We start from the raw sequence: 139,838 nt of genomic DNA on the forward strand, positions 1-139,838 counted from the left end.
CAGGACTAAAAATTGGTGTAAATACTGTATATTGTTTATTTTATGTCTGATATTTTGATTTTGATTTATGATTTTACTTTATTGCACTGTGTTTTAATCTGTGTTTTTCCGGGCTTGTCCCTTTGTAAGCCGTCCCAAGTCCCTTCGGGGAGATGGAGGTGGGGTATAAAAATAGTTGTTGTGGTTTTATTATTATTATATACTCGAGTATAAGTTGACCCAAATATAAGCCGAGGCACCTAATTTTATCACAAAAAACTGGGAAAATGTATTGACTTGAGTATAAGCCAAGGGTGAGAAATGCAGCAGCTACTGGTAAATTTCAAAATAAAAATAGATACCAATAAAATTACATTAATTGAGGCCTCCATAGGTTCAGTTTTATTTACATAAAACTGTAATTTCAGATAAGATTTTCTAACTCTGATTAAACCATTATTCTAACCTTCTTAAATGTAAATGTGCTTACGTATGTTTCCAATAATAATAAGAGTAAAATAATGTAAATGTAATAACAGTAATAAGAGAGTAAAATAATAATTGTAATAATAATAAACAGTAAAATACTAAATGTAATAATAATAAATATAGAAAAATAATAAAATAATAGAGTAAATTAATTATAATAATATTATAATAAATGGAGTAAAATAATAAAAATAGTAATAACAGAGTAAAATAATAATCTTGACTCAAATATAAGCCGAGGGAGCTTTTTCAGCCTAAAAAAAGGTTTGAAAAGCTCTGCTTATACACAAGTATATACAGTAATTAGTGTCAGCCTAAATTGCATAGAGGTGACATGGTATAAACTGCTTCAGTACCATGAAATGAAATGGGAGATTTGGAACCTTTCAATAGCCCTTCATAACCAAGAGATCTACAGCTGGGTGCTTTAGGAAAGACAGGTTGTCCATTGGTTTTCCTGGATCTCTCATTAGCTGTGCCTCCTTCAGGGTGAGAATTACAACATCCTGAAAGGGACTCCAATCATTTCTGACAGCACAGCTGTAAGCCCTGTTCTAGCAGATCTCTTGAAACAGGAAGTGGAAGGACCCAAAGAGTAAGTTGTAAGTTTTAGCTCTTTTTTAAAAAAAGTATCCATAAATACATATCTGTTCACCATGTTGGTTTTTTTTGAAAATAGTATTTGGTCCAAATGTTAATTACAACTGTTATTAAAACACACACACACACAAATAGAATACATTTTTAAATGCTCTGGCAAAAGCACAAGTCAGTCCTTGGTGGTAGCCTCTCAGGACAAATCAGAGTTCCGGTGAAAACTATGAATGTCATGGGGAAAGTCCACATCTTGCTGATACTTCAAGCCAATTGGTAGCTGATGCTGAAGCAGCTGCTCTTTTCCATCCTCTGGATGGGGGTCATCATAGATGGTGGAAATCAGCGGACAGCCATATTGTTGAGGCTTCTTGGGTTTGACAAAACTCTGGAGCTTCTCACCATGGTACCTAGAGGAAAGGATAGAAAGAGTCCCAATTTTCAGAAACACGGCAAAGGCAAATTGTGTTTGTCCTGACAACCAGAGGACCCAGTTCATTTTAGATGTAATAGATGCAAGTCACACAATAGTCCACAGATGTGAGATCACTGAGGCCCATGGCTAATAAGCAGCCCGAGGGTGAGGTTTAGTGTAGTTCTTGGTCCACACACACTGGTCCCCAGATTTAAAGTATTGTCTCTGTAGTTAATGTGCAGTGGTTAGCCATTAGATTGTAAGCATATTCTTTATCCTTTGTTACATTCTCTTCAGCAGAGATAGAGAGCTCAATAGAGCCATTCTCTGTCAGGCCCTGATCATCGGACTCCAAGGTGGAGTTTATTCCCTCTAAGTGACCCCTAGAACGGTCCATAAAGGAATTAAGTTGGGACTTACATGAAGGGTCCTTATTTGGTAGTAGGTCTGTGATCTTGCGTTGTTTGGGGAGGGTCTCATCATTTTCTTGATTATTTGGAAGATTAGTTCTCTGGGGCTTCTGTTTCCCTCTTATTTTCCTGTTGGAGCCGCTCTTTCTTTTGGTGTTATCCATTTGGTGTTATCCATTAAATCTGGTCTCCAGATTTAAAGCTTCTTCCAAAAATAATATAATGAGGAATTACGTTATAATAAAATGTGGGCAATAAAGACATCAGAATGGTTTTTTGAGCCCCCATATATGTCAGAAATATTAAAAATTAACTAGGTATTTTTAAGGTGGCAACCGATCACTTATAGCTCCCTGGAGGGACAGTGGGTTAAACCGCTGAGCTGCTGAACTTGCTGACCCATAGGCTGGTGGTTTGAATCTGGGGAGCGGGGTGAGCTCCCACTGTTAGGCCGAGCTTCTGCCAACCTAGCAGTTTGAAAACAAGCAAATCTGAGTAGATCAATGGGTACCGCTTCTGAAGGAAGGTAATGGCGTTCCATGCAGTCATGCTGGCCACATGACCTTGGAGGTGTCTATAGACAATGCCGGCTCTTTGGCTTTAAAATGGAGATGAGCACCACCCCCCAGTCGGACATGACTAGATTTAATGTCAGGGAAATCATTAACCTTTTTACCCCTCACTTACCCCAAGCCCCTTTTGCATTTGGGTTTCTGCTCATCACTAATCAGTGCTTCCAGCACCTCTGAATTGCTGCTTCCCAGACCAAGGCCTTCAGTCCAGCCCTGTTTCTCCATCACTTTCCTGCCGATGCCCTGAAGAAGGAAGAAGAATTTCTAAAGCTACTGATTCAAGAAAATAATAATAATGAAGTTCTATCTATATGCAGTCAGTATCATTAGAAGAAGGGTGGTTGGAATGCCACCCTTTTTATATTGAAATCAGTTTTCAATTCTTTTGGTCTAGAAAATGAAGCAAGCTAGGTTCTTCAAAATCTGCTGTATTAGGAACATTGAAGGACTTTCCCCATTGCTTCACACAATTTCAATTCTTACCTTGGTATATTTTTCAAAGTTCCCAATTGTTTGTCCCGCAACAGACCTATCTTCCAAACCATCCTGAAGTCTCTGCTCAAGCCGCATCTGGACAAAATCGCGAGTGTCCTTATCACCATCATCTGGAATGAAGAGAAATTCCATATCAGTCTCTGCTCCAGGAAAAAAAGCCAAAAGCTATGAAACAGAAAGATAACCTATAGCTCAGTGAAACCATCCCTACGTCAGTGCTAAAAGATTTATTAAGCAAGAATCCCTGAAATCGGAGGTTGGAGCCCAAGACAGTCAATGGGACAAAGTATGGGAAGGCTGTATCATTGCAGTATACTGGAAAATGTTTCAGACACCAAATGGTCTAACAACTGCAACATTCTTAAAAGGAGTCTGGTAAACAACCAGGTATGGTCGGCTTGACCTAAAAAAGGTAAAAACTCTGCCACATACACACTTTAATCATTAACAGAAATCTTATATAAGAACAATTCTGGCAGGATCATCACGACCCCCAAATATTTGTTTTTACTTATATAACTATTAACCTTTATCCTATCTCCAGATGACATGTTTACGTGTTCCCAATTTTCTTAGATCTCTTAAATGAATCATAACTTTATATATGTTTAACATAAAAGTTGTTCAGAGCAATTTCCTTATTAATTCTTCTGTAATTACTTTCGTTAAGTTCTCCCAGAATTGGGGACTTCCGGTTGACGACCGCTTAATGGAGGACACGTTTCTGTGAGCTCCCAAGAGCTTAGCGCAGAAGCGGCTTGGTTTGAAGGTTTTGGGGATTGTAAATCAGCCCAACCTCCACTGGATGGACAGAAGTCTGAGGAGGCAAGACCCTAGGGTGCCATCGGCCGACAGCATCTAAGAGGTGCCCCCCTCAAGGGGACTCCCAAAGACGCCCGGCAACGAGGCACAAAAGGGTGGACACAAACCAATTGCAGGAAGCATCAAAGCTTCCCCAAAGCTCCATAGGTCACCGGCACAAATAAAGAAAGAACCATATATTTTCGAATCGAAGATACAACAAAGCAACGGTAATCCAAGATTTACAGCTGGCAACGAAGGAACGGAGGAAGAACAGATTAACGGATGCAAGACAACGGCTTCAGAGAAACCAACTAAGGTAAAAGAGATGAAAACAGAAATATATAAATAAAGAGAGAGAGGAAGGAGAAGGAGGGAAGGGGAAAAACAGCGGGACAGTACGATAACGGAGAAAGAGTGAAGAAGAGAAAGAAGGAAAGAAGGGAAAGAAGGGAAAGGGGAAGGGAGAAAGGGAGAAATATAAAGAATACAACGGAGGGCTCAAAAGAAGGACCCCAAGGAAGCGAACGGAATGGAGAACCAAAAGGAACGAAGAAGGAGAACCCAAACTAAATAATCATAGCCCGGTAGAGCCAACACAGTGGCTCCCTCCCCTCAGGGGACAGCATAACCAGGGCTTCAAGGGGACAGTCGACCGACCCCCTCAAGGGCCGGCCGAAAAGGCCTCTAAAGGCTCGAGGTATAGCGGGCTGTGGAAAAGTGGGTTCCAAACGCCAATCTGGAAACACTCTCTCCTACTAGTTTCCCCACGCCCCTCCCCCTTAAATAAGGAAGAAAGGCAAGGAAAGAGAAGAAGAAAAACTCTTTAACCTGCAGAAGAACTTCTGAGTTTCACAACCTAAAGAATTTAGAGCATAAGAAGAGGCCCTCATTACCCCCCCCTCCCCCCTCCCCCCTCTAGCGAAACCTAAACACAAAAGATAAGAGAAAAGCGCAGTCGCTTGACTGAGCTTGAGTTGGAGACAGTGACCAGGACTTGGCTGGCAGCCAGGAGGCGAATATAGGAAACAGAAAGGGGCAAGGCTCAGCAGAGAACCCCAACCGCGTGGCCGCGAAGGAAAGCTAAACGGCTGATGTGAGTAGGATCCTCTCGCAAAATCTCACGAGAGAGTCTGAGAAGACGCGAAGGCCAGAAGGGACGTAAGGAAGTCGAACAAAAGAAGACGGAAGAAGGGCAAAAGTGAATATAGGTGTATATATATATATATATATATATATATATATATTAGGGCTGGTCAGTTTCGTTTCGTTAATTTGTAATTCGTTAAAAATTCGTTATTTTTTTTGTTAACGAAGCAATAACGAACCATTCTGGAGCAACTTAAAAACAAAACGAATTTTTCAATTCGTTTCGTAAATGCTTCATATTTCGTTATGTGTTCGTTATTGGTTTGAGGTCGTTTCGTTATTATTTCCACATGTCTGGGGCACGTTTTATAGTTGTTTTCTGTTTAATTAGTGAAAAAAAATTATAATATCACACCAACAGTCAACAACAGAGGGAGAGGGAAGCTTCGGAAGTTTTTTTAGCGTATTGCGTGATCGCGGCCGCCATTAAGTAATCGATTCGTTATTGTTTCGTTATTGTTTTGTAATTTTTTTACCATTTATGAAATTTCGTAAATATCGAACTTTTTTTAAGGAAAATTTCGGAATTCTTTTAAATATCGAAACGCAAAAAACCCCAAAAAACGAATCGATTTTAGAAACAAATTTTTCCGTTGTTACCCAGGCCTAATATATATATATAGAAAAGCGGCAGGAGTAGGCAAGAACTTAAAGAAAACAAGAGATTTAAAGAAATGAAACAAAGACACTGATAATAATAATAACAAAAGGAAAATAAAAAACAAAAACAAAGGAAAGTTAAAGAAGAAGAAGCATATAAATAAAGAAAAATAAATAATAATAATAATAATAATAATAATAAATTAAATTTAAATTAAATTAAAATAATAACAAAAAATAATAAATAATAACAAAAAATAATAAAAAATAACAAAAATAAAAATGGTAGGCACCATGGCAGTCCCCTCGGTCTTAAGGTCCTGCTGATCAATGCCAGATCCGTTAATGGTAAGACCTCTGCCATTCAGGACTTGATTCTGGATGAGAGAGCGGATCTGGTATGCATCACGGAAACCTGGCTGGATGAGCTGGGGGGAGTAAATCTCACCCAGCTGTGCCCACCGGGTTTCAGGGTGCATCAGCAGGCCAGACAAGGGGGGGCGGGGAGGAGGGGTCGCAGTGGTCTTTCGGCAATCCATCGCTGTGGCCAGATGCGCTGTACCGCAAACACCTGGGTTTGAGTGTGTCCACCTGAGGGTGGGGAACCGTGACAGTGTGGGGTTTCTACTGGTGTACCGCCCACCCCGCGACCCAGTAGTTTCCCTGTCTGAGCTAGCGGAGGTGGTCTCCAATTCGGCCCTGATCTACCAGCGCTTGGTGGTGTTGGGAGATTTTAACATTCACGCTGAGACCTCTTTGTCTGGCGCAGCTCAGGATTTTATGGCCGCCATGACGACCATAGGACTGTCACAAATTATATCAGGACCCACCCATCAGGCTGGACATACTCTTGACCTAGTTTTTGTGGCGGACAGTGGAATGATCAGAGTGGAAGAACAAAACATCCTTCCAGTGTCATGGTCTGATCACTATCTGGTCAGCTTTAGGCTCGCTGCGACCCCCAACCTTTGCAGGGGTGGAGGACAAATTAAGATGGTCCGCCCCAGGAGACTGATTGATCTGGATGGATTCCTGAGGAATCTTGGGGTTCTTCCTGCCATGGAACCTGGCGATCCTGTTGACGCCTTAGTCGACCTTTACAATAGGGAGATATCCAGGGCGATAGACACGATCGCTCCCGAACGCCCCGTCTCGTTGCGTCATGACAGGCCGTCTCCTTGGTTTACCGAGGAGTTGGCTGTGATGAAGCATACGAGAAGGGGGCTAGAGCGCAAGTAGAGGAAATCTCGGGACGTGTCTGATCAAGCACGGGCTAAGGTCTCCCTTAAGGCATACTCCGTGGCTATATGGGCGGCCAGGGAGTCTTTCACGACCGCCCGGATAGCGTCTGCAGCAAATAGGTCATCAGAGCTGTTTCGGGTTGTCGGGGAGCTCCTTCACCCACCTGTGGTGGACGAGATCTCTGACGACCCAGCAGCTTGGTGTTGCGATTTCGCGCACCATTTTGCAGGCAAGGTTGCCCAGATACGTCTTGAGCTTGATTCCAGTTTCATCGCAGTGCCAGAGGAGGTGACTGAGGCATCTGTTTGTCCAATTTTGTGGGATTCTTTTCGGCTTGTTCTTCCTGAGACCGTGGAGGAGGTTCTTGGGGCTGTGAGGGCGAGCACTTCGGCTCTAGACCCTTGCCCATCCTGGCTCATTAAATCTGCCAAGGAGGTGTTGGTTGATTGGTTTGTGTTGATCATTAACACATCGTTGGAGCAAGGGATTTTTCCATCTAACTTGAAACAGGCTGTGGTTCGCCCACTCCTAAAGAAGTCGTCCCTTGACTCTACGGTGCTGAACAATTACAGACCGATCTTCAACCTTCCTTTTTTGGGTAAGGTGCTGGAGCGGTTGGTCGCCTTCCAGCTCCAGGGCTTCCTGGATGACATCAATTACCTGTATCGGGCACAGTCTGGTTTCAGGCCTGGTCATGGCACCGAGACAGCCTTGGTCGCCTTGGTGGATGACCTCCGTAGAGGACTGGATGGGGGAGTGTGACCCTGATGGTCCTCTTGGACATCTCAGCGGCTTTCATACCATCTATCATGGTATCCTTCTGGGTCGGCTCTCTGGGATGGGCCTTGGGGGCACGGTTCTGTCGTAGCTCTGGTCCTTCCTGGAGGGACGAACCCAGATGGTGAAGCTGGGAGAAGCCTGCTCAGACCCCTGGCCTTTGACCTGTGGGGTCCCGCAAGGCTCTATTTTATCTCCCATGCTTTTTAACATCTACATGAAACCGCTGGGAGAGGTCATCTGGAGTTTTGGAGTTGGGTGCCATCTCTACGCAGATGACGCACAACTCTACTACTCTTTTCCACCTAATTCCAAGGAGGCCTCTCGGGTGCTAGACGAGTGCCTGGCTGCTGTGTCCATCTGGATGAGGACGAACAAGCTGAAGATCAATCCTGACAAGACAGAGGTCCTCCTGGTCGATCGCAAACCAGACCGGGGTATAGGGTGGCAACCTGTGTTGGATGGGGTTACACTCCCCCTGAAGCCACAGGTCCGCAGCTTGGGAGTCCTCCTGGACTCATCGCTCACGCTTGAGGCTCAGGCGTTGGCGGTGGCCGGGAGGGCTTTTGCACAACTGAGACTTGTGCGCCAGCTGCGCCCGTACCTCGCGGAGGCTGATCTGGCCGGGGTGGTCCATGCCTTAGTCACCTCTAGACTGGATTACTGCAATGCGCTCTACGTGGGGCTGCCCTTGAAAATGGCTCGGAAATTCCAATTGGTCCAACGGGCAGCAGCCAGGATGCTAACGGGGGCCCCTTACAGAGAGAGGTCAACCCTTCTGTTTAAGGAGCTCCACTGGCTGCCGTTTATTTTCCGAGCCCAATTTAAGGTGCAGGTGCTTACCTACAAAGCCCTAAAACGGTTTGGGACCACCCTACCTGCGAGACCGCATCACAGTCTACGAACCCACACGCTCACTCCGGTCATCAGGAGAGGCCCTGCTCGTGATCCCGCCTGCATCGCAGGCGCGTTTGGTGGGGACACGGGACAGGGCCTTCTCTGTGGTGGCTCCCCGCCTCTGGAATGCCCTCTCGAAAGATCTCAGACAGGCCCCTACCTTGGCGGTTTTCATAAAGAACCTGAAAACCTGGCTGTTCCAATGTGCCTTCTCAGATTAGGAACCCCACTACCAAAGCCCAGAAGCACTTTAGTAGAGTTAAGATCACCCTCACTGCACACTGCACTTATATTTTAATCGCATATCCCTCCGACACTTCAGCACTTTTAATCCTGTACCCTACTCCTGGCTGGCTCAGTTTTTAATAATGTCCTGTTGTACTGCTACTGCTATTGTTTTCTGCTTTAACTGTTTTATTTGCTATGTATTATATTGTTGTATTGTATTGGGCTCCGGCCTGTTGTAAGCCGTATCGAATCCCTTGGGAGATGCTAGCGGGGTACAAATAAAGTTATAATAATAATAATAAATAAATAATAAAAATAAAGACAAACAACTGGAAAAATAGAGATTCAAGAGAGGAAAATATACAATCAAATAAATATATAAAAGGAGGAGAAGCAAAGGAGGTGTGAACAAAATCCTCCCTTCTGCTATATTAGCAAAACCCCACTGGCAAAGGTCCAAATAATACAGAGAAGGAAGAATACTCAAATAATCAAGGAAAGCCAAAGAGAGAAAAAGAGAGAAGGAAAATAAACAAGCAAGTGCAAAAATGACAACACAAAGTACAAAAGGGAAAAGTACACTTCTGGTCAAAATGCAAAACCAGGTAAAGAAAGACTCTCTGACAGAAGAAACAGCACTCAATCAGATACTGGCGGAAATTATCAAGATATCAACTAAACAGGACACTCAACACAAAGAATTACAAGAAGAGATCAAAAGTATGAAAACAGAGCTCAAAAAGGATATAAACAAACTACAAGAAGATCTAGATAAAATAAAAAAAGAAAACCAGAAAGTAATTAGTACCCAAGGAAAAATGGAAAATAGAATAAGCAAACTAGAAAGCATAAACCAAAAAATCCAGCAACAAACAGAAATGATAGAGAACAGAGAATTGGAATATCAGCTGAGAATCAGAAATCTAGAAGAATCAAAGGAAGAAAATGTGAAACAAATAATGATTGAGCTACTGGCAAACCTAATGGAAGTTAGTACGGAAATAATAGGCAACGACGTGGACCGGGTGTACAGAATAGCTACTGGATATGCGAAAAAGCACAAAACCACAAGAGATGTGGTAATAAGCTTTTGTCGAAAAAGCACTAGGGATGAAATTCTTAGAGAAAACACAAAAATAATAATATAAAATAATAAATCCATGTTTATAAAAAAATCCATGTTCTATAAAGAGAAAAAAAAATAATCATGAAGGAAGTTACCCAGCAAACATTAGCTAAACGAAGAAAATATACCTTCCTAACCGAATAATTAATTAAGAAAAAATAAAATTTAAATGAGAAAAAACCGAAGGAATCACCGTAACACTGAACGACACAAAGTACTGGTTAAACACAGAAGATAAGGCAAGAACGTTCTATATGGAGCATATAAAAACCAAAGCGCAAGAAATCCCACAAAGAAAATTCCATAGCAATATAACAGGAAAGGAGCCAAAAAGACAAGAAAGACCAGAAATAAATCAGGAAAGTAGGAAGGACCCGACGGACGGAGAAGAAGAGGAAGGAGGGGAGAAAAAATTTTGCACCCCATGGAAGGCTCAAGAGGAAAGAGAAAACAAAAGATTAAGGGAGTTTTCACCCGAAAACTACCAACTGGTGCCCCCGCAAGAAATCTTGCAATGGGAAATGACGGACAACGATCATGAATATAAGGATATATTTTAACAATATCATAAGGATATATTTTAACAATATCAATGGACTAAATTCACCTAACAAGAGGAAAAGAGTCTTCAACTTCCTGAAGCAAAAAAACCCGGACCTGATTGCATTGCAAGAAACACATATCGCAGGCAAACATACGAAACATCTAATTCATGAAAAACTAGGAAAAGAGTTTTATGCCTCATGCTGTAAGAAAAAGAGAGGTGTGGTGATTTATGTGAAAGACTGGCTTAACCCAAAACAAGCTTTCAAAGACATGGAGGGAAGATATATTGGCTTTATAATTGAAATAAAGAACCAAAAAACGCTGATTTGTAATATTTATTCACCAAATGGGGCAAAGGTAAAATTCATGAAAGAACTAAAAAGAGAAATAGATAAGCAGAATTGGGATGAACTAATAATCTTAGGAGATTTTAACAGAGTGATAGACGCAGCTTTAGACAAATCCCAAAACAGAGCAAGTGGGGAAAAGGGCACCAATAAAAGAAGCCAGTTACCAAAAGCATTTACACAACAATTAGAAAAATTAAATTTATTGGATATATGGAGACAACACAAAGGAACAACCAGAGATTACACACACTACTCGGGAAGACATAGCTCATGGTCAAGAATTGACATGGCATGGGAGACAAAATTTCTAAACTTAAAAATCAAAAAAATAAACATACTAGCCAGAACCTTTTCGGACCATTGTGCCGTGGAATTTACATTCAAAGGAAAAGAAATAGTTTTTAGATGGAGGCTAAAGGATCACTTACTGAAAAAAGAAAACGACATTGAAAGGAACAGGAAATTATTAAAAGAATATCTGGAATTAAATAAGGGAGAAGAAACCTCAAAACCCACGCAATGGGAGGCCATGAAAGTGGTAATGAGGGGGTACTTAATCCAACAGGAGGCGATAAATAAAAAGAATAGGCACAAAGAAACAAAGGAAATACTAGAAAAACTTTTTAAAAAGGCAGAACTATTAAAACAAAACCCCAAAGACCAAAAAATAGTTCTGATCATAAACTCACTTCAAAAACAACTACAATTATTGCAAACAGAAAATTTGGAGAAACAAATGAAGTTTGCGAGAGTAAATTACTTTCAGAACGCAAATAAAATAGGTAAGTGGCTCGCAAACAAAATCAAAAAGAAAAAACAAAAACATCTGATAACCAAAATACAAGTGAAAGAAAAGACATGCACAAAAGAAGATAGCATTGTAAATGAATTTATCAAATTCTATAAAGACCTTTATAAAAAAACAGAAGTAGACGCAGAGAAAACAACAAAGTATCTATGCGACCTAAACATGACAAAATTAACAGACAGAGAGAGAAGATAAATGGAAAGATCACAATGTATGAAATTGATGCGGCCATTAAAAAATTAAAAAATAATAAGGCACCAGGGCCAGATGGCTTCACCACCATTTTTTATAAAACCTTCAAAAATGAAATAAGCCCCCTATTTCAAGAAATTGCCAACAACATATTAGAAAATGAAATAATCCCAATGTCCTAGGAGAAGGCAAATATAACTATAGTACATAAAGAAGGGACAGAACCAACAGAAATAAAAAACTACTGCCCGATTTCATTATTAAATAATGATTACAAAATTTTTGCAATAATTATGGCGGAGAGACTAAAAGAATTCCTGAAAGAATGGATATCAAAAGAGCAATCAGGTTTCCTCCCTAACAGACAACTGAAAGATAACACAAGAGCACTAATAAACGTAATTGAATACTATGAAAAGCCCAATGAGAAAAAATTAGCACTGCTCTTTGTGGACGCAGAAAAAGCGTTCGACAAAGTTAATTGGGATTACCTGAAATTATTAATAAAAGAAATTGACATGGGGTATCATTTTAGAAATTCAATTGCGGCAATTTACAAAAATCAAGATGCCACATTAATAATTAATGGTCAAGCGACAAAAAAATCAATTAGGATCACCCAAGGTACGAGACAGGGATGCCCCCTCTCCCCACTGCTTTTCATTCTAGTAATGGAAACTCTGGTAAGAAATATAAACAAAGATGCAAATCTGAAAGGTCCAAAAATTTTGAAACAACAATACAAACTAAGAACTTATGCAGATGATGTTTTCTGTTTCATTGAAGATCCAATGAATACGATAAAGGACTGGTTAAAAAAGGTTGAAACTTTTGGGACTCTGGCTGGGTTCAAACTAAACAAACAAACAAAAAATAATAGTTAAAAATATAGATGAGGAGACAAAAACCATACTACAACAAACAACAGGGATTCAAATAGTAAACAAAATAAAATATCTGGGAATAAATATTACAAAAAGCAATGCAGCGTTAATAAAAAAAAACAATTATGAAATTCTGTGGAAAAAAATCCAAAAAGATATGGAAAGATGGAAAAGCCAAAACATATATTTTCTTGGACGGATCTCAATAGTAAAAATGGTGATCCTCCCGCAACTCCTATTCCTATTCCAAGCCATCCCTGTAATTCGGAATAACTATCTGTTTAAAAAATGGAATCAAGATATAATAAAATTTATCTGGAAAAGCCAAAAACCAAGAATCAGCATGAAAATATTAACAGATGACAAAAAAAGAGGGGGTTTAGGGTTACCAAATATTAAGATCTACTATGAAGCCTGCAATTTAGTAGCAATAAAAGAATGGACCACTCTAGAAAACAATCAGGCATTAACTTTAGAAGGACATGACCTCAGAGTGGGGTGGCACAGTTATCTGTGGTATGGCAGAAGGAAAATAGAGAAACGTTTTAGTGACCATTACATCAGGGCAGCTCTAATAAAAACATGGGAAAAGTATAAAACTAGATTTTTCAGGAGCACCCCATTATGGATATCACTGATGGAAGCAAAACATAAAAGAGAACTAGGCGAAGGAAACTGGTTAACCTACCGTCAAATACTGGAAAAAAAGGAAGATGGAAAACTGGAATTGAAGCCCTATGAAGAACTTAGGAAATTAAACGGGAAAATTACATGGTTAAATTACTTCCAAATTCGAGAGGGATTCAGGGAAGACAGAAAATTAGGTTTTAGCCAAGAAAAAGGAATATGGGACACCATCATGGAGAAAAACAATAATAATAATAATAATAATAATAATAATAATAATAATATATAAACAATTACTACTATGGGACACGGAAGAAGAACAAGTCAAAGAATGCCAAGTGAAGTGGGCTAAAGATATAGGGCATAGTATCCTGATGAGTCAATGGGAAGAAATTTGGACCACAAAAATTAAATACACCATAGCCAGTGATCTTAAAGAAAACTGGTACAAAACTGGTATTATATACCAGAAAAAATAGCGAAGTTTAAGAAAAACATATCAGATAGATGCTGGAAAAGTGGAAAAGAGCTAGGCACATTTTATCACCAATGGTGGACCTGCGGAAAGATCAAAAACATTTGGAAAAAAATTCATCAGGCTACCCAAAAAATTCTAAAATTAAATTTCCCTCAGGCTCCGGAAACATATCTCTTAGGGATACAAAACAAAACCAAAATGAATAGAAATCAAGAAAAAATTCTCTTTCTGCTGAGCACAGCTGCAAGATTGGTACTTGCCAGGATGTGGAAGCAAAAAGAAACTCCAACTCAGGAAGATTGGATAATAAAAGCATTTGATATTATCCAAATGGATAATCTATCCCAAAGAATCAACGGCACAACTAGAAGAACTGACTGGACAGACTTTGAGGACTATATATAAAAAAGAGGAATACAGATGGTAATAGACTTGGCTTGCATTTAATAAAAGGAAAGAAGAAAGAAAAATTGTCAGCATACGGAGGAAAAATGATACATGTTTTTATGGAACAACAAAGAATCTTGGAACACCACGGTTTGGGACTGGGCACAAGGGTGGAGGGCTCTCTATGGGACGTGGCTTAAATGGACTCCATGTATATATTCCTATCTTTTCTTTCACCTTCTCTTTTACCTTTTGCTCTCCTTTCTTCCCCCAGTCTCACTCTTCACCTCCCCCTTCCCCTTTTCCCCAATCTATCTAGTACCGATCTGTAATAAAACTGAAAAATGCAATAAAAATCTATATATAAAAAAAGTTCTCCCAGAATTGGATATCAAATAAAACGTTTCTGAAATTACCTGCTATTTACATCAAATAGACAGGAGATGGCGCTCTCTCACTATATGACCTTAGATGTTTCAGTCTCGGATCAATAATATCGATTTACCTTATACGCCAGGTCTCTGGCGTTCAATGTTCAGCCTAAAGTCAACATTCGGCTTATGTAAATACTGTCAAGAGTCATCATGACCTCCTATTGATTCATGTTTTGTTAGCTTTTTCTTATTTTGCAAATTCCCATCTTTACCGTCAGGTATGAATCTTTCCGATATAATAATTATTTTTAAAATAATTATTTTTCTCCTAACGACTACCACAAATATACACATAAAATACAGGTAAGCAAATATATACATTAACAAATAAATGGTGAAAGGCCATGCAGTTGTTAATCCCAACATGGGAAGTAGGAAATGATTTCTGTTCATACCTAGCAATAGAACATTACAATACAAAGTGTCTTTTTCAGCTCAGATGAGACACTGAGATGAGGGAGGGTTGAAAGGATCACTGACATGTGTGTTACATCAACACCCAGTAGCTCTGACTGACCATGGTCTATCCGAAGGCAGGATGGTCAACACACACACTCTACCTTGAATTGTGCTTGGAGTATTAAAAGGGGACACTGCAAAATCTTGTGATGCTCCATTCCAGCCAGAAAGACAAACTGAATACTTTTACTTGCACTAAGAGAAAGTTTGTATAGTGTATGCTATGCCAACTTAATCTTTCTACATCCCAACCATCATAAATGGAGACATTTAATTAAAATACCTTTGTCATAGTAGACTAGCACCCACGTTGGCAGTCTTTAGGAAAAACTTGAAGACCTGGCTATTCCAATGTGCCTTTCCAGAATATGATAACCCCTAGCACTATGTCCCTGTAGCACTTTACTAGTGTTTAAGACTCTCTGCACATTGCACTCGCCCAGAATTCCAACATACCACCTCTCACACCCAGCACTTTTTAATCTGTACCCATCACTGGCCCGGCCCTGGTTTTATTGCGTAATAGTGTAATGTTTTGTTATAACTTATGTTTTTAATTTGCTTTGTATCGTATTGTTATTGTCTGTTGTTGTGTTGAGGCCTTGGCCTTTGTAAGCCGCATCAAGTCCTTCGGGAGATGCTAGCAGAGTACAAATAAAGTTTAATAATAATAATAAATAATGCTCATGTCTACATCCCAGTCATCTGCTGTCTGCTCATAAAAATCTGGCCAAAAAAAAAGTGACATGTGAACCCATGAGTCTGTACCAGCTAAACATTGCTCTTGTGAGCAGCACAATCATCATGCCCAAATGATTTAGGGATTCTGCCAATGTTTGGATCAGCATTTTAACACTGCCTGGCTTATCTTGAACAGCAGTGAAAAGAGGAGCTGGGCAACCCTGTCTGATTGCCAGCCAATCATTGAGGGAATGGAGGGATGGTGGAAGGAGTAAAAACTGAGCTTTGTATCTGAGAAGGCAGATAGGGGAGTCAGGTCCGAGATAGGGAAAAGATTGTGTAGCAATAGGGAAGAGATGACACAGAGATAGGAAAAAGCAATAATACAGATAGGCATGAGCCAGAAGGCATCTCCCTCCCAGTGGGCAACGGAAGTCAGTAAGATCATAATACATTGACCTCAGCACCAAAGGATCTGAGAGATATAGAGGTAAAAGCAACATCAAGAGATATATGCCAGGAGCAGTTTTCAATATTTCAGATCACTTCTCTAATATTTCCTGAAACTGCATTAACCAAAGGGCTTCTGCAAGCTGACTGAAGGCTGCATCGGGGTTAAAAAGAATTCTTCAAAGGTTGTTATGTCTTTAGTTGTTACCTCCTCCTCCTTCTTGGTGCCAATACTATGTATCTGTATAGAAAACCAACCCAGAGCCTCCCTTTTCCCATTTCAGTTCAATCTCCTCCTTGTAGAAGCGCTCCTTGATTCGTTCCCGGCTTGTGACATCTTCATGCAAAGCCTCGTGTCTCTCCCACTCTTCACATCTATCATCATCTGCTTCCAGTAGCAAAGAAGTGGGGGAACAGAATAACAGGACATCTAAGGTTGGATTCAGTCTCCTTTAACCAACTCCTCCCTTTAATAATTCTAGTGGAGGAAAAGTATTCCTAATCAGCCAGATGGAATGGGTTGGTCAGACAATACTTGGGTTGGTCAGACAATGACTATAGAGAGCTTTACCCTCCCTGTCTTGCCATCATGGCCTCTGTCTCTTTGTATGACCGTAGAATACCAGGCCCAAGCAGGATGGCAGCTAGCTGTTCAAGTCAAGCTGTTTTTAAGGTATCTTTGGCATTAATGTGTCTTAACTCTCTGTCAGCTTGGGGGAATGTTTGATTGCCTTCTTTTGGAACAAGGAACCTCACAGAATTAATGTCCATGCTGTTGCTTTGAGGAAAAGGTAACAATTTATTAACAGATCTTCAGTCTGACTCTGCCCAGGCACTAGCTTGATTTCCCCACAACTAAGTTCAACTAAGCCCTAAAAGGTTCTGGCCCACCTTATTTGTCCAAACGCATCACCCCTTATGAACCATCTAGGACCTTAAGATTATCTGCTCTCGTTACTACCTTCGTCACAAGTATGTTTGGCGGAGATGAGAGACAGGGCCTTCTTGGTGGTGGCCCCTCAGCTGTGGAATGCCCTCCCTATAGATATTAAATCGTCACCCTCCCTTTTAACATTCCGGAAAAAAGTCAAGACGTGGCTTTTTGAGCAAGCATTTGCAAATGCAGATTAACTGGCATAGGAAAATGGAACAACTAGACAATGAGACCGGACAACATTTTTAAAAATTAGACACTATGGATTTATATTTTATTTGTTATAGTTTTATTATATGTTATGTTTTTAATTGTAATTGTAAGCACTGAATTACAATTACAATTGTAATCTAATTGTAGGCACTGAATTTTGCCCTGTAAACCACCTTGAGTTGCCTGCGGGCTGAGAAAGGCAGTATACAAATACAGTAAATAAATAAATAATAAATATTGAAAACTTGGAAGGTAGCTTAATGGTTCTGAAGCTGTCAGATGTGGATGTTTCTGAGGAGAATAGATGACAGTTTTCCTTGCTTTCAGTCTCTGGTATAGGGGCGTCTGAGGCACCCAAAGCCCAAGGTGTTAACCAACTGTTGCTTAACTAATTGGCTGAAGTACTGGTTGTAGTAGGTAACTGGGCTGAAGTAACTGGTTGTAGGTAATATAATCGGTTATAAGTACAACTGGTTATGAAGTAATTGGTTATATACTATTGACTGGTTATATAGTATTGACTTGAAATGTCTTGTTCAGGCCTGAATCTCTGGGACCAATTGAAGACACGTCCTGCCTCAAGGATTCCCTGGTGGTCTATGATCTAAAATGGCTCCTTTACCTCAGGTAAAGGGATGTGGCTAACCAACTGACACAAACAGCTCCTTTTTCCTCAGGCAAAGGGCAAACAAAATGGCTGACACAAACCAGGAAGGGTTTTTCTAAACTCCACCCCTATAAAAATGAACATAAAAGTACTGGTAACTGCTTAAAAACTATGGTGGAGGAAGCCAGACAAAGGGATCTGGAACTAGTGCAGGTCCAGTACAGGTGCCCTTTCTATTTAACACATATTCTATCTTGCTTAATTCTAGCTATACCTCAAAGAACAACCAGTACTGTAGCACCTGGAAGATGCATTTCTCAAGTATTACATCTACCTCAGAGGTGGTTAATAGTGTATCTTCCAGATATTTCGAACTCTTGCCAGTTCTAGCAAGAATAATCATTGGTGGGAGATATGGGAAATAGGAAGCCAAAAACATTTGGAAAGCCCCATAACTCCTGCTCTAAATGCATATGATCAGAGGAAGAGAGGATGGAGGCTTGTGAACACTGAACTCATTTCAAACACACTTCATTTCAGGAGATACCCCATAGTAATTAGCTACCTATTGGTATATAACACTAAGAAAATGAAACAAGATCACATACTTTTTTAAAAAACCCAAGTTTATGTATGCATATGAATAATACTACATTCCTGGGAAGCATCCTCATTATGATAGACTTAATATTACTATTGTATTTGAATGATATCACTTCATGGCCATGAAAACCCATTGGATGACCTTGGGCAAATCACACTCTCTCAACCTCAGGCAAAGGCAAGTCCCTTCTGAATAAATCTTACCAAGAAAAGTGTGTTATATGTTCATCTTAGGATCTCCATAAGTCAGAACTAATTTGAAGACAAACAACAAATACCAAATATTTAAAAAAATCACTTCCTCCTTCATTAGATTACATCTCTACAAGAGCTAAAACTATGTTTTCACATCTTCTAACCAGAGTAAAGTACTTACGCTGTTCAGTGGAGACTCTGCTGCTGCTTCCTTCCCTGCATCTTCCCAGTCTTTCTCCTTGGTGCTTCCATCATGATTAGCCATTCCTTCTCTTGGCAGGGGCTCTCCTTCTGTGACCTTCTCCCCGGTAGCTGTGTATACTTGCTCCTCCTCCACAACTGTCTCAGTTTCCTTATAGGTAAATGGCACTTTTCCATATCTGCAAGAAGAACCTGATTTGGAGAATTGCAATTGCAGCTTCCTGATAATACTGGAAGGCATCCAGCAAGCTTTGATGAGATCCAAGGAAACTCTCAGAGGAGTTCCTAGATTTCCATAAGGCATGAATGTAGGAGGATTTAGAGGATCTTGAGTGAAGGATTCCTTTGATATTCCGTGATATTCTTTTTTCGTTTTATAGGCAAATGTGTCAACATCTGAGAAAAATATATATAAACAGAATGGATTTTAAGAAGTAAGCAATATACCCATCTTGAAGTTCTCGCCTCTCAAGAGAAAAAAAGCCTTTTCAAGCAAATATTCTCCAACTATTACAACAAACACACAGAAAGTACATGGCATACTTCAATTCTTGTGACAACATTCTGACACACAGTGAATTACTCCATTGGCAGGACTGTCCAAAATGGATGACAAGGGCTACTCTGATCTCCTGATGTAATGGTACATACAAATATCCAAAGCCAGCCGCATTGTTTTGATACATGAGACTGAAAACTCCACAAGTTTTTCTTTTCATGTAGCAGTAAATATAACTGTAGCTATGACATGAATAATCTGCCCCCTGTTCATGACACTCATAATTAGCTACCTTGTAGGCCTAGTCTAGCTCATTTGATACATTATGGAGAAAAATGTAAAGTGTGGCTCCCAAAAACTATGTAATGTAGAAAGTGCCACCTATGAGTTGCAGATGAAAAGTATTTCAAATAAATGTAGTGAATGCTTCCAGAGCCTTCTGTTCTACTTTCTTATTGTTGTGTGTTTTCAAATCATTTATGAATTAAGAAATGTGAGAAAACTGTTAGGACATTCCCCCTCACGTGATGGTTTTACAAAACTGGGTAGGTTTGGCTTAGAGTAAAGAAGACTGAGACTAAATATTTGAAAGGATTGATTGCTTCCTATCTGGTATTCTCCCATTTTTTGAGCGTTTCTCTTTTTTTACTCTCCTGATTTTAGAGTTTTTTAAAATACTGGTAGCCAGATTTTTTTTTTCATTTTTCTGGTTTCCTCCTTTCTGTTAAAATTGTCAACGTGCTTTGTGTGGATTTCAATAGTTTCTCTGTGTAGTCTGACATGATGGTTATGAGAGTGGTCCAGCATTTCTCTGTTCTCAAATAATACACTGTGTCCAGGTTGGTTCATCAGGTGCTCCGTTATGGGTGACTTCTCTGGCTGAATTAGTCTAGAGCTGTGGACAAGCCTACATAGTGACCATAAAACGCAGTGTCCAAACACGAATCAAGGAACATGAAAGGCACTGCAGACTAATTCAACAAATATTCCTCCAGACAAGAAGCAGCCAGGCTGTGAAGCTGCCAAGCTATTCAGTTCTAATCAAGGTGGCCAATGGCAACATTCACACATGCCTCCAGCAGACAAGAGTTCTTTCTCCCACCCTGGGCATTATTCCAGAGATGTATAAACCCTGGTTTCCAACAGACCTCACAACCTCTGAGGATGCCTGCCATAGATGGGGGCGAAATGTCAGCAGAGAATGCTTCTGGAACATGGCCATACAGAAAATTCACAACAGGAAATGACAACCTTTTCAAAGCACCCCTCCTGCTCTGCCTACTCTCACCTTCCTGCAGGGAGACATGGACTCTCCGGATGAGGCACCGCCCAGGCAGCATGTCTCCTTGTCGGTTGAGCCAGCGCTTCCCTGAGTACATGCGGACAAAGCGGCGGGACCAGCGGGCTTTCACGGCCACCAGGCAGCAGCCGTTCGGGCGCGGAGGGAGGCCTTCCTTTTCGGGACGGTGCCGGTAATGGAAGCAGAGAAATCCCCGGGCTTCGACAAACTGGCTGAAGTAGCCGGGGAGGTCGGCGGAACGGAGCCCGGCCGGAATGCCGCTCACCAGGCAATAGTGACTGCCAGGAGGGCGAGAAGACGGACTCAGAATGAGAGCCGCCATTTTGGGAGTCTTCCCAGCGAGTCACGTGAACACCTGGTGACGTCTGGGCCAGGTCACATGCCCGTCTCTTGCGTCTCTATGTTCACAGAAAATGCTGATTGTTCGAGAAATCAGTGCTCCAAAGAAGAAGTTACTATTCAAGAATAACAGTATCTCTGGATAAAACCAACTAGCTGTTGGCTAGATAGAACCCCCAAGTTTCCCAGTCGCTCTGAAGCCATGTTTGCAACAGACTAACAGATAAGATACAGTCATGGTCAGACAACAATGGACTATAGTTATGTTATAGTTGTGCCATTGTTAGGATCCCACGTGTGCTATAATGTCAATCAAAATCATAAACAACTAATGAACAACTGTATAGCTAACTTAGACCAATGAAATGATTTGTCTTTGGGTACCAATGAAAATGTGTATTCCATTTACTATAAATGCTCTGCAGCCCCATTGGGGGTTGCGACAAACCCTTTGATTGCATCTCTGTATGCTCATTTGTCGTTATTGCTATGGCCACACAATAATAGTTTTTTGCAGTTTAAAAGATTCAACTTTTGTAGTGTCCATCCTTGCCCTCCCTATTGGAAAGGGGGCTACTGCTTTTTTGGGAAATATTCTGGTTTCGTTGCCCCTACAGCAAAACTGTCCTTTTGGAGAAAAAGAATAGATTGCATGAAACTAATATTGAAATGTTGTTCTGTAATCAGCAAGCATTTGATCCTTTGTAACCACTATGCTTATGCCACAAGAATGCTACAAATAAACTGGGTTACTGTTTCATCTCAAACAAGCTCCCTCTCTCTCTCAATATCTCAGTTAGAGATCTGTTTGTTTCAAATGGTGGCAGCGGTGTGATGATAAAATAACCCTGCCTGAAGATTTGTCTGTGTTTTTGTTTCACAAGCCCTATAAGGAGCGGCTTAAAGAGCTGGGCATGTTTAGCCTTCAGAAGAGAAGAAGAGTAATAATAATAATACCGGATTCAGACAGACAGAGTTTTGGAGCATAATACTCCTGACCTCATGATCATGTAAAAAAACAAAGTATGAATCGTCGATGTCGCAATCCCAGGTAACAGCAGGATTGCAGAGAAACAACTGGAAAAGCTAACACGATATGAGGATTTAAAAATTGAACTGCAAAGACTGGCACAAACAAATATAGGTGGTCCCAGTGGTGATTGGCACACAGGGTGTAATGCCCAAAGACCTTGGCCTAAAGACCTCGGCACTGACAAAATTACCATCGGCCACCTTACTGGGATCTGCACGCATTATTCGCCGATACATCACACAGTCCTAGACACTTGGGAAGTGTCAGGAATCGGTTTCCAGGCCTTCGATTTTGGTGCTGAAAACCAGGGTCCTGACATAGGACTCTGATAAGGACTGTGCAGCTGGTGACCTCGGGGGAAAGCAGTTGGCATTTGGCGGGAGCATTGCGCGGGACTTTCAGCTTGGCGGGAAAAAGATTTTCAAATGTGGGGGAGTGTATAAAAGAGATGACCAGCGGCTGCTGTTCAATCCCGGCTTTCTTTGTGTCTGAACATCCAGCAGTAAAGGTTTCTAATTGATTACGGATCGGAGTCCTGTTTCGTTATTGAGAATGGCTGTTGTGAGTTGACATTAAGCTGGGATTTACGGCACCATCCCGCGGCTGCGGTGAGGTGCCTTCATGGAGTGAGAAGATATTTCAGCGGCGGGGGAGAGCCAGGCTCCCCTTTCGAAAATGCAGGGGAGGAACTGGAGAGAGTAGCTGCCTTGGCATCATCGACTGCTTATGCCCGGCCCAACGGAGTGACCCAGTGGCGAGCAAAGGGGCCAGAGGCAGCAGCGAGAGAGAGCAGTGGGCTGGAATTCCCCTCCCCATAGAGGATGGAGTACCTAGAGGAAAAAGTGGCAGCTATGGAGACCACCCTCGTGGTGATGTCAAGATTGATGGAGTGTCTGGCCCCCCGGTAGAAGACCCACGACCCCGGGGGGAGTCGATGTGGAGTACAGATGAGAGGAGCGACCGAGAACCCGGGGCACAGCCCAAGACGCAGGCAAGTTGGAGAACTGGGGCCAAGAGTGACGAGGAGGAAGGGCGACCATGGGGTCTTGCACTGACATCCCAGCAGACGCTCCTGGTGCCCCCGGCTGGAGCCAGGCGCGGCACAGGGTGGTGAGGATTGCTCCCGGAGCAGCAAGGGCTCCAGGGAGGGCAACCACGAGTGGATGGCCGGGAAGCACAACCTCCCTTCTACCAACAGAGAAGGGAGGAACTGAGATTGGAATTTGGAGGCGAGGCGGGGAACCTCGATTTCTTTCTGACCATGGTGAGGGGCTATCTGGAAGACAACGTGCCTACTTTTAGGTTGGAAGCCAGCAGAGTGCGAGCAGTGGGTGCAGTGCTTAGAAGAGGAGCAGCGGAATGGTATGTCCAGCTCCATGCCAGACACAACCCATGCCTAGGATCAACAAGATGGTTCCTGGCAGCTATGGAAGTGCGCTTCCAAGATCCACTCGAGCGGGTCAGGGCGAGAGAAAAGTTGCAGACCATAACTCAAGGCCAACGATCAGTATCCGAATATGTGGAAGAATTCCAATTGTTGGCTGAAAGGGTGCCCGAGTGGTCCTGCATTACGAAAGTCAAAATATTTAAAGAAGGGCTGCGGAAGGAAATCTTATCCTGGGCGCTCCATCGCGATGATCCGGAGACGATCGGTTGATGGATTGAGCTGGCTGGCCGCATCGAGACGATGCTGGCCCAGGTCAAGAGGCATTGGGGATCGGTGCCACAGCAAGCCAGAGCCAAGGAGGACAGCCAGAGGACGGAGAGAGGCCCAACCGGAAGGGAGCCAACCAAAGGATCCAAGGGGCAGAGGAGCTGATGTTTTGTGTGCGGTCGTTTGAATCATAGAGCAGCTGATTGTTGGCAGTGTGAGAGGGGAGGGCCCCCTCATCCCAGGCCAAAACCGGCCGCAGGAAAGAGAGCAGAAGAGAGCGTTCCTCTCAGGGCCCCAGTGGGGGATCTGGTGAGTCACAACCCAGAATGCTAGTGTTTCCGATAAGGCTGGAAGGGGAGGGAAGATGGGCTAGCTGCAAAGCTCTCATGGATTGTGGATGCTCCAGGAATATTATGGCCCCAGAGTTAGCGGACGAACTGAAATGTGAGAAAACAGTATTACCGGCCCCCATAGCATTTTCCCAGCTAGACGGATCAGTGGCAGCCGGGGCTCCGGCGCAGTTTGAGGTGGAGAAGTTGCGATGCAAGATAGGCAGTTGGGAAGGCGAAATAACATTCGTAGTGTCCCCAATGGTGACTTATAATGTAATCTTGGGAATGCCGTGGCTGAAGGAGGCAAATCCGCATGTCAATTGGAAGAAGGGCAGCCTGAGTTTCCCAGAGGCACCGAAGGGGAAGTGCTGTAAAGGGGAGGGGACCATGCTGCCAGACTAGGTGCAGGAAATCCCTCCAGAATATCGGGACTTTGCGGACGTATTTGACGAAAAGGAGGCAGATCAACTTCCCCCTCCAAGAAGGGTGGAGGTGAAAATTGAACTTAACAAGGACGCTAATTTGCCTAAGAGTAGACTGTATCCCATGTCAGCAAGGGAGATGGAAGAGCTGAGGAAGTATATAGATAAGAACTTCATAGAACTGTCAGAATCCCCCTTGGGGGCCCCCGTGCTGTTCAGGCACAAGAAGGATGGCTCACTGAGGTTATGTGTGGACTATAGGGGGCTGAACACGGTGAGCACCACCAACAGTTACTCTTTGCCTCTAACCAAGGACTTATTATCGAGACTGTCAGAGAGACAGGTGCTCACGAAAATTGATCTGATTGAGACCTATCATAAGTTACGGATACGGCCTGAGGACAGATGGAAAATGGCTTTTTCATGTGCATTAGGACATTTCAACTTCTGTGTCTGTCCCTTCAGGCTAAAAGGATCAGGAGGGGCATTTATGCAAATGATCAATGAGGTGCTGCATCCATTGTTGTACCGCGGGGTGTATTGCTTTGTAGATGATGTAATAATATTTAGCCGCAATTGACAGGCCCACGTAAAGTTAGTGAGGGAAGTGCTTCAGAAATTGAGGGAGGCGAAGCTGTTTGCTAAACTGTCCAAGTGTGAGTTCAATAAGGAGCAGATAGATTTCATCGGATATAGGATCTCGCAGGGGGGAGGGGTTGCAATGGACCTCTCAAAGGTAGAGGACATGAAGGGTTGGGAGCCCCCAAAGACACACAAGCAGTTGCAATCATTCCTGGGATTTGCCAATTTCTATCGGACATTTATAAAGGACTTCGCCCAACTGACACTGCTCCTCATGGAATTGTTGAAGACGAAGGGGAGGGGGTAGACGGCCAAGGTACGATCCCCAGGGGCAAGTTTAGCTTGGTCAGTAGAATGTCAGAGAGCTTTTGAGGAACTGAAACGCCAGTTCGCAGAGGAGCCCATCTTGATCCACCCCGACCTGACCAAACAATTCGTGATTCATTGTGATGCATCAGATTGGGCCTATGGGGCGGTATTGATGCAAAGGGACCCAGAGGGTGTGTTGAAATCATGTGGGTTCATATCAAAAAAGTTCAGCGAAGGAGAGAGAAACTGGCTGGTGTGGGAAAAAGAGGCGCTATCGATATTAAAAGCTTTGGAGACTTGGAGGCATCTGTTAGAGGGAAGCAGCTTACCTTTTGAGGTATGGACCGATCATAAAAATTTGCAATACATCACATCGCCCCGAAAGTTGTCAGTGAAGCAGATAAAGTGGGTCCAGTACCTCAGCAGATTCGATTTCAAGCTGAAGTTCCACAAGGGAAAGCAAAATATCTTAGCAGATATGCTATCCCGAATACCACAAGATGAGGGGAGGGGACAAGACTAAAGAGGGAGTATTTTCTCAGAACAACAGTGGGGCATGGCGGTGCAGACCAGGGCACAGGTGGAACGCAGCCAAAGGCTTGTGGGAGTAGAAAGCAGAGAGGGGGGATGGGAGGAGGAGCTGAAACGAGCATACAAGGGGGATGAATGGCTGGAGAGAAACAAGGAAAAGGTGGAATGGAAGGATAGATTGGGATTCGTAAACCGGAAATTATATGTCCCAGTAAGCCTCTGGGGGAAAATAATGATAAGATGCTACGACAGTAAGGGCGCAAGACATTTGGGGGTCACTAAGAAAATGAAACTGTTAGCTCGACAGTGCTGGTGGCCCGGGATGAGGGGTGACACAATATCATACATATCCCAGTGTGACACATGTGCAAGGAACAAGGTACCCACCCAAAAGCCCACGGGGTTGCTGCAGAGTGTGGCGGAGCCATCTAAACCATGGAGTGCAATCGCCATGGACTTTGTGGGCGAACTTCCAGTTAGCCGGGGCAGCGCTATGTCTGAACAGTGCTGGATTTATTTTCTAAGCAGGCGCACTTCATCGTGCTACCCAAGCTGCCATCCGCAGAAAAGTTGGCGGAACTGTTTATAAAACACATCTATCGACTGCACGGGTGTCCCGACCAGTGATAGAGGGGTCCAATTTACAGCAAAGTTTTGGGAGAAATTCATGCAATTACTGGGAGTAGAGAGGAGCCTGAGCTCCATGTTCCATCCCATGACCAATGGGGGGGGGGGTCGAGCGTACCCAACAGACATTGGGACTGTTCTTGAGGACGTACACAAATCACCGACAGAACGATTGGGCAGATCTTCTCCCATATGCAGAAGTAGCATATAACGGGGCCTGTCACACATCAACAGGGAAGTCCCTGTTCGAAGTAGTTTATGACCAAGAGATAGCCCCTTTGCCAAGGCTGCCGGATTGGGAGGAGGAGGAATCCTAGGGAAAGGAGGGATGGCCAGATAAAGTAAAAGCCAGCTGGGAGGAGGTGGTGAAGTCACTGCAGGAAGCCCAATGGAGGTATAAGCTATTCGCAGATCGAAAGGAGGGAAGAGGACAAGCTGGAGGAGGGGGATTTAGTTTGGCTGAGCACCAAAAATCTTAAGTTGGACGCCCCATCCAAGAAATTATCCCCTCGGTATATAGGTCCCTTTAGGATATCCAACAAAATCAATGACGTCACGTATAAGTTGCGACTGCCGAGGGTTTTGGGGAAGGTACACACAACATTCCATTGTAGCCTATTAAAAAAGTACCAAGGATCGCTGGATGAAGAAGGACTGTAGAATTGATATGTGTTTCCTTTACAGGAAGAAGAAGAGGAGGAGGGCGTCATGTCAGGAACCGGTTTCCAGGCCTTTGATTTTGGCGCTGAAAACCAGGATCCTGACATAGGACTCTGATAAGGACTGTGCAGCTGGTAACCTGTGCAGCTGGGAAAGCAGTTGGCATTTGGCGGGAGTGTTGCGTGGGACTTTCAGCTTGGCGGGAAAAAGGTTTCAAATGTGGGGGAGTGTATAAAAGAGATGACCAGCGGCTGCTGGTCAATCCCGGCTTTCTTTGTGTCTGAATAGCCAGCAGTAAAGGTTTCTAATTGTTTACGGATCGGAGTCCTGTGTCGTTATTGGGAACGGCTGTTGTGAGTTGACAGGGAAGTGTCTGACGTGTTATCCAATTCAACAGCCAACAAGGTGTCTGTTGTGGACTCATCCTGTTCTGTTTCAAATAATAATAATAATCATAATCATAATCATAATAAACTTTATTTATCCACCACCACCATCTCCCCAATGGGGACTCGGGGCAGCTAACATGAGGCCAAGCCCAAAAATACAAGAAGGCTGAGAGGAGACATGATGAAGGCCATGAATCATGATGTGAGGAGAAATCATAGGGAGGAGGAAGCAGGCTTGTTTCTGCTGCCCTGGAGACTGGGATGCAGTGGCACAATGGTTTCAAAATACAGGAAAGGAGATTCCTCCTGAACATTAGGAAGAACTTCCCGACTGTGAGAAGAGCTGTTCAGCAGTGGAACTCTCTCTCTGTCCCAGGCTATGGTGGAGGCTCCTTTTTGGAGGCTTTTAAACAGGCTGGATGGACATATGTCGGGGGTGCTTTGATTTTCACTACTCCTTGCCAGAATGGGGTTGGACAGGATGGCTTCCTTTCCTCCTTGGTCACCACTGGATCTGTTTCTGTTTTGTCCACATGCTTCTTTACAGAGAATCCAGAATAGGATTAATTCAGTATCCCTAATAAAGTAATTATAATAGATCTGTCAACCACAATCTCCGTAATCTTCAAAATAACACCAACTGTTGGTTGTATTTTATTTGTTTTCTTTTTAAAAAATAAATTAGCAAATTGTTGTTAACATACAATCACATAGAGATGGAGCCCCTGGTGGCGCAGTGGGTTAAACCCCTGTGCGGCAGGACTGAAGGCCGACAGGTCACAGGTTCGAATCCGGGGAGAGGCAGATGAGCTCCCTCTATCAGCTCCAGCTCCTCATGTGGGGACATGAGAGAAGCTTCCCACAAGGATGACACAACATCAAATCATAGTTCACATAGAGACACAGTACACACAAAATACCGACATCAAGGGCCTGTGCAAAGATATTGTTACTCTATGTATGCAGCAGTTGTGTGAACTAAAGCAGTAAGCAGCCACTTCTCTAGGCAAAACATCCATTGTAGAGGAGATTTTGTGATGAAAAGCTGGAAAAAGAAATGAAGGTTTCTGTTCTTCAGCTGTTCTTAATGGCTTGAGGATCAAAGGTTGGTTAGGGTGCGTCTATACCATAGAATTAATGCTGTTTGACATCACTGTCATAACTTAATGTTGTGGAGCCCTGGGAGTTGTAGTAGGCCATAACATCTGGGGACCCACAGGTTGAAAACCACTCGTGTAAATAAATCCCTTATTTAAGCTGAACTAGTCCCAATATCTATTATTTCAAAAAGTAAGTAAGATAAATATCATGACTAAGATATTCAAAAGCGATGATGTATTATTACAGAAGGAGATACGTTTCCTCTCATTTAAAAGTTACTGGAAGCTGCAGTCCCTTGAGGAAGGGCAGTGGATATGAAGACATCTTAGCACCATCAGAAAACAGCAATTCCCAGCATCCTTTGAGAAGTAATGAGGATGTTGTAAGGGTTACGATGAAAGGAAAATCAATACAAGTGTGTCAATTGCATGCCCTTAAATGCTGCAGGGGTTTTGACCCGCATTACCCCTATTTCATAAATTGTGATTGTGTGTATTTCTAAGATATCCTTTGCAATGCTGCACAAGAATAGAAAGGTTTCCCCCTGATAACGTGATTCTGACTCTAGTTGCTTGAAAGACCAGATTGCAATTCACCTTTTGTGTTTTGAGGTCTAGACAAAGAATAAGTCTCTTTATCTGCAAAGTCTCATTAGGATTCTCTTATCCACAGCATGGTCCAGATCTTGAATTTAGTAAAGAGTCATAGCTTTGGTGCATGCACAGAAGGTGATGTTGAAGGAGCTATTTCACTAGCAACATATCCGAGAGCAGTTCAAGAATGTCCATATTACCAATGATGGGCTGAAAGAAAAGTTTGGTGATGAGAGAAGGAGGGATGGACTTCAAGGAGGAGGAAACCAGCAAAATGCGAGCGAAATGGCCTTGATCTTCCAGGTGAAGAAGTGCCAAGACCTCTTGGAGTGCTCTCTGAGCTTCTTTCTGGAGGCTCTCAATAAAAGAGGACGCTTTAAGTCCAGGAATGTCTGAAGGAGGAGAGAGAGGAATATTCAGATTAACCACAAAACTGTGAACATGTTGATTGGAATCCTGGAAGCAGATGAACTTCAAGTGCCTTCAAGGGTGTACATTATCTCAAAGATTTATTACAGTTCCAAGCCAGTACAAACCCAGCAAAAATCAATGCTTTAAACCAGTGGTCCTCAAACTAAGCTCCAGGGGCTGAATACGGTGCTCCAAGGTCATTTACCCGGCCCTCGCTCAGGGTCAACCTAAGTCTGAAACAACTTGAAAGCGCACAACAACAACAATAATCCTATCTCATCAGCCAAAAGCAGGCCCATACTTCCCATTGAAATACTAATAAGTGTATATTTGTAGGCCTGGGTAACAACGGAAAAATTTGTTTCTAAAATCGATTCATTTTTTGGGGGTTTTCGCGTTTCGTTATTTAAAATAATTACAAAATTTTCCTTTAAAAAAGTTTGATATTTACGAAATTTCGTAAATGTGAAAAAATTACAAAACAATAACAAATCGATTTCCGAAACAATAACAAATCGATTCGTTAATGGCGGACGCGACCGCGCAATACGCTAAAAAACCTCCAAATGGGACAGGGGGAACTTCTGAAGCTTAATTAAACCAAAAACAACTATAAAACTTGCCCCAGACATGTGGAAATAATAACGAAACGACCTCAAAATGATAATGAAACGAAAACAATAACGAAATACAAAACATTTACGAAACGATTTAAAAATTCGTTTTTTAAAAAAATTGCTCCAGACTGGTTCGTTATCGTTTTGTAATTGAAAAATTAATGATTTTTTTAACGAATTACGAATTAACAAAACGAAACCGCCCAGCCCTATATATTTGTTAAAATTGTTCTTCATTTTAATTATTGTATCGTTTTAAGCTGTTTTTGCACTACAAATAAGATATGTGCAGTGTGCATAGGAATTCATGGTTTTTTTCCTTCAAATTATAATCTGGCCCTCCAACAGTTTGAGGGACTGTGACTTGGCCCTCTGTTGAAAAAGTTTGAGGACCGGGCTTTAAACACTAATTTCTTCAGATTTTTCCTTTTCTAAAAAGCTAAAACTTTGTTTTAGTTTTCTTTTACTACAAAACAATATTACTCAAGTCTAGTAAATTTTCATTCAAATAATAAATATAATAAAATGAGTGTAGAGGCTAGATCAGGCATGGGCAAACCCTCCAAGGGTTATGATGCGGGCCCTTGGGCTTTTTTCTCAGGCCCTCATCTCTCTCACTATCCTATCCTTCCTTCTCTCCTTCCTCTTTCCCTTCCTTATCTCCCTCTTTCTCCCTCCCTCCTTCCTTCCACCTTTTCATCCTTCCTTCCTTCCCTTTCTCCTTCCTTCCTTCCTTCCTTCCTTCTTTCCTTCCCTTTTGTTTTTTCCTTCCTTCTCTCTTTCCTCCCTCCCTCCATTCCCTTTCACCCTTCCTTCCATCCTTCTCTTTCTCCCTCCCTCCCTCCATTTTTTTCCTTCCTCCTTTCCTCCTGTGAGATGTTTAGCTGGGAGAAGGTAGAAAGGGAACATGAGAATGTTTCAAGATTTCAAAGGGTGGAGGAGGAAAACTGACTTTCTGCTGCTCTACAGACCAAAGCACACGGGAGCAACGGGTTCAAATGGCAGGGAAAGAGATTCGAAAGAACTTCTTGGAGAGTAGCCTAGGCTGTCCGGGAGTGTGGTGGAGCCTCCTTCTCTGGAGGCTTTCCCCTATCTGGGCTGGAATGGGGTGAGCAAGCTGGGAGGAAGGAGGTTCTCCACAAGTCCCCTCCCTACCCTTTCCTCCCCTTCCTTTTCCCTTTCAGAGGCAGAAAGTGAAGGAAACACAGGAAATGTCTGGATCCCAAAAAGGGTTGGCCTTGGTCAGTGTGACGATGTGTAAGTTTTATTTCTTTGGTTATGTGTAGTTTGGACAGTGGTTTAGGGATGGTAAGCATGGGAGATTATGTTTTGTGGGCTTGGTGTTAGCTGAGTTGCCATAGCAACAGGGGCGGGGCCAACTGCCTCTTCAGGAGGCAGCTGTGTTTTAAAAAGTCAGTCAGTGGCCGGAGAGCTACTGAGAGAACACTGAGTCTCAGGGTTGAGATTCAGGGAATGTAGTTGTAAGCCAGTGAGCTACAGGAAGGGCCTGATTTCTCTAGTGGGAGAAACAGGGAATTAGTCAGTGGCCGGAGAGCTACTGAGAGAACACTGAGTCTCTAGGTGGAGATTCAGGGAATGTGTCTGTAGCCAGTGTGCTATAGGAAATTCTGTGAAAATAAGCCTTTTAGCTTAGTTGTTATATTAGGGCAGTTTTCCAGAAGGGTTACATCTGCTTAAAGAAACTTCTTGAAGACTGTGCCTGAGATTACTCATGAAACATTACTATTGTAACCATCAAGATTTGTGCCTCTTTTGAAGAAACAGTTAAACTTATTATACTGCTGTTAAAATAAACTTGTTACTGTTCTCCTCAAGTCTTGCCTGATACAGTTTCTTCTAAGTTGAACAGCCTGCAATAATAAAGTCAGCCAGAAACAGTCCCTTTATAAAATAGTTCCTAGGCTGATATTGATCGTTGCCCGGCTTCCCTCATAGATTAGGTGGTAGTGGGTGTTTTACCACTCGCATCTTCACATTTGGTGGCATTCGGTGGCATTAATACGGTCATCGTTACAATTGGTGGCAGCAGTTTAACGACCCCTTCACAGTCAGGATGAGATGGTGGATGGGAGAGAAAATGTGTATCCATGGACCCTGATTGCCTACTCCTGATATAGAATCCTAGAGCTGGAAGAGACTCCCAAGAGCTATCCAGTCCAACCCTCTGCCATGCAGGGAAGCACAATCAAAGCATTCCCAATAGACAGACTCTGTGGAAAAGCAGAGCCTACGTCACTCTCTAACAGCTTTTACTGTCATCGAGGGCAGCGGAGGCCCCCGCCTTCAATGTGGTCTGACCTGCAGCAGAGAGTTCCGCAGTTCCTGGAAGCCCAAATTGGGACAACCTGATGAAATGTGCCCCAACAGACAGCTCAAACAGGGACTGTACCAAGTCTCTATGCCTTTTCTCACTTTTCCCCAACTTTGTAACTATTCCGTTAACAAAGGTACTTAAATTGCAACTTTTTAACTTTCTAGAATCTAGCCTGATACTTTGTGTCACTTCTGGCCTGAACCAACTAAATGCATGAATTCAACCTTTTCCAGGCCATGGGAGAAAGTGAGCCTGCCCAGAATACCTCCTTGGTATTCCGGGGATGCCGGATCCATGCCACCCGAAACCGCGGATACGGAGTTTTTCCTTTCAGATCTCCGTATCCACAAAATGGCAGATCGGCTCCATTTTAATGTCTTATTTTTCTGTACTAAATTCTAACCTTATCTGCCATCTCGCTTTTCTTATTTTGGACCCCTACGCTTGGGAAATAATCTCTCAAGTTTTGAGAATATATTTTATTAGAATCAGCTGATTGTCAAATGTGCCGGTTCCATTGCTGCGGCTCCATTGCTCCTCGCTGCCCCTCGCCTCTGCAAGGCTCCGGAATCCCCATGGCCGATTTCCATGGACGCAGGGACATGTAGGTTTCAAGAATGTCATAATCCTATTACTCTCCATTGTCCCTGATCGTCCTGCTTCCTCTTCCCTGATTCGTCAATCCCCGAAGTGGGGAAAGTTTTCTGATAGGCTCCCCTGAAGCGGCGAAGCCTTGTAATTGGCCCAGGCTGAGGGCGGGCCGCCAAGCCTCCTCCCAGCTGTTCGGCCACCAGCCAATCACCATCAAGCCGGGCAGGGAAGGGAGGGCAGGAATTTTGAAATTTCTGTACATGTTTTTGCTATAAAAATGCTTGCAAACTTTGTAACGGCATGCTTGCATTCGCTTCAGCTGAATCGCTCAATTAAAAGCCTCGGTCGCCTCTTCTTCTGCTTTGGTGAGACAATTATTATTTTTATTTTAATATCACTGAAATCCGTCTTCTCTGTCCTCGCCAAAGTTGTGGACCCTCTTTGGTGCGGTCCTAGGGGTCTCTCTTACTGGGGAGACCCTCGTAAAGTCCATATGACTCCATTTGGCGACCACAGAGGGACCCGGCTTGGAGGTCCTGATAAATTATAGAGCAAATTTCCAAGCGACAATCTGAACTTTTTTCAAAAATAAATTCTCCTACAGCCCCTTCCTCTTGGTGGTTTGTCTTGGATTTTCGGCACAAAGGAGCCACAGGGAAGCTTTTCCAAAGACTTCCTGGAAGAAGGGCCATCGACATGAATCAGAAGACGTCTGAGGGTAAGAAAAAGCAACCGGGGGCCATACCAAGATTGTTCCAGGTGGAAGGGGTCCCCTTTGATGTTTGGAACTTCTGGTAAACAGGGACTCGGGAACAAATCCTGGGAGAGGTGTGGGGAAGATCTGGCATTTTAGGGTGTAGATATTTGCAGTCCAACTTGCTTTTGCATACCTGGGGGCTTTGCAGGGAAGGGAAGCGTCCTTCTCTTCGCCTACAAACCAGCTAGGTGTTGGCCACTCAGTTCTCAGTGGAAAAGCTCGTGTTTGGTGGGAAAGCTCGTGTTCCGGTTGGCAGAGCAGGTCCTCCATTAACTGCAGGTTGGGCAGGGGCTGAGCTCAGAAATGGGTGCTTGCGGTTCTAGACCTGAACGTCCCATCCCAAAGGGAATACCTCTTGGCAAGCTCCTGGCCGATTGGGATGGGCTGGCATCACATTAGTTGGTGCAGGCCAGGATGGTCAATTATTGTGTGCATTAGTGGCCCCAGCGGCCCTTAGCAGGGGGAGCCACTTGGTTTTGTTGCGGCACATACTTTGCCCGAGATCATTTTAGAGCACAATCAAGCAGGAAGGAGACGGAGACTGCAATTTGATTCCAGGCAAATTTACTATCAAGTTGATAGGACGCTCAGAAACAAGATCTGAAGCGTACTGGAAGTCAGTCAGGTTACAATATTTATAGCAGAAGTCCACTGGTTCAGACATGCGTAGAACTGCCTTGACATTTACACAGTTGTAATCATTAGCAGAGATCCTTACGCATTGCTTTTTCCCATACACCATGATGACGTGTTATATTGATGTACTTCTAATTGTTTCAAATCTTAATTATTCCCATACTCGTAATTCACTAGAATTGATTCCTTTATATCTGACCTTGCCTGCTATTTCATCACTGAACCAGCAGATGCCGCTATCTGACTTTTAGATGTTCCAGCCTATTGTTTTCCTTGATATTTGCACAGGTGTTCTTGTCTAGCTGCCGAAAACATTCCCTTTGACGACAAACATCTCACTTACTATTGTTTCCCAAATGTCATGTTCCATTAATATTTAACTTCCTTGATCTCTGAAGCCTACACATTTACTTTCGTCTTTGGAACACTTCGCTCTCTATTGAATTTTCCTATGCCGCAGAATTCCCTCTCGCCAGTATTTTTAAGGTATGCTTTTCCTATATTCATTTTAAATACATTTTTATAATCATTCTCTTCCGCTGACCGCTACATTCCCCCCTTTTTGCGAGCGAATGTTCTACAGTAGCCTCGCAAACTCACGCAATTACATTCTTAGCGAAAATAACATTTAACACAATCATTTATCACAGTTATTGAAGAATGTTCCATATACGTTGGCATTTTCACAGTGCTCCTTAATCTTCTGTCTGATGTATTTAACCAGCTTCCAGGTATGTGGTCAAAACCAGAGCCGTAGTCCTCGTTCTGGGTCTCATGGCTCTGCTGGTTTAATGATACGAAGTCTCAAGGGGATTCTTTTGGATCAAGAGTCGCAGTCCATTCAGGTGATGCCTTCTTTTATTCTAGTATAATGTATCCAGTCTTTTACCTGCAAAGGGGTCATGACCTGCTCTTTTCCTCATCCCTTTCGGGTCGCGGCCTTTGCTGTGGTGTCAGCATACCAGTTTCCATAGGTCACACGTTCCTCGTCACATTGATGTACTCTGCAGTGCATTACTGCTATTGATGCAGGAACCCAGACAGCACCTAACAATCTCAGAATGGTCTCACTATGTTGTATTTATCTCCCAGCAGAATTTAGTAGTCCCTTTTCTTTATATAATGCTCTATATGCATATAAGGTAGTGAATGCATATTTAGAATCTGTATAAATGTTGATTACTTTTCCTTCTGATAACTCCAGAGCTCTAATAAGTGCTATCGGTTCTGCCTTTTGAGCTGAGGTATTTAAAGGAAGTGGTTCTGCTTCCCACACAGTAGTTATAGTTATTATTGTATATCCAGCATATCTTTTTCCCTTTTTCAACCAAACTGCTTCCATCTGTAAAAAGAGTGGCATCTACCTCAGGCCATGGTTAATTTTTTATATCAGGTCTACTGGAATATATCTCATTCATAATTTCTAAACAATCATGTTGAAGCATTTCCCTTTCAACAGGCAGGAGTGAATCAAGATTTTAATGTACTGTAAATCTGTAACTTGATTTAAGGGTTTTCATATAATAAAATCTGATATTTTAGCATAAGGCTATTTGTGAACCAATGATATCCTCTATAGTCCATGATAGCCGTTACTGAATGAGGGGTTTTAACTATCAACTCTTGTCCTAAAGTCAATTTATCAGCTTCCTGAGTCAACAGGGCCGTAGCAGCTACAGCACATAGACAAGTTGGCCATCCTTTTGCTACAGGGTCAATTTTGCTTAGACAAGTAAGCTACTGGTCTCGGCCATGTTCCTAATAGCTGGGTATGCACCCCTCCTGCTATTCCATCTCGTTCACCAACATAAAGTGTGAATGGCATCTTCAATTCAAGCAAGCCCAAAGCCGATGCTTGCATCAAAGCTTGCTTTCAACTATGCAAATGTTTGGGCACATTTGGGGGTCCAATTAAATGGTTCCCTTTCACCCTCCTTTGTAACTTCATAAAGAGGTTTTATCATTATAGCTGCAAAGCCCTTATTCCAGCCACAGTTTTTTCTTTCTTTCCAACCTTTCAACTTGAGCCGAGAGTTTTTCCGAATTGTCTTATATTCAAAGCTAAACCCATAGCAGGGAACAAGATGGCTCCTAACCTTTCTCCTTCATTTAAATAAGTTCTGTCTGGATCATATCCAATCTCTTCATCATAAACTCCCTTTTAAACGTTGTTCTCTTTTCCAAGTCATTTAGGATGGTTGTTCTATATATATTGTCACATCTGCTAGCATTAGGGTACCTATCGTGCATGTTCCAACCCAAAAAGGTGGCAAAATCTTTCCTGCCCACTGCCCGCAAATCCGATACAGCCCGGGGTGGGTAACCTTCCCTTTGTTACCAGAGATTTTTGGCACAGCCTGACGGGTTTCCACCTCCTTTACCACTCTGGCAGAATTTGGTTCCCCTCGACTCTGCTGTGATCTTTCATTTGGTGGTCTCTCAAAGGGGGGTTCCCCTTGACCCTGCGGTACCTCCCTGCTGGGGGTCCTTGGCTGGTCACAGTTTTTGCTGGCAGCTTTTGCTTGGGCCTGTTTAATGTGGGTACCCAGTTCCAGTAAAACAACACCATCAAATCTTTTCATCCTTTTAGAATGCTCTAAACGGGCTAAGAGGCTAATGTCTTCGGAAGCCTCTGTTTTAAATACATGGAGAAGGAGATTGCAATAGGGATAATGACCAAGTTCTATTTGGTGTGTGTGGAGAAGGTTTTCCTGATCTTGTCCACCTCTCATCTCTTTCCCAAGTGATACATGCTGGGGCCTCCGGTGAGATCCCTTTATGTGTCACTATAGCTTTTTTCTGGATCAAGTAAGATTTCAATCATCTCATAATTTTGAGGCTGTAAGGTGCTCCATCCTTTTTGACTTAATAATGTCCCCTACCATTAGTGGCCATCCCTCACGCTGGGAAGTAGGCCCATGACTGCAAATCCAACACTCAGTAACTTCTGTCTCCTTTGCTATATCCTGACTCATCTGATGGAATATGTTTTTGTTCCCATCCCTCCTTGTACTACCTTCGGGATGAGTACACTCAACTTAATCAGATAATAAATATACCACATGCCTACGTGAATACGCTTTCCCCCAAAAACATGCCTATAATTGTAACACAACCATACCAACCCCAAGATGATAAGGAGTCCCACAATAACACACTCCCAACCCTGAAAGTCCATCCAATCTTCTTTCTTCTTTCTTCTTACAGCTGGATCTCTCTCTTATTTAGAGCAACTTTTATCCTCTTATATTTTAAGTCTTTGAAATATGTCTTCTTATTTATGTACGATGTAATTAGTTCTTTATACCGTCGATCAACTCCTAAATTGTAAGTCAGGGCCCGTCACTGTATGGTCTCCTTTTTAAGCAGGCTTAATTCATCCGCAATTTGGCATTCCCTCGTAGCATTAGGACATTCATCAAGCAGTAGACCCTTTCCACTTTTTTTTTTTATCACAGGGATCACACTTCCAAAATTTTTCCAGCCACTCTGGGTCTTCTAACACAACAGAGGGTACTGTAACAGGCCAATGTAAAATCATTAGCATTTCCAAAATTTGTACTTCTTAACGCTTAATTCCCCTTTCCTTCCACATCATATTACCCTCATCTATCTTCATTCACCTATCAATTCAGTTGCCGACATTTTGGATTTTTAAGAGGGGGTGTACATGTCAATTAATAAAATATATTAGCAAATATCTTCATCACATTCAATTTTTTTCCACCGCTCTTCCCACAAAATCTTCTAAATTTAAATGTATCTCAAATTGTCACCACCTTTCTCCTGTGTGGGACAGTTTCAATTTTTCTTTTTCAAAAAGTTTCCAATTTTTCCTTTCCCTTTTTCTAGTGAGGGCATTCAAGTTGGCCATTCTTGAATACTCTCAACACATAATAATTATTTTCTCTTTTTAACCCATCAAATGTTTAAACATATAATAATTAAACATAATCAACCTCACATAACAGTCTTGATGCATCCAAATCTGTCTTCATACATGCATTCACTTATTCTAAACTGCAATATTGCCACACATTTATCTAAACTTTCAAAAAGGGAATCTATTCATTCACATCTCAACATTTCAGGTTTCTATTATTAAGCAAATGCTAGATCTTTACATTTCTCTTCCTATCATTTCATCACCACTGTATCACTTTCTCTATATTCTCTGGCTACATTTCTCATTTCAATTCTACCTTGTCCTAGGCAATTACACATCTTGGTTTTTCTCCTGTGATCGACCCTATTCTCTTATTCTGACTTGCTTTCCCTTGCTTTCCCTACACATACCTTCTTCACATACCTTTAACTTTCTTCTTGGTTTTTGCTTACCCACATGAAAACATATAAACTTGGCATTTTCCATCGTCCTGTGTATTTTTCCAGGTTTTTTCTGAATTATCCTCTTTTTCCTTTTTATTTGAAACCTGTAAGGATTATTTTTTCCCAACACAAACAGTTTCCACACATTCCTTTTTGGCTAGCCATCCACATACATTCAAGTTGTCCAGAAAATGTAAACGAACATTTTCTCCTTGTCCCAAAAGACAGACACCATTTCTCCATATTGCACGTAGCGTTTTCCTTTTTTCTTTACTTTTTTCTCTCTCTCATTTTTCTCATTTTTCATTTTTCTTTTTCTTTTCCATCTTGGCTTTTTCCCCGAAGCCTGAAACCATTTGTCTCTTTTCATTATACACATCTCCACAACAAAAACAGGCATTGATACACAAATGTGTGCATAGGGTTGCAAAGCAGCAAGAAGGGGTAAAGCATATGGACACAAACAACATAAACCACAAAACACAAAACAGACTTATCACTTTCCCCCTGAAAGGGTATTCCTCCAACCTGTGAGTGTGATTTCTGTAGCGAAAACAATCACTCGGGGGGTTTTCACTTGATTTCTGCAGTAATCTTACAGTGAAATATTCCCCAGGTACTTCTCCTTGTACCTTTTCCCTTTTAGGCCTTTTCCCTTACCTGTGCCATGGAATCAAAGCTATTAATTTCTCAAGGTACCCCCAGTCTGGAGATAGGGAAGGCGAGGATCAGCCGGGTCGTTTCTTTCAATGGGTACCCGTATCACCCCTTCTGATCATCGTCTTACCTGACCTGCTGAGTGGGGGCAATCAGGCCCTCAAAAGAGGCTTCGTCTCTATTCCTCTCCTTGTTGGCTCAGGTCCCGGAACGAGCCCCCATTTGTTGCGGCACATACTTTGCCCGAGATCATTTTATTTATTTATTTATTTATTACTTGCACTTATTTACCGCCACTCTCAGCCCAGGGGGCGACTCGTGGCGGTGAACAACAACATAGAAAAAACAATTTACAGTAATCAGAACAATACATAACATGCTACTACTACTTGACATATACTTATACTAAAAATCCGCTTCGTCATATCATGGGTCATAGTCAGTCTCATAGTCGTGGTCCATTCCGGTCATCATTGCCAAGATATAGCACTCAGTTAAAGGCCAACTCGAAGAGCCATGTTTTCAGGCTCTTACGAAAGGCCATAAGGGAGGGCGCCTGTCTAACTTCAGCAGGGAGGGCGTTCCACAGCCGGGGGGCCACCACCGAGAAGGCCCGCTCTCTCGTCCCCGCCAGGCGTGCCTGTGAGGCAGACGGGATCGAGAGAAGGGCCTCCCCGGATGATCTCAAGGTCCTCGTGGGCTCGTAGGCCAAGATGCGGTCTGCAAGGTATTTTGGGCCGGAACCGTTTAGGGCTTTGTAGGATAGTACCAGCACCTTAAATTGGGCCCGGTAGCAAATCGGCAGCCAGTGGAGCTGGGACAGCAGGGGCGTTGTGTGCTCCCTACGCCCTGCTCCTGTTAACAACATGGCTGCCGCGCGCTGGACTAGCTGGAGCTTCCGGGCACAATCAAGCAATCAATCAATCAATCAAGCAATCAAGCAATCAATCAAGCAGGAAGGAGACAGAGACTGCAATTTGATTCCAGGCAAATTTACTATCGAGTTGATAGGACGCTCAGAAACAAGATCTGAAGCATACTGGAAGTCAGTCAGGTTACAATATTTATAGCAGAAATCCACTGGTTCAGACAAGCGTAGAACTGCCTTGACATTTACACAGTTGTAATCATTAACAGAGGTCCTTACGCATTGCTTTTTTCCATACACCACGATGACGTGTTATATTGACGTACTTCTAATTGTTTCAAATCTTAATTATTCCCATACTTGTAATTCACTAGAATTGATTCCTTTATATCTGACCTTGCCTGCTATTTCATCACTGAACCAGCAGATGCCGCTATCTGACTTTTAGATGTTCCAGCCTATTGTTTTCCTTGATATTTGCACAGGTGTTCTTGTCTAGCTGCCAAAAACATTCCCTTTGACGACAAACATCTCACTTACTATTGTTTCCCAAATGTCATGTTCCATTAATATTTAACTTCCTTGATCTCTGAAGCCTACACATTTACTTTCGTCTTTGGAACACATCGCTCTCTATTGAATTTTCCTATGCCGCAGAATTCCCTCTCGCCAGTATTTTTAAGGTATGCTTTTCCTATATTCATTTTAAATACATTTTTATAATCATTCTCTTCCGCTGACCGCTACAGTTTCCTCATGGCAGTTTGGACCAGGAGCTCATTTTGAAGCTTTAAGTGGACTGCCATGATAGGGCCAAGTGGAAGGAACTTGCTTATGCTTCATGCTTTTTGGGCATGAGCCAGAAGGGGTTGAAGGGAGGAGAACGTGCCCAACTCTTACCGTGCAAGGAGGCGGCCACAAAACCCCTTTCTCCCAAAAGCCCCTGGGAGGATGCAGTAATTATCACTACCACCAATTTGTGAAGTTGTCAGCAGAGGAGTAGCTAAATTACAAGTGCTGTTGTGTAACAGGAGAGTAGAGGGAGATTTATTATTTATTTCTCTGTATTTCTGCCACCAACGTGAGGTAAGATGTATTATTGTGAGAAATGGCACACTGGATGCAGAATTGATGGAGATGAGGCAGTCTTCAAACAAAAGTTAACAAATTTATTGAGCACAAAGAGTGTGGTTGCAAGTTGTAACTTTTCTTATAGAACTCAGAATAATACTTGGTTGGTTGAACGTTTCACTCTTTCAGGTTACACAGTATCTTCCTGAGGTGAAGCACTTATTACTAAATAAAGTTTCAATACAGGGATATCTCCCTTATCTGATCCTCCCTTGATCAGATACTTAATAAGCTTATTCTTTAGCCTTTCCTTAGACTAAAAGAATACTGGCTATGTTTCCCTTATCAGCCTCTCTAGCCTAAGAAACTTCCAGTAGCTTAATCTGGCTTTCCAAAGCCTCGAAACTTTGCTTCACAATTCACTCTCTTTCAGCTACCGCCTCCTAATACTTTTCACTACCAACTCCTCACCCTCCAATCTTAACTGACCCACTCGCAACTCTTAACAGCCTCACTAACTGTCTGTTTTCAAAACTCTCCCCTCTAGGCTCCTCCCACTTTCTTCCGGTTTGCCTTGGTCTCCATGGCAACACAGATGGAGGATTCCTTTGAAATAGGCCGCTCCAGAGTTACTGCAGCCAATACAAACACATAAATACAGTTTAAATCATGCAAATTATTATTAACTTCCTCACACCCCTCTCCATACCCTTTACCTCCTTCTGAGGAGGACCTCCTTGAAGTTTTCGCTTGTCCCCCTCCTTATCACCCCAGACCCCCACCCACCTCTCCACCAGCACCATCTCCTCCTTCAGCCCCCACCCAATATCCCACAATACCCCAGGGAACCCTTTCTGACCAACCCCTCCTCCCTGGGGTCCCCACACTCCAAGTTTCCCTACCACAGGGTTGATCCAATTCTCCTGCGGCAGAGAGTTCCTCTTCTCAATCCCCTGGTCCTTCTATCCAAAGTGCTTCTACTCCTTTGTATCTTCCTCCCCAGTCTCCTCCAACATATTCCAACAGCCCCATCCCATTTTCTCTTGCCCAGTCTCCATCCCTTCTCCCCCCAAGCTCATCCCAGACCCCCTCACTGGCTCTCAGCCACCCTGTTTCTCCATTTTCCTCCTCATTTGCCCCGTCCATTCACAGCCCCTTTGACCCACTGACCCCTTCTGCCCTGGCTTCCCAGGCACCCTCTGGCCCCCAACCAGACCATTTTGCCCTCTGTTTGCCCAATCCCTTTGCCCCTTTGCATACACCTCCTCAAGCCCCCTGCTGCCCCCAGGCAGCTCCACCAGCATCTGTAGGGACCCCCTCTCAAGCCCTGCAGACCCTGATCCCTTCCTCTGCTCCTTCCCAGGCTTCCCAAAGCACCCCCACTGACCCAAATGACCCCTTTCAGCCCCTCATAACCAAGGGCAACCTGCGCAACCATCCTACAAACATTCAAGCCCCCCTCAGAGATGTAGTAGGGAGTAGGGAGTAGTAGGGACCCTCAATTCCATTCCAACTTGAACTCTCTGTTCATTGGAAGAACATGTAGGACATCCGGCTCAAACTCCAGAAGCTGGAAGCTGGGGAGGCAATGCCAGTCCTCATCCACGTTCCTTTCTCCACCTCTGACCTCATAAATTGGAAATGAAACACTGCCCCTTTGTCTCAGGATCCATCAGAAATGGTGGAACTGTTTAGGACCATCTTCCTCACCCATCGTCCCACCTGGGGGGATGTCATGACCCTGCTGGCTATTCTTCTCACCCAAGAAGAGAAGCACCGTCTGCTGGCAGCAGCTCAGGCAGAAGTCATGAAAGCAGATGTAGATGATGGGAGGGATAGTGAACTGATTTTCCCAACCAAGGAGGACCCAGGGTGGGATTACAACTCTGATGCAGGCTGGCTGGCCCTGAAGGGTTTCCATCGTGCCATTTTGGTTGCCTTGCCCTTAGTTTACCCTTGCCCATTGAACTTGTCCAAATTTTATGATCTCAAACAAGAGCCCAATGAAAGTCCTTCTGACTTTTACGACAGGCTCTGCTGCACTGCAAGACAATGGACCAATATTGACCCCACTGACCCTCAATTCCATCCCACCTTGAACTCTCTGTTCATTGGAAGGACATCCGGTTCAAGCTCCAGAAGCTGGAAGCTGTGGAGGCAATGCCAATTTCACAGTTAATCAATATTGCTTTCAAAGTTTTCCGCAATCGGGAGAATGCTGCTGTCCAGAAGGAAGAAGATGATCAGAAGGCTCAAGCAGAGGTTCAAACCACCAGCATGGTGGCTGCTTTGGCAGAAAGGGACAGGGACAGAAGGCAGAGGGATCATAGGGACAGGCCAGCCTGGAGGGACCAGGACCAAGGGAGGCAGGGAAGGCTGAGAGAGGTGAGGTGTTTTCATTGTCAGGGGAGGGGACATTTCAAGCGGGAATGCCCTGAGCTCAGGGAGAGGGGAGCCCATGAGAGGGTCATGTGACTAGGAAAGCAGATTGTCTTGGCTCCTAGCAATCCAATTGTGCCACTGAAGTTTGGGAGGACAGTTGACTTTCTTTTGGACTGTGGGGCAACCCACTCAGTGATCACAGGGATTTTGAGGGACTGAGTTGGGAAGCAGGAAAACTCAGTTAGTGGGGGTCTCAGGGAGAGAGGCAAAATGTTCCTTCCTGAAGCCCATGGAGTGTGAGGTGGGAGGGAAGACTTTGTCTCATGAGTTTCTTTACATGCCTGAATGTCCTGTTCCCCTTCTGGGCCGAGACATTGTGTGTAAGATCAGGGCTCAGGTTGCTTTTGGGCCAGAAAAGATTATCCTGGCTGTGCCTGAAGAGGAAGGGTGGAGGGCACAGGCCTTTTTGCTCCATCAGCCCAGCCCAGAAGCTGATCTGATCCCCTTAGCTATCCTCCAACAGGTGGACCCTATTGTTTGGGCAGATGGGGTCCCAGGGAGAGCCAAGAACACTGCCCCTGTTACTATTGCCCTCAAGCCTGACACAACACCTCCTAGGATCCCCCAGTATAGGATTTCTCTGGAAGCCCGCCAGGGGCTCCAGTCTATTATTGATAATTTCTTACAGCATTCTCTGTTAAGAGAATGTGCCTCACCTTACAACACACCGGTCCTCCCCATTCGTAAGCCGAATTTGGACGAATTTCATTTTGTTCAAGACCTTAGGCCATCAATGCCATAGTGGTGGACATACATCCCGTGGTGCCAAATCCTTACACTCTTCTCTCTACTATCCCTCCTTCTTGCTCATGCTTTACTGTCCTTGACTTGAAAGATGCGTTCTTTTCTAACCCAGTTCATGAAGATAGCCACCACCCAGCCACACTGATGCCCATCGAGACTGCCGAGGGAGATCTTTGCCTTTGAGTGAGAGCATGTGGGCACTGCCAGCTGGGTGCAGCTTTGCTGGCAGGTCTTGCCTCAGGGCTTTACCTGTTCACCTACGATTTTCAGCCAAAGCCTTGCCTCGGAGTTGGAGAAATGGCCGGATTGTGACCAGGGAGTCCTGCTGCAGTACATTGACAACCTACTTCTTTGCTGTGGAGATAAGGACACCTGTGAATGGCTTACCATCAGTCTTCTCAACTTCCTGGGTGAGGCTGGATTCAAGGTATCCAAGAAGAAGGCCCAGATCTGCGAGGACACTGTAAGGTACCTGGCATTTGATGTCAGTCAAGGACAGAGGGCGCTAGGACCAGAGAGGAAGGAGGCCATCTGCAAGGTCCGGGAGCCCAAGACCAAGAAACAGCTGAGAGGGTTCTTAGGCATGGCTGGGTTCTGTAGAATGTGGTTGCCGAACTTTGGACTGCTTGCCAGGCCCCTGTATGAGGCAACATCTGGGCCAGAGACATTCCTTGTTTGGCCTGCCAAGTGCAGGACTGCCTTTGAAGCCATCAAGAAAGGCCTCATATCTGCCCCGGCCCTAGGGCTCCTAGACATGGCCAAGCCTTTCTTCCTTTACATCCACGAGTGGCAGGGGGTGGCAGCGGGGGTGCTGACCCAACCTCTGGGCAGCACCAAGAGGCCAGTCACTTACTTCTCCAAGTGGCTGGATCACACTAGCCTTGGGTAGCCTGCCTGCCTGAGAGCTGTGGCTGCCACTGCCATGGTAGCTGAAGAGGCCAGGAAGCTGACGTTGGGCCAACCTATGACTGTCTATGTCCCCCATAGCATCCTGGCTGTCCTGGATGCTAAGGGGACCAACTGGCTGTCTGCTGGCAGCTCACTTGCTATCAGGCCCTCCTCATCGACCAGGGAGACCTCATCTTGGCCACCACCCAGCCACACTGATGCCCATCGAGACTGCCGAGGGAGATGACCAGGAGCCCCACGACTGCATCGCCACCTTTGAGGAAGTCTACTCCAGCTGCCCAGACCTCACCTCAAGGACCAGCCCCTTCCAGATGCAGAGCTAGAGTTCTTCACAGACGACAGCAGCAGCATCCACCGTGGGGAGAGAAGAGCAGGGTATGCAGTAGTCACTCTATGGGACACCATAGAGGCAGAGCCGCTTCCCCCTGACACCTCTGCCCAAAGGGCGGAACTCATCGCCCTCACCAGAGCCTTAGAGCTGGCTGAGGGAAAGACTGCCAACATCTACACGGACTCTAAGTTTGCCTTTCATGTGCTTCATGCCCATGGAGCCATTTGGAAGGAGAGGGGGCTGCTGACAACAGCTGGCAGCCCTGTCAAACACCAGGCTGAAATTTTAAGACTCTTAGAAGCTGTTTGCAAGCCTTCTGCAGTTGCTGTCATTCACTGCAGGGGGCACCAGACAGGGGACCAGGACACTGCTAAGGGGAACCGGAGAGCAGACGCAGCAGCCAAGGGGGCTGCCAACCAGGAACCCACCTTCCTAGGGGCCCTGATTCCTGACACCACCGTGACTACTCTCCCTGTGTATGGAACTATGGATGATGAGTTTGCAAAGGGAGAGGATCTGAAGCAGGAAGAGGGCTGGTAGAAGGACAGCCAAGGCCGTCTGCTCTTGACAGATCCCCTCAAGCATGAAGTGGCCCTCCGCCTTCACAAGAGCACCCATTGGGGTCATGATGCCATGCTGGATCATCTCAGGACTTTCTTCATCGGTCCTCGCATGGCCCAACAATCCATCTGGGCCTGTGGGCGATGTCTCCTGTGTCTGAAGAACAACCCTAAGATCCAGAAGAAGCCAGAAGTGGGGCATCTCAAGGCAGGCCTCCAACTAGGGCAAGTGTGGCAAGTGGACTTTGCTGAATTGCCATCCAGTAAGAGGTACAAGTACCTGTTGGTATTTGTGGACTGTTACAGTGAATGGCCACTGTTACACCTGTTACACCTGCACTGCCAAGGAAGTAAGCCATGCCCACCTCAACCACATCATCCCCCGCTTCTGACTGCCCATCTGCCTCTCCTCAGACAACTTTCATCTCCAAGACAACCCAGCAGGTCGCCCAGGCCCTCCAGATCAAGTGAGACTTACATACCAGCTAGCACCCTGAGGCCAGCGACAAGGTTGAAAGGATGAACCAGACCATCAAGAGAGAGTTGGCTAAAATCTGTCAGCAGGCGAGCTTGCCTTGGCCTGATGCCCTTCCTCTTGCTCTCACTCGGATTAGGGTGGCTCCTCGGGTGGGTTGAAGCTGAGTCCTTTTGAAATTCTTTATGGTAGGCCTTTCCCAGGTTCCTCTGAAGGCTGAGCATCTGCACAAGGTTGGGTCTGATAGTGTTAGAGAAAGGCTGTCATTTCTCACCTCCATCCTTTCTTCTTTGAATAGGTATCTGCTTTCCCACCTTCCTGTCCCTTTGGATGCTCTTGTCCACGACTTCTCCATTGGTGTCCTCATGCAGACGTGGAGGCCGGAGGCTTTGTCGGAAAAGTGGGTCGGACCTCATCAGATCCTTCTAACCACACACACAGCAGCCAAGGTATCTGGCATCCGGGCTTGGGTCCATCGGGCTTGAAACCAGCCCCAGAGCCAGCCAGAAGTGGGGTCCGCTGAGGAGGAGGAGGACGAAGAACAGCGGGCCGTCGAGCCTGGAGAGGACCTGCGGCTTTTGTTCCAGAAAGTAACACTTCCCACTGACCCAGCCTACCCACCACCTTCTGAGGCCCCCAGGAAGAAGAAACGTCACGCACGAGGTCGAAGACACCTCCTGAACCCCCCCTCCTAATTTCGTGCTTCTAGCACCACAGGAAGCCACCTTTCAAAACCCCAACAGCTGATTTTGACAGTGCACTTTAGAGAGTCTCCTGCTTTCGATTTCCACTAGGCCCCCGCGAGCGCAGCGGAGCTGTTCTTTCAGCACCATTTGGAACCGTGAGCCTATTTTATTCCTATTATTTCCTGGGCGGAGCTGTCCATCAGCACCACGCAACTTCAGCATGCTTTTCCCTGTCTTTTTCTGTTTAATATCCCTAACACAGTGCACAGCTTCAAGCCCTGTGCTATATGAATGGTTATCGACCAAGACTAATTTCTGGCAGCAGTTGGCATCCAGAGTTCTCGTTTCTGATTTCTGTCTGTCAAGTGGGATCACTGCCACTGATTTGTTCTCCTCATGTCTGATTGGGGTTCCAGAATCTCTGGAAATTTTTTGAAATTATACTATTTTTCAGAAAGCCCATGTCTTACAAAGACTTGTCTGTATGGGGAAGGGCTGCCAAGGAAAGGGAACCTAGCATGGTGGCTATTAAATTGGCCCACAGCCCCCACGCTTCCCACTGTTTTCAAATCCCCAAATGTGTGGGAAAGTGCCAGAAATTGCCCAAGGATAATTCACTAAATTGTTCTTCCATAGAAAAATTGCCCTATATGAATGCTCATTTGGTTTTGCCCCCAGGTTGGTTCTTCCTATGTGGGCAGACAGCCTATAGTTATCTGCTAGCCAATTCTTCCTTGGGAAATTGTGCTCTGGGCAGGCTGTCAATTTTTATGCTTTCCAAAAATGACCTACAGCTGGCACACTCTTTGGCCAGGGAGGCTAGGTCCATCCAAAACTTGGACCCAAATTGTGATCCCTCTGTGGTTATCAAGGGCATTCCTCAATTTGTAGCAACAGTCCTGTTCACCCCTGGGGTGGCAGCTGGCATGAACTACAGGGTCATTAAACATCTGGCCTGTGCTCTGGTCAAGAACACCATTTTCACCTCACAAGCCCTAGCTTCCATAGCTTCAGAGTTGCATGAGCTAAGAGAAGCTGTGTTGGACAATCGTGCTGCCATTGATTTCTTGTTGTTAAAGAATCATTATGGCTGTGAGAGTGTGCACCACATGTGTTGCTTTAATTTGACTGACCAGACCCCTGTAGTCAAGAAAGCCATAGAGGGTATGAGAAATTTGGCAGCTGGAATTCAGAAGACCACTGGCTTTGATCTCAGCTTTTTGACAGATTGGCTTCCCTCTCTAGACTGGCTAAGAAAAGGCTTTCTAGTTTTCCTAGGTCTCATTCTTTTCCTCCTTGTTTTGAGCTGCTGTTGGTCTCACATTCCCTCTCAGTTCAAAATTTGTCGGAAAAGGGAACATTCAAATCTATCTCGCCAGATGTCCTTGCTGCCTCTGGCTGGGTACAATGCTTGGGCGGAAATTTTAAGTAGGCGTGGCCTATGTCTGTTTCCAAGTGGGGAGTTGTCATCGAGGGCAACGGAGGTCCCCGCCTTCAATGTGGTCTGACCCGCAGCAGAGAGTTCCGCAGTTCCTGGAAGCCCAAATTTGGACAACCTGATGAAATGTGCCCCAACAGACAGCTCAAACAGGGACTGTACCAAACCTCTATGCCTTTTCTCACTTTTCCCCAAGTCCTAACTTTGTAACTATTCCCTTAATAAAGGTACTTGAAATTGCAACTTTTTAACTTTCTAGCCTGATACTTTGTGTCACTTCTGGCCTGAACCAACTAAATGCATGAATTCAACCTTTTCCAGGCCGCGGGAGACTGCAAGCCTGCCCGGAATGCCTCCCTGGCGTTCCGGGGATGCCTGATCCGTGCCGCTTGAAACCGCTGATACGGAGTTTTTCCTTTCAGATCTCCGTATCCACAAAATGGCAGGTTGGCTCCATTTTAATGTCTTATTTTTCTGTACTAAATTCTAACCCTATCTACCATCTCGCTTTTCTTATTTTGGACCCCTACACTCGGGAAATAACCTCTCAAGTTTTGAGAATATATTTTATTAGAAACAACTGATTGTCAAATGTGCCGGTTCCATTACTGTGGCTCCATTGCTCCCCTCTGCCCCTCGCCTCTGCCAAGCTCCGGACCCGGGGACTCGATGCAGTTCCCCCATGGGACTTCGGGAAAGAGTCTGGCCACAGGGGAGTCCTAGTTTTCCAAGGACCAAAGCGTGAATCCATTGCAGCACAGCTGGAGTTCCATCTGCCAGCCTTTGCAAAGATCGAGGACTTTCTGTTGCCTGTTTGGAACTTCAGAAAACACCATTTCCCCATGAACTTTCTTTAGAGACACTGGACTCAAAGTCTCCAAATGACATTAAATCTTTTATTAAATATACTTGGAATGTGGGACAAGGACGGGGTTTATTGCTATGAAATGTTTATGATTTGAATGTATGTATATCTTTTTATGAACTATCCTTTGCCCTTTTGCTTTGCCCAACTCTTGGCCCCTTCCCCAACCTTAGAGCGATGGCCAGGAAGCATCAAGCTGCTCGAGGGGGCTGTTGCTCTCACAAAAACAAACATTACACAAACTCTTGCATGGACAATAGCCCAGGAAGTTCCTATTGATTCTCTGAGTTAGGCTGATTGATAGGCATCTCCTCTGGTCAAGTTTTGATTAAAAAAACAATACGGGCCAGACTGCCAACAGGGGGTCTTCTGCCCAGCTCTATTTTTGCCTCACCCAAGACACAACACAAACACACCTTATCAGATCAGGGACAGGAAAACTCTTCTTAAATCAATCAACTTCTCATTATCAAGACAATAACCCAATCCCCCAGCTGGCCAATTTCCCCGGATTAATAGAAACAATATGGGCCAGACTGTGTTCTGCCCAACTCCGTTTTTGCCTCACCCAAGACACATCACAAACACACCTTATCAGATCAGGGACAGGAAAACTCTTCTTAAATCAATCAACTTCTCATTATCAAGACAATAATCCAATCCCGCAGCTGGCCGATTTCCCGGACGCAAGGACACGTAGGTTTCAAGAATGTCATAATCCTATTACTCTCCATTGTCCCTGATCGTCCCGCCTCCTCTTCCCTGCTTCGTCAATCCCCGAAGCGGGGAAAGCGTCCTGATAGGCTCCCCTGAAGCAGGGAAGCCTTGTGATTATTCCAGGCTGAGGGCGGGCCGCCAAGCCTCCTCCCAGCTGTTCGGCCACCAGCCAATCACCATCAAGCTGGGCGGGGAAGGGAGGGCGGGAATTTTGAAATCTCTGTACATGTTTTTGCTATAAAATGCTTGCAAACTTTGTAACAGCATGCTTGTAGGTGAGCTATCCCTGCAATTGCATCCGCTTCAGCTGAATCACTCAATTAAAAGCCTCGGTCGCCTCTTCTTCTGCTTTGGTGAGACAATTATTATTTTTTAATATCGCTGAAATCCGTCTTTTCTGTCCTCACCAAAGTTGCAGACCCTCTTTGGTGCAGTCCTAGGGTTCTCTCTTACTGGGGAGACCCTCCTAAAGTCCGTATGACTTCATTACTAACAGGAAGTTCTTCCTAATCTTTTCAGTCAAATCTCTTTTCCTACCATTTGAACCCATTGTTCCCTTGTGCCCTGGTCTCTAAGGCAGCAGAAAATCAGTTTCCCCCCTCATCCTCCTCAATGGGACACCCTTTGAAATCTTGAAACATGATTCTCATGTTCCCTCTCAACCTTCTCTTCTCTCAGCTCTATATCCCCAAGAAGGAAAGGATGAAAAAGAGAGGGAAGAAAGGAAGAGAGGAAGGAAGAGTGGAAGGGAATGGAGGGAGTGGAGGGAGGAAAGAGAGAAGGAAGGAAAGATAAAAGGAAGGAGAAAGAGGGAGAGGGAAAGAAGGATGACAGGGTGGAAGGGATGGAGGGAAGAGGGAGGTAAGGAAGGAAGGGAAAGAGGAAGGAAAGTGAGAAGAAAGGAAGGATAGGATGGTAAGAGAGAATCTAAGAAAATATTCCAAGGGACCACAACCAGCCTCGGACCTGGGTTTGCCTGGCATAATCTCTTTCACAACATGGGGCTGAAACGATGTAAATTAATTAGACAACAGAACCCTGGCTTTCCATGTTCTAATTGAACAAGGGCTTCATAATATACTTGCAAACTAAGGAGTCATCCTGGAGTACCTATGAGCTTTCACGTAAGAACATAAGGCTCACAAAATCAACTCCCCCAACATTCAAATGTGGGTGTATTGGGTATTTGTGCCAAATTTGTTCCAGTGAATGAAAATACATCCTGCATATGAGATATTTACATTATGATTCATAACAGTAGCAAAATTACTGTTATGAAGCAGCAACTAAAATAATGGAGCCCTCGGTGGCACAATGGGTTAAACCCTTGTGCCGGCAGGTTGGAGGTTTGAATCCGGGGAGAGCACAGATAAGCTCCATCTGTCAGCTCCAGTTCCCCATGCGGGGACATGAGAGAAGCTTCCCACAAAGATGGTAAAACATCAAACATCCGGGTGTGTACCCTGGGCAACGTCCTTGCAGATGGCCAATTCTCTCACATCAGAAGCCATTTGCAGTTTCTCAAGGCACTCTTGACAAAAAATAATTTTATGGTTGGGGGTCACCACAACATGAGGAACTGTATTAATTGGTCACAACATTAGGAAGTTTGAGAAATGCTGCTCTTCGCCATACTGGCTTTCCCCTTCCCTCCTATTTCTTATGAAAAGCTGGCTCATTTCTCTCAGACCTTCTTACTGCTCATGGGTTCAAGCAGGACTTACCAGGGTTGAAAAGAATGGCACCTTTCAGGTAGGCATACTCTTTAGGGCTCAGGTCCAGGCTATAGAAAGAGTTCAAGCAGCACTGTAGCCGCTGCACACTGGCCAGTGTGGGCTGTGTCCTCTGAGGCTCCTGCTTCTTGCAGGGCCCATCAAGGATGATCCTCTCCAGCATGCTGGGGGCGGGGGTCTCCATCACCTCAAAGGTCACCATCTCCTGGACCAGCCCCAGAAGGAAGAGAGGTGCCCAGCAGCTATCCAGAAGCAGGAACTGGACATCCCAGGGCAGGAGCTGGAAGGACGGCAGGTTCTTCACAACGGTGATGATCTTCACCAAGACACCAGAGGCCACCTGGCAGGTCACCTGAGGGGTCCGGAGGCAGACCATGCGGCGTTTGTGGCACATGCAGCTCTTTTGGGAAAAGCCAGTGCTGTTCCTGTTGGGGCTCAAGTTCTGGCTCAGGAGGGTGTAGAGGATGGCGTTCTGGTTTTCCTCATGGTGCCACGGGCACTTTTCGCATTCCATGACCAGGTTGGAGCAGAACGTAAGGAACCCTATACAGGTGGCTTGGCAACTGTCTTGTACCACAACACCTTTTGCTCACTCCCTAGCCTCTCCCTGTAGCTGCCGTTTCCCAGCTTCACTTATAAGGCCACTGAAAGGATGATTGGAAACCACACCCACTAACAGCTTTGACCTCCCTTTGACAAGCAGCCACCGGCTCATTGAAAAACAAGTCAACCCTGAACCAATTGGCTGGGGAGAAACGGAGACGACTTCACGTGGCCCGGAGAAAGGTTTTCTCAGTGAAGGTGCCAGCTGGGGCCAGGAGACCCAGGGGACTACTTTTATCTCAATTGTCCTTATCAGTATAAACAAACTCATTAACCCAACCTGTACCAAAGCACCAAGGCTTCAGGTGTGTAATCAGGTTTCAGGATATAGCCGAGGTAACTGCCAAGGAGTATGTACACAGACACATATGGTTTACAGCCCAAGAAAGACAGCCCAGTGGCAAAACAGCTTATAAAGATTTAGCCTTGGAACCAGCAACCTGGAACTCAGACAGTTGCTCTTTGCTGATAATGAAGAAAGGGTGGGGGAGACAAAAAACACCTAACAGACCAATTATTATGAGGCTTCTCCAGAGAAAACTAAAGAGTACACATAATACAGTGGCTACACCTCTTACTTTTATGGAAAACTGCATGCACCTGTTTCTGTCTTCCCTATTTCTCCTGTTTGTTGATCCAACAAGTGATCACACTTCAACCCATTAATGAACTAAAGATATGATAATCAGATTTGCACAGATCAGGTCTTACACATAAAATTAAACAATAGAAGGAAAGTTAGTTGAGTGCCAGCCGCAAGAGTCAGTGAACAATCAAGGCCTGTGCCGTCACACCCAAACACCTTATGATGTGCTACTCTCTTTGCCTGAGCGGACCGCTGGGGTCTTTCTTTAGAGGCTCAAACCTTCTGAGTAACTGAGTCCACTTCAGGTGTAAAACAGCAAACAGGGTATTTATTAACAAAGTCCTTGTAGACTTGGCTCAGCTTATTAATGTTACCAGCAGTCAATGACTAAAGTATAGAGATGAGTTTTCTTATATACAGATATTGAGGCAGCTTTCCTCCAAAAGGTATAATAAATTGTGGATTTCTTCTATCCTAATCTTGAGCCCCTATGGTAAGAAAAAGCAGGTTTTTCTCCTATCTATAACTCAAAATCAACTTTGGAGGCAAATGCCCAATACTATCTATCTAAATAAATAGCTCTTCTATTGATCTATCTATAATTTCTCTATAGCATAATAAACTCTATCTGTATTCAATTGTTCCCTATAGCTCAATAACTCAATGAATCTATCTATCTACCTATCTATCTATAGGTCTCAATGACTCAATATATTTGTTTTATTTTAGTACTTGCAATGATTTCTCCGAGCTTCCTGAACAGGCCTCTAGCACATCCAATTCCTTCTTTAGAACTGAATGGGGCAGGGAAGGCTCCAAAATGGAAGTCTGACCTGGTAAAAGGGGAGGGCTCAAAAGTTACTATCTGGGCAAATCATTGCAGAGAGCCTGCAAACTGGCCTTCCTGCCTCTGGCTGCTAACCTTTTAGGCCTTGCAAAGGCTGCAGCAGCCTGGGAGAAACACAAGGAGAGACTGTTTCCAGCAACTAAAAGGTAATGCAAAACCCATACTCCTGGGAGACGGAACAAGGCCTTTCAAAGGTTTGTGAAATGACAAGGCATGACACACCTGTGTACCATGGCAGGGAGCCCTGCAGTCAGTGAATGGTCATAAAGCACACAGGAATGGGGTCAATGACCTGTTCTCAGATCAGGAAGAAAAAGGAAAGCTTGCAACTTTCAGCAGGGGGAAAATGTTGTAAAAGACTGGTAGCATAAAGCAGAGTGAAACTACCACTTGTAATGCTGTTAACACCTTATTACCATTAAACAGTCCTTTCCAAAGGCTCTCTTACCTTTCCTTTCTCTTAGAGACTTATCATATTGGGATATATATATTAGGCATGGTTTGGTTCGGTCAGAATCTTCGTAACTCGGATTAAATTTGGAAAGTTTTGTTTTTTGAAGCAATTTCAAAGTTTTTAAGGAAACCAGAAGTCCCTTTGCCCTTCCTTAGCTTTTTCCGCCATTTCTGTTACAAAGAAGTAAGTGAGTCGGAAATGATCCAGCTTTTCCCCACTTCTCGGCTGGAGCCTGGGCAGAGTTTAAAACAAACTGGATGTATTTCCTACCTTTCCTTTCCCCTTGCTACTCGGCTGGAGCCTGAACAGTGTTTAAAAATAAATTAGATGTATTTCCTGCCTTTTCTCTCCCCCCCCCCCTTTTCTGGAGTAAAACAACTACTTTCAAAGTAAAGACCACCCAATGAAACAGGAAATAACACTTTCAAACCATTGAGGAAGGATTCGAAGTCTTGGAAGTTTTGGAAAGTTTTGAACATTTTGCTCAGTGTGTAAGGGGACAGCGCCCCCTATTTTTGGGATCTTCTGCCTTACCACTATGTATCACCAGACATCCAAAACGATTGGAAACAAGTACACATTTATTCTTCATACTGCAGTTTGAGAACGAGCAGACATACACAGAGCAGTGTAAGTTGCAAAGCTGCTGCGCAATTGAGCAATATAAATGAGGTCTTATTTAGGGACTCTAATGGACCCTTTCCTTTCCATTAGAGAATGCAAAATTAGCAAAACACTTCCTTTAGCACAAACACCTACAGAATATAACTCTGGCAAACATTTCCTCTTAGCAAGAACATCTGCAGGATACAGTTCAGCAAAAAATTTCCTGTATCATAAACAAACTCCCTTATGTAAGGTAATAAAGCATATTCAGCACTTTTCCTGCATAGGTTGCACTTTTTCCTCTTTTTGCTCTTAAAGGAAAACTGATCACATCTCCTCAGATAGAAATTGGGAATGTGTCTTTTTCTGATAATTTAAAATGATAGACACACAAAATGGGATCATTTTGGTTCCCCGTTCCTCTCATTCCCCCATTTTTCTTGTAACTAAGAAGATAAGTTCTACTGCAGCGCAGTAACAAGGAAGAAATACCGCATCATATCAATATAGTTATATAACCTATTTCCCATCATTTCCAAAATCTGTACATTTTTTCATTATCGCTTGTTTTTCCAATTTTCCCACTTCATCCTGCAGTGTCCTAATCGTTAAATGAGTCTTACATATACCAACTCAAACGATGACAATCTCTGATCCTTAGTGGAATATCTTATCCTCAAGAGAGTCTTTAACAACAGTTACACCTATTATCTTTGTGGACACAAACTGGGCCAAAAAATGTAAAATATGAATAGAACACCTGTTTACCTGTCTGAACAGATTCTTCCCTATGAGTCATCAAGGCTATTAAGATCTTCCGGGGGGGGGGGGGCTGCTCTCGGTCCCACCACCCTCGCAATCACGGTTGGTGGGGACAAGGGACAGGGCCTTCTCGGTGGTGGCTCCCCGGCTTTGGAACTCCCTCCCACTAGAGATCAGATCTGCTCCCTCCCTCCTGACGTTCAGGAAACTACTAAAGACCTGGCTCTGGAATGTGGCATTCGAGGACTGAACCTATAACCTCCTTCCTTGTGGTGAACTGTGATGAACTGTGACTACGAGTATGACGATGACTGGATTGACGACTTGGTTTAGGTAATTGTGATGATGATGTTTTTATTGTACTTTATTGTACTATTTTAATATGCAATGACTTTGCACTTTGTTGTACTTATATGTTATTGTACTTTCATATATGCTGTAAACCGACCTGAGTCCCTCGTTGAGGTGAGAAGGCCGGTATAGAAAACTTCTAAATAAATAAATAAACACTTTACACATAAAAACCATACAAAACCAGTAAAACATAAATCCTTATTATTTCCTTATTAAAAATCAACTTCCAGTATTCAATCACCTGATCATTTTAAGAACCTAGTTTTGTCTATTATACTATCTATCTAAAAGGCCAGTTTCTTGGCTCAATTTTTATATTATTATTCATGAGGGGCACTGGATATTCTAGCATATAGATGACTTTATGTCTCATCAGGTGCCCTCCCCAAATCATACTCTCATTTTCTCTATACACCATCAACAATTTCATATGTATTTTAATTTAACATATCTTGTCTTTCTTGTTTTACCATTTAACACAAACACAGTCTCATTTTTAAACCTACAAAACTTTTAACTCAGTCTCGTGTAATCTAATCTGGGCCCATATTCACTCAAGGTCAAAATATATTCTTTTACATCACAATGTTTCAATCATTAGCAGGTCTCAAACTAGTGTTGCCACACCCAAACTTATATATTCATCTCCACAACATTTCCACAATTTTTCCTAATCTTTTCTAGTGATATTCAAAAACTATGTTAGGCCATAATTCATAGTATCTTAGTTGAAATCAAAATCCAATCTCATCATCCAGCCATTTTTGTTTCACTATCTGTTATATTACCTCATTCTACTTGAACAATCCAGTCTTAACCTTTTCCTCAGCCTTCCATTTCTATCACAGCAAGACCAAACTCATCTTAACTTAGGTTCACCAGTTCAGAACCCATTGGGGTGACCTCCAGCCTCATGGCCTCTAGTTTCTCCAATTCCACTTTCTGGTCTGCACTCCTTTACAAGACATGTAAGCTTGGCTAGCCACTTTCATAACCTTTTCCAACATCACGCATTTGTTGTTGTTCATTCGTTCAGTCGTCTCCGACTCTTCGTGACCTCATGGACCAGCCCACGCCAGAGCTCCGTGTCGGCCGTTACCACCGCCAGCTCCCTCAAGGTCAGTCCAGTCACTTCAAGGTTGCCATCCATCCATCTTGCCCTTGGTCGGCCCCTCTTCCTTTTGCCTTCCACTTTCCCCAGCATAATTGTCTTCTCTAGGCTTTCCTGTCTCCTCATGATGTGGCCAAAGTACTTCAACTTTGTCTCTAGTATCCTTCCCTCCAATGAGCAGTCGGGCTTTATTTCCTGGAGGATGGACTGGTTGGATCTTCTCGCAGTCCAAGGCACTCTCAGCACTTTCCTCCAACACCACAGCTCAAAAGCATCGATCTTCCTTCGCTCAGCCTTCCCTAAGGTCCAGCTCTCACATCCGTAGGTTACTACAGGGAATACCATGGCTTTGACTAGGCGGATCTTTGTTGCCAGTCTGATGTCTCTACTCTTCACTATTTTATCGAGACTGGACATTGCTCTCCTCCCAAGAAGTAAGCGTCTTCTGATTTCCTGGCTACAGTCTGCATCTGCAGTAATCTTTGCACCTAGAAATACAAAGTCTGTCACGGCCTCCACGGTTTCTCCCTCTATTTTCCAGTTGTCAATCATTCTTGTTGCCATAATCTTGGTTTTTTTGATGTTTAGCTGCAACCCGGCTTTTGCGCTTTCTTCTTTCACCTTGATTAGAAGGCTCCTCAGCTCCTCCTCGCTTTCGGCCATCAGAGTGGTGTCATCTGCATATCTGAGGTTGTTAATGTTTCTTCCAGCAATTTTCACCCCAGCTTTGCATTCATCCAGCCCCGCACATCGCTAAACCTTTTTTTAAATATCAGGGGCATATTGACTATGTGACTTGCTTTATCACATAGATTTTCATGCCAGGGACCCATGAGGGTCCTTTCCTTAAAGCACAAAGAAGCAACAATTGGTAAAACCTTTTGAAATCTTGGCTTATACTCAAGTATTGAAGTTCGGCTTATACTCAAGTATATACAGTACATCTGGCTTTTTTTTTACATATGCAAGCACAGGCCTTTGGAAAAAGAACAATATGATCAAGTATTTTATTTATATACTACTATATATTCTCTCATTTCTAGATGCTTTGCAGTAGTTTTTTTTGCTTAAATTCTGCTTTAGTTTTTATTTTATTGATTGCTTTAGATGGGAGTTTTCATTGGCTGATATTTTCTGATAAAATAAGGTAGAAATATCTTAAATTATAAAAATATACCCAAAGAGATGGAATTACTACTTCTGAAGGCACTTCATACAAACAAGAAAGTTAAATGAGGTGTTCATAGGGGAGATTCAGCCAATGAAGCTATTTTATCTGGCTCCTACCTGAAAAGGGCTTCTAAGTTTAAAAGGTGACAGATTTCATATTTTAATACTGTATCTTTTTTGCATGTTGCATAAAAGCCTACTGAAGAACAATCTCCCACTTATAGGGTAAAGTCTCAGGCTTCCCTGCTATCTGTGTAGCTCTGTTAAGGTCACTGCCTATGATGCCACATCAACTCTCTCGTTAATAATATCAGTATAATTGCCCCAATACAATACACTACAGCTATAAACAAGTGATGGCAAATTAATCAAATCTGCCCTTGGGAAAGCCTTGAGTATTTCACTCTTGAGAAATTCCCATCCATCCGTAACTCCCTTGTCTTTTAGTATCTGTGTCCACGGAATGCTGCTCAGCGTTTCCTTCATTTTTTTGGAAATCAGCTCTCCTAAAGTCCAAAATGTGGGTTTGACTTGTCTTAGTTTTGGCCTTCCTTTGTACCTCAAATTGCAGGAGCACATGGTCACTTGCCCCTAAGGATCCTACCACTTCGACCGCATCGATCAGGTCCTCCGCATTTGTTAGGATGAGATCAAGAGTAGCCAATCCCCTTGTTGCCTCTTCTACCTTCTGGAACATGAAATTGTCTGCAAGGCAAGCGAGGAATTTGTTGGACCTTGTACTCTTGGCCGAGTTTGTTTTCCAGCAAATATCGGGATAGTTGAAATCGCCCATGACTACTACATCTCGTCTCTGTGCCTGTTTGGTCAACTGTTGGCAGAAGACTTCATCAAGTTCTTCCTCCTGGCTTGGGGGTCTGTAGTAGACGCCTACAACGACATCTTTTTGAGTCCCAGATCCCTTGATCCTTATCCAGATGATTTCAAGCTGGTTTCCCAGATTGTTGTCTTGAATCTCTTCTGCAGCATAAGAGTTTTTGACATATAAGGCTACTCCGCCTCCTCTCCCCTTTGTTCGGTTTCTGTGAAAGAGGTTATACCCCATGATATCTACATTCCAGCGATAGGAGTCATCCCACCAGGTTTCGATGATCCCTACATCAAGGACTCAGCTTACTTAGGCGTATTAGCACAGGAGATGAAGAAATTTGTCAGTATTGTTTTGTCACTGCGAGACTAATAATAGCTAAAACATGGAAGGGGGAAAAAGAGTTAATTATTAAGGACTGGAGAGATAAATAAGTAGATTATATCCAAATGGCCAAACTGACAAATAGCAGCAGAGGAGGAAATAATGAAGAATTTGTTAAAAAATGGAGGTTGGCAATTGGATATCTCGAAATGAAGACCAAAGTATATTTAAAGATCGCCATAAAGGGGATTCAGTGAAAGAAAACATGTGGTTAGTTGTGGGTCAGTTATGTGATCCACACGGAGTGGTGTCGGAGGTCATGGGGGTTGGGTTCACAGGTGTGGGGTTAGAGGGACAATAAATGTTAATGTATTATAATTGTACAGTCAAAGTTGATTTTTCATGTTTAACGAGCCCTGACTGTATACCATTCTGCGAACTTCCATATTCTTTTGTATATCTTTTTTTCTCCTTTTCTGTTTTTTTCTGTTTGTTTTTGTTTGTTTTTTATTTATTTCTGTTTTCCTCTGGTGTCGGTTTTGTTTTCTGTAAGCACCATAAACCAATAAAACATTTTTTTAAAAAGACTCAGCTCACTTGATAGAAAAAATCAGCAACCTCAAGCTCAACACTAATGACAAAGTGATCAGCTTCAATGTGGTGTCTCCATTTACCAAGGTCCTGGTAGCAGAAACCATTGCACTAATCAACCAGAATTTCCCAGAAGACATCACTGCCTGTTTCACCATTGCTGCACCATAAACTACTTCCAGTGGGAGTACAGAAAGATGAAGAACCTATGGGAATCCTTCTCAGACCAGTCATAGCAAATTTCTACATGGAACACTTTGAAAAGCAAACCCTAGAAACAGCAACAAAAAGCCCACCACGTGATTCAGATATGTGGATGACATCTTCATCATTTGGAGCATCCATCCAAACATTCAATTCATGATGAAAAAAGAAAATGAAGGAAAACTGCTATTTCTAGATGTTCTAGTCATCTGCAAATCAGATCAACAATTGGATCATACAGTTTATAGAAAACTTACACACATAAATCGATACCTACATAAAAATTCCAATTATCACCCAAGTCAAAAAAGAAGCACAATTAAAGCCCAGGAAGACCGTGCAAAAAGAATCTACAAAGCCCACCTCCTCCAAGGTGAACAGAACCACCTCAACTGGGCTCTACAGGCCAATGTAGACTCCACCACAGACATCAGTAGAGCTGCAAAACCGAGAACAAGCCACGAGAGTCAAGACAGAGACCCACCCAAAGGAAAAGTGTTCTTAATATACATAAAAGAAACCACTGGCTGAATAGGGAAGCTGATGAAGAAGCACAACCTGCAAACTATCTACGGATCCACTAAGAAAATTCAACAAATGCTATGTCCAGTAAAAGACAAGAGGGATCCTCTCGCTTCTGCAGGAGTCTACCGTATACCAGGCAACTGTGGACAAGTCTACATTTGTTGTTGTTCATTCGTTCAGTCGTCTCCGACTCTTCATGACCTCATGGACCAGCCCACGCCAGAGCTCCCTGTTGGCCGTAACCACCCCAGCTCCTTCAAGGTCAGTCCAGTCACTTCAAGGATGCCATCCATCCATCTTGCCCTTGGTCGGCCCCTCTTCCTTTTACCTTCCACCTTCCCCAGCATAATTGTCTTCTCCAGGCTTTGCTGTCTCCTCATGATGTGGCCAAAGTACTTCAACTTTGTCTCTAGTATCCTTCCCTCCAATGAGCAGTAAGGCTTTATTTCCTGGAGGATGGACTGGTTGGATCTTCTCACAGTCCAAGGCACTTTCAGAACTTTCCTCCAACACCACAGTTCAAAAGCATCTATCTTCCTTTGCTCAGCCTTCCCTAAGGTCCAGCTCTCACATCCGTAGGTGACTACAGGGAATACCGTGGCTTTGACTAGGCGGAACTTTGTTGCCAGTGTGATGTCTCTACTCCTTACGATTTTATCGAGACTGGACATTGCTCTCCTCCCAAGAAGTAAGCGTCTTCTGATTTCCTGGCCACAGTCTGCATCTGCAGTAATCTTTGCACCTAGACATACAAAGTCTGTCACGGCCTCCACATTTTCTCCCTCTATTTTCCAGTTGTCAGTCATTCTTGTTGCCATATTCTTGGATTTTTTGATGTTTAGCTGCAACCCAGCTTTTGCGCTTTCTTCTTTCAACTTGATTAGAAGGCTCCTCAGCTCCTCCTCGATTTCGGCCATCAGAGTGGTGTCATCTGCATATCTGAGGTTGTTAATGTTTCTTCCAGCAATTTTCACCCCAGCTTTGCATTCATCAAGCCCCGCACATCGCATGATGTGTTCTGCATACAAGTTAAAAAGGTTGGGTGAGAGTATGCAGCCTTGCCATACGCCTTTCCCTATCTTGAACCAGTCTGTTGTTCCGTGGTCAGTTCTTACTGTTGCTACTTGGTCCTTGTACAGATTCCTCAGGAGAGAGACAAGGTGGCTTGGTATGCCCATCCCACCAAGAACTTGGCACAATTTATTATGATTACACAGTCAAAGGCTTTAGAATAGTCAATGAAGCAGAAATAGATGTTTTTCTGAAACTCCTTGCCTTTCTCCATTATCCAGCGGATATTGGCGATCTGGTCTCTCGTTCTTCTGCCTTTTCTAAACCCAGCTTGAACATCTGGCAACTCTCGCTCCATATATTGCTGGAGTCTTCCTTGCAGGATCTTGAGCATTACCTTACTGGCATGAGAAATAAGGGCCACTGTACGGAAGTTTGAGCAGTCTTTCGCATTTCCCTTTTTTGGTATGGGATATAAGTTGATTTTTTTCCAATCTGATGGCCATTATTGTGTTTTCCATATTTGCTAGCATATGGCATGCATCACTTTGACAGCATCATCTTTTAAGATTTTAAACAGTTCAGCTGGGATCCCGTCGTCTCCTGCTGCCTTGTTGTTAGCAATGCTTCTTAAGGCCCATTCAACCTCACTCCTCAGGATGTCTGGTTCTAATTCATTCACCACACCATCAAAACTATCCTCGATATTATTATCCTTCCTATACAGATCTTCTGTATAGTCTCGTCACCTTCTCTTGATCTCTTCAGCTTCTGTTAGCTCCCTGCCATCTTTGTTTCTTATCATACTAATTTTTGCCTGAAATTTACCTCCAATGTTTCTAATTTTCTGGAAGAGGTCTCTTGTCCTTCCTATTCTGTTGTCTTCTTCCACTTCCATGCATTGCTTATTTAAAAATAGTTCCTTATCTTTTCTGGCTAACCTCTGGAATTGCAAATTTAATTATAAGTTGCTTACCTGTAACTGTAGTTTCCTGAGTAGTCACCTGTGAATTCATACATTTGGTATCTCTGCGCCTGCGCAGTGCAACTTACGGAACCTTCTAGAAAGTAAAAAGGAACATTTTAGCCCTCTGCTAGTCCTGCCCCCCTCCTCCCGAGTATATATGGTCTGAGGGCGGGACTAGCCATCAGTTCTCTTAGCCGCAAAAAACAGCTAGACGGCATGGCATGATACTCGAGGGGAGGAAGGGCGGGTATGTATGAATTCACAGGTGACTACTCAGGAAACTACAGTTACAGGTAAGCAACTTATAATTTCCTGGCGTAGTCACTGTGAATCATACATTTGGTAGATTAGCGAGTAATCCACTCCGGCTGGTGGGATCATGCCACCACCGAAGAGAGAACTGCTCTACCAAACTCCATCTCCTTATCAGCAAACGAATCCATCTTATAATGAGATACAAACGTCAAGGGGGATGCCCAAACGGCTGCCCGGCAGATGGCTTCCAACGGCACTCCTTTCAGGAAGGCCGTAGATGTTGCCATCGACCTCGTGGAATGCCCCCTTATCTGCGCTGGTAACTCTTTGCCCACCATACGATAACACAAACGTATAACTGAAACTATCCAAGAGGAAAATCTTTGTGACGACACTGGAAAGCCCAGTTCACCCTTACGATATTTAACAAACAATCTCGGCGTTTTCCTGACACACGCCGTCCTTTCAACATAAAAGGCAAGCGCCCTGCGCATGTCAAGTAAATGGAGAGAGCGCTCCCTTTGTGTACTTGGGTTTTGGAAGAAGCCTGGCAATATTAATTCCTGGGACATGTGAAAATGCATAGCGACTTTAGGTAGAAAAGCTACATCTGTCCGCAGGACCGCCCTATCTTTGTGAAATTTGAGATAGGGAGGGTCTACTCGAAGGGCGCACAGCTCACTCGAGCGTCTGGCAGACGTTATTGCCACAAGGAAGGCGGTCTTCCAAGACAGGAAAGAAAAATCAACCCTCGCCATGGGCTCGAATGGCGGTTTAGCAAGACAGGATAGTACAACCTCTAAACTCCACGATGGAGCAATCAGGGCCACTGACGGCCTGATGTTAGCAAAACCTCTCAGAAATGTTTTAACTAATGGTTCAGTGAAACATGAGGGTAACCCAGATTTGCGCCGAAACCACGAGATGGCGGCTAAATAACATTTTAGAGAGGAGAGAGACAAACCCTTGTCTGCTAAGGATACTAAAAAATCTAACACAACAGACGTCGAAACAGTGACTGGGTCAAAGCCCTTGGAACGTACGAAGAAACTAAACCTAGACCATTTATACAAATAAGAACATTTCGTAGAGTCCCTGTGAGCAGCCTTGATAATAGTCAACACTGGGGTTGATAATGTCTCAAAAGGGATTAAGGGATCAACCCTATTCTCCATGCCGTAAGCTTCAGCTTGTGGACCTCTGGATATAACATCCTGTTGTCCTGTGATGTCAGGAGGTCCACTCTGTTTGGCAGCCGGAAGAACACTCCCCTCGCCAATTGGTGCAGGGGAGAGAACCAGGGCTGCCGGGGCCACCAGTGGGTTATTAAAATACACCGAGCGCCTTCCCTTTGTAATTTTGCCACCACCCGCAGAAGGAGGGGGAAGGGGGGAAACACGTATGAGGTGTGAGTCGACCAGTCCTGAAGGAACGCATCTCCCAAGCACCCTGTCTCGATGGAGGAGCGAGTCCAAGCACAAAATAGGGCGCACTTTGCATTGCTGCGAGTCGCAAACAAGTCCACTTGTGGAGTGCCCCATGCTCGGAAGAGTCTCAGGACTTCCCACTGGTTGAGAGACCACTCGTGGTGCGTCAACGGGCTCCTGCTGAGTGCATCTGCCAACAAGTTCTTCTCCCCCGGAAGGTGTGTCACTAAGAGGTGTATATCCCTGGCCAGACACCAGTCCCAAATTTGAATGGTCAGGTCCAGTAGGGACTGAGAATGTGTGCCTCCCTGCTTGTTGAGGTAGTACATCACCGTGGTGTTGTCGGTGAGTACTTGTACTACCTGACCCGTGACGACCCTTTGGAAAGACATCAGGGCCCTTTGTACTGCTATGAGTTCAAGAACGTTTATGTGCAGGGCGCTTTCTTCTTCTGTCCAGACGCCTTGGGCGATAAGGCCCTGGGAGTGCGCCCCCAAACCCAAAAGTGGGGGGGTCCGTGGTGACAATACAGGTAGGAGACGGGGGATGAAATGGAAGTCCCGCACACACCCATAGTGCATCCTTCCAGCAACGGAGGGACTGGCGAACATCGACAGGCAGTATGAGTTGGACAGAAGGGCTGTCCATGATGGGGTTGAATACTGACACAAACCACACCTGGAGGGGTCGCATACGCAGTCTGGCATGAGGCGTGACAGCCATGGTAGAAGCCATGTGTCCCAATAGGACCTGCACCTGCCTGGCCGTCACGAAAGGTGAGTGCATGGCCTGCAGAACAAGTTCCCTCAAATTGGCAAAGCGGTCTGCCAGAAGGAAGGCTCTTTGAGCGACAGAGTCCAGCGTGGCACCGATGAAATCGATCCTTTGAGAGGGGTGCAGCGACGACTTGTTGATGTTGACAACGAGGCCGAGAAACTGGAGAAGGGACAGAACACAAGAAATTTGAGTTTGGAGCTGATCCCGCGACCTCGAAACGATCAGCCAATCATCAATGTACGGGTAAACCGTCACCCCTCTTGTGTGAAGGAAGGCCGCCACCACCGACATGCATTTTGTAAAAACCCGGGGGGCTGTGGATAATCCAAAAGGGAGGACGTTAAAACAATAAGCCTGGTTTCCCACCATAAAGGCGAGAAATCTGCGGTGGTGGTGCGCAATGGACAAATGGAAATACGCGTCCTTTAAGTCGATGGTGGCGAACCACGCACCTCTGAACAGTAAGGGCAGGATGGAAGCAAGAGTGACCATCCTAAACTTTTTTGGTCTGATATGCTTATTCAGATGTCTAAGGTCGAGGATGGGGTGCAATCCACCTCCCCGTTTGGAGACCAGGAAGTAACGGGAGAAAAAACAGTAAGAAAACGTGGAAGGATCCAATGGAGCTATTGCTCCTTTATTAAGTAACATATTAATCTCATCCAACAAGGGACCCGACAGTAGGGTACATTTGATATGGCCCACTCTAGGTTGATCAACAAACTCAATGCTATAACCCTCAGCAATGATGGACAACACCCATCTATCTGTAGTGATGGTAGACCAGGCCTGGTAGAAAAAGGAGAGTCTGTTCTCAAACTGGGGAAAACTCGGGGTTGAACAAGTCTGAAAACCAAGAGACGCATCTTTTGCAACAGGCAAAGGGGCAGTTTGAGGCTCACAAGGATTCCTAGGGGCCAGCGCGTCAAAGACGCTTCTTGGGGCCCGTCTGATTTTTGGTTCTGTTTCCAAAGGATTGGTTACGGGATCTGGGGAAGTAGGGGGTCCTTCTTCCACCCTGGAACCTGGAGGAGGAGTTATTCCTATTCCGGAATGGGCCTCCATTGGAATTCCCATAATTCCTGCGGAAGGTGGTGGTGGGTAAGCTCTATTTTTGGCGCTGTTAGGGGTAGGGTTGCCATGAGTAACCGAATTTCCCCACCGCCTGCCTCATGTCCTGCTTCTGTTTAAGCCTATCATCCATTTGCGGATTGAAAAGGCCATCCCCCCCTCCGATAAATTGGAGGCACGTAGCCATGCATGCCTCCTCAACGAGGTAGCAGTGGAGAAGAGATCGCCAGCAGCCTCAGAGAGGTGCTTGGCAAAATCTTTCTGCATTTTTGATAGTGTAAGGGCTTTGGCTTGCAGAGCCCTAGGGAACCGTTGTTGATCTGCTGGCAGTAACTCAATGTATGGTAATATTTTCCCCCACAGAAAAGTCTGATATCCACTGGCATAGGTGGCGTAGTGCGCCATCCGTGTGAATAACCCTGCGGAGAAATGGGCCTTCTTTCCCAGAGTGCCGATCTTTCTGCCTTCCCTATCTGGGGGTGCAGTGAGGGAATTCTTAGGGCGTTTTGTCTTTGCCACTTCGGCCACCACCGTGTTGGGCTTCGGTGGGGTCGTAACCCACTTAGCTGGCGACACATCAATTTTGTAAAGCGAATCCAAACGTCGAGGAATCGCTGGGACAAAGGCAGGGGAAGAGTCTGACACCTTAGCCAATTTAAGTAGGTATGGCAGGACGGGTAGGGGGAAAGCGGGGGTCACCACTTGCTCATCTGAAGGAAACATGGGGTCCTCCACATGTTCGGGAGGTTTAGGGGCAGGGATGTTTAGAGCTTTTATCATTCTGTCAATGAGCGCAGCAAACTTATTGACCTCAGTTGGGTGGATAAAAGAGGCACTACATGTTGAACATCAGTAGGTTCTTGTTCTGAATCAGAGCTATTCAGCTCCCCCACCTCACGCCCTGAGTTATCAGGCCCCCCAGGAGTAGAGTCACCTCGTGAGTCTGAGATGCAGTCATAACATCAGAGGTGTCAGCAGGGCGGTTAACCTGTTCATTGGCAGGCATTGCAGCCTGACGCTGGGATGAGGTCGGCACAGCAATAGTACTACACAAGTCTAGGCTAACATTGTTCAATATAATATCAGGTCCACACAAAGTAGCCCTTCCTGGAGCAATCTGGGTTGATGTAGAGGGCCCCTGGATGGATGGCAATGGAGCAGCAGCAGCAGGGGCAGCTGGGGTCGTTGCAGGAGGTGGAGCAGTCAATTGAGGCAGCGGCAACGCAGGCAAGGGGGCCTGTACAAAGATCATTTGACCCGATGGGCCCATTTGCCAGAAGCCGGGGCAGGGTGGAGGCCCCATGGGGGGGGGATGCCACCTGGAGGACCTCGAAGACCTAGATCTTCTGCTGTGCCGGGAGTACCCCGAAGAGGAGGAGGACGATGAAGAGGAGGAGGCTGAAGATGAGCGCGCGCGCCTGAATGTTGATCTGCGGCGGCGGCAGCGCGACCTCCTGCTCCTCCGGGAGGGCGATCTCGAGCGCCTCGGTCTCCTGCTGCCTCTGCGCGATGGAGGTTGAGGCCAATGATGGGAGGGGGGAGCCGGTACCGAGGCTGAGGCGTCCCCGACAGCGGAGGGCTCTCCCATCCCGCAGGATGCTTCCTGGATCGGCGGCTCGAGCTGGGCGCCACCCCCGACGTCGTTGTCAGTCTGCGCCAGCAAGGGGGTGGAGTCAGCCCCTTGCAGCCCCCTCCCTGCGAGAGGACAGGCACCTGTGGGAGCACCGATGTCGAGGAGGCATCGGCCGCGGCCACCCGCATCGGCAAGCCCCAAGCCCTGCTCAGGGGCGGGGGCGAGAAGAGCGGGAAGGCCATGGGAGGCGGAGTGAGGCCGATCGACTCCAGTACGGGAGCAGCAGGCATCGGGGTCGATGTCGAGGGACCCACAGCAACAGTGCCAACAGCCTGCAGAGGGAGCACCTCTTCTGGCTGGATGCCCGGCATCGCTAGAGAAGCGGCGTTTTGGCGGGCGTCCAAAACTCTTCCCACCCTTTTCTCGGTCGACTTCTCCTGAGCAGAGGCTTGGCGGCCATCTTGAGCCCCTTTATCTTTAGGCTTCTTGGCCTTCTTTTTTGTGAGGCCCGAAGAGGTTGACAGAAAAGGTAAGTTTGGGCTTTCTGTAGGTTGACCTGAGGCGGCGGGCGGCAGAAGGGCCCTTTCATAAAGCGCCGTCCGGAGTCTAGAGATTCTGTTCTTCCTCGTTTGAGGAGTGAATGATAGGCAAACAGAGCAAGACTGTGTCAGATGGGCTTCTCCTAGGCATGTAAGGCAAAGGGTATGCCCATCAGTGTCCGGTAGGATATTGGGACACTTAGAACACTTCTTAAATGAAGTGGTCGCCATAACAGCAGGGGTCGATCGAAGAAAGTTAGTCAGGGTCAGTCCAGTCAAAATACCTCAGAATCGATTCATAGAAGAGACCAAAGCAAGAGGATTCGGCAGAGGGATCGTCAGAAGTCAGTCCAATTTCAAAAGCCAATATAATCAATAATCAGTGAGAAAAGATCAAAGTTGACAGAAGGTTCTCCAAGCTGCAAAGCATGCGAGCGGATTAAGAGAACTGATGGCTAGTCCCGCCCTCAGACCATATATACTCGGGAGGAGGGGGCGGGCCTAGCAGAGGGCTAAAATGTTCCTTTTTACTTTCTAGAAGGTTCCGTAAGTTGCACTGCGCAGGCGCAGAGATACCAAATGTATGATTCACAGTGACTACGACAGGAAACTGGGCATATCTCCCCTTATCACTGTTTCCTTTTGCTTTCCTCCTTTCTTGGGCTACTTCCAGTGTCTCAGCAGACAACCATTTTGCCTTCTTGGTTTTCTTTCTTTGGGACATACTTTGTTGCCGCCTCCTGAACAATGTCGCGGACTTCTGTCCATAGTTCCTCTGGGACTCTGTTTACTAAATCTAGTCCTTCAAATCTGTTCTTCACTTCCACTGTATATTCGCTAGGAATGTTAGTGAGGTCATATCTAACTGGTCTGTGTATTTTCCATGATCTCTTTAGTTTTATTCTAAATTGAGCAATAAGAAGTTCGTGATCTGAGCTACAGTCAGCCCCAGGTCTTGTTTTCACCGACTGGATGGATGTCCACCACCTTTGGCTGCAAAGGATGTAGTCAATCTGATTTCGGTGTTGACCATCTGGTGAGGTCCATGTATAAAGCCGTCTTTTAGGTTGTTGGAAGAGAGTATTCATTATATACAGCGAGTTTTCCTGGCAAAATTCTATCAGCCTGCGTCCCGCTTCATTTTGTTCTCCCAGACCATGCTTGCCTGTGATCCCAGTTCCCACCTTGGCATTCCAGTCTCCTGTAATGAAAATAATGTCTCTTTTTGGTGTATTATCCAGTAGGTCCTGCAGATCCTCATAGAACTGATCTACTTCAGCAGCTGTGGTTGGGGCGTATATTTGGATCACTGTAATGTTGAAAGGCTTTCCTTGCACTCGAATTGAGATCATTCTGTCTACATAGGGACCCCCAAACGCAGCATTGACCACATACGAATCAAGGAACATGAAAGGCACTGCAGACTGATTCAACCAGAGAAGTAAGCCCTAGCAAAGCACCTTATGAACTAACCTGGACACAGCATATTATTTGAGAATACAGAAATGCTGGACCACTCTACCAACTACCATATCAGACTACACAGAGAATCCATTGACATCCACAAGCATGTGGACAATTTCAACAGAAAGGAGGAAACCATGAAAATGAACAAAATCTGGCTACAAGTATTTTTAAAAGTCAAAAATCAGGACACTCAAAAAGAGGGGAATTCCAGACAAAAATCAATCGGGGCCAGGTTACGCCTCCCAAGAAAATATTCCCCCAGGCAGAATTTAGCCATGCCTTGAAGCTGCAAGGCCATTCAATGCTAATCAAGGCGATCATTTGCAACATTCACACTTGCCTCAAACAGACAAGAGTTCTTTCTTCCACCCTGTATATTCCACATATATATGAACCTCACTTGCTTGGTTTCCAACAGGCCTCACAGCCTCTGGAACATGGCCATACAGCCCAGAAAACTCACAGCAACCAAATGGAATATACTTCCACAAGATATCATGAGAGCCATCAACATAGATATGTTAGGTATTATGAAAATGTATAAATTAATATGGCTGTGCCATTTTCAGTATCAAAGGCAACCTATTTGTGTAAGCTGGCAACTTGAAAACAAAAATGGGTGATCCTATTGCAAAAATGGGTGATCCTAAATGCATCTGGTTAGCCATTCAAGGAAATACAGTGTTGTACTAGATCGGCCTTCAATCTGACAAAACACAACTATTTTAAAAAAAGAGAAATGCATATGAACTATTCACTCCCCCTTTTCTGATGGGGAGGCAGTGCATGTGAAGTGTTGTGTTCAAAAGAATGTGCAAAGAGTTAAGTTTCAGAGCTAAATAGCACATTAAAATCTGCCATTTAGTACCACAAATATGAGATCAGTTTTCTCTCAATTTCTCGCAACAGTGCAGCAGATAGATGATTCATGGTGAAAATCGTGCTATGTGTAAAATTTGGTAAGTATCAGAGGATGGTGCTATATTTCAGTTCACCCACTGAAGGGCTTTAAGTAGTGAGTTATCGGAAGTGAGATTTGTATCTGGAGACATTAAATTGGTCTCTGGATACTATAAACACACTCCCCTTGCATCATTTCCCCCTACCATCATTAAAGCTATTCAGGATGAAGGAAAGGTAGCCGTGTGCCCTTAATTATTCAGGTGCTAACCTGAGAACAGGGAGCGTCACCTTGTGCGGCCCTATAAGGGGAATCACTCACAGAAGATTCTACGCACACTTTTGCCAAGCTGGGCAATAAAGCGTTAACGGTGTGGCTGTCTAGTAACCCCGACATTTGACAGAGAGGCGGGGAGGAAGTCATGTTATCTTGAATTGAGGCAAAAGGAGATTAAGAACCAGAAACATCATGTCATGGTTCAGGAATAGATGGCACTACCAGGCTCCTGAGTCCTGACAGCACGCTGCTACTTGCTGCGCTGAAGGGCAGGATCCAACCTACAGTTGAACCTGTAATAAGGACAAGGGTCATTTGTGATCCTCCTTTCCATCGCATATTTCAAGGCGCCCACAAATGGACTCTACTCACTTTTTCAATATGTCTTGCTGTTTTTGCTCATCTGATGAGCAAAAAGCCATTGACTTCTGCCACTGATTGTACATCATTTTCTCCACCATGCTGCGTGTTTCACTGTCCAAGTCTGAGAGCTTAGAAAATGAGAGCGAGAAACTGTATGTTTATTCATTTTATTTATTTATTTATATCATTTTTATCCCGCCCATATCAGCCCAAAGGCGACGCAGGGCGGTGAAAAATTGGCACAATTTGATGCCACATATAAAATACATACATCAATAAAAATAAAAATAAAACATTACATTACATTATATCTAAAAACATCAAACCAGTGAACAATAAAAAAATTAAAACTATGTCATCATATTCAGTCCTCATCCGTTCCGTAGTCTTAGCCATTCCTAGGTCATTTTCCAATTCAAGGTTTATCTGATTAAGCTGAGGCTCCAAAAGCTTGCTCGAAGAGCCAAGTTTTCAGTTTTTTTCAAAAACTTAGGAGGGAGGGAGCCAATCTGATATCTCTGGGCAGGGAGTTCCACAGCCGAGGGGCCACCACAGAGAAGGCCCTGTCTCTTGTCCCAGCCAGATGTGCTTGTGAAGCAGGTGAGATCGAGAGCAGGGCCTCTTCCGAAGATCTCAAATCCCTAGTGGGTTCATAGGGGAAGATGCATTCGGATAAATAAGCTGGGCTGGAACCATTTATTTATTCATTCATTTATGCATCTAAGAAATATACATTCTATTTTATGGCTGCCCCTCTAGAAACAGGATTATAAAAATACCAACAGCAAAAAGACGACCATCAATAACAAAATAATGTGGTTTCCAGGATTGCTGAAACCCTTTCCTGCTCTATTCTTTCCTTGCTCATTGGTCTTTTTAGCTACTGAAAACCTCTATGGAAGGTCTCCCATCAAAGGTTTGAGATTAAGCAGCCAGCACTTGCTCAGGCTGGATCTACACTGCCATAGAATGCAGTTTCAGAATGCAGATTAAATGCATTGAACTGGATTATATCAGTCTACATTGCCATATAATCCAATTCAATGCAGGTAATCTGCATTCTGAAGCAGCATTCTATGGCAGTGTAGATGCTTCTTAAATCCCCGATGAAGGCAAGACATCCCTTGCCCACAGTATCCAGTAATCTATACACATAATTAAAGTGAAACATGTGTATGTATGTATGTATGTATGTATGTGGTGGAGGTGTCCACTTACAAACACAGCCTCCTGCTTCCACAAACAGGCTATAATTCCAAGTGCTGAGAAGCCTCCAAAGGTACTCCCTCAACTGACATTGCAGGTCATAGCGAGCGCCATGAACATGTAGGACAAGCCCTGCCAATTTCCTTCCCAAACACTATGGCCTACCACCCAAAAAATGCTTCCATTTGGGGAGAATGTCATCATAGATTTGATGTGTTTTCTCCACCATAGGTGGGCATCTCAGGGTTCCTCGTGTGAAATTTGCATGACTCCGCCCACTGCCTCACTTCCTTAACCCTTTCCTACCTTTTCCTATGGCACAAATTAAACACAGAGGATTTGATCAGCAACTGAATAGACTGGAGGAGTTTGGGGTGGTTTCCCTGGGAATCAGGGACTTGTAGTTCACCCTTATTCAGAGAGCACTGAACCCAGCCAACGATGGATCTGGACCAAACTTGGCACACAGAGCCAACATGGCCAACTGTGCATACTGGCAGGGTTTGGGGGTGATTGCCCTGGGAATCTGGGAGTTGTAGTTCACCCTTATCTAGATATCACTAAACCCAGCTGATGTTGGATCTGGACCAAACTTGGCACACAGACCCAACATGGCCAACTTTGAATAATGGCAAGGTTTGGGAAGGAGTGACTCACAATTCTGGGAACTGTAGTTCACCCACATCCTTATACATTTTCTAATGGGGAAATTCATGAAAAAACAAAAGGAAAGACTGTTGTTTTTTTTACTAATAAATATCATTACACAGTACCAAACTGATATTACCAAACTTTGCAGAACAAACAATGACTTTATCAACTAAGCTGGGCACTGTCAGGTCCCCAAGCTAGTATCATAAAAAAGGGACCCTGTGTCTCCTTGCAAACACCCCCTGGATTAAGGATTACCATATATACTCAAGTATAAGCTGACCCAAATATAAACAAAGGCACCAAATTTTACCACAAAAAACTGGGAAAATGTATTGACTTGTGTATAAGGTGAGAGTGGGAAATGCAGCAGCTACTGGTCAATTTCAAAATAAAAATAGAAACTAATAAAATTACATTAATTGAGGCATATGTAGGTTAAATGTTTTTGAATATTTACATAAAACTGTAATTTAAGATAAGACTGCCCAACTCTTATTAAACCATTATTCTGACTTTCTTCAATGTAAATGTGCTTACGAATCGTTCCAATAATAATAATAAAGTAAAATAATAATAATAAAGTAAAATAATAAATGTAATAACAAAAATAAATAGAGCAAAATAATGTAATAATGTAATAATAATAATGTAATAATAATAATAATAATAATAATAATAATAGAGCAAAATAATGTAATAAGAGTAAAATAATAAATAACCTTGACTCAAGTATAAGCTGAGGGGGAGGGGGGGTGGGTTCTTTTTCAGCCTTAAAAAAGTGCTGAAAACTCAGTTTATACAAGAGTATATACGGTATACTTATTTTTAACACTTTGGCAATGTACTGGTTCAGCCAGATAACCAAATCTCTTGATAAGTTCTTAAGTTTGTAAAATAAAAGGACAAGATCCTGTTAAAGTTTCATTTAAAAAGAAGCACTTACTTTGGAGTTCTCTGGGTCAATTTTCTTGGTGTTAATCTCAGGGTCTGTTTGAACTAACTTGTTCCACCACTCCATCTTGTTGATCTAAAGGAAAGACAATTAAGGATTTCACAGTAACAGCAGCTTCTATGAAAGGAATGAGTGCATTAGGAATTTAGCATTTTATATTTATTAGTGATCAAAGGTTGACATGTAACCCACTTTCTCATCATAGTAAGATAACCCATTATACTTAAAAGTCTGAGAACACAGAAATGCTGAACAGCTCTGTAAGGAAGTTAAGAATAATTTGCATGATTTAAACTGTATTTATGTGTTTCTGTTGGCTGCAGTAACATTGGAGCGGCCTATTTCAAAGGAATCCTCCATCTGCGTTGCCATGGAGACCAAGGCAGGCCGGCAGAGAGAGAAGTGGGAGGAGCCTAGAGGGGAGAGTTTTGAAAATAGACAGTTTTGGTGGCAGTGATGATTACTGAGTCTTCGCAAATTGGTGGCAGACGGCAGGATCCGTGTAACATAGAAGTTTAGTGCCTTAAGATCGCTTGTGGAAAAATCGTGAGGTAAAAGTTGAAGTCAAAAGATGGCTTCTAAAAAGCAAAACAAAGAAAAAATTACCTCAGAAGCAGCCAGTATGGCGGATACCAAAGCTGAAGAGACAGCTTTAGTGACAGTTAGAGAGTCACAGCCAAAAGTAGAAAGGGAAGAAGTTATAAAAACAGCTGAGGTAGAACAAAAGGAGTCTGAGAAAGAAAGCATGGCTGAATTCAAGAGTGAATATGAGAAGTTGACTATGGCAATACAAAAGTGGGATCAAGGCCATGTACATCAAACATACATAATTTTAAAAGATACAGAAGTGCTGAGGAGTGACTCAGACTTAATTTTGACAATGGCGACATGTTTGAGGCACAGAGGAGATTTAAACAGTGCCATAGAAGTCATGGCACAAGCTGTGGAATGGCATCAGAAGTTTCGGCCAGGGACTCCAGGCCATTTGTCCCTCATCAGGAGAGCCACAGTGCTCGGGAAGGTAGCCAGGAAGGTGGCTCAAATGGATGAGAAAGACAAAGATGGCGGAGCTGACTCAAGGCTGGATGGAATGGCCAAAGAAGTGGTACAAAAGGTTACCAAGGGACACATCATGTTTGCCAGAGAAGCTGGAGCCAGTGATGAGAATATAGAGACAATGGGTCTTGCAGAGCAAGTGGTAAACTCTGAGAAAAAAAATCCTTGACCTTAAAAGATGTATTACCTTCAGCTCCACGTAAAGAAATTACCTCAACCGAACTTTTTGACGAAGACAATAAAATACAATCAAAAGAGAAAGCTGAAGAAAAGCAAATTCTGGATTTGACAGTAGAAACTGATGCGAGTTCAGAATATCCAGGGGTCTTCTGTGAAACAAAGATCCATATACCTGAAGGACTAATTGAAGTTAAGATAACTTCTAAACATTATTCATCCCCTATAAAAGTTCCAGATGATCGTACAAAAGAAGTTTTAAAGATTGGAACTGTAGCTGAAGTTAAGAATTAAGTGAAAATTGTCAAAGAGCTGGCATCAACAAAATGACAAATACAAGTTGGAACCTTGTAACAGATGATGGTGAAGAAGAGAAGACTCTCAAACATTCTACCCTTTGTCTGAAAGAAGAGAGACATTTCGCTGAGAGTAAAACATTAGATCAACTCTTCCTAACTAACTCCGAGCATTTCGATATGTCTACAACTGAAAAGAAAGTAAGCAGAAAAAGGAGATCTAATTATTAGGCCTGGGTAACAATGCAAAAATTTGTTTCTAAAATCGATTCGTTTTTTGGGGGGGGAGGGTTGCGTTTCGTTATTTAAAAGAATTACAAAATTTTCCTTTAAAAAAGTTCGGTATTTACGAAATTTTGTTAATATTAACGAATCAATTCGTTAAGATGGTGGACCCCCCGCGCATGCGCAAATTACTTCCGAAACTTCGTTATTGATGCGGGGTCGATTCGTTAAGGTAATAACGAATCGATTCGTTAAAATGGCGGACGAGATTTGCGCATGCGCAAAAACGACTTCCGAACTTCATTATTAAATACGAATCGATTCGTTATTAAAATAATAACGAATCGATTTGTTAAAATGGCGGACGCGATTGCGCAATGCTAAATGCTCTATAAACAAAATCATTTCATAAAATAAATTAAAAAAATAATCAAATAGAACAAGATATTATTAAATAAAAAAGTAATAAGATAAAGTAGCCAAAACTGAGTCAATAATGAAAAAAACCATAAAATATAATAATAAAATTTAAATAAATAAAATATAAATAATAATAAATAATAATAATTTATAAATAATAATAAGAAATATAATATAAAATTATATAATATATACAATATAAAATAAAATTATATAATATAATAATATATTATTATATATATTATATAAATGAAATAAATAATAATATAAATATTTAAATAAAATATAATTAAATTTACAAAATATTTATAAAATATAATTATAAATAATAATAAAAATAATATATAAAATTAAATTAAAAATTATTAATATATAAAAAATAATATTATAAAAACTTAGAAAGTAAATATAAGAAATAAATAAAGAAAAAGTAACAAAGAGTAACCAAAATTGCACTTTGAAAAATCTCTGAAAATTATCTGGGAAGTATTACATAGTACTTATAATTTCTGTAGCAGTATTGCAAGGTAAGTAAGAAGGACCAATTCCCACTGGGTGGGTGGGTGTGTGTGTGGTTGGTTGGTTGTTTGGCTTCAAAATCGAAATAATTAAGTATATAATTTAGAAATTAATTTATAAATGAAAAAACATTACATTCAAAATACACAATTGTCATCCGTCCCCCAGTGAGACAGCCTCTAGGACCTCCCAGGGGGAGGGGGTGGGCTTGACCCCGGCCCCCCCAGGGTTGGCTGCCTTTTTGCCTGCTGTGAGAAGGCGAAAACCCTTTCCTGGACTGCCCCCCCCCCGGATTGCCTGCCTGCCTGCTGCTTGATTGCATGTTGCCTGGGAAATGATGGCTCTCCACCAGCCATCATCTTCCAGGCAACATGCAATCATGCAGTATGGTGGAACGGGAAGGTTTTCGCTGATTTGTTCAGTTCACCTCCTGGCACCATGGTACAATACAATATCCCGAATCGCAAAACTTTCTCTCGAACAGTCATTGCAGCTTTGTTCGAGGGATGAGTACTTGCGAGAGATGATGAGAGACTGGATATGGCATACTCATTCCGGTGGTACTAACTCGGGATTCATGGTCACAGACGCAGGAAGGAACATGATCTGGGCGGTCGAAAGTGCCGGCTTCTCATGCACGTAACATGCATGGCGCATTTGCTGCATAACTGTGTAAAAGATGGCTTCAAGGGACCCGATGAGAACAGCGCCACCGCCGTCACTCAACTCATTGACTGCTGCCGAAGAATCGCGGGCTTCTTCCACCGTAGCTCTAAGTCTGCAAAACTGGAGTGCCTCCCACAACACCGGTTACTGCAGGATGTCTCAACCCACTGGAACTCCACCTACATCATGTTGGAGCGCATGGTGGAGCAACAGAGGGCAGTCCACGCTGTCTCACTATCAATTGAGGCTCCGATAAACAAGCTGGTCCCCAACAACCAGGAGTGGATGACCATCACTCAGCTGGTCGAGATCCTAGAACCATTCAAATTAGCCACCAAACATCTTTCAGCACAGAAAGCACTACTCAGCCATGTGGTCCCTGTCATCCTGCATCCATTGCAATCGTCACCCTCCAACGTAACTCACTCGACCCCCTTGCTGTGGAAAAGCTGGTCTTCTTGAAGGCCAACTTGCCAGTTTTGGGCTATCCTCAGATTGATTTTGATAGCACGGACCCGTAGATCACTACAGCCTTTTTTTTGGTAAGTCGCTGGGTGTATTGCAAAGTACATTGCAATCTATGGCTGGGCCCCTGTTGACTCCACAGGCTCAGGAGGTGGTCAGAAAGTTGCCTTTCGCCATCCGTAAATGTCTTCACATTTGTCTTTGGTGAAACAAAAGCTGTTTCACCCAGTTGTTGTGTGTCCTGTGGCTGTTTTTGCCCCACTACAGGGCAAGCATTTTGATAATTTTCTTTTTTAAAACTTTTACTGCTAAATATTTCTTTTATTCTTAAAAAAATAAAAAATATTTTTTTAAAAAGAAAACACTGCTGCACATTTGTCTTTGGTGAAACAAAAGCTGTTTCACCCAGTTGTTTTAAAACACAAAGGTTTTAAAATCAGAAACTAGTAAGTATCAAAACAGCTTCAAAGGACAGTGTGAAGAAGTCAGATATATCTTCATGGGAAATTGAAAATGGAAGCTATTACCACTCCTAATCCTTATCAATTCCCTCTTTTCTCTATGCTATAGCAAAGCCTATTATAATTCTAAATTATTATAATTATGTATGTATGTATGTGTATATGTATATATTTACAGCATTGATATTCGGCCCTTCTCATTCCAAAGGGGACTCAGGGCGGATTACAGAACACATACACAGCAAACATTCAATGCCATTAAACAGACAGGATAGACAACATATAGAGGTATTATATGGTATGATCCGGACTCACCCAGTAAACAAGCAGTAGTTGCCCGGAGACAAAGGAGGTAAAGAGGAATTTTTGTCCAGGATGAGGAAAAAAAGAGGGTGACTGTATAGGTCAGGGATGGGGACTGACTTACAGCTGGCATGAGAAAAAAAGGGAGGGGTCAAAGGCACTCCGTCAAACTTTAGGAGTATGTTCCTTTATTGTGGTCAATTCTGGGAGGGATGGGCACGCCATAGCAGTTGCACGCGTAGAGCAGAGAGTTGTGGAGTAGAGGAGTGCCTCTTTTCCGGGCACTCCAGAGGCGATGCCCAACAGTTAAGGAGTCAAAGGCCAATAATACCCTTCCCAGCCTTAACCAAGTCCTCCCAGGGGGGGGGGGGTCATTGACCCCCCGGTAGTGTCTCTCTGCAGTCATCTTTCACAGCATATCAGTCGCGCTCCAGTGAGACTGCCTGCAAGGGGCAGCCGGTAACGACTGGGGAAAGGGTGTATGAAAGGGAGTGGGGGGGGGAAGCGTACACAGGAGTAGAGGAGTGCCTCTTTTCCGGGCACCTCAGAGGTGATGCCCAACAGGCTGAAAGGGGAAAAAGGAAAAAAAACAGGGGCACAGAGAGATTGAAGCCAAGAATACAGTGACCATACTCTAGGTATGCTGCAGCATTCGATCGGGGGAGAAAACAAACACTGTTTGGGAGGTCAAAGAGAAGAGGAAGAAACCAGGCGCCAGCCATGCATAGAAAATGTCATCCAAAGACAAAGGAAACTTCTGAGAACATCACTGTGTGGCAACACAAAGCAAACTAAATTTGATTTTCAATGTTCCCACATTGATTTTCCTGAATTGATTTTCAAGGGCAGGAAAACAGTGGGGCATTGAGGGCAGGAAAACAGTGGGGCACTGTATTACAAAATGATACACTGCAATAAGTAAATAAAGTAAGTAAAAAAGTAGTTTCCAAAAAGCACTGATTGCCAGGGATAAATCCCTTTGGCAACTACAACAAAGGATCAACACTACACTACTAAAGTACTAACTACTTATTTACAATTATTTGTAATTTTTATTTGTAATATTTTTTTTTATTTTTTGGTAATTTTTTAAATTAAATAAAAATATTATATAACGCTAAAATAAATTGTTAAAAATAAAAATCAATAAAATGTTTGCTGGCGGTCTGCCGCGAGGCGAGCTAACGCCAGTCCCAGCCCCTGCCTCTCGGCGCTCCCCCTGTGCTCTTAAATGAGTGTCCCTGTGGTCCGAAGCGTTTGCTTTGAAAAAACTTTTATTGATTATTTTAAAGTTGCCATTAAAATAATCAATAAAAAAAAGTGCTTCCATGAAAATGTAGAGGACCGAAGCGTTTACTTTGAAAAAAATAGTGTGTTCAAAGCTGGCCGCTTGCATTAATCAAGAACGAAAGTCGGAGGTTTCAAGAAGATCAGATACCGGAGGAAAGGTGTATGGGGAAAGGGTGTATGACAGGGAGGATGCTGCTGAGGGAAGAGGAGGAGATGACGACAACGACGGAGGAGGAGGAGGAAGGAGGAAAAGAAGAGACGGCGACGATGTTGCTGCCTGGGGCCTGTTGTCGTCGCCGACGCCGTCGCTGCTCCTCTCCGCGGCAGCTCGGCCCAGCAAGGCCCCGGAGGAGACCCCTGCCGGCGCCCAAACAGCTGCCTTTTTGCCTGCTGTGAGAAGGCCAAAACCTTACTGGCCTTCTCCATGCCCTCCCGGGGGGGGGGGGGGGAGGGGAGGGGCATTGGACATTCACAGCATCTTTCACAGCATCTTTCACAGCATCTTTCACAGCATCTCAGCCGTCCCCCAGTGAGACAGACTGTAAGTCCTCCCGGGGGGGGGGCTCTTGACCCTGGCCCCCCGGATTGGTCACCTGCTGCTTGATTACTGGGTGTAGGCCAATACCCTTCCCGGCCTTCTCCCATGCCCTCCATGCCCTCCCGGGGGGACATTGGTCAGTGCCCCCCGGGAGTGTCATAGTGTGTGCACTGATCTTTCACAGCATATCAGCCGTCCCCCAGTGAGGCTGTAAGTTCTTCTTGAGGGGGGGCATTGGACATTCACCCCCCCCCCGGGAGTGTCATGCTGTGCACTTATCTTTCACAACATCTAATCCCAGTCGTCCCCCTGTGAGACCGACTGTACGACCTCCCGGGGGGGCCTTGACCCTGGCCCCCTGGGAATGGCTAGCTGCCTGCTTTGTGAAGGCCAATTCCCTTCCCGGCATTCTCCAAATCCTTTCAGGGGGGGCCTTGACCCTGGCCCCCTGGGAATGGCTGGCTGCCTGCTTTGTGAAGGCCAATTCCCTTCCCAGCATTCTCCAAATCCTTTCAGGGAGGGGCCTTGACCCTGCCCCCCCCCCCGGGATTGGCTGCCTTTTTGTCTGCTGTGGGAAGGCCAAGACCCTTCCCGGCCTTCTCCCATGCCCTCCATGCCCTCCCGGGGGGACATTGGTCAGTGCCCCCCCCCCGGGAGTGTCATGGTGTGCACTTATCTTTCACAGCATATCAGCCGTCCCCCAGTGAGGCAGTGAGACAGTGAGACAGACGGTAAGCACATGCTTACGTTGCATCTGAATGACCGCTCCTCTGCAGTGATGGTGCCTGGTTTCTTCCTCTTCTCTTTGTCAATCAATGCTGTGTTGACACCCCAAAGAATCTCTGGCCGTACAGGAGGTCAGGGTATGAATATGCCCATGATGTAATCAGGCTGGGCGTTTTCGTTCGTTATTTTCGTATTTAGTTATTTTTTTGATAATGATAACACAACAATATCGATGTTTTTTTCAAACCCGGAAGTGTATTTTCTAAATCGAAGCATCATCTGCCATCTCACAGGGAGCTTGTAGCTGTCTGCCTCCCGGTCCCTGGCTGTGGATGCGGCTTGTGCCACCCTTTTTTTTGGGAGGGGAAGCATTGGGTTAAATTGATATTTTATTATTATTGTTTTTATTTTTAATATTTATAAACAATTACAAATTACTTTTAAATCATTACAACGAAATAATTTCCTTTCTTTTTTCCCCTAAACTGGTGGAAGTCGTTTCCAAAATGGCGGATGCTGTTCCTCTTTTTTGGTGCCAAGGGGATTTCTCCCTGGCAATAAGTGTGTTTTGGAAATCCAGTGTTCTTTGCTTTTCTGTTAACTCAAGGTAGTTACAACCAGTGACTGTCTGCGGTCTTTGTGGCCCATTTTGGTCCAGCCCTTTTTGAAAATCCACTGTTCTTTGCAGTGGCAGATCAAGATTGAACTTGGCGCACAGAGCCAACATAACCCACTCTACATTCAGGGGACGAGTGGAGAATGATTAACGATGCATAATGGGATTTTATTTGCAGTACCTTCACAAACTGATAACCGATAAAGAACACCTTTGTAACATTATGCCTTTCTCAAGTAATCCTGCTTGCGCCATGTCCCCAATGTAGTTTGTAATAAATGTCAATTTGTAACACCACGAACGAGGAAGACAAGGAAGCCTTCAAGTGAATTTATGCAGCACTCCTTATATCGGGTAACACAAAAAAAGACATCAAGGAATGTCGAACAGAGCACAGATTCATAGAGTGCAATCAGTTTGCAAACTGTGAGCAAGTAAGATCCACTAATACCCTTAAAGCTGAGGATGATGGTTATTCAGGAGGCAAATCTGGGATGAGACATGATTTTCTTCACCAAGGGTCTTATGACTCTTATTCATTAGAGAAACGTGATGGTTGTACCATCAAGGTACATCCTCCGCCAATAGATCCAACCGATCCACACTCACCCAGTAATCAAGCAGTACTTGCCCGGAGATAAAGGAGGTAAAGAGGGAAGTTTGTTATGCGTGTATAGTAGACAGATTGGAGTTCCAGGAGCAGGGAGGGAACAACTGGGGAAAGGTTTAATAATAATAATAAGGAATAATCAAAATGCTTGCCGACAACAACTGTGCAAATATGCAGTGTATTCCTTTTTTCCCGTATTTTGTTTAAAGAATAAAAGAAGTATGTGCAAATGTGCGGTGTTTAATTTTTTTTGAAATACTTTAAAAAATTTTTAGAATAAAAGAAATATTTAGCAGAAAATTATCAAAATGCTTGCCCTGTAGTGGGGCAATATTTTTAAAAATTGTTTTTAGAATAAAAGAAATATTATTAGCAGTAAAATTATCTAAATGCTTGCCCTGTTAAAATAAAAATACAAATAGTGGGGCAAAAACAGCCACAGGACACACGACAACTGTGCAAATGTGGAGTGTATTCCTTTTTTTACAGTATTTTTTTAAAAAAGCAAAAGTACACATGGTGATCAATACGGGCAATCTTCCCGCATTCAAGAGGCAGTAGTAATTTAAGACGACACAAAGCAAAGTACACATGGTGATCAATAAGGGCAATGTTCCCACATTCAGCAGGCAGTAGTAATTTAAGGCAACACAAAGCAAAGTACATTTTTTTTGTTTGTTTTTAGGGTGGGTTTTTTGTGGGTTCTTTTGTGGGGTTTTTTTTTGGTATTCTTGTGGGGTTTTTTTGTTTTTTTGTTTTGTTTTTTGGGGGATTTATTTTTTAAATTAATTAAATAAATATATAAATAAATAATAGCAGCAGTTTTTTGGTGAGTTTCTTTGTTTTCTTTGTTTTCCTTTTTTTAAATAATTAAATAAATAAATAATAGCAGCTGGTTTCTTGTGGGTCTTTTTTGTTTTTGGGGGTTTTTTTGTGGTTTTTTCAGGTTTTCTTGTGGTTTTTTTGTGGATTTCTTTCTTGTTTTATGTGGTTTTTTTGTAAATTAAATAAATATATAAATAAGTAATAGCAGCAGTTTTTTTGGTGAGTTTCTTTGTGTTCCTTTTTTAATAATTAAATAAATAAATAATAGCAGCTGTTCTCTAATAAATTTTTTTTTTGGCTTTGTGGATCTTTTTTGTTTTTTGGGGGGGGATTTTTGTGGTTTTTTCAGGTTTTCTTGTAGTCTTTTATGTGGATTTATTTCTTGTTTTATGTGGGGTTTTTTTGTAAATTAAATAAATATATAAATAAATAATAGCAGCAGTTTTGGTGAGTTTCTTTGTTTTCCTTTTTTAAATAATTAAATAAATAAATAATAGCAGCTGTTTTCTCTAATAAATATTAAAATATAAGTCCCTTCATTTTTAATCGGTTTTTCATAAGCTTTTTTGTGGGTTCTTTTGTGGGTTTTTTATGAGGTAGGTAGTTTGTTTATGGGTAAGGGAGTTGGGGAAGGGGGGAAGCGTACACAGGAGTGCCTCTTCTCCGGACACTCCAGAGGCGATGCCCAACAGGCTGAAAGGGGACCGGCAGGGAATGACTGGGGAAAGATGGGCAGAGATGCTGTGAAAGCAAAGTGCACAAATGACAACCCCAGGGGTGGTAGGGAACGACGGCTCCCTTGTTATGAATGCCCTACGCAGGCGCCCTCTTTTCTGGGCACCCCATAGAGATGTAGCATGAGAAGTGGACTTTGGCCACAACAGGAGGTAAGGGAGTTGGGGGAAAGCGTACACAGTACACAGCGCACACACTACACAACACTGTGAAAGCTAGTAAATGCACACGACAACCACAGGGCAGCCGGTGACGACTGGGGAAAGAGTTGGGGGGGAAGCATACACAGGAGTACAGGAGTGCCTCTTTTCCGGGCACTCCAGAGGCGATGCCCAACAGGCTGAAAGGGGACCGGCAGGGAATGACTGGGGAAAGGGTGTATGAAAGGGAGTTGGGGGGGAAGCGTAGACAGGAGTAGAGGAGTGCCTCTTTTCCAGGCACCTCAGAGGCGATGCCCAACAGGCTGAAAGGGGACCGGCAGGGAACGACTGGGGAAAGGTTGTAGGAAAGGGAGTTGGGGGGGAGGGTTCCAGAGTAATTGCAGTGCTTGTATTTGGGATGGCAATTTGCATCGCATTGCATTGCATTGCATTGCATCACGGGATGAAGTACTGGCCTACACACAGCAGCCAAGAAGACATTTCAAACCAGAGAATTTTTACATTTTCCGAAATGGCAAGAGAAGACTCACAGAACTGCCCTGCAAGAAATCGTGCTTGAGAAGAAGAATCGACGACTAATTGCAGAAAGCTTCCCAAATCCACCTAGAAGGAAACTCTTGCAGGCTAAGGGAAAGCACATTGGTTCCACCACGGAGGAGTGCACTAATAAAGCAGTAAAGCACACACACGACCACCACAACACAGCAGACATACTGAGAACCCTCAAGGAGAGGAAACCTACGGTAAGCTCCAGAGGTTAGAGAGTATGCAACTGAAGCAGACTCTTGAAAACCTTGGAAGGCTCAGAACAAGCAAGAAGCATTGAGCATAGGATACTTTATTCCAGTTGAAACTCTGCAAAAAAAGAACTTGCCTACACAAAGCAGCCAGGCAGTCACAACCCTCTGGGTACCATACTACTAAAGCGTTAGGAAAACTAGTTTCTTAGGAGTACTCATTTTTTTATAAACAAAAAGAAATTAGGAGGCCACCCAGGAATTTTACACATAAGGTGATGTGAGGCAATCAGAGTAATTCCGGATGACAGCGCACGTAACACAGAACTTTGTAATGCATCGGAAGATGGGAAAGATGATTACAGATTTCCGAACTAACGATCACGTAGTGGTCCAGGAGGGAAGAGAAAAGGAGATTGTAACACTTGCACTAGACATACAAAAAAGTAACAAAACAATTACAAAACTTGGAGTCATTAATTTGATTCTTCATTGATCCTCAAACTATTACAAAATGGTTCTATATTCGATTGTAAAATAATTTAAATACAAATCATTGACGAAATACAAAATTACTGAACGAAACTGGCCAAGCCTAAGTCTTTCGAGAAAACAGAAAGCAAAGTAAAATTGATTTTCAATAAGTGCTGGACCCCAAAGGGCCAATGTTTCCGCAATAAGTGCCCGCATGCAGCATGTGTGTGTCTGTGTAACTCATTCGAGGGTAAAGTAAAGAAAAGTAACATTGATGTTCAATAAGTGCTGGGATATATTAAAAGTGCGGCCAATGTCCCCGCATGCAGCAGGTGTGTGTGTCTGTGTAACTCATTTGAGGGTAAAGTAAAGCAAAGTAAAATTGATTTTCAATAAGTGCTGGGACTTATTAAAAGTGCAGCCAATGTCCCCGCATGCAGCAGGTGTGTGCGTGCGGGCAGGGGCTGTAAGAAGGGGCTCCAGGAATGCCTGCCTGCTTGCCTGCTGTGAAAGCTAAATGGATCTTGGGATAGAGCTGGCGGTCCGCCGCGAGGCGAGCTACCGCCTGTCCCAGCCCCTGCCTCTCGGCGCTACCCCATGCTCTTAAATGAGTGTCCCGGGGGTCCGAAGCGTTTACTTTGAAAAAATTAGTGTGTTCAAAGCTAGCCTAAAAAAAAAACTTGCCTAAAAAAACTTGCCTAAAAAAACTTGCCTAAAAGTCGCCATTAAAATCATCAATAAAAAGAAGTGCTTCCATGAAAATATAGAGGACCGAAGCGTTTACTTTGAAAAAATTAGTGTGTTCAAAGCTGGCCGCTTGCTTTAATCAAGAACGAAAGTCGGAGGTTTGAAGACGATCAGATACCGTCGTTGTTCCGACCACAAACGATGCCGACTAGCCATCCACCACAGGAGGCCATGGGCAAGTCAATATGGGCCGCACTGGTTAGAACTACACAAATGAAATGCTTGCCCTGTAGCAGGGCAAAAACAGCCACAGGGGAAATGTGCAGCAGTGTTATCTTTTTTAAAAATATTTTTAAAAATATTTTTTTAATTTTTTTTTAAGAATAAAAGAAGTATTTAGTAGGAAAAGTTTTAAAAAAGAAAATAATCAAAATGCTTGCCGACAACAACTGTGCAAATGTGCAGTGTATTCCTTTTTTTAGTATTTATTTTTTTTAAAGAATAAAAGTAGTATGTGCAAATGTGCAGTGTTTTTTTTTTGGAAATAATTTTTTAATTTTTTTTTAGAATGGTGATGATCTACAAGGTCAATGTTCCCGCATACAGCAGGCAATAGTTATTTTAGCGTACACTGGAGTAGAGGAGTGCCTCTTTTCCGGGCACTCCAGAGGCAATGCCCAATAGGCTGAAAGGGGACCGGCCAGGAACGACTGGGGAAATGGTGTATGAAAGGGAGTTGGGGGGAAGCGTACACAGGAGTAGTGCCTCTTTTCCGGGCACGCCAGAGGCGATGCCCAACAGGCAGAAAGGGGACCGGCAGGGAACAACTGGGGAAAGGGTGTATGAAAGGGACTTGGGAGTTGGGGGGAAGTGTACACACAGGAGTAGAGGAGTGCCTCTTTTCCGGGCACCCCAGAGGCGAAGCCCAACAGGCTGAAAGGGGACTGGCCGGGAATGACTGGGGAAAGGGTGTACAAAAGGGAGTTGGGGGAAGCGGACAGGATTACTTTGGCCATATCATGAGGAAAGGGGAAGTCAAGCTGGGCTTTGACAAGGAATGCCCGCCCTCGATGGAGGGGGACGGCAGAGATGCTGTGAAAGGTAAATGCACACCTGACAAACGGAAAGGGGCCATGAGAATGATGACAGAAGAAAGGGTGCATAAAAAGGGCATAGGTGGAAGCGGACAGGGAGAAATGTCAACCGCAAGGTGTCAGGGGAATAACGGCTCCCCTGTTACAGAGGCAATGCACAACAGGCAGAAAGGGGACCGTTGTTTTTCAAAAAGAAAAAAATGTTTTTCAAAGTTCCAATGTTCCCGCATTCAGCAGGCAGTAGTAATTTAAGGCAACACAAAGCAAGGTACACATGGTGATCAATGAGGGCAATGTTCCCGCATTCAGCAGGCAGTAGTAATTTAAAGCAACACAAAGCAAGGTACACACGGTGATCAATGAGGGCAATGTTCCCGCATTCAGCAAGCAGTAGTAATTTAAGGCAACACAAAGCAAAGTACACATGGTGATCAATGAGGGCAATGTTCCTGCATTCAGCAGGCAGTAGTAATTTAAGGCAACACAAAGCAAAGTAGTACACATCAGGACCATGTTCCCGCATTCAGCAGGCAGTAGTAATTTAAGGCAACACAAAGCAAGGTACACATGGTGATCAATGAGGGCAATGTTCCCGCATTCAGCAGGCAGTAGTATTTTAAGGCAACACAAAGCAAAGTACACATGGTGATCAATGAGGGCAATGTTCCCGCATTCAGCAGGCAGTAGTAATTTAAGGCAACACAAAGCAAAGTAGTACACATCAGGACAATGTTCCCGCATTCAGCAGGCAGTAGTAATTTAAAGCAACACAAAGCAAAGTAGTACACATCAGGACAATGTTCCCACATTCAGCAGGCAGTAGTAATTTAAAGCAACACAAAGCAAAGTACACATGGTGATCAATGAGGGCAATGTTCCCGCATTCAGCAGGCAGTAGTAATTTAAAGCAACACAAAGCAAAGTAGTACACATCAGGACAATGTTCCCGCATTCAGCAGGCAGTAGTAATTTAAGGCAACACAAAGCAAAGTAGTACACATCAGGACCATGTTCACGCATTCAGCAGGCAGTAGTAATTTAAGGCAACACAAAGCAAGGTACACATGGTGATCAATGAGGGCAATGTTCCCGCATTCAGCAGGCAGTAGTAATTTAAGGCAACACAAAGCAAGGTACACATGGTGATCAATGAGGGCAATGTTCCCGCATTCAGCAGGCAGTAGTAATTTAAGGCAACACAAAGCAAAGTAGTACACATCAGGACAATGTTCCCGCATTCAGCAGGCAATATACCAATCTACGGGACAGAGCAAGGGTTGCTGTCGAAATCAATCTCTGGGTAGCCCAAAAGTGGCAAATTGGCCTTTAAGAAGACCAGCTTCTCCACCGCAAGGGGGTCGAGCGAGGTACGTTGGAGGGTGACGACATCTCCTGCCAGGCTGAAGACCCTCTCACTCTGCACGCTAGTTGGTGGGCAGCTGAGAAACTTGCGTGCAACGGTTGAGAGGTCAGGCCATGTATTGCTTCGGGAGGACCAGTACGCCAATGGATCGCTGGGTACAATCTCCTGAGGCTCCTCAAAGTAACGATTGACAGAGAACTCTGCCGAGTCAATCTTTGCCGCCTGGGCCGACAAAGATGTTCCTTGCCCTGCCATCAAAACGATACTGTCGGTTATGAAATGCTCCGCTCTCCTCTTTTTCAGCTGCAATGCTCTTCCTTCATCCCTGGTAGGTGGCAAGGTGGGACTAATGTTATCGGTGCTGCCGTAACCGCTGGTGTTTCGGGGAGTAACGGCAGAAGGAATTTGCTCTGAGCGTTCCCCCACCCTCCGAGAGTATTCTTCTCTCACGAGCGAGAGAAGTTCGGCCTTCCACTTTGGCAGTTCTTTGGGGCAGACAGAGTCCTTGATGCAAGGGTCGCAGAGTGCTGCCAAAACATGAGTCTTACTCTCCGTCAACGGTAGAAGAAGTTTACGGAGGGCGAAATTCAACTTTCTGACCACCTCCTGGGCCTGTGGAGTCAGGGGCCCAGCCATAGACTTCTATGTACTTTGTTCACCCAGCGACTCCAAATGGCTCTTCAAATGCAAGATGACTGGGACCACATGGCTGAGTAGTGCTTTCTGTCCTGAAAGTTTTTCAGTGGCCAGTTTGAATGGTTCTAGGATCTCAACCAGCTGAGTGATGGTCATCCACTCCTGGTTGTTGGGGACCAGCTTGTTTATCGGAGCCGCAATTGACAGCGAGACAGCATGGACTGCCCTCTGTTGCTCCACCATGCGCTCCAACATGATGTAGGTGGAGTTCCAGCGGGTGGGGACATCCTGCAGTAACTGGTGTTGTGGGAGGCACTCCAGGATCTGCCTGTCACGCAGCAGTTTTGCAGACTTAGAGCCACAGTGGAAGAAGCCCGCGATTCTGCGGCAGCGCTCAATGAGTTGAGTGACGGCGGTGGCGCTGTTCTCATCGGGCCCCTTGAAGACATCTTTTACGCAGTTATGCAGGAAGTGCGCCATGCATGTTACGTTTGAGAAGCCGGCACTTTCGACCACCCGGATCATGTTCCTTCCTGTGTCTGTGACCATGAATCCCGAGTTAGTACCACCAGAATGAGTATGCCGCATCCAGTCTCTCACCATCTCTCGCAAGTACTCAGAAATGGTGTCGGCCCTGTGATCCGTATCGATCACCTCCAGTGACAGGAGTGCCCAACGATGACCCGAGTCTAGGCAACCCTCCGTCTCCCACCAGTGTGTGGTCAGGGACAAATAGGAATGCCCTCCTCCCGTGCTCGTCCAAATGTCTGAGGTGAAATGTACATGGACGGGTTGTGATTTGTTCAACAGGGTTCTGAGACGTTGCTTGCATCCCTCGAACAAAGCAGGAATGACCGTTCGAGAGAAAGTTCTGAGACTTGGAATATTGTACCATGGTGCCAGGAGGTGAACAAATCGGCGGAACCCTTCCCGTTCCACCATACGGAAGGGCTGGTGGTCCAGAGCCGTCATTTCTCCCAGGCGATGAGTTATTTCCTTCTCTGATGGCGGCTTAAATCCAGATCTCACCCTTGTAACTTGCACGCCCCAAGCATCGATGGTTTTCTGCATGGGGCCTGTTGGTGTGGTTGGAGTGCTCTGTGTACTGCTGCATGTGCTGCCGACTTCTACTGCATCCAACTTCACATTTGGGTGGTGTCTCTTAATGTGCATCCTTAGCCCTGTTGTGGCAAGATGCCTCATATCTTTTCCTCTGCTGACGCTCATATTGCAATGTCTGCAAACTGCCAAAGTGGCCCTCTGATTATGGACGTCGTAATGATCCCTTAGGAGCGATCTCGGCCTACCCCTACTACGCACTTCAGGTGTACTCATGCTCGTGTTTGGACTGTCGGTGTTGGTGGAAGGGAGTATAATTGTTGGTTGTTTCTGTAGCTCACCCTCCAGCAGCATGCAGTCCTCTTGATCACTAATTCCTGTCGTGGAAGCAGATTCCATATTGTCTTCCTCCCATTCCTCTGACACATCCGCCTCCTCGCCCTCCTCTTCATAACAAGTAGTATCAGAGGTACTTGGAAGGACATCAGGATCTGAACATAGACTCTTTCGAACTGATGAAGAAGAAGGTTCTGCCATCTCACAGCTGGTTGAAGGATCTGTGGGTGTTTCAATAACCATCTTGTTGGATGAATGTTCCCTTCTTGTCAATGTGTTCATCTTCAGTCCCCTGCCTTTCTTAGGTATTCGCAATAGCACTTGGCCCTTGCGACTAGAAAAGCCGGGAAGGAAGCGTTTCATCACACTGGTTGGAACTACACAAATAATGAGCAAAAGGACCACACTGGTTGGAACTACACAAATAATGATCGAGCACTGTTTTATAGCACTTTGTGTTGGCCAAAGGACCGCACTGGAACTACACAAATAATGAGCGAGCACTGTATTATAGCACTTTGTGTTGGCCAAAGGACCGCACTGGTTGGAACTACACAAATAATGAGCGAGCACTGTATTATAGCACTTTGTGTTGGCCAAAGGACCGCACTGGTTGGAACTACACAAATAATGAGCGAGCACTGTATTATAGCACTTCGTGTTGGCAAAAGGACCGCACTGGTTGGAACTACACAAATAATGAGCGAGCACTGTCTTATAGTACTTTGTGTTGGCCAAAGGACCGCACTGGAACTACACAAATAATGAGCGAGCACTGTCTTATAGCACTTTGTGTTGGCCAAAGGACCGCACTGGTTGGAACTACACAAATAATGAGCGAGCACTGTATTATAGCACTTTGTGTTGGCCAAAGGACCGCACTGGTTGGAACTACACAAATAATGAGCGAGCACTGTATTATAGCACTTTGTGTTGGCAAAAGGACCGCACTGGTTGGAACTACACAAATAATGAGCGAGCACTGTATTATAGCACTTTGTGTTGGCAAAAGGAGCGCACTGGAACTACACAAATAATGAGCGAGCACTGTATTATAACACTTTCTGTTGGCAAAAGGACCGCACTGGTTGGAACTACACAAATAATGAGCGAGCACTGTATTATAGCACTTTGTGTTGGCAAAAGGAGCGCACTGGAACTACACAAATAATGAGCGAGCACTGTATTATAACACTTTCTGTTGGCAAAAGGACCGCACTGGTTGGAACTACACAAATGAAATGCTTGCCCTGTTGTGGAGCGAACACAGCCACAGGACAGGGACAAACGCACACACAGGCACACAAGTTTCTTTTCTTTTTTTAGAATATTTTTTGAATTTTTTGAAGAATAAAAGAAATATATTTTTCAGAAATATTTAAAAATGGAAAATTAACAAAATGCTTGCCCTGTTGTGGAGCGAACACAGCCGCAGGACAGGGACAAACGCACACGCAGGCACACCAGTTTCTTTTCTTTTTTAGAATTTTTTTAGAATTTTTTGAAGAATAAAAGAAATATATTTTTCAGAAATATTTAAAAATGGAAAATTAACAAAACGCTTGCCCTGTTGTGGAGCGAACACAGCCACAGGACAGGGACAAACGCACACGGAGGCACACAAATTTCTTTTCTTTTTTAAGAATATTTTTTGAATTTTTTGAAGAATAAAAAAATATATTTTTCAGAAATATTTAAAAATGGAAAAATAGGGCGAAAACAGGGCAAAGCCTCCCCGCTGCTCCCAGCCCAGGGAATGAATGCAAGCAATGAATGAATGCAAGCAATGAATGAATGCAAGCCAAGCCTCCCTCCCGAACCTCCCGTCTCCTCGCCTTCCCCAGCAATGAGCAATGCGGCCATGCAGAGCCGCTTTTAAAGGGCAGCCCACCCAATTACAATGAGCCACAGTGCTTGGGAGTGCCGGATTGGCTCCCGGCGCACCCAGCATCCCTAAAACGTCATTTCTGAAACGGGCGGAAGCTCGTAAAAAAGATGGAGGATGCCGTTTCGATATTTAAAAACACTTCCGGGTTTGAAAATAAGTTTTGTAATCATTTTGTAATTGTTAAAAATAACGAATATTTAATGAATTACAAAATTAACGAACGAAACCGCCCAAGCCTACTAATTATATATCGGAGGAAGAAAGAGTGGATAAAAGCCAAGCTGATGGATTAACAAGAGAAATAATATACCCTGACTATGTTAATGGTGATAAAAAGAAAAGGCTGCAATTTCTAGCGTTGGAAGTCCGTCCAGATAGCAGTGATGAGTTTGCCATGAAGAAGGACAGTATTCTTGTTCGTTCTTTCAAGGACAGTGAATTCTCTTCAATGCCAAGAATAGATGTTCAAGGAACTACAAGTTCTTCACAAGGACCGGATACTACGTTGAAGCAAGCCTTTGTTCAAGCCTCAAAATTCTATACAAGCAGAACTGTTCCTGATAATTGGAAGACCAGGATAAAAGAAGAAAGAGAAGAATGTGGAACTGTGTGGAGTGTATTGTCCTGTTATAATTTGAGTCTGGGTACCAGGAAAAAGAGGATTGGGATTGGGTAAAAGAAAAACCCCTTATTTTCTACAAAGGTTAGACCATATAGAATAAAAGTGTTAATGTAAAAAGGTAATGTATATGTAATGTAATGTAATATGTTATAGATGGTCAACCTGTTTTATTGCAGACTTGTAAGATGTATGGTGTCATTACAGTGATAAACTGAATATGTTTTATACAAGAGGTATAAGATATAAATACATTATATTGAAGTGTGTTAGGTGTATAAGTTTTGTAATAGTTAATGAATATTTACATAGTCACTGTAGGAATATATAAATGTTTAGATAGATTGTTCATATGAAAATGGTTAGACAATGAAAAAGGGATGCATTGTCTAGAATTTCTTAAAGTTAAAGGTTTGTATGTATGAATTATAATGTATTTAACCATAAAATGTTGCATTTCAGGAATATTGTGTATATAAATGTTGTTATGTAATTTTTAGAATTATTTTTGCCCATTCAGGGACTTTGAATGGCAAAAATAATCCTTTTTTGGGTGGAAGGTGTAAGGAAGTTTATAATAATTTGAATGATTTAAACTGTATTTATGTGTTTGTGTTGGCTGCAGTAACATGGGAGCGGCCTATTTCAAAGGAATCCTCCATCTGTGTTGCCATGGAGACCAAGGCAGGCTGGCAGAGAGAGAAGTGGGAGGAGCCTAGAGGGAGAGTTTTGAAAACAGTTAGTGAGGCAGTTAAGATTTGGAGGGTGAGGAGTCGGTAGAGGAAAGATTAGGAGGTTGTAGCTGGAAGAGAGTGAATTGTGAAGCAAAGTTTCGAGGCTTTGGAAAGCCAGATTAAGCTACTGGAAGTTTCTTAGGCTAGAGAGGCTGATAAGGGAAACATAGCCAGTATTAGGTTCTTGTGGGTTTTTTCGGGCTATAGAGCCATGTTCTAGAGGCATTTCTCTTGACGTTTCGCCTGCATCTATGGCAAGCATCCTCAGAGGTTGTGAGGTCTGTTGGAAGTAGGAAAAATGGGTTTATATATCTGTGGAATGGCTGGGGTGGGGCTGACAGTGGAAGCTCATGCCGCTCCCCGAATTCGAATCTGCGACCTTTCCTAGTTTCAACAGCCCTCACAACCTCTGAGGATGCTTGCCATAGATGCAGGCGAAACGTCAGGAGAAATGCCTCTAGAACATGGCTCTATAGTCCGAAAAAACCCACAAGAACCTAGTGATTCCAGCCATGAAAGCCTTCGACAATACATAGCCAGTATTCTTTTAGTCTGAGGAAAGGCTAAAGAATAAGCTTATTAAGTATCTGATCAAGGGAGGATCAGATAAGGGAGATATCCCAGTATTGAAACTTTGTTTAGTAATAAGTGCTTCACCTCAGGAAGATACTGTGTAACCTGAAAGAGTACAACATTCAACTAACGAAGTATTATTCTGAGTTCTATAAGAAAAGTTACAACTTGCAACCACACGCTTTGTGCTCAATAAATTTGTTAACTTTTGTTTGAAGACTTTCTCATCTCCATCAATTCTGTGTCCAGTGTGCCATTTCTCACAATAATACATCTTACCTCACGTTGGTGGCAGAAATACAAAGAAATAAATAATAAATCTCCCTCTACTCTCCTGTTACACAACAGCACTTGTAATTTAGCTACTCCTCTGCTGACTACTTCACAAATTGGTGGCAGTGATAATTACTGCAACTTCGCAAACTCTAACAATCACCATGTCAGACCACACAGAGAAGCTACTGAAATACACAAGTATGTGGGCAATTTCATCAGAAAGGAAGAAACCATTAAAATGACCACAATCTGCCTACCAGTGTTAAAAAAAACTTTAAAATTAGGATAGTAAATAAAAAAGAGCACTTTGAAAACAGGGGAATTTCAGACATGAAACAATCAGGGCCAGCTAATACCTACCAACAAAGGATACCAGGAAGGAAGAAGCCAGGCTTTGAAGCTGCAAGGCCATTCAATGCTAATCAAGGTGGCCAATTGCAACATTCACACTTGCCTCCAGGCAAGAGTTCTTTCTCCCACCCTGGACATTTCACTGATAAATAAACCTCCCTTGCTTAGTTTCCAATATACTCCACAACCTCTGAGGATGCTTGCCATAGATGTGGACTAAACGTCAGGAGAGAATGCTTCTGGAACAAGGCCATACAGCCCAGAAAACCCACAGCAATCTACTGTCTCATTCTGGAAGCTCCTCTCTCCAAGTGATATTACTTCTAGCAGTTCAAACTCTAGCAAACCAAGGCACAAAATGCTTTGTTGCTACCTTCTCCAAGTGCACGGTGGCTATTTTCCCATCCTCGATCAGCCATGAGCTCTCCTCCACTTTCACCTCATTGTACAAGGGTGCGTCAATGACAAGTGGCTGGCCCTTCAATCCCACCTTCAGGTGCCGCCGCTGTATATCGACTAACACGTCTGTCCCCTTCAGCCTGAAGTTCACTTGGATTGGGACAGCCAGCTAAACAACAAAGGAAGCAAAAGAAAGTATTGAATTATCATAGAAACATCTCTGGTACAGATGATGTGCAGATCACTGTGATGATCTAAATCATGAATGGGCAACCACAGAAGGCTAGGAGACTGGGATATACATACTGTCCCCAAAGAACATCTTAGAGACCTAGGGACATTTTCACTTTTTTAAAAAAAATGTTGCCCCAGCCCTAGAGGTCATTATATCATTATATCACAATTATCGGGGTGTGGGGGGTGGATTGATCCATGGAGATATTGAGAACTACACAAATATCAAATCTTTTGGATTTGCTTTCTGTGGCCAAAATTGTTGGGCAAGTGGCCTTATTAATGAAAGACCCTCTCTATAAATGCACAGCAGAGTAACTTATTATTCTTTATACTTCCTTCTTTGCTTCCACGCTGGGCTTCTTTCTCATGCAGATAAAAAGATTCTCTCACAGAGCCTCTTCTCACACTGAACTTACACAGTAGCTTCACACAGTAGCTTTTTACACACAGCAGCCTTCACACATTGGAGCTTCACCTATGATGGCCTTCAACCTGGGGCTTCTCTGACCGAAGCTTCTCACACCAGGCCTACTCATACTAACACTGAGGCCATCTCACACTGAAGCCTACTAACACACTGAGGCCCTTCTCCCACAGAGATCTATCGCAGACTGAAACCTTTCTCTCACTGAGGCGAACTAACTGAGGCCTTCTCACACTGAGGCCTCCCTCACTGAGGTCTGCTAACACTGAGGGTTCCCTCAGACTGATGGCTACTAAGCTACAGGCACACCTGCTTATATTGAACTGCAGCTTTTGCTGAGTTATTGTATCCATTTAGCCCTTTCAGTGCTTGACTCACATTTTGGTAATTAAAAATACCTAGTTTTTTTTAAAAAAATGACAAAAATGTGTACCATGTGAAGCTGCAATTTAACAAGATGAAAAACAAAGAAGACTAACTCCCGGTGTTCTTTACCTTCCTTCTGAGATGTTAAACTCCAAAGGGACACAGACTCTGCTTCCTTATTTCATAGATTCAACCTGGCCACAAATGGATACAAGCCACTTTAATGGAAAAAAAACTCTCAAATTCTAATCCTCATCTAGTTCAGAGAGGGTTTGTGTCCACCTATAATTTGGACAGTCTGCTCCATTCCCAGAGTTTGGTTTAAGCTTGCCTTTGTCTTCCTCATCTTCTTCTTCCTCATCTGTATCCTAATGAAACACAATCATAGCATATACATTCTTCACATAGATTCAACTTTTATCAAACTTAATAAGTACATGGGGGATTTTTTTTCCTGTCATAAGAGTGGTTCAACTGTTCTGCATATACAATGAGCCTATGTTATCCACTAGGGCAGTGGTTCTCAACCTGTGGGTCCCCAAGTGTTTTAGCCTACTACTCCCATAATCCCAGCCAGTTTACCAGCTGTTAGGATTTCTGGGGGTTGAAGGCCAAAACAATTGGGGACCCACAGGTTGAGAACCACTGCACTAGGGCTTAGTTCCAGGCAGGGGGTATCCTCTCCATGCATACCAAAATCTATGGGTGACCAACATCTATGGATGATTATACACAATGGCATAGTAAAATGTCTAAGTGAAGGTTGCTTCTTTTTTTTTTAAGTTTTCAATCTGTGCATGATTGAATTTGTGGATGCAGAATCCATGGCTATAGAAGGCTCCCTTAGACCAGCTCCCTCCCTCCTGACCTTAAAGAAAAAAACTAAAAACATGGCTATGGGACCAAGCCTTTGGTCAGTAATTTCCAAACAGTGCAATAAGTGAATACAAAATATTGCAATGACGAATGGAATGGCTCTAGATTACAATTTTGAACTAAGTGGTGTTAATGAACTATTTTAATGTATAATGTTTGATGTTTCTAACTTTTTGGATTTTAATGTATTTGCTTATTTATTGTATGTATTTGTGCGGCATCGCATTGCCTACTGTAAAGCTGCTCTGACTCCCCTTTGGGGTGAGAAGAGTTGGGTATAAATCTGGTAAATAATAAACAAATAAATACATAACTTGACTGCTCCCAGGCTGCGGAACTCCCCTCCAAGAGAAACCAGAATGGCCCCATCCCTGCTGACCTTCCACAAGCAGGTCAAGACCTTCCTCTGCCGACAGGCTTTTAGGGAAGGCTAAGGGGAGGCTGTGGGGAGGGAGGGTGTGTGGGCTTGGTGGGGACATAAGTTTTAAAGGCCATTTTAATGTATTTGCTGTATTTTAATCTGTTTTTTACCTGGTATATTTTACCTTAAATAACTGTTATTATTTAATTGTTTTTAACTTTTGTATTGCTCTTTATAAACTGTTTAATGTGGATAGATTTTAACATCAGATTTTTAGTCCCCATTTAAAGAAAGATATGATACAAATAGATGGTGATGGTGATAATAATGGCAGACTGCATAGTTTAAACTGCCTGAAACATATATTTGAAATTTCAACAGAGAGACAGAACATTTAATCAATTTATATGACAAAATATTTTCATGGATTGTTATATATACTCAAGTACAAGTCTAGAAACCTAGGTCAAGAAATTGACCCAATAAACCTGGGCTGACATATGCACATGTCAATGGAAATCTAGTAATCTTGCCCTGCTCTGAGCAGCATAGCAAGAGCTCTGACCTCCTCTGCGGTCTCCTCTCGGGTGGAACTGCCGATTTGTGGAATGACCCTTGGCTTAATGATGGGTCACATCAAAATTCATAATTTTGGCACCAGAACTTGCCCTCAACTTAGATATGAGTACATATGGTGGATTCCACTGCTGAAGCTTGATGTTTTATCCTGATCTATGGGTATATATACATTTTTTAAGATTGTATAAATAAATGGACATGTAAAAGAGAAATACACTCATACTTGCAGTTACATGCATATGCTAAGAATTAACATTTAAAATACAGCCCATGAAAGCTTATTGTGTAACACAGGAAGCTGCTTTTACTAAGTTCCTTTGACCATCAGTATCAGTGAGTGCCAGAAGCTCTCCAGAATCTCAGGCAAGCTTCTTTCTTTCTGGAAATCTCTCTGGTAGGTTTTTTTCCTTTCAATTTAACCTTTATGCCTTATTTGTATGTTTGATGGTTAACAGACTTTATTATAATTACAGAAAACCAGTGATTTCACATATTCTGATGTTATAGGTATCATCCACAATAACCATGTCATAACAATGAAATAAGACCTAAAAGCCACTCTAAACACCTTTGCAGAAGCATATGAAAAGCTCAGCCTCTCACTGAACATCAAGAAAACCAAAGTGCTTTTCCAGCAGTCACCACCCAATCCCTCTCCAATGCCAGAAATACAGCTTAATGGTGTAACATTACAAAATGTTGACCATTTCTGCTACCTTAAAAGCCACCTCTCCACAAAAGTCAACTGAAATACAACACCACCTGAGCTCTGCATGTGCAGCTCAAAACTCAAATCATTTATTTCGGTCCTTGACCAGCACAGGAAATAGAGTCACATTTTCATACAAACTTGGTATGTTTGGTACATTAAAAATATAACTACTAAAGCACAATATGGGTGAGGGAGTAGAAGGGGAAACAGAATAAAAACATACAATGCCCAGATCCATCACCAAATTGCAGATCCAGGGAAGAAGATTACTGGACACACAGTTGACTTTGAGACTAGTCATTCCCTGACGGATTTTGTATGCTGCTGCACAGAACTTTGCAACATTGTAGGTTGTAGCTGAATTAATATCTGCAAGTAGCATGGAGGTATAAAATTGTCCTGAATGGCCTGGGTGCTTGTATAACAGAGGTAAGATAAGCCTGGCACGGATATCCCTGTAGAACGGGCACTGGAGGACCACCTGAGCTCTGCATGTGCAGCATTTTTCTGAGTAAAGCAGAGAGTGTTTGAGGACGGGGACATCTGTAGGTAAACCAAGGTGCTTGTTTATACAGCTATTATCCCTCCAGCCCTGCTTTAGGCCTGCAAAACGTGGACTGTCTACAGACGTCACACTCAATACCTGGAACGATTCCATCAGCTTTGCCTCTGAACAATCCTGCAAATCTCTTGGGAAGACAGACGGACAAATGTCAGTGTGCTGGAAGAAGCAAAGACCACCAGCATTGAAGCGATGTCCTACTCTATCAACTCCACTGGATTGAATGCTACATTGTCTGAATGCCTGATCACTGTCTCTCAAAGCAGTTACTACACTCCGAACTCAAGAATGGAAAATGTAATATTGGCGGACAGGAAAAGTGATTTAAAGATGGGCCTAAAGCCAACCTTAAAAACTGTGGCATAGACACCAAGAATTGGGAAGCCCTGGCCCTTGAGCACTCTAACTAGAGGTCAGCTGTGACCAGCAGTGCTGCAGAATTGAAAGAGGCACAAATGGAGGGCAAAAGGGAGAAATATGCCAAAAGGAAGGCGCGTCAAGCAAACCCCGACCGGGACCACTTTCCACCTGGAAACCAATGTCCACACTATGGGAGAACATGTGCATCAAGAATAGGGTTCCATATCCACCTAGGGACCCACTGCCAGCCAAGACACTGCATTTGGAGTGGCTATGAGGGATCGCCTAAGTAAGTAAGTAAATGCAATTTCAATATGGGAAGCAATACATGTTTACATCTTCAAAAACTTCTAAGAGCACATTACCTGCTTGTTAGATTCTGGTGTTTCCACTGAATTCTTGGAAGATTCAACTGGGATACTCTGGGCCTCATTGTCTTTTTTCTCTTTTTTCTGTTTTAAAAGAAGACACATGTAGATGCACATGTCGATAAATTTGAGTTTAGAGCTAGAAACAGCCCATGTTTTAGTTTAGTGTAGTTTGTAAGTGTTGTTAGTTTAGATGTTGTTGAAATTGCCTTTTGTAATTGTCTTTTATGTGTACTGTACACCGCCATGAGTCGCCCTTCTGGGCTGAGAATGGCGGTTAATAAGTGCATCAAATAAAATAAAATGTTCATTTATTATTAAGCCTTCTCCATTTTTCATGTTTAACAAAGATGATAAAAATGAATTAACTCAACTGGAATGTTAGGGTGCATAAAGAATGGGAAAGTACAACGAATGCAGTTAAGAGAATGGATACACTAAGACAGAAAATCGTTATTTATACAAATGGAGGCTTTCTTCAAAATGCAGTCTTCAATCAAGTTGGAAGCAACCTATTGAAAAACAATGTCACTTTTACTTCTCACCAGTTGTAACGAATGGTAGTCCTACCTGATCAATTTCCAGCTGCAACCTTTCTGCCTCTTCATCTGTCAGCTCCTTAGTTTGTGGTTCACTATCTTCTTGCTTTTTTTCCTTGGCAAGTTTAACAACACGTTCTGCTTTTTCTCTCTGCTCCGCCTCTTGACAGGCCTTCTTCTCATTCTGTGCCTTCTGAGCCAGCTTGTTGTGGTGGCTGAAAGTCTCTGTGATTAGCTAGGAGAGTTAGCAGTTTTGGTGTGAGTAAACCCTGTGAAAAACTACTGAAGGAGTAGTATTTTATAATACAGGTGTTTGCAGCCTGTGGCTAGTGTACTCCCAACACCCCAGACCCCCATTTATGATTACCGAATGCCAGGAGAATTGAGAGCCATAATTCATTAACTGCTCCACAGCTTTACTGTAGCATCTAAAAATAGTTTTATGAATTTCAATTATTCAAAGAGCTGCAGCCACATAATTAATGACTACTTCCAGAAAATCCAGAATTTGATGTATTTGGTAAGGACAAAGTGAACAAAATATGGACACCAAAAAACCTCTAAAATCAAGACAGTGAATAAAGAAACATTCTGAAAACTGAAGAATTCCAGACACGATTCCATCAGGGAAAAGGAAAGTATCAAGTCTGTAGTAAACTATGTTTGTTGGTTTTCATTTTTCCTTTTTGACAGTATTTATATTTAAACTGGAAAGTGTAACTATGTTATGATAATACTTGTGTGAAGTGTTGCTAAATTGAATACCTTCATGTGAAGAACTATAGAAGAAGACATTTATTACATATATTGAACTCAATATTTCATACTATATACCTACTTTCCTTTTCACTGCAAATTATAGACATCTGTGCGTTTAGCCATGATTCCATCAGGGACAGCTAATACCTCCTAACAAAGGATTCCCCCAGACAGTAAACAGCCAGACCTTGAAACTGAAAGGCTAATCAATGCTGATCAAGTTGGCCAATTGAAACATTCACACCAGCCTCAAACAGACAAGAGTTCTTTCTTCCACCCTGAACATTCCAGATATAAACCCCACTTGCATAGTTTACAACATACCTCACAGCCTCTGAGGATGCCTGCCATAGATGCAGGCAAAACGTCAGGAAAAAATGCTCATGAAACTTGGCCATACAACCCGGAAAACTCACAGCAACCCAGAGATTCTAGCCATAAAAGCCTTCAACAACACAGTTTGATAGTTGCTTAAAACTTAATTTAGGTAAAATACTAACTGGAATATCTTTTAAAATTCTGCAGTTGTTAAAAGTGAAAGATTTATACGATCTGAAGAGAAACCAGAGAAGAGAAACCCCTATCACTCTCTATTTCACTACTATCTCTGCATTCTTACCGACAATCTTTCCTCCCCGTCTTTGTTGTAAAGTACATAAATTCAATAAAAAAATTATATAAAAAAAATTCTGCAGTTGTTGAATACAATCAAGTGTACATGAGATCTAATAGAAGGCAAGCCAACTTCTACTTGAACAAAGGCTGCAGGAGTGCCAGAGGGAAGAATTAACAGTTTCTGAAGTATTTGAAGGGTTTCCAATATGGCCACCTGGGAGTCATCCCAGAAAGCAGCACTATCAGAATCTGGGAAATGACTTTTCCCTGGAATATTTTCAGGGTTGAGACATCCAGCTGTCTTTCTACAAACCGGCATGGGTTCTGAGATTGACAGGGAAGGCCCTTCTCTCAGTCCCATCATCGTCTCAAGAGCAGTTGGTGGGGACGAGAGATAGGGCCTTCTTTGTGGCAGCCTCTTGGCTCTGGAATATCCTCCCAAAAGAAATTAGATTAGACCCCGCCCTTCAATCCTTCTGTTCCAACCTGAAAACATGGATGTTCATAAGACAGGCCTTTGACCTTGAGTAGGCTGAATGAGCCCATATGAAGCTGACACTTGTCATCTTGTTTTATCTACTGTTGTTTTAAAATTGTGTTATTGTGATTTTATGCTACATGTGTCAACAGGGGTTGTTCTTATAATGTTATGTGACTTGTATTATATTTTTGTACCATTTTTACCCGTTGTATGTTATAGGTATACCCTGGAGTGCCTTTAAGCTGCCCTAAGTCCCTTCAGGGAAATGGTGGATATAAATAAAGATGATGATGATGATTATTATTATTATATTGCAGTGTTGTAAAATCTAAGGATTGCTCCCATACTTCTCAAGGCTACGGTTCTAGTAGCTTCTATACCGTCCAAGAAATGATTTACACATCTTTGCAAAGTACACTTTTTTCCTCATTCAATGTTCTAACAAGAGGTAGAAAAAGTACTGAGAAGCTTGAAACATTTCAAAAGCTATTTATTTGTCTGCCTCCCACCCATGGATTCAGAATGGGAACAAATGCAACCACCTTTGCCCGCAATTTAGAAGAAACGGACTAAGGGTCAGGGCTCCAGAATGTTTGCTCCAGGAGGTGATGCAGTCATCTGACTGCAAAACAGACAAATTTCAAGGGTTCCCACTGTTGGGTGACCTTCACAGTTGTCGCAGCAAGTGATGGCCCTAAACAGAAGCCACAGAATGGGTAACCTGTGATCTAATATGCCCTTTGGACATTAACATGTTGGAGACTTGTGCCGATTAGCAAAAAATCATGATGGCATTGAGTCGTTCTCAGATTTAAAATCTTCAAATAGCATACTATTTGGGAATTATACATACAAATAATAATAATAACAATAATACTTTATTTATATTCGGCCCTATCTCCCCGGATTACAAACATAAAAGGCAAACATTCAATGCCTGAATACAACAACAATACATCCATAGTAACAAAATTTAACAACCCAACATATAAACACAAATGATGATTTAACAACTAAAATAAAATAAAAAACACAGCCTGCTATATCAGAGAGAGAAATAAATCTCTGGCCCCATTCCTATAATGTGGAATCTAATTTTCAACACAGAATTTAGTAGATTTATCATGCATTAAAAAAATCTGTTACTTTTAAAATTCTGTCAGTTTGAAAACAGGAAAAGGTTCTGGGCAGTGTTTCCTAGGCTTTTAAGGAGCAGCACGGCATTCCTCCTTCCTAAGATTAGTGATCATACACTGCCTCTTGAATGCTCCATGATTCAAAAAGAGAAAAGTCTGATTCTGAAATTCCCCAAGATTTTAAATTAAAAATATTCTAGCCATAATGCCCAGGGCTTCTTAAATAACACGGAGGACAAAGTTTCCTATCCCTGAGATAAATGTTCAAAATTAATTTTCTGCCTTATTCCCCTAGTGCAGGGGTTCTCAAACTTTTTCAGCTGCGGAGCCCTTTTTGAAGCACCAGTTTCTCATGAAGACCAAAAAAATATGTATATATATATGTTATAAAATATCTATCTATTTATCTATCTATCTATCAGGCAATGGCTGGGCCAATGACAGATAAATGGAAAGTTTTTGCGTGAACTAATTCACATCGTACAAAAAAAGGAAAGAAAGAAAGAATGAAAGAAAGAATAACACACTATTTAAAATGAAGAACAATTTAAGCCAACTTAGCAGTATTTCAGTGGAATCCCCCCCCCCCCCCCCGCCCAAGGATATCCAGTCCAACCCCCTTCTGCCATGCAGGAAAAGCACAATCAAAGCACCCACAACAGAAGGACATCCAGCCTCTTTAATAACAATAATAATAAGAACAGTTTTCAGTTCTATCTTTATATACTTATACAATATGAGGATTTAAATATAGAACTGCAAAGGCTATGGAACAAGCCTGTCAAGGTGGTCCCAGTGGTGATCGACACACTGGGTCCAGTGCCTAAAGACCTTGGCCTGCACTTAAAAATAATTGGTGCTGACACAATTACCATCTGTCAGCTGCAAAAGCCATCCTATTCGGATCTGCATGCATTATTCGCCGATACACCACATAGTCCTAGACACTTCTGACATGTTATCAGAAGCCAGCACTTTGATCTTATTTGCTGTGTACTAATATTGTTATGTATCAAATAATAACAACATCAACAACCCCAAGGGCTCTGTGGAGCAGAGTTTGAGAACCCCTGCCTTAGTGAAATAAACCTTGCTGCATTCCTACATCTACTTTAGAAACCTCATTTGCTTTTTTTTAGAGGAGGACCATGAATTTTCTTACTATACGACATTCAAGAATAGGCAAAATAATAATAGTGGTACAAGAAGACCCAGACTCCAGTCCAATTTAAATTGGAGCTTTTTTTCTTTAAATGACATCACTAGGCAGATCAAATATTTACTATAAAAGCTGTCTGTTGATAATAGAGAATGGACCAAATTTAACCACATTTTTAAAGATTTTCAGAAAATATGGCTTTTCAGTCTATTTATGTCAGATGTAAGACCCCTATAGTTCTCCAGCTGTGACTGGGTTGCAATTCCTAGCAGTTGTAGCCAGAACAATGTGAAGAATGCTGGGAGCTAGATTCAAACAATATCTGGAGGGCTGTATGATTCCTAAAGATGATTTACACTTGCCATCAGATTACTTATTAGAAAGGTGAGGGTGGAGTCAAATTCCAATCCTCGCTTCAAACAGCAAAGAAGCCAAATCGCACAGCATTTAGAATGGGGTGCATGGCTCAAGGGTCTCCCCATCCATGAGGCACAGCATGATTCTGGGTCTGAAAAGTGATGTAACATTCATCCAAATTTTGGATGGCAAATATGACATAAATTGTGTTTTCATATATTTTTAAAAATTATTTTTTTGAGGGGCAGATGGGGGAATGTGCCTCTAGCAGCTATGTGTTTGTGGTGGTGGTTTGGGTCTTTTGGGGGCAAATGATCCTGGCTGGAAAACAGGGCGACCTTTTAAAAGAGGAGGGGGCTTCAGAGGCTGAAAAATGGGTGAAAAGCCACTTATGGGCTGCTCTTTCCCCACCCCTCACTTAGGAACACTAAACACATATATAGGTTAGGTAAACTTGGTTGCAATGTCACTGCTATGAAAGTGGACTTTAGAGCTTTTCTAGGAATGAACAAAGTAAACTGAAATTATCGATCGTGTGCTGTCTGCCAGAGTTAAATTAGCACATTCTGGCTTGCCAGCTTTTCAAACTAGCCTTTGGTCAAAGAACAGCCCCACACTCCCCACACGCAAGCAAACAAAAACAATACAAAAATGTATTTTGGTGTCATCCATTGAATAAACCTGTCCAGACAGGTCAGTTATTACTTCACATAGCGTCTTCTGTTACTTTCCAAATTCCAGATATTACAGTAGACTTGGAAGAAATTTAATGGCATGCTTGAGCCACAAAATGATATTGAACTAAGCCATTCAGACTGCAACTGAAATGTACTATCTTTTCACAGGGTGAGGGGTGGTTCTTTGGTCACATACCTTCTCAGCAGCGTCTTCTTCTCCTCCTACAAAGAAATCGGTTTTGCGTCTCAAGAAGCTGTTCACAAGCTGTAAGGAAAAGGGGCAGGATGTTTTCAAGGGATAATAACACTTTCTTTTCAAAAATCCAAACAGTCTTGGGATGACCAAAGTTGTTTCAAAACCCTTGTAGTAGCTTCTCCTGTTTGCAATATGTTCTTGGCCTCATAAAGGAGGTTAGTAAGCATGTTATAGAACCTCCTAGCAGGACCAATATCCTTCTGGCCCAAAATCTGCAACAAATCACCAAGAAACCAGCATATAGTAGTTTCTCCACTCATAACTGTGTACACATTTTAGAAACTGTGTATACAGATTAGGACACTTAATGAGGTTTCATGACATAGCTTTCTCAAATGGACCTTGTATTGAATAACAATCTTTAACCGATGTGTTGACACATTCCGCATTAATGCGACTGCCATTTCCATTCAAACAATCACTTCAGTTTAATTTAAATCATTAAACTAGCTGTTTAGAGGACCAAAGATTTTATCCAATATACTGACAGGGCTATTTCTGGCATGAAAATGCTGCTTTGTCCTCCCTCTGATTCCAAAACAGCAAATGATAATGCTCCCAGAAGTGACTGGGAAGGACGGAAGTAAATTCCAATTGCCCAAAATAGTGGCTATGATTAAAATCTTGGCTATGAAGAAAGCTCACAATTACTTTATGTATTAATCTTTCACAGAGAATACAGGGAATTTCTCTTGAGGTTGTGATGTCAGCAGACTAGAATGCTCAAGGTTGGTATCTTTCTACATTAAACTGAATTGTAGTCTTGGAAGGTTCGATTTCAAACCTTTTCATGGGGCTTCTGGAAGATCTAATCCAATGCACTGATACACTGACAACATGTCAAGTAAAAAACTGTTTGTTATCAAAGCATCTCCCAGAAATGACATATTGGGCAAGATAGAACACAATCATGAATTCATAATTTATTGTTGGTTTTTAAAAGCCACGTTACGTTTGGTTAGATATAATGAAACCTCCATGTTATATGTAGGTATCAGTTTATTAAAAAGATTCACAACATAGATAGAAATAGCATATAATTTATTTATTTATTTATTTATTTACCCTATTTATACCATGTCTTTCTCTACCCCAAAGGGGACTCAAGGCAGTTTACATATGGTATTATTTAATGCCTTAAACACATACAACACTAAGCTTTAAATCCATTGAATTAAAATTAATACATATTGAAACTTAAAAATTATATTCAATATAAAAATCACACAATCCAAAAATTGTAGTCTGACGCCATTCCGTAGTCATTGCACATATTTCAATTATATAGCGAGATTAGATTGGCGTCCTCCCTCCTTACTTTTAGGAAAAAACTAAAGATGTGGTTTTGGAGCCAGGCCTTTGACTAGTGGGCACAACAGCACTTTAGGCACTGAACTCGGACAATAGGATTGTTTGAAAATTGGAAATGGCTTTATGACCTGTGATTATGTGATCTGTTCCATGTGGTTATGTAATTTTAATTAATATCACTGTTTAATTATTATGTAATGGATTTTATATTGCTGTTTTATATTGTTGTTTTGATACTGTTGGCATTGAATTGTTGCCTGTGTTAGCCGCCCTGAGGCCCCCCTTGGGGGTGAGAAGGGTGGGGTAGAAATGGTCTAAATAAATAATAAATAATATTGCACTCCTTCTCTGAAGGCCTGGTCCTAAAGCCAGGTTTTTACTCTTCATCTGGAGGCCAGGAGGGAGGGGGCTGATCTAGGGAGGGAGTTCCACAATCAAGGGGCTACCACTGAGAAGGCCCTGTCTCTTGTCCTCACCAGTTACGCTTGCGAAGAAGGTCTTAATCTCTGAGGTGGTTCAGGGGGGGAAGAAACTTTTGGACATGTAAACTGGACAAAAACCATTTAGGGCTTTATAGACTTAAGCCAGCACTTTGAATTGTACTCAGTAGCAGACTAGTAGCCAATGGAGATAACGTAATAGAGGGGTTGTATGCTCCCTGTACACCGCTCTGGTGAGCAACCTGGCTGCTGCCTTTTGGACCAATTGGAGTTTCCAAACAGTCTTCAAATGCAACCCCACGTAGAGTGCATTGCAGTAATCTATACGAGATGTAACCAGGGTCTGGACCACCGTGGCCAATAAATATAGCAAGGATAAAATAAACATGGTAAAGATAAAAAATAAAATGTTCTTCCGCTGGTACTTTACACCAGAAAAAAATTCTAAATTTAATAAGCACGGCTCAAACCGTTGCTGGAAGTGTGGAAAGGAAATAGGGACATTTTTCCATCAGTGGTGGTCCTGTAAGTTAGTCAAAAAATACTGGAAGGAGATACACAAGGCAACACAAAAAATAATAAAATCTAGCCTCCCTAAGGCACCAGAAACATACCTATTAGGAATCACAAACATAAAATTAGATAAGAACCAAGAAAAAATGCTCTTCTGTTAAGCACAGCAGCAAGAATGCTCCTAGCTAAAGTCTGGAAACAAAAAACAATCCCGAATTTGGAAGAATGGTATTTGAAGGTATTAGATATTATACAAATGGATACTCTTTCTCAGAGACTAAAAGGAACAAATAAATGTACAAATTGGTCAGGATTTAAAGATTACATAAAAACCAAAGAGCTCCCTTTACACATAGATCTGTCAAACATTTGAAGAAGAAGATCAAAAAAAATCTCTATTCGGCGTGGAAACATAGAATCGACAGGAGATGAAGACTCCCAAAGGACTGACGGGAAGTTATTGTGAATCTACACTCCCTAATCCTAACCCTAACCCCCCCCCCCCTCTCTACCTCTCACCCCTGCACTCCCTCTCCCCACCCCCTCCCTATCCCATCCTACGTCACCCGAAACTGTGTGTATTATAAGTATAATCTCAATAAAAATTATTTTAAAAAAAAAGATAAAAAATAAGGCAGAGAACAGGTTAAGGTGATCAGCAAAGGATGAAAGAATCTATAAGGAAGGAGACTGCTACATATTACACAGAGCAGGAATCAAATATATATTACAGATATACAGAGGGTGGAGGAATCCTTAGTTCAAAGTGAACGTGTCAGATGCCAGAGGTAAGAGATTTCACTTAAACATCAGGAAGACCTTATTGATAGCAAGAGATGTTTGACTGTGAAATACGCTGTTGCAGTGTCTCCTTCTTGGGAGGCTTTTTAACAGGCTTCATGTCTGTATGTTGTTGTCAGGATCATAGGTTTCGTCATGCTGGCTTATCATGCATATACTTTGTAATGCAGGATGAGAGGATGATACTGGGAAGAGGGATAATGATACTGGGAAGAGGAATTGCTTTTCATTTGCAACCTGAGGTATTGAGCAGATGTGTAGGGTAGGGAAAGCAAGCTATGAGTTGTAAGGTCACCCCTGTGAGAATAGAGCCCCCGGTGTGGCACAGTGGGTTAAACCCTTGTGCCCGCAGGACTGAAAACCGACAGGTCGCAGATTCGAATCTGGGGAGAGGCGGATGAGCTCCCTCTATCAACTCCAGCTCCTCATACAGGGATATGAGAGAAGCCTCCCACAAAGATTATAAAAATATCAAATCATCCGGGTGTCCCCTGGGCAACGTCCTTGCAGACGGCCAATTTTCTCACACCAGAAGCGACTTGCAGTTTCTCAAATCGCTCCTGACATGACAAAACAAAAACAAAAAAACAAATCCGGTGAGAAACTTAGTAAGAGAGGTAAAGCCTGGGAAGACAGAATGTTTTTAGGTTGTTGACAGATTGGAAGAAAACCCACAAAAATGTCTGAACCACTTGGTGCTTTAAGTATATAACTGAAAGTTTTCAGTTCTTTTCTTTTTTTTAATTTTTTTTATTGGTTTGTGGTGCATACAGAAAACAAAACCGACACCAAAGGAAAACTGAAATAAGGAAAAAGTAAAAAAGAAAGAGGAAAAAAAACAGAAAAAAAGAAAAAAAAGAAATACAAAAGAGTATGCCAGTTAGCAGAATGGTATACAGTCAGCGCTCATTAAACATATAAAAACTCAACTTTGACTGTACAGTTATAATACATTAACATTTATTGTCCCTCTAACCCCACACCCGTGAACCCAACCCCTGTGACCTCCGACACCACTCCGTATGGATCACATAACTAACCCGCAACTACCCACGTATCTTCTTTCACTGAATCCCCTTTATGGCAATCCTCAAATCTACTTTTGTCTTCTTTTCAAGATATCCAATTGCCAACCGCCATTTTTCAACAAATTCTTCATTATTTCCACCTCTGCTGCTATTTGTCAGTTTGGCCATTTGGATATAGTCTACTAATTTATCTCTCCAATCCTTAATATTTAACTCTTTTTCCCCCTTCCATGATTTAGCTATTATTAGTCTCGCAGCAACAAAACAATACTGACAAATTTCTTCATCTCCTGTGCTAATACACCTCCTAAATATTCCTAATAAGCACATTTCTGGGTTTTTCTTGATTTTTTTGCTGATCATTTTGTTTGTTTCTTTCATCACTTTTTTCCAGAATTCTTTAACTATGTTACAGGTCCACCATACGTGGAAAAAAGATCCCTTCACCTTCTTGCATCTCCAGCAAGTCCCTTGTCCTGTTTTCTCTATTTTAGCTGGTACCTCTGGGGTTATATAGGTTCTGTAAAACATTTTAAACATATTTTCTCTAATTGAGCTGGCCATTGAGAAACTAAAGCCCTTATTCCAAAGACATTCCCACTCTTCCAGATCGATATTTCTGCCAACATCTTGGGCCCACGTGATCATAACGGATTTTATTTGGTTGTCTACTAAGTTATATTCTAAAATGTATTTGTAAAGTCTGGATATTAGGCCTTTGTTGCCCTTCTCGAAAATACTTTCTAACTCCGATTTATTAGAGGCAAATCCTAGTTTTGCATCCTTCCTAAATCTGTCGTGTAGTTGGAAAAAACTGAACCAATCTTTTAACCCAGATTCTTCTCTGCTTTTAAGTATACATTGTCCTTTCTCATTGACCAAATAATCCTTGTATGTGCCGGAGTCAGCATGTGTGGCCGGTCTCTGGACTGCTTCCAATGGGCACAGCCATAGGGGGTTTTTTGGCTCCATACCCTTCTTATATCTTTTCCATGTTGCTAAAAGGCTGGCTCTTATTACGTGCCCGTTGAATTCTTTGTTCACCCTGTCCTTATAATCCCAAAGATAGGCGTGCCATCTGTATCTTAAATTATGGCCTTCTAACTTAAGCAACTCCTTATTGTCCATTTTAATCCATTCCTTTAGCCAGCTGAAATTTGCGGCTTCATAGTAGTACCTGAGATCTGGCAATGCCAGGCCCCCTCTGTTTTTCCCATCAATAAGATTCCTGTAGGCAATTCTCGCTTTTTTCCCTTTCCAAATGAATTTGACCAGATCTCCTTTCCATATTCTGAACACCTTTACTCCCTTAATAATTGGTAGGTTTTGAAACAAAAACAGCATTTTGGGCAATACTATCATTTTTATCACTGCTATCCTCCCTAACCAGGTGAGTTGAAGTCTTTGCCAATTTTCCAAATCTCTTTTTATCTCCTTCCAGGTTTTGTCGTAATTATATTGGTAAAGTTTACTATTTTTGTTACTTAGCCATAGTCCAAGATATTTTACTTTGGGGACTACCTTACAATTAGTTATTTTCTCCAATTTAACAATATCACTTTTAGATAGGTTCTTAGTTAAAAATACAGATTTCTCCTTGTTAATTTTAAAGCCTGACACAACACTAAATTCATTAATAATTTCAAATAAGGCATGTATGCTTCTTAAAGGTTCCCTTAAGAAACAGACCAGATCATCTGCATATGCCTTCCCTTTAAATTCATACCCTTTTACTTTAATTCCTTTAATTTCATTAACTTCTCTAATTTATTCAAAATTTCTAATATCCAAATGAACAGTAAGGGCGACAAGAGACAGCCTTGTCTTGTCCCTTTTTGAATTTCTATATAATTTGACATTTGATTATTTATTTTTAATTTGGCTTTTTGCCTTGAATAAATAGCTCCTATTGCCTTTCTGAAATTTTGACCTACTCCGAAATGGTCCAATACTTTAAACATATAATCCCACCGCACATTATCAAATGCTTTCTTAGCATCTAAAAACAGTAACGCGATCTCTGTACTTGGATCATGTTCGGCATATTCTAGGATATCTAACACTGTTCTTACATTTTGGCTCATATGCCTACCTGGGAGGAAGCCTGCTTGATCCCCGTGTACTATTTTGGTTAAGATTTTTTTCAACCTGTTCGCTAGAATATCTGCGAATAACTTATAATCGTTATTGACCAATGAAATTGGTCTATAATTCTTTACTTGCTCAATATCTCTGTCTATTTTAGGTAAAAGAAATATAGTAGCTTCCTCCCAGGACTCAGGCATCTCTCCTTTTTGGAGCACTTGATTCATTGTAGAAAGCAATAGCGGGCCTAATTCTTCTTTATACACCTTATAAAACAGAGCAGAGAAACCATCTGGACCTGGGGCTTTATTTAATTTAGCTTTATCTATAGCTATGCTTAATTCCTCCCATGTAATTTGTCTATCCAAATCTGATTTCATATCTTCTGTGAGCTTGGAGACATTCATATCAGCTAGGTATTGGTCTATTTTTTTAGTATCTATTGGGTTATTTTTGTAGAGGTTTCTGTAATAGTCTTCAAAAACTTTTTGAATTCTTCTTATGTTTGTAATTGTCTCTCCTTTGTGCCTTATCTTGGCTATTATTGGTCTCTCCCTGTGATCTTTCACTTGCCATGCCAAGAGCCTGCCCGGTTTATTAGCATTTTCAAAATAATTATGTCTATTATACATAATTTTCTTTTCTAATTCATTTGATAAGAATAATTCATATTGCTGCTGAACTTTGGCTAACTCTTGTTTTGCTTTTTTCTTATCCCCCTTAGACATCTCTAATTCTTTTTCTTTCTCTCTAATTTTGGTAAGCATCTCTAATTGCATATTGTTTCTTTTTTTACACCAAATAGCATGTTGTTGAATTAATAAACCTCTTACCACCGCTTTTCCTGCATCCCAAACTGTCATTTCTGCTATGTCCTCATTACTATTCTCTTTAATGTAATTTTGTATTCCTAACCTGATCTTGTCCTTAATTTTTTCATCTTTCAGTATATAATCATTTAATCTCCAGGGCTTCCTTTCCCAAATCCCCCCTTTTAGTTGTAACAACATCGGGTTATGGTCTGCAAACACTCTGGGAAGGAATTCCACCTTTTCAGTTTTAACTACCAATTTTTAGTAGCAAAAATGTAATCTATTCTGGATAATGACCCCTGTCTATGAGAGTAGTATGAATATTCCCTTCTGTCTAACTTTTGTATCCTCCATAGGTCATATAAATCCCAGTATTTTAAGTCTGCAAATAGGGTGCCCAGGAGCCTTCCTTCCTTAGAGTCTTTTTTTCTTTTACAATTCCTATCTATTTTTGGATCGATTACTCCATTAAAGTCCCCTAACCATAGCATTTCTTTCTCCCCTACTTCTGCTAAGATATTTGATAACTTTTTATAAAACATTTTTTGATTTGTGTTGGGTGCATAGATCCCTACTAAAAGAATATATTTATATTGCAACCTAACTTTAACCATTAATATTCTACCTTCTTCATCCTCAAATACTTTCTCTGGTTTTAGATCCTTATTTATATAAAACAGTACCTCGTTGGTTTTCTTAACATTGCATGCCGTAAATAACTGTCCCAATTTATCTTGGACTAATAAGTGTTTATCTTTTGTTACAAAATGGGATTCTTGAATGCAAGTTATGTCCACCTTATTTTTATGTAAGAAGTGAAAAACCCTTTTCCTCTTAATACAGTTGTTCAAACCATTCGCATTCATAGAAATAATTTTTAACCCTTGTGATTTCATCTGTTAACCCTCTCCTCCTTCTCCCTCCCCCCTCCTCAAACCACCATTTTCCCCCACCTCTTGTTACCCTTAGTTTTATACCCCCCAAGATATTACACAGTATCAAAACAGCCTCATTTATTCTTCTTCTGCTTCTTCTCCTTCTTCTTCTTCTGCTTCTTCTTCCTCATCATCATCTGTCCCCTTCTGGCAACTCTGTTCTTCCCCATCTGCATGTTGGCTCCGAGACACAGCTGAAGATCCCTGGTCCTTCTGCATCCCCTTTCTTTGCGGGCAAATCTCCTCTCGATCAGTGTCCTCAAAATCCTTGTTGTATTTACATAGAAATTGTTCTGCTTTTGTTACGTCCGAAATTGTGTGTCTTTTAGAATTATAGTAGAATGATAAACCTTGAGGGAATTGCCATCGGAAGACAATGCCTTTCCTCTTCAATTTTGTCACTCAAAAGGCAAATTCTTTTCTTTTTCTTAGCAGCCTCGTTGGGATCTCCTTGAGAAACAGGAGTTTGTGACCTTCCACCATTATTGGAGTTTCATATTGTTTACTTATAATGAGCTCTTTGAAGGATTTAGAAATGAGCTGGAGGATACAGTCTCTAGGCACTTTCTTAATTCTTGCGTAGGCTGTGTTGACCCTATAGGCTGCTGACACCATTGCGTATACCACATCTGTATCTTTTTCCTCCAGAAGTGTTGTGATGTTCTGAATCAGAAAGGATTTCAAATCTCCTTTTTCAACTCCCTCCGGCAGACCTCTGATTCTAATTGAACATTCGTTAACCTTTAGTTCCAGTAAATCCATCTGATCTTGTAATGTCTCATTTTTCTCTCGCAGTTCACTTATCTGATCACTGTGTGCCGCTGCCTTTTTTTTCAGGGATTTGCCTTCTGTCTCAAGTTTTATTACTTTATTTTCGATGGCATCTTGTCTTTCTGTGGTTTTCTTGACATCTTCCTTTAGTGAGTCCATGCTTCCTTGTAAGCCCTGGATCATAGATCTAATTTCCAGAAGTATTTGCTCAGGGAAGCCACTAGAGGGAGTATTGGCACTTGGCTGCTTTTTTGGCTTTTCAGCTCCACCCACCACTGTGGCATATGATGTCATCAGCCCTTTGGCATTCAGCCTGGACAGGCGAGGTGATTGGGCTTTTTTCTCCATGACTTTTTGGTGCTGAGCAGCTGCCTTATCTTTCAAGGCCACACTTAGCCACAACAATGAAGAAAAAGCTGTACTGAAGTTGAGGGGAGAGGGAGTGTGAGTTTTATCCTTTAATCATGCAAAGTTCTCTTATTCCAACTTAAAGTTCATTAGCAAGATGAAATAGCACTATTCTTTAGAGTTTTGGTTAATTCACGATAGGGTCCCACTTAACATAGCACTGATTGAGTTTGCGTTTGTGTTTGAATCCTTTTCTGAAAGTTTTCAGTTCTGACAATTTTGTGGTGTCATAAATCTTGATTCCCGAATAAAGCTATCTGAGCCTGCTGAACCTTGTGTTTCTGACCTGGTGTTCTGTTGCGCACTGGGTCTGATCAAAATGTCTTTATTCTATAGGATGTATACTTTAAACCCAGTGGGAAGCCGGGGTGCCTGAAGAGAGATTGTTAGAGATTTCCTGAAGTAATGGGCTTTAGAGTCTTTAATGGTATAACAAAGTCTTTATTAAGGAACAAATCTTTAAATAACACTTCAAGGCTTTTCTATTCTAGTCTTTAAGAGACTGGCACTGATTTAGATTAACTGTACTCTCTCAGCATGAGGAAGAACTCTTTATAATCTCTCCCAGGCTGCTTTCTATCTATGCCTCGTCAGTGTGGGTACTACTACCGAATCCACGTGCGTCTGGGTATCGAGCAGACTTTACCGGCTGAGGCTTGAAGATATTGCAGCTGGAATTCCGTGGTTCTGCAATGCTGTCTAATGGGAACTTCAGGGCTGTTTCCCCCCTCTGGTGCTGTGAGGCTAAGAGACTGTGAGCTCTCAGCCAGAGCCTTTGGGATCTTTTCCTTCTGTTTCCCCGGATAGTTTCCAGATGGTCCCCGGATGGTCTTAAGGAATGAAGCCTTTCCTACGGGACAAACTGATTTGTGCCCTATATACTGGCTTCCTTGTGAGTGAGTGACTAAAATGGTTCCTCTCTCTTCCCAGAGCCCAGAATAAGGGGCGGAACCAAAGCAAAATGATGATGGACAGGTGGCTTGCCCTATAACTGCAAACTTTAACAGGAAGCCACCCTGCTGCAAAATCCCAAGCCTAGGATTGCAGGCAAACCTTTAATATAAATCAAATAAAGTTGGAGCCCCTGGTACTGCCATACCAGAACACCTGGAGTTTGCAAGCATTGTACATTATAGGTTTGAGTGCTTATATTGAGTGCTTATATTCATCAGTCTCTTCCAACTTGATTATTTTATGTCAAAATTCCCTCCTTCACATTGGCATCTGATCATTTTCCAGTTTAACATACTGGCCCTTCAAAGATGCCTTTTGATATCTACTCATCTATCATGATATTCCTACAAAAATTTAAGTATTCTTAGAAGAGCTCTTAAGTACACACCTGACCCTAAATATCACACTGCATGAATGGACAATCCACTACAAGAAATGTTCAGTGTTTCTTAAACACTGTACTGCAGAAGAATGATAAGCATATTATCCTCCAGAGAAGCTTCTCTACCATTACATATTATTGGGCTCCAGAACTCCATAGGGTTTGAAGCCCACTCCCTGAAAAGGGAAAACAGTAGCTAAACTCACTTTTGCAAGCAAACATATATAACCATGTTAGTAGTTTCTCTCTCTCTTTTATGTAAGGTCAACACAAAAGACATAAGTCTATTAGAGCCTCACACAACCAAGCATGATCCAGATGTACTGGACTACATTTTCCAACTTTGGCATGAACAGTGGCCTTATTAGCTGGAGATTACAGAATTTGTCCAATGCAACTGAAAGACACTACATTGAAACACATTGCACAGTGGGCCCATGGCATCTGCTGGGGTTTGGTCACAGAGCCCCCTGTGCATACCAAAGTTCATGGATATTCAAGTCATGTTATAAACAACGGTGAAATAAAATGACACACCTTATATCAAATGGTAAAATCAACTGCTGTATTATTTTAACAGAGTTGTTTTTAACAGCCTTTTATCTTTTAAAATAGAATTTTATTCTTTCACTCGCATCTGAATATTGTAAGTTGTTTAATCCTATAACATTGACTATATTGGTATTTATTTTTTATATGTTTGTAATTGTACTGGGTTGCTGTGAGTTTTCTGGGTTGTATGGCCATGTTCCAGAAGCATTATCTCCTGATGTTTTGCCTGCATCTATGGCAGGCATCCTCAGAGGTGGAGGGGTCTGTTGGAAACTAGGCAAGGGACTGTCTTTTGCACTGCCTTTTGTGTTCCTTGATTCATGTCTGGGCAATGCTGCGCTGGGTGGTCTCTATGTAGACTTGTTCATAGCTGCATGGTATACGCTAGACTCCTGAAGATGAGAAGATCCCTCTTGTCCTTTGCTGAATGTAGTATTTGTAGGATTTTCTTAGTGGGTCTGTAATTCGTTTGTAGGTTGTGTACCTTCATCAGCTTTTCTATGCATTCAGTGGTTCCCTTGATGCATGGCAAGAACACTTTTGCTCTGCACGGATCTTTGTATTTATTCTCGTGGCTTGTTCTTGGCCTTGCAGAGAGCCCAGTTTAGCTTCACTCCAGTTGGACCTAAATTGGGTCCAACTAACCAGAAAAAGGAGGAAACCACGAAACTTGGTTTCCAGTATTACGGAGGTAGATTGCAATTTGTCTCCTTTCAGACTTCAGTTAGTACAGTTAAACTGTATCTATATGCTTAACGACATTGGGCTATAGACGAGTATCTGGAATATGTACAAGAAATTTGTTAGTAAACCTCTGATGTTATATTCAAAGAAGACTTTGTTCTGTCTCTTGAGTGCATGTTTTAAACAAGTGGTTATTAAGGGAGAGTAGATGGGCAACTTAAGAAACAAGGCTCTGCTTTTCTAGAGGAGTGGTTTTCAAAAGGTGGTCTCCACATGTTCATAGATTCACATTTGCCAAACGAATGTGACATCATTTTTACCTTTTCAATAAGGTTATGATGCAGTTATTGAGTTATTATGGACCTCATCTACACTGCTATATCAAGCTGATATCAAGCTGCTATATCAAGCTGATGAAGCTTGAAAGTGCACTGTATAGTCAGGGATCCTCAAACTACGACCCTCCAGGTGTTTGGGCCTACAACTTCCAGGAGCCTTTGCCAGCTTGTTCAGCAGCCAGGAATTATGCGACTTGGCGGCACAACTAAGCTGGAGGGTCGCATAAATAACATGGGGAACAGTTCTGAACCCTGCGGGACCCCACAGGTCAACGGTTATGGGTCGAACAGGAATCCACAGTGCACCTTCTGGGCCCGGCCCTCCACGAAGGGCCGGAGCCACTGCAAAATAGTGCCTCCCAGTCCCATTCCCGCGAGGCGGTCCAAGGGGATACAATAGTCAGCAGGGCCTGAGAGGAGACCCAGCCTCTCCGGAAGGGAGGGAAGGAGGAAGGCCCTCTTCGCCCTGCCCGTCCTCTCACCTCCCTCACGCCGCCCGGGTTCTGCTGTGCCATAGCCAGCAACATGCCGTCGAAGCACTCCTCGCTCTCGGCCGCCTCTTCCCCGCTGGCGCTCATCTCGCCTTCTCTTCACTCCGAAGCCTCCTTTCACCACAACCGACGCACAGTCTTTGATACGCACGTCCCGCACTTCTCAGGAACCGGAAGCGAAGGCCTTGCTCAACCTCTTCCGGATGCTCCTGGCCAATCGCCGACCGAGAGAGCTTAATTGGCAGGCGGGCCTTCCAATCAGGGCTCGGAGGAAGTCAGCAGGCGATCCGTTGAACCTCGTGGTGTGTTGCTATGGTTACGAAGCCTCTTCTGCAAGGGCCGATGGGAAGTGCTAGAACTGAATTGAAATTGGCCATATAGCAGTCCTGAGGCAACTTGGGCCCTCCAGGTGTTTTGAACTCCAACTCTCATAATTCCTAACAGCCTCAGGCCTTTCCCCCACAATTCCTAACAGCCTCAGGCCCTTTCCTTTTCCCCCTTACCGCTTAAGTTGCTTAAGCGGCTAAGCTGAAAAGGAAAAGGCCTGAGGCTGTTAGGAATTGTGAGAGTTGGAGTCCAAAACACCTGGAGGGCCCAAGTTGCCCCAGGCCTGGTGTAGAGGCTAGATAGTGTGCCTTAAGTGTACACTTAAGTGGCTGAGGGGGGAAAGGAAAGAGTCTAAGGCTGTTAGGAATTGTGGGAGTTGAAGTCCAATGCACAAGGGCCCAAGTTGACCCAGGCCTGCTATATAGTGTGGTGTACTGCCGCTTTTGAATTGAAAGTAACTATATATAAGCATACTTGGTGGCACAGCAGGTTAACCTGCTGAGTTGCTGAACTTGCAGACAGAAAGGTTGGCAGTTCGAATCCAGGGAGTGGAGTGAACTCCGGCTGTTAGCCCCATCTTCTGCCAACCTAGCAGTTTGATAACATGCAAATGTGAGTATATCAATAGATACCGCTTTGGCTGGAAGGTAAGAGCACTCCATGCTGTCATGCCGGCCATGTGACCTTAGAGGCATCTATGGACAACGCTGGCTCTTTGACTTAGAATAAAGATGAGCACCGCCTGCCAGAGTTGGACATGACTAGATTTAATGTCAAGGGGAAGGCTTTACCTTGATTTTAAGCATACACACGTGTCTTAAAGTAGGCATGTTTGTTTTACAAAGGCTCCTTCATGGCTGGCGGGTCTGGACGAAACCTGGCACACAGGTCATTCATTGTCCAACTTAAAATAATTGAGGGATTGGAATGAAAGTAAAGAAATTAAGCAGGTTGACTGTTGCTAGGTGAAGTGTCCCTCTGTGATGTCACTGGAAAGGAAGGGAGTCAAGCGGATTGGCTGCTGCTAAGTGATGTGTGTGAGAAGAAGGGAGGAAAGGAGAGATGGGGAAATTGGGGTCCTCCAGATATTGTTCGATCACAACAAACCTAGCCAGCATTAGTCCATAGAGAACATGGAATATTGTATGCTAGGGGTCCTCAAACCTTTTAAGCTGAAGGCCACTTCCTGATCCCTCAGACTGTTGGGAGGGGGGGTGGCAGACTATAACTTGTTGTTTTTTTTGGGGGGGGGGGTGTATAGCTTGTTGTTGTTGTGTTCCTCCAAATTGTTTCAGACTTAGGTTGACCCTAAAGCAGGGGTCCCCAAACTACGGCCCGGGGGCTGGATCTGGCCCGCAGGGGGCATTTATCCGGCCCCTGGCAGGGGCGGTTGAACCAATAGCAGCCTGGTTGCTGCTCCTCTCCCGCTAGGGGGCTGGGAAGGAAGAGGGAGGCGGAGGCGTGGACGCTGTGAGTGCTGGGTCTGAATGGAGGGAGCGAGAAGGCAGGCAAGCAGATCAGGGCCTTCCTGCCCCGCTTCCAGCCCCCGGATGCTCCATCTCCGCCTGTAGAGCTCCAGGGTGTATGAGCCATGGTGCACCATGGCTGGGGCTGCAAGGTTGGCAGGCAGCGGGAGGCGCGTCTGTCTCTTTTCTCCATGCTCCTAGCCAGCCACTCTCCTCTTGCTGCTCCTGTTGCCCCCGGAGGAGAGCAGCTGAAGGCTAGGAGCGTGTTGAAGAGAGATAGACGCGCCTCCCGCTGCCTGCCAGCGCTGCAGCCCCAGCCATGGCGAAATCCTGCCTGAACACCCTGGAGTTCTACAGATGGAGATGGAGCATCCGGGGGCTGGGGGGTGGGGGCAGGAAGGCCTGCCTTCCATCCTTCCTTCCCTCCTTTTGCCTTTCTTTCCCCTTTCCTTCCTTCCTTATATCGTTCTCTCCTTCCATCCTTCCTTCTTTCTGCCTTAATCCCTTCCCTCCCTTCCCCTTTCCTGGCTTTTCCATTTCTTCCTTCTTTCTTTGGGCACTTGGCCGCTCCCTCCCTCCATTCAGATTAATCTCCGCCTCCTCATCCTCGCCCTCTGCAGCCACCCGTAGCAGCAGCAGCAGCAGCAGCAGCAGGGCAAAGGGGCAACACAAAGGCCAGTATTCCATTTGCAGCATATCAGGTTTTTGTGCCAAATTTGGTAAAGACCCATCATTGTTTGAGTTCACAGTGCTCTCTGGATGTAGGTAAACCCTTCAGATTACTTCAGGAGACTATTGCTGTTGTTGTTGTTGTTGTTGTTATTGCTCCTGCAGTAATTCTATCTCCCTGCTTGGCAGAAGGAAGGGGCTGGACTAGATGACCTTTGGGGTCCCTTCCAATTGTAGGAGTCTAATAATAATAATAATAATAATAATAATAATAATAGTATACTAATGCTATCTTCCTGCCTGGCAGAAAGAAGGGGCTGGACTAAATGACCTTTGGGGGTCCCTTCCAATTGTAGGAGTCTAATCATCCTCATCATCATCATCATCATCATCATCTAATGCTATCTTCCTGCCTGGCAGAAAGAAGGGGCTAGACTAGATGACCTTTGGGGATGCCTTCCAACTGAGTTTAATAATAATAACAATAACAATAACAATAACAATAATAATGTCTCCCCCCCCCCCCCATTATGTTCTGTTGGTCATGGGAGTTCTGCATGCAAAGTTTGGTTCAGATCCATTTTGGAGGAGCTCAAAATGCTCTTTGATGGCTGGTGAACTATAAATCCTCAGAACTGCAATTCTCAAATGTCAGGGTCTCTTTTCCCTATTCAGCTTTGAAAGTGTTTTGATAGCTTTCCATTGAATGTTTAAAGCAGGCATGGGCCAGCTTGGGCCCTCCTTGTGTTTTGGACTTCAGCTCCCACTACTGGCTGTTAGGAATTATGGGAATTGAAGTCCAAAACACAAGGAGGGCCCAAGCTGGCCCATGCCTGCTTTAAAGAATAGTAATGATGTTTAATTCTATTGTAATGTTTCATATATTTGTAGATTTAAAATTGTATTGAAATGTAAGCTGTTTTGGCCCCTTCCACACAGCTGTATAAAATCCACACTTAACTGGCCTGCATGGACTCTGATAATGCAGTTCAAAGCAGATATTGTGGATTATCTGCCTTGATATTCTGGGTTATATGGCTGTTTGGAAGGGCCCTTTCAGACAGGCCCTATATCCCAGGATCTGATCCTAGGTTTTCTGTTTATCCCAGATTATCAGGCAGTGCAGACTCATATAATCCAGTTTAAAGCAGAAAACCTGGGATCAGATCCTGGGATATAGGGCATCTGGAAGGGCCCACAGTCTCCTTGTGGAGACAAAAAGTGGTGTATAAATAAACGTAATATTAAATTGTAGAACAGAAATCTGTTCCTGGTTTGAAAGTGTTATTTTCTGTTTAATTGTGCAGCCCTTACTTTGAAAGTAGTAGTTCTCATCCAGAAACTGTGTGGCTGCCACAAACTATTGGCCAAAACGTTTGGCCAATAGGCTGGTCAGTAAACATATTCATGGGTTCCTGCTGTTATAGTAAACCTGTTACCCATGCTACGACATGCTTGAAGTCAAATTTTCATTTATTTGTAATTAGAAATAAATGTTTCACAATATATAAAACAAATGTTTCACAATATTCCCGTGTAAACTATAGTCCGGCCCTCCAACAGTCTGAGGGACAGGGAACTGGCCCCCTGTTCAAAAAGTTTGAGGACCCCTGCTCAAGGCCATCCAGTCCAACTCCCTTCCCCAGGACAATGAAATGTAATCAAAGCCCTCCTGACAAAGAGCTATCCAGCCATAGATATAGATATATATGATTCACACAGAGAGAGATATAGTATCATAGATTTGAAAGGGATACCTTAAAAAGGACAATTAAATGTTGCATGTTCCAGGATGGGCAAACCAGACACTCTCCACATCAACACTGACAAAGAAACAGAAAAAATACTGTTTATCCACAAGCATAAAGAAATGACATGTATTAGAAACCAACACTTTCTTGTTACTTTATTTTCCAGATCATCAGTCTGGGCCACAGCAATACATGGCAGGGGATGGTTAGTCTATATAAATAAAAATGTAATGTTTGTTTGTGGGATTAACAGAATTCAAAAACCCTGGACGAATTGACACCACATTTGGACACAATTTATTTATTTCATGCATTTCTACCCCGCCCTTCTCAACCCCGGAGGGGGGACTCAGGGTGGCTTACAAAGGCACAATTCGATGCCAGCATAAACATAACAATGGATAAAACATGTAAACAGCAATTATAACAATTAAAACAGTCAGTATATACATCAAAATCAATAAAAACAATCTAATGCTCAGCGTTCGCCATCTCAGAGTCCGTAAATTCAAGACACCTAACAACGCAATATATGTCCTTCACTCAAAAAAATTGATTTTGTCATTTGGGAGTTGTAGTTGCTGGGATTTATAGTTTATTCACAAAGAGCATTCTGAACTCCACCAATGATGGAATTGAACCAAACTTGGCACACAGGATTCCCATGACCAACAGAAAACACTAGAAGGGTTTGGTGGGCATTGACCTTGAGTTTGGGAGTTGTAGTTCATTTACATTCAGAGAGCACTGTGGACTCAAACAATGATGGGTCAGGACCAAATTTGGCACAAATATTCCATATACCCAAATATAAACACAGATGGAGTTTGAGGGAAATAGACCTTGACATTTGGGAGTTGTAGATACTGGGATTTATTATGCTCGGTTGATCAAGAAAAAAATTGGTTCTAAACTCGTTTCGTATCTAGGAGGCACCCACGTTTCTAATCTGAAAGGATTTCTGAAATTTCAGATTTCAGATTTTTGATATTTACGAAATTTTGTAAATATACGAATCGATTCGTTAATGGCGGACGCAATTGTGCAATACGCAAAAAAACCCTCCAAACGGGACAGGGGGAACTTCTGAAGCTTTCCTCTCCCTCTGTTGTTGACTGTTGGTGTGATAAAACTAACAACAACTATATATATTATATTATCAAAAAACTGTCCCAAGCCCATAGCACATCCAAAAGCAGAAGATTAAGTCAGAATGAGATGTCCATCCAAAAACAATCCGAAGTAAGAATTGAGTCAGCACTTACAGGAATCCAGTATTTAAAACGCTTTAAAATGGCTTGTCCTAACCCAGCTAATTGTCTTCTTGGCCCAGCAGCTTAAAACTATTATTACTATATATTATATTATATTATATTATTATATTATTGTATATTATATTATATTATTATTGTATATTATATTATATTATATTATAATACCTTGTGGGTTGTGGTAGGTGCATGGGAATTTTGGTTTCTCTTCAGATCGTATATTATAATATATATATTATATTATTATAATATTATCATATTATATTATTGTATATCTATATATATATATATATATATATATATCTGTTCTGGGCGTTAAACAGAGCCGCAAAACTCAAAAAAACCCCAACGGAAATTAACCAAAATTCCCATGCACCTACCACAACCCACAAGGTACAAACAAATCGAATCAAAATGAAAAACAACACAACAACACAATCACAAAATGACAAAACAACTGAGCATGCGCAATGGCACCCAGCCACAAGTTCCCTGGCATGCGCACATGGCCTCCCGGCCAACGCTCCCTCTGCGCAAGCCACACCCTCATCCTCCCTCGCCGCGCAAAGGCGGAGAGCCTAAGTTTGCTTACGTCAAAGGCGCTGCCGGGCGGGGAGCCCTTTGCCCATGCTCCCCGTCGGGAAGCAGCAGCGCCGCTGCCGAGTGCCGCAGCCTTCCCTCACCAGGAAAAGAAGCCCAAGCCGACGGGAGGAGCGCTCCGAGGCGCTGCCCGTGGAACTATGCTTGGAAAGCTACTGAGGCGAAACTCAAGGAACACTGCTTTTGCCGCCGCTCTTGGCTCTCGGCTCTTCTGTCTTCCCTCCCTCCGCCCCCCCCCCCCCCGCTTTCTTCCTGCCTTTTTGGATGGCTCCGGCCGGAGGGAGGGATGACGGAAGAGCAGCAAAAGAGGCGAGTGATGGGAAGGGAAGGGAAAGGTGGGGGGGAGAAGAGGGGGAGGCTCTATCCCTCCTCCCCTCCTCCTTCCCTTCCAAACCCCACCCCTCCAAGCCCCGCCCCTTCCTGCCCTCTCCAAATCCATCCCTCCTCCCCTCCTTCTTCTTCCCCTCCAAACCCTACCCCCTCCAAGCCCTGTCCCTTCCCGCCCTCTCCAAATCGATCCCTCCTCCCCTCCTTCTTCTTCCCCTCCAAACCCCGCCCCCTCCAAGCCCTGCCCCTTCCTGCCCTCTCCAAATCCATCCCTCCTCCCCTCCTTCTTCCCCTCCAAACCCCGCCCCCTCCAAGCCCCACCCCCCCTTCCCGTAGATAAAGGGAGGGAAGGAAAGAAGGAAAGAGAGAAGGAAGGAAAAAAAGAGACAGCAGAAGAGAAAGAAAAAGGGGGGAGGAAGGAAAGAGATAGAGAAGGAAAGATGGAAGGAAAGATAAGAGAGACAGTAGAAGAGAAAGAAAAAGGGGGAAAGAGGTAGAGAAGGAAGAAATGAGAGAAAGAGGGAGGGAAAGAAAAAGGGGGAGGAAGGAAGGAGAGAAGGAAAGAAAAAAGGGAAGGAAGGAAGGAAAGAGGGAGTGAAGGAAGGGGAAAATGTAGAGAAAGAGGGAGGGAAGGAAAGAAGGAAAGAGAGAAGGAAGAAAAGAGAGAGAGCCGAAGAAAAAGTGGGAAGCAAGGAAAGAGATAGAGAAGGAAGAGGAGAAGGAAAGATGGGAAGGAAGGAAGGAGGGAAAGAAGGAGAGAAAGAGGGAAGGTTGGCCACAGCAAATAAAAAGTGAAAGAAGGAAGGAAACATGGAGGGAAGAAAGGAGGCAAAGGAAGAAAGGGGGAGGGAATGAAGGAAAGAGAGAAGGATGAAACGAAGGAGCGAAAAGAAGGAAAGAAAGAAAGAAGTGGAAGAGAAGGAAGAAAGGAGAGAAAGGGGGAGAAAAAGGGGGTAAGGAAAGAGAGAAGGTACCTCTCTTTCATAATAGACCAGATATCTACCTCTACTATGAAAAGATTTTTTTTTCAAAATAATTTTTATTGATTTTGCATTATAAAATTTACATTTAATCATAACACACAGATAACATCAGGCCAGGGAGTGTAGACAATAAGACACTATACAAAAGTGCTCACAGGTAACTTCAGACAAAGGGATATTGACAAGGAGACATAATACATAGGTGATAGACACAAAGACAGTTTCCCCCTATCCAACCCCCTCCCCCAAGATCTCCCACCCCTGTACCCATGTCTAAAACCGACTTCCCCTCTTCTTCATTCACTTTCCAAATATTTCTTCTCTCAATACTTCTAATACATTTATACTCTCCTCATATCTCAGTATGCTATTGGTTTCATCTCAGAACATTTCCCTATATATTATTGGTTTCATCTCAGTACATTTCCTTCTCTATATAATTCTTAAGCATACTCCAATCAGTCATAACAGTTCCTTTTCCATTATTCTGTCTCAGCCAGAAGGTCAGCTCATCCATTTCTTGAATGTCCAATAGTTTCTCCAGCCATTGTGCCCTTGATGGCGTAGAGTCCTGTTTCCACATCTTGGCAAAAATCATCCTGGCGGCTGTTACAAAGAAAGTGAACAACTTTTCCGTATTATTATCGGGGAAAAGATTTGTATCATACATTCCTAGCAGGTATGCTTCTGGGCACATGGGAATGTTTAAATTTAGGATTTTTCTATATTCCTTATGGATTGTCTTCCAATATTCCCTCGCCTTTGGGCAGAGCCACCATAGATGGTAGAAGGAGCCCTCTTTGGTTTTGCACTTCCAGCATCTATTGTCTTCATTTTTGTACATTTTAGCAATTTTCTGTGGTGTTAAATACCAACGATGTAACATTTTTAAACAGTTTTCTCTCAAGTCTGAGGCATAGGTGTATTTAAGCCGCCTTGTCCATATTATTTCCCACTCCCTTAGTTGAATGGTTCTCCCTATGTTTCTTGCCCACTGGACCATTGAGTTCTTAATTATCTCCGTTTCCGTAGCCCACCCCAGCAGATTTTGATATATAGTTATTATTTTCCTTTTACTCTTTTGGATCTTTTCCCACAGATCATTTTCTTCTCCAAAACCTATTTTTTATCCTCCTTATAGCTTTCCTTGATCTGGGCATACTGAAACCACGAGACATTGTTAAAGTCTTTGGCTATATCATCCTGGGACCTTAATTCTCTTGTGCCATTTCTTTTACGGAGGAAGTCTCTATAGGATGGCCATTGAACCCATCCCAGTAGTCTGCGTTGTTTTGCCTCTAAAGGCGAGATCCACAGTGGTGTTTTATGAAAGAAGTGTCTCTTGTGTCTTTCCCACACCTTTATCAGGGCTGACCTTACAAAGTGGTTCCCGAAATTTCCCTTTTTTTTCGCCCCTTCGTACCAGAGATACACGTGCCAGCCCTTCCTAAGGTCAAAGCCCTCAATAGTCAGGATCTTAATATTTGATAGTTTGGTCCAGTCACAAATCCAAGTTAGGGCGCACGCGTCGTAATATAGTTGCTAGGGCTGTCCAAACATGGAAAAAATTGTTTCTAAACTCGATTTGTTTTTAGAGGTTTTTTGCGTTTCGTTATTTAAAAGAATTCTGAAATTTTCCTTTAAAAATGTTCGATATTTACGAAATTTCAGAAATCATAAAACAATTACGAAACAATTGCAAATCGATTCGTTAATGGCGGCCGCGATCGCGCAATACGCTAAAAAAACTTCTGAAGCTTCCCTCTTCCTCTGTTGTTGACTGTTGGTGTGATAATTATATTTTTTTTCACTGAGAAAACAAACAGCAACCCTAAAACTTGCACCAGACATGCGGAAATAATAACGAATCAATAACAAATCAATAACGAATCAATTCCGAAACAATTACGAAACAAATTGGAAAAATTCATTTCGTTTTTTTTAAATAGTTTTTATTAAATTATAATGAATACATTGAAAGAGTGAGAACAATAAAACATAGGAAAGTGCTGAAAGAAGGAAGAGCGAAGAAGACAAGAAAAAAGAGAAGGAAAAAAAAGTTACCCATCACTATAACACCACACACAAAAAAGAAAAGAAAAAAAAACACACTTAAAAATTTTTTTAAAAAAGGTAATAAAATTGACTTCCATTCCACATTCCGGTTTTTTAGTCCATTATTTCCCTAATTCAATTTTCTGTTTCCTCTTGTTCTCTTCTTTGTTTGTCATAGTCCCAAAAAAGGGTCCAATCAGTCCTCTTTATCACATTCCCTGTATTCTTTTTGAGAAAAAAGGTTAACATGTCCACGTCTCTTATTTCTCTTACCTTTTCCAACCATGTATCAATCCCTGGGATCTTATCTTGTTTCCAAACACTTGCAAAAGTTATTCTCGCTGCCATAGTAATATATGTAAATAGTCTATCTTCGTTTGCATTGAGCTGTAACTCTGCGTCTGTAAATCCTAATAAGTAATATTCAGGTTTCTTTTTAAAAGACTTTTTCAATATTTTTTGTAGTTCAACGTGAACTTTGGACCAATACTTCGAGGTTTCTTTACAGGTCCACCACATGTGGTAGAAGGAGCCTACTAGCTGGCATCCCTTCCAGCACTTATTTGACATATTTTTGTACATATGGGCCAATTTTTCAGGTGTGGTATACCATCTGTGGAACATTTTAATCCAATTCTCTTTCAAGTCTGTCGCATAAGTATATTTTATTTTTTTTGTTCCCACTCTCTAAAGTGGATCGGTCTTCTTAAATTCTCTGCCCACTTAATCATACAATTTTTAACCTGTTCCATTTCTGTTGCCCAGGTTAATAATTTTGTATATAAAGCTGTTATTATTTTCTTTTTGTCCCTACTTTGTCCCAAAAGGTGTCCTCCCACTCAAAGCCCACTTTTTTATCTTGTTTATAACATTCCTTCATCTGTAAATAATGTAACCAAGTAAAACCAAGTTTGTTGAACTTGTTGGAATGATTTTATCTCTTGTGTATTCTTAATTAGTATGTCTCTATATGTGGGCCATTCTCGCCAACCTAAAAGTCTCCTTTGATGGGCCTCCATTGAGGAGACCCATAGGGGTGTTTTTTTTTATAAAAATAAGTTTTGTATTTCTGCCAGACTCTAAACAAAGAAGATCTCACAAAATGATTTCCAAAGTTTTTTTCTTTAGCTTCTCTATTATACCATGTATAGGCATGCCATCCCACTTGTAAATCAAAACCTTCTAGATTTAGACATTGTTCTTTTTTGAGTAACATCCATTCTTTGATCCATGAAAGGGCACATGCTTCATGATATATTTTAAGGTCCGGAAAGCCCAGTCCACCTCTTTTCTTGCTATCTATTAAGTTCGTATATTTTATTCTTGGTCTTTTTCCGGCCCACACAAATTTTAATAGGACCTTGTTCCATTTTTTAAAAGTGGATTGATTTCTAATAATAGGAATATTCTGAAATAAAAATAGTAATCTTGGCAATATATTCATTTTAATTAAAGAGATTCTACCCAGTAGAGAAAGTTTTAAGTACTTCCAATTTTTAAGATCTTTTTGGATCTTCATCCAAGTCGTTTCATAATTGTTCTTTAATAATTGACTATTTTTGGCTGACAGCCAAATCCCGATATTTTGTCTTTTTAACTATCTCCAGGCCTGTATCCTCTTGAATTTTTAGTTGTTTCACCTCTTTTATATTTTTTGTTATAATTTTTGATTTCCCTTTATTCAGTTTAAGTCCTGCTACCTTTCATTTCATTAGGGCAAGCTTATTTCATTTCATTTATTTATTTATTTATTTATTTCATTTATTTATTTATTTCATTTCATTGGGGCAAGCTGGCCTTTAATTTCATTAACCAATTTGGTACATTTTTGACTGGGTCTTCTACCATACCCAACAAGTCATCTGCAAAAGCTCTTATTTCATATTCGTGTTTTCCAACCTTTGCCCCTTTAATATTTTCATCTTCTTTAATTGCTCTCATCAATGGTTCTAAAGCCATTATAAAAATAAGAGGGGATAGGGGACACCCTTGTCTAGTTCCTTTTGTAATATGAAATTCCTCAGTCAATTGTCCATTTATCCTTAATTTCCCTTTTTGTAAGTTGTAAATTGGGTTAATTGCATTGTTAAAATTTGTTCCCATATCCAATTCTTGAATCAATATTTTGAAGAAGTCCCAGTTCAAATTGTCAAATGCTTTTTCTGAGTCTATGAATAAATTAGCAAGTTCTTTTTGATGGTTCGATTCATAATATTCTAATAAATCCAAAACTTTGTGCACATTATCCTTCATAGATCTATTTGGGAGGAATCCTGTCTGTTCCTCCCCAATCCAATCATTCAAAAAATCCTTAAGTCTCGTTGCCAAAATATTTGCAAATATCTTATAATCAACATTCAAAAGGGAAATTGGTCTATAATTTTTAATCTCCGTCTCCGAGGAGCCCTCTTTGTGAATCAGTACCACTTCGGCCTCTTTCCATGTGTCCGGGATTATTTGAAAGGACATTGCCTCATTTAAAACCTTTTTTAAGATAGGTATTAAAGATTGTTTAAAATTTTTATAAAAACCTGCTGAGTAGCCATCTGGCCCTGGGACCTTATCAGCATCCATTTTACTTATTGCCCTCTCAATTTCAACCACAGTGATCTCTTTATTCAACTTTTCCCTGACTGCTTCAGAAATTTTTTGGAATTTCCTTTGGCCTATATATTTCGTAATCTCTTCTTTATCGATGTTTTCCTTAGCATAAAGTTGCCTGTAAAATTTCTTAAATTCCTCAATTATTTCATTATCTGTTGTCACTATCTTATCTCTAACATTTATTCTTGTTATTTGTTTTGATTGTTTCTTTTTCCTTACTTGTCTTGCAAGCCACTTTCCTGATCTGTTTGCATTCTCAAATGTCTGCTGTTTCAAAAATTTCAACTGTCTGGCCTGATATTCGAGGTCCAGATCTGTCCTTTCCTGTTTTAACCTTCGTAATTCTTTGATCAAAGTTTTCTTCTCTGGTTTTTTCTTTAGTTCAGCTTCTTTCATGTCTATTTTTGACATAATGTCTCTCAAAGCTCTATTTCTCTCTCTAGTCTTCCTTGCTCTGTGTTGGATCAGGTGTCCCCTAAGTACTGCTTTCAATGCATCCCATACTATTTGTAATTTTGTTTGTTCCGTATCGTTAAAATTTAAGTAGTCATGGATTAATTTCTTATATTCTGTCTTATATTCTGTCTTCCTCACTCTTGATTAGATTTTCATCAAGTCTCCATTTCCTCTGTTGTTTTCTATCGTTAATTATTACTTCTAGTGGGCAGTGATCAGAGATATCTCTTGGGAGTATATTCATTTGTACAATTCTAGTAGATAGTTGTTTTGTGGTCAAGGCCATATCAATCCTTGACCAAATTTAATGTCTATAGGAATAGAAGGTGTAATCTCGTTTTTCTATATCGCAGGATATAGAGTGGGTCATGGGGGCTCTGTGTGGCAAGTTTGGTCTTTATCAGTCATTAGATGAGGGAGCTCTTGGCCAAGGACCAGCGTAGAGGCCAAAGAAGCTAGCTACATTAATTGATTATGAATTTTTCCAGATTAGCTTAATAAGAAAGAAAATATTAACTACTAAGAAGTGTTGAAGCCAGATGACAGCAAAGGGGAGTACGGAGAAAGAAAGAGATATTCGCACATACGGTAGAAGAGGATCATTAGACGTCAACCCAAAGATGGAGAATATATTGAAAGAAAAAAAATTGGTTTCGTTTTTTAGTTGCTCCTGAATGGTTCAATATCGCTTCGTTATAAAAAAAATAACGAATTTTTAACGAATTACGAAATTATGAAAGGAAACCGCCCAGCCCTAATAGTTGCAAATCTGGTAGACCGAAACCCCCTTTATTTGTTGGTATAGTCATTATTGTATGTTTTATTCTCGGTCTTTTATTTCTCCAAATGAATTTGGAGATCTCTTTATTCCACTCTTTAAACATTTTGATGTTTCTAATGATGGGCAGATTTTGAAAGAGGTACAACATTTTGGGTAAGATGTTCATTTTGATGGTTACTACTCTGCCTAAAAGCGATAGGTTTAATTTTTTCCATGACTCTATTTCCTTCTTGATTTCTTTCCACTTTTCTGTGTAGTTGTTTTTTAGAAGGTGTAGGTTCCTTGAGGTAATCCATATTCCTAAATACTTGATCTTATTCATTGTTTTGATTCCTGACAAATCTTCTAGTTTCTTCTGGTTCACTTTCGAGATGTTTTTAGGTAATATCATTGTTTTCTTCCGATTTAGCTTAAAGCCCGCTTTGTTGTTCATTCGTTCAGTCGTCTCCAACTCTTCATGACCTCATGAACCAGTCCACGCCAGAGCTCCCTGTCGGCCGTCACCACCCCCTGCTCCTTCAAGGTCAGTCCAGTCACTTCAAGGATGCCATCCATCCATCTTGCCCTTGGTCAGCCCCTCTTCCTTTTGCCTTCCACTTTCCCCAGCAAAATTGTCTTCTCTAGGCTTTGCTGTCTCCTCATGATGTGGCCAAAGTACAGGATTAGTCAAAATGAATAGGCCAATAAGAAAATTAATTGTACCCGAATGTATGTTTACTGTAACCAAACCACAGCTACGTAGCGACAGATAAACTATCAAAGTTTTTTTTGAGCAACACACATGTACGTTAATGCCGCTAGGCGTCGCTAGGAGTCGCTGTTTTCAAAATGGCGGAATCAGGCAAAGAGAAGGCGTTTTGTGTGATGACATTTGCTAAAACAATGTCAGTAATTACGGTCCAGCGAGAATTTCGAGCCAAGTATGGCAAGGAACCACCTCATTGACATTCCATTGTGAGGTGGGTAAAGCAATTTGAGGAGATGGGCTGCTTATGCAAGGGTAAAACCACAGGACGACCGCGTGTCTCCGAAGACACAGTGGAATCCATTCGTGCATCCTTTCAACGAAGTCCCCAAAAGTCGACAAATCGTGTTTCCATGGAATTGAACGTTCCGCAAAAAACTGTGTGGCGCGTGTTACGCAAACGTTTGCAGTTCAAGCCGTATAAATTGCAAATGGTGCAGGCTTTGAAAAAAGGTGACTATTCGAAACGACACGATTTTTGCGAATCAATGCAGCGAAGACTAGAGGAGGAAGGCTTTGCCAACAGACTGGTCTTCAGTGACGAGGCAACGTTTCACCTGTGCGGGAAGGTCAATAGGCATAATCTCCGCTTTTGGGGATCTGAAAATTCTCATGCCGTATTGGAACATGTAAGGGATTTGCCGAAGGTAAACGTTTTCTGTGCAATAACCAACCGTCACGTGTTTGGCCCATTCTTTTTCGCGGAGAAAACCGTAACAGGCATAGTGTACGCTGACATGTTGTCTGAATGGTTGATGCCACAGTTAGAAGAGAAAGTGCCCGATTTCGTATTCCAACAGGACGGTGCCCCTCCGCATTGGCACAACAGTGTACGCGAGTACCTCAAAGAACACCTTCCCAGACGTTGGATTAGCCGTGCTGGAGTGACTGATCTTCCATTCCTCCTGTGGCCCCCCAGGTCCCCCGACCTCACACCATGCGACTTTTCTCTCTGGGGGTATGTGAAAGACACTGTGTTCCGACCTCCATTACCGCTGACCTTGGACGACTTAAAACAGCGCATATGTGCTGCATTCGATGCCATTACGTCGGATGTGCTGCAACGGATGTGGAATGAACTGGACTATCACTTGGACGTCTGCCGTGTCACACGGGGCGCCCATATCGAACATCTCTGAAGGTGAGACAAAACTTTGATAGTTTATCTGTCGATAGGTAGCTGTAGTTTGGTTACAATAAACATACATTCGTCTAAAATTAATTTTCTTATTGGCCTATTCATTTTGACTAACCCTGTACTTCAACTTTGTCTCTAGTATCCTTCCCTCCAATGAGCAGCCGGGCTTTATTTCCTGGAGGATGGACTGGTTGGATCTTCTCGCAGTCCAAGGCACTCTCAGAACTTTCCTCCAGCACCACAGCTCAAAAGCATTGATCTTCCTTCGCTCAGCCTTCCCTAAGGTCCAGCTCTCACATCCGTAGGTGACTACAGGGAATACCATGGCTTTGACTAGGCGGATCTTTGTTGCCAGTGTGATGTCTCTACTCTTTACTATTTTATTGAGACTGGACATTGCTCTCCTCCCAAGAAGTAAGCGTCTTCTGATTTCCTGGCCACAGTCTGCATCTGCAGTAATCTTTGCGCCTAGAAATGCAAAGTCTGTCACGGCCTCCACGTTTTCTCCCTCTATTTCCCAGTTGTCAATCATTCTTGTTACCCGCTACCTCTCCAAATTTTTCGATTTTATCCAGCCATCTTATTATACTTTCCCTAGGGTTTTCTATTACACAGATGATGTCATCTGCAAAGGCTCTTAATTTAAGTTCTTGTTTGTCTATTCTCAGGCCTCTTAGTTGTTTTATCCTCTCTTATTTCCTTTAGTAGTATCTCAAGAGGATAGATGAATATCGGAGGGGATAGGAGGCACCCCTGTCTTGTGCCCTTTTCAATTGGGAATTCCTCTGAGGTGGTTCCATTGATTACTAATTTTGCTCTTTGGTCTTTATAGATGGCTCCTATTGCATTTCTGAATTGATGACTGAAGTCCATCTCCTGGAGAAGGAATTTAAAGAAGTCCCAGTTAATATTGTCAAACACTTTTTCAGCATCAATAGAGAGCAGTGCTACTTCCTTCTGGTGATTAGATTTGTAATATTCTATTGTGTCCAGAATAGTTCTTACATTATCTTTTATGTTTCTGTTGGGCAGAAAACCATTTTGGTCATCGCCTATCCACTTTGTTAGAAAATTTTTGAATCTATTTGCCAGAATGTTGGAAAAGATTTTATAATCATTGTTAAGCAGAGATATCGGGCGGTAGTTTCTGATGTCCTCTTTATCCGTTTTTGTGGATTAGAACAATCTCTGCTACTCTCCATGATTCTGGGATTTCTCCTTCCCGTAAAGTTTTGTCAGTACATTAAAGATTTCGTCCTGCATGGTTTTATAAAAGCATGCAGAGTAGCCATCCGGGCCCGGTGCTTTATTGTTTTTGAGGCCTTTAATTGCGTTTTTGATTTCATCTGTTGTTATTTCTTTATTTAGGTCAAGCCTTTGTTCATCTGTTATTTTTTCTAGTTTTAGCTTACCTAGGTATTCAACTATGTCTTCTTTATTTACTTGATTTTTCCTGTATAGTTCTTGAAAAAACTTTTGGAATTCTTTTGTTATTTCATTGTCCTTTATCAATATTCTATCTTTTGTTTTAATTTTTGTTACTCTTTGCGACTGTTTCTTTTTCCTGATTTTTCACGCCAATAATTTTCCTATTTTATTAGCATTTTCGAATTCTCTTTGGCGTATATACTTTAACTGTTTTGCTGTGTTTTCTAGTTCCAATCTATGTTTTTCTTTTTTCAATACTAGCTTGGGGACCCGGCGTTGCCCGGGTTATTAGAGAAAGTGGGTAATGGCGGTTCTGTATGCCAAGTTTGGTCTTTATTGGTCTTTGGATAACGGCTGCATTATTTTCAGGAAGTGAGTGAAGGTACTTGAAGTCCCATCATCCATGGGCCATCCTCCTACAAACAGCAGCAGGATATAGAGTGGGTCATGGGGGCTCTGTGTGGCAAGTTTGGTCTTTATCAGTCATTAGATGAGGGTCGCAGTGGTGTCAGTAAGTGAGTGAAGGTACTGCAAGTCCCATCATCCAAAGTCCATCCTCTTTCAAACAGCAGCTGAATGTAGAGTGGATCATGGGGGCTCTATGTGGCAAGTTTGGTCTTGATTGGTCATTAGAAGAGGGTTGCAGCAATCTTTGGAAGGGAGTGGAGGTACTTGAAGTCCCATCATCCATGGTCTGTCCTCTTCCAAACTGCACCAGGATGTAGAGTGGGTCATTGGAGCTCCATGTGCCAAGTTTAGTCTTGATTAGTCATTGGCGAGGGTCTCAGTGGTCTCAGGAAGTGAGTGAAGTGATTGCAAGTCCCATCATCCAATGTCAAATTCTTCCAAACCGCACCAGGATGTAGAGTGGGTCATGCTGGGTCTCTGTGTAAATTGTGGTCCTGATCCATCATTGTTGGCAGTTGTAATGGTCTTAGGAAGGGAGTGCAGGTATTGCAAGTCCCATCATCCATGGTGCATCCTCCTTCAAACTGCACCTGGATGTACAGTGCATCATGGAGACTCAGTGTGCCAAGTTTGGTCTTTATCGGTAATTGGATGAGGGTTGCAGTGGTCTCAAGAATTGAGCAAAGGTACTGCAAGTCCCATAATCCATAAGAAATAACTAAGGCTCTACAAGAAATCAAAGAGGTCAAAACCAACTACACGAAAATGGAAAAAAACCCAAACAAAAATACAAAAAAGAATGGACAACTTAGAAAAATAAAACCAGAGGCTAGAAAAAATACAAGAGAAACTGGAGTTAAATGATACAGAATTTTAACTAAGTTTCAGAAATGTAGTGGAAACGGAAAAGGAAAATTTAAGGGAGATCATGGTAAATCTTCTGACCAAAGTATGAATATATATGTGTGTAGATGTGTGTGTATTTATTTAATTTTAATATATTTTATTTATTTATTTATTTATTTATTTATATTTATTTTATTTTATTATTATTGTTATTATTGTTTTATTTATTTATTTATTTATTATTTTTATGTTTTTATTATTATTATTATTATTATTTTGTTTTAATTTTTATTATTTGTTATTATTTTATTCTATTTTTATTTTATTATTTTTCTTTGTTTTATAGTTATATATATATATATATATATATATATATAATTTATTGATGTTATTATTGTTTTATTTTATATTAGCTATTATTATTATTGATGTTATTTATTTGTTATATTAAGTTAATATATTTTAATTTTATTTGATTTTATTAACTATTTTCTCTGGTCTATTAACTAGTTTAATCTATTATCCTTGTATTCTCTGTATCTTTATCCTTCTTTTAAACTTAATTCTTTCTAGTTTATTATTATTATTTCTCCCCCTGCTTACCTCTTGGGCGGGGTTCTTATTTAGCTTTTGGTTCTATGCTCTTCTATTGCTTCCTAGTGTTTCTTATGTCAGTTTGTTTCTTTTTTTAGTTTCTATTCTCTTAAATGTATACAGCTTTGTCTTCTTTATCTCCCCTTCTTAGTCGCCCATAACTCATCTATTAACCCCTTGCCTTCTTCTACCCTTTGTCTGCTTGTTTCTAGCCGTTACTACCTTACTTTAACTTTTTATTCCCACGTTTCTTTCTTTTCCCCTCTTTCTACAGGCCTCTTTGTCCTTTCCTTCTGACAGGTCTCACTTTCCTTCTCTTCCTCCGCTCGCCTTCTTTTCTCCCTGGACCCGTCTGCTTCTCTTCCTTGTTTCGTCTGCTTCTCGTTCTTGGAGGATTAGTGTCTTTCCCCTTTCATTTGTCAGTATCTATCAGTGTCTGTTCATTTTACTTCTCTGTTCTTTATAAAGTCTATTTTTTCTATAGCGTTATTTTGCTATATTAGCTTCTTGTCTTCTTGCCAGTTTTCTATAGATCTTCTTTTCCTTTTTTTATCTTGGAATTTTCCTTTATTTTTAATTTTAAGTTGCCTCTTTTTCGCGTCTTTTCTCTATGGTTTTCTGTAGTTGTGTCACTTCTTTTCTGGTCCTCTTGTGTACCCCTTTTCGATGTCCTCTCCTCTTTGATTCTTCTTCTTCCTGTGCCTTCGCCACGTGGAGCCTTAGCTATCCCGGCCACCGTCCTTGATCCCAGCCCCCTCAGCTGGCAGCGATTGGCGCAGCGTGGGCCTCTTCCCACCGAGGATATGCTTCTGCCAGGGCCGCGTCGCTGCGAAGCCGCGCAGGTGCCGTCGCCAGGTCGTCTTACTTCCCTCTTACTGTTGTCTTCCCTGATGCCCTCGGCACAGGCCTCGGTCAAGCTCTGGCTGGGGCTCTAGAAGACGGGCTCCGCCGGGGCTATACCTCCATCAGGACGTGGCACCTCTTCTGGAACACAGTATTTCCCTTTCTCTTCTATTTCTGCTCCTATCTGAATCCACGAAGGGAAGAGGAGGAGGGGGTGGAAAGAGGGAGGTTCTTCTCAAATCTTTCCGGATCTTTCTTCTTTGGCTTCTTTAATTGACCTTGGAAATTCTTTATTTAGTCCTTGAATTTCTTATATTTCGATTTATACGCTCTTTACTCCTTGCTCTACTTACTGCACTTTCCCCTCTTGTTCTTTTTACTCCTCGCATTTCTTTTACTCTCGGATCATCCACAATCTCTTGTTACTCTTTACTCTTTACTCTTTGCTCTTCTTGCTCTTTACCTTGCTCTTTACCTCTTATTCTTTGCTCTTTACCTCTTACTTTTTCCTCTCTGTTATTCTTTGCTACTCTTTACTACTCTTTGTTACTCTTATGTTCTTATACTCTTCTTTGCTTTTCTTCACGTTACCAGCTACTAGTTACTCAGTAGTTCTGGTCTGCTACAATAGTTTTCTTGATCCTTCTGTTGATCTTCTCTGTTATGTCTCTATTATGTTGAACTGAGCACAGGTTGTAAAATTTGTTTCTTATTTCTTACTCTTGTTATTCTTCTTATTATTAATGCTTATAGTCTTCTCTCAGAGGGGAATGTTAGTGAATGGAAGAGTTCCTTTCTTCATTACTGACACGACCGAGGAAGCGTTTCTCTTTTCTTTTCTTTGTTGCTTCTGTTTCATGTTGTAATGGATGCGGAGGCAGTAGATACGGAGTAAGGGAAAACTCTGCTTCTCACCTGTAGGCACGCTTTGCCGTGACCACCACTCTTCTGAGGGGGTCAAGCAGCCTAGCAACACTCCGTCCCCTCACTCCAGGACGGAGGGGGCTCTAATCCCCCTCAAAAGGCCTAGAAAATTGGATGGTTTGGCGACTCAGCCGAACCCAGCCTGCCTCCAGAGCGTCCACAGGAAGTCCTCTACTATGAAAAGATTTACTATAGGCCACAGCAACGCAT

General features: G+C 42.7%; 2 protein-coding genes across 9 annotated transcripts; both read right to left on the minus strand.

Annotated features, from left to right (window-relative positions):
• Positions 1-1,108: 1,108 nt before the first annotated feature.
• Positions 1,109-119,580, minus strand: LOC137095197 (nuclear migration protein nudC-like). 8 transcript variants are annotated; one of them, XR_010908805.1, is made up of 11 exons: positions 119,404-119,580; positions 106,848-106,916; positions 101,499-101,702; positions 100,926-101,012; positions 96,058-96,252; positions 74,760-74,843; positions 18,804-19,219; positions 2,943-3,064; positions 2,575-2,702; positions 1,898-2,089; positions 1,109-1,472 (listed from the first exon to the last, which is right to left on the minus strand). XR_010908805.1 is itself a non-coding variant. In XM_067461580.1 (7 exons), the coding sequence occupies exons 1-7, from the start codon at positions 119,497-119,499 to the stop codon at positions 29,446-29,448; spliced, it is 876 nt and encodes a 291-aa protein (XP_067317681.1). In that variant the 5' UTR covers positions 119,500-119,580; the 3' UTR covers positions 29,364-29,445. The 8 variants fall into 8 exon arrangements, 6 of the variants coding, with proteins under 6 accessions (XP_067317681.1, XP_067317684.1, XP_067317678.1 ...); XR_010908804.1 differs by having other exon boundaries at positions 1,898-2,092; XM_067461580.1 differs by lacking the exons at positions 1,109-1,472; positions 1,898-2,089; positions 2,575-2,702; positions 2,943-3,064; positions 18,804-19,219 and adding an exon at positions 29,364-29,586.
• On the minus strand, positions 51,821-53,649 carry LOC137095198 (nuclear receptor subfamily 0 group B member 2-like). The gene has a single exon (XM_067461584.1). The coding sequence runs from the start codon at positions 52,878-52,880 to the stop codon at positions 52,335-52,337; it is 546 nt and encodes a 181-aa protein (XP_067317685.1). The 5' UTR covers positions 52,881-53,649; the 3' UTR covers positions 51,821-52,334.
• Positions 119,581-139,838: the final 20,258 nt, after the last annotated feature.

This window comes from Anolis sagrei, chromosome Y (assembly GCF_037176765.1).
Source record: "Anolis sagrei isolate rAnoSag1 chromosome Y, rAnoSag1.mat, whole genome shotgun sequence".
NCBI lineage: Eukaryota > Metazoa > Chordata > Lepidosauria > Squamata > Dactyloidae > Anolis > Anolis sagrei.

Bases quoted from the DNA above. Each gene is read 5' to 3' on its own strand.
- LOC137095198 (XM_067461584.1), bottom strand. From the start codon at position 52,880: ATGGAATGCGAAAAGTGCCCGTGGCACCATGAGGAAAACCAGAACGCC.
- LOC137095197 (XM_067461577.1), bottom strand. From the start codon at position 119,499: ATGAGCGCCAGCGGGGAAGAGGCGGCCGAGAGCGAGGAGTGCTTCGAC. The intron at 106,917-119,403 runs GTGAGAGGACGG...TTTTCCTTACAG, and splicing joins ACCCGGGCGGCGTGAGGGAG to CTTGTGAACAGCTTCTTGAG. The intron at 74,844-96,057 runs GTAGCAACAAAG...TCTTTCCTTTAG, and splicing joins CCACCGTGCACTTGGAGAAG to ATCAACAAGATGGAGTGGTG.